Genomic DNA, 144,179 nt, shown 5'->3' with positions numbered 1-144,179 from the left:
CCGTGATTCTATAGTCTATGGAATCACGGCATGCGATTGCCATATCACTAGTCACATGGTGCCACATCACCAATCATGTGGTGACTGACCAATCACGGCTCTATCTTTCTTAATACTTCTAATTGGAGAGTAACCACTTATTTGCTTACATCTACTGTCTACACAATGAGAAATCACATTGTATCATTAGCGTGATTCTACAGTATCATAGCACATGAATGCCACATCACTAATCATGGTGCCACATCATTGATTACGATTATATAATCATGACCATGATTGCCATGTCATCTCTACATAATCACAACACCAACCGTGACTACACAATCAAGTTCATTCACTCCTCATACACAACTCCAATTATTAACTCTTGATCCTTCTTTAGTGATTTGTTGCTAAAAGAGAGTAAAAACATGATAGTGTCAAGCCATGATTGTGTGGTCTATTGAATCAAGGTCGTTGTGACTGTGAATTAGAGCTAAAAATCATATCCAACTATCCTCATAATTCTGTGTTAACACACCCTTCTAACATGTAAACACTAACAAGGGAACATGGTGCTCCTACCAGAAAGTGGACTGATAAAATACTCTGTTTTAGTATCGTGGCCGAAAAGGATGTCCTGTTAACCTATGACGGACATTGAGACGTACTATGTTTTACATCATGTAATTAGTTTAACTATTCTGAGTCATGGGCCGGGCTTGTCGGCACCATATGCAAAGGATAAAGGGATTGGGTGATCGCCGATGAGAGGCGCACCTTGAATATCAATAGGATAAGGGTTAGGATCGGCTGGCCATGTATGGGCGCCCATGTGTGAATGGCCAAGTCACCTATAAGAGTCAAATGTAACCCTAAAACCATTATTCTCATGTGTTGAATACAAGAGTGCTCTTGCCTTATCTCCTTGGTTTCCTTCTCCTACGTGTGTGTGAGAGAGAGAGAGAGAGAGTGAGAGAGCGATCGAGCACTGTGTAGCGGCACGGCGGCGGCGGCGAGGCGGTAGAGCGACGACGGCGGCTCCTCCTTCACTGCTGCGATGCGGGAATCCTTCACGGCGGCGGTTAGAGCGGTGAGTGACACACCCTTGCATTCTGTTTGAGCTTGCTTTCCTGGTTGTATGCTTGCAGCCATTCGTGGCTCGCATACGATGTTCGGCAAGTCCCCAGCTACGACCTGTGCGACAAAAGCGCACATTTTTGGCGCCGCTGGCCGGGGAGATGCCCTGCACCAAGCTCCAGTTTGTAGCTCGGGCTGCTGCGTGAAGTGAAATTTACACTGTAGGAAAGGCGTCTGTGTGTTTGTTGTTGAGGTGTTTCTATGTTTTGCAATCTGTTTCTGCAATTTATCTTCTGCATTTCTGTTTCTTTTGTTATTTTTTCGCTCCGCGTGTGGGCGTACGTTCTGTTATCTGGTTTTCTGCGTGCGAGGGGGGATTTCTGAATCCCCAGACCTGTGCTGTGTGCGAACAGCGCCGCGGCCAAGGCTGAACCCCAGAAAGAAACCCTAGAAAAAGAAAAAATCAATTTCAAAAAAAATAATTTTTTTTAAAAGAAAAAAAAACCAAGCGTGTGGAAAGAAAAGATTTTTTGTTTGGAGAAAAAAATTTTGAAAAGAAAAACTCCCAATTGACCCCGACCCCGACCCCGACCCCGACCCCGACCCCGACCCCGACCCCGGCCTCGGTCTCAGTCTTTTGGTATATATATATAGGAGAGTGAGCCTCCATAGCTTTCTTTCAAGTGAGAGCTTATGGGAAGTTGTGCCCTATATGTAGCCCACCCCCCAAGGAGTGAAGTGAGCATGTGGGATAAAGCCTTCACCCTTTCCTCCACAAGCCAATAGGCCTGCACCCCTTCCCCCACAAGGAAACAGACTGTTTTGAGGACCACAGGAGCTCTGGATAGGCGAACACGGTGCTGTAAATCACACTAGGACCCTTTGAACGATACGCTCGTTTTTTTCGAGCTATCACACGTCCTAGTTCAAGTTCGACCATAAGTAAGGGGGTAAAAAACAAGTTAAAAATATTATAAAAACAAGTAAAAACGGGGTGCGAAACACCTAAGAAACCACTTATGTGGGCTTCAAAGGTAGTCACCAACGCCCGTAGGGTACCCACGTCACATGCATCTACGCTCTGGTCGAGTACTAGAGCCTGAGCCACTAGAAAGCGTTTCAGTTTACGCAGGTACTAGAGCCTAAGCCTGAGCCACTAGAAAGCGTTTCAGTTTACGCAAGCTCACACCATCCCTCCATGTTGGCATCTTGGCCTTCGGCTAGAACCCAAGGGAGTGCAACCCAAGATCCACGAATAGTGGATAGTGACTCGTCCTCTGACTCAGAAGCCATGGAAGGGCACCCTACCAAGAACCCTGAGGAGACAAGCCAAAACATGCCAGTTTGGGCCCCACAACCCGGATCTAGCATGTTTAGTCATCTAATAGAGACCTTTAGTAGAGCTACACGCTTTGAACATGCGACAAGCGAAGTAAATGAAGGAGGGGTAGTGGATTCGCCATTCACATCTCATGTAGACTCTACCTTCCCAAAGAGTGTCCATGTGGATATTCACCCACTTTGTTTAATGAGGGCCCTACTGAGCTACCACCTTCCGACGCACTTCCTAAAGTAGAGGTCCCTAGAAGCCAATCCATAAGAAGTGACATTGCGTCCACTTCAAGAGAATCGTTTGGCACACCAAGTCTGGATGGGATATTTCTCAATGAAAATTGGGAATATGATCTACACACAGAGACTCTAACTGACCTATACATGGGCTACACATACCATGTAGGTTGGTTAGAAGTCCTACGATCTACATCTAGCACCACTAATCTAGAGGAGCAACAACAAATGATATGTGAGGTTATTCATAGAATTATCCAAATTGAGAGGCAAAATAGGGGAGTGAACTTAGGTTCCACTGGCCCTATGAGATTTTTGGATACAGGCAAGGCCAAACAACCAACCCTATCACAATTGGAGACTCCCTCGGTGAGTCCCATAGACCCTTCATATGTTGTTTCGCCTGGAGTCTCAATGCAGGTTGAGCCCACGAGCAGTAACTTTAGCTTTCCAACCTTGGCTCAACTTTCCATTAAGGAATCCACAATGCCTACCCCAATGATGAGCATAACGAAAAGTGCACCTGTTACCGCTGTAGTGAGTACGACGCCACTACCTAGTGGAACAGTACATACAACAGTGCGTGCCAGTGCCTATCGACCATATGTACCTATCGCTACTCATGCTCATGTAGCTCCTACGCCTCTTAGTATGCCAATGGCGTATGCTCCACGACCGCCTTATCACAACCCTTATCCAAGAGGAGCTAGGCCTAGTCACATATCATATCCTACGTCATTTGCCAACATACCCAGACCAACGCCAACTCCTATCAGCCAGGCTATCCTAGAAGTGCCTCCACCAGCTATGCCTGCTCACCTAGGTGATCTCGCAGCGTTTGCTCAGACGATCGGACGATCTATTGTGAAAAACATGCGGGGCATGCCTGAGAGAGAACCTAGAAGCAAGGCAGTACAAGTGGCTAAGCTCACTCAGAACTTCAGTGGTAACGAAGATGTGAGGAAGCACATTGAAGTTTTTGAACACGTGTGTGATTCCTTGGAAGAGCACAATGAGCTGCATAAGTGTAAAGCTTTAGGCTTAACCTTGAGTGGGAAGGCCGGAGATTGGTATCGAACCTTAAGGGTTGAAGAGCGCACTCACTACCCCACTCTCAAGAGATTGTTCTTGAAAGAATACATACGTGAGGGTGTGCTTTGGGGAGTTGCATCTCAACATCCAAAAAGCTGAACGCGAGGAAGGGGAGTCAGTGAGAGACTTTATAAGTCGATTGAAGCATCTAAATTCTCGCTGCACTCCCGATGAGCGCTTCAATAATAACCAACTGCTCGATAGATTCATCCGAGGATTGCGCCACGAGGACATATACAATGGCCTAGTCATTAGAGGTCTTACAACATGGAAAGCAGTCACTACCAATGCAATCTAGTTAGAAGACAACTTGATGATTGCAGGTAAAAAGGTGTCTTCGGAGACAGAATCCGTTAGTTCGCAAGTATCTGGGCACGAGCCAATGACGGTGAAACCTATTGCCAAGGAGCCCAAGATATCTGAAATGTCTGTGACCGACCTTACTAAGGCTCTCCAAGAATACTTTAGGGGTAATCGAGCTCCTCAAAATAGCCATATGTACCCAAGAAGAGAGCAACAATGGTGTTTGGTTTGCTTAGGACCACATAGCACGAGTGAATGTCCCACATTCAGAGTCAAATTCAATGGGAATTGCAATGCATGTGGTAAGTATGGCCATCAATCTAAAGATTGCCTAGTACTTAAGCGAATGTTAGCAAATCAGGCACCACTAGCCTGGTCAAACACACCTCAAGTACCCGCGCTAATGCCTACACAACCTGTCGTCACAGCACATAGTTCCAAGGAATCCGAATGTAGTCCAGTCTGTGCCGTTACCACCGCCAGTGCTAGGACCACAACCTCCACATCCAAGGATTACCCCAATAAACTAGATGGGTTGTGAGTCACATAGTGCGTGTGGGGATTAAAGAGGAGATAGACCCCACTACTCTATATGGGATTGATATGTTTGAAATGACTCCCTAGTACTACATGGAGGATCATTTCGGGCAAGTCAAGCCTGTATATCAAGCGGCTGCTCTCGCCACAAGAGGGCAAAACCTTAATACCTTGGCGAGGAGACCACCTCTACAATGCTACGAGTGTGGTGGACCGCATCGTGTAGCGGAGTGCCCTAATAGGCTACAGAAGATCGCTACTCAGATGCAACCAAATCAAGGGAGCACATCGGGAATGCCGGTACTTACATGTAATCGTTGTGGCATAGATCATTTGATTGCTCAATGTCCACATAATCCTAATGCACCCAAGATTACGCCATTGAATTTGGTTGAGGTCACCAACCAGGCACGAGGAACCACACCCGTTGTACCCGCGAATGTAGTTACACGGTCAATGCTTCAAAATCAAAACTACATTCTCGAGGAAAGGGATACTGCATCAATTGCTCGAGCAAAGAAAAAGAAAATGCGGTGGAAGAGATCGCTTAATGCCACGAGCTCCAAGCCTAGTTCAAAGACTAACATAGGGACAGGAGACGACCCTGTGTATATGAATGATCCCGAAGATGATTCCGATTCAATAGAAACCATGGGGACCAAAGCCACTACCTTAAGGGAGAAACCCACTCGGGAGCTCAATGAAGAAGAATCAAGCGAGTACATAAATAAGGGAAAACAGAAGGAAACTTCCTCAGCCCCACAACCAAGTCAGTTAATGCCCTCTCGACCACCCAAACTGACTGAGACTCCCCAAGACAAGCCACGTGGGCCAAAAACCCTCAAGAAAAAGATTGGAACTTACCCAAACCCAGTTGAGGAGATTGAACAAGTGCAACACTTAAGGGGTTTGGTGGAAGAAACACAAAGAGAACTGGAGCCAAACCCTAGAAAAATCCAAATTCCTGACACAGTGTTTCCTACACAAGTTCAGCCTCACAAGAACCATAAACCGTTAGCTATACCTAGTATCATTCGGGAAGAAAGTGAGGATAGGACATCAGGAAGTGGGCAAACACCCTTTTTGCTTGAAAGAATGTTTAGTGAGGGAATGCCTGACCCCATCGAAGAGGAAGTGATTCCATCTTCACCAGTCCCTAGTCAAGGGGTGATGTCTCGAAAAGTACCGTTGAATGTGTCTAAGCTAATGGATTTCATGTCCTCTGAAATCAGAACCACGATCATATCCAAATTATACGGAGATCCTGAGCTATTCTTAGCTCTTCGGGCATTTCTCAATGGAGAACTAAAGGCGGGGATACCACAATTTGCAAATATGGATAGACCCGACACGCTTCAAGATGAAGGGGAACATTGGGATCTACAACCCAACCTAGATGAAGACTCGGTCGTTGAAATACCTGTGAACAAGTTGGGACAGTACTTTGAAGGTGACGAATCTAATGCCACCCTCCCCATTACTACCAAGGGATTAACTCTAAAGGGAATCCTTGATGGTGGTGCTGGAGTGAGCATTGTGACTAAAAACTGTTGGGAATCTATGGGGAGACCTCACCTCGAAGTCACAAACATAGTGGTTAAGATGGCAAACGGAACGATAGCTAAACCTATTGGAATGTTAAGGGACCTTAAGATCAAGGTCCTGGGATACAAGGTAAGACATACCTTCATTGTAATGGATTTCTCCAAGCATCCTATGTCATATCAAATGATCTTAGGATGTCCTTTCATGAGGGAAGCACAAATGGTGCATGACTGGTCGAAAAACCATGTCTACCTACAATTCCAGGACTCTGTCATTCGAGTTGATCTTGAGAATGGTCATGCACATCCTTTAGGAAGTAAGGTTATCATCGATAATCGATCGGATACTACTATTCACTCTGCCCCATTAAGGTATTGCTATACATGCAAAAAAGAGACTGATGATGGGAAAGATTCTCCTTATATGGATGTCCTACTGGGTATGACTGAGTCTGATAACGTGGATTGGGTACACCTAGCGGCAACCATAGACACATGGGAAAATAGAGGCACAAGTTGGGTAACACCTGAGGGGCAAGATATGCCACCATTAGTGCCAATAAACATGATAGGTGTTATGCACTTGACTCCTGATGGCGAGAAAGTGGCAAACTCCACTGACACTGAAAGTAGTGAAGACTCTGACCAATGCAACTCTGAGTATGAATCTCAAGAAGAAACTGACCCTTGAGCCTGATGGGGGGGATGAATCAAATATTCACCCAAATGTGGAAGCAATGTGCTCAAGGCCTAGGACGGTGACCTCTTGCAGTTCATCCGAAAGTGAGGAAGACACAAGTGAAAATCGACCAAGTGAGTTCGAATCTAACAGAAACAAAAATCAAAAACTTGGTAAGAAGAAAACGAGACATAAGCGCCAACGCTATTGAGCTAATGTACGCACTGCAATAAACAAGGAGAGATCCACCGCATAATGGCTTAGTTATGTAGGAGCTATTAACGCTCATCGGAAGTTAGCGGGATAATTGGGGACAATACCTCCAAAGTGTCATGTGGTGTATTCCGCAACCTCATGACGTCGCCCAATTAGAAATCGAAGAGAAGCCGAAACTAAGTCGTACTGCAAGAAGGCGGCAAAACCAAGAGTTAGCTCAGCAACAAAAGGAGACGGAATTGAAAGAAAAAAGCCTGGCACAACAAGAACCAATAGACTTACACCCCGCACCCGAGCATTTCAAATCATTCACCACAGGGGAACGTAAAGTGGTCTACACAAAAGCCCAACGAACGCCTACCAATGGGAGTAGTGGTGTCTACGATGGCCTTGCGATAGTTAAGGAGATAGACTTAGCAGATCCGGGTGAGGAGTCTAAACCAGTTTTTATTGCTCAAGACCTCACCCAGTCAGAGGAAGCTACACTTAAGAAGCTTCTTAAAGAATTCAAGGACATATTTGCTTGGACATATCATGATATGAAGGGTGTTCCACCCTCGGTGGTGCAACACACGATTCCAATGATTAGCACTGCTAAACCAATCCAGCAACGTCCCTACCCAATGAATCCTAAATACGCAAAGATTGTACAAGAGAAAATTGAAAAGCTTGTAAAATGTGGATTCATATACCCTATTGAGCACTCAAAATGGGTTTCTCCGATAGTCATTGTACCAAAGAAGAATGGGAAACTCAGAGTGTGCGTTGATCTCAAAAAGGTTAATGCAGCCACTAGAAGGGATCATTACCCCTTGCCATATTCTGAACATGTGCTTGAAAGAGTGGCAGGCAAGGAGGCATATAGCTTTTTAGATGGGTACTCGGGTTACAATCAGATCACAATTGCAGTCGAGGACCAAGCTAAAACAGCATTTATCACGGAGTTTGGAGTGTTTGCCTTTCGCGTGATGGCTTTTGGCTTGACCAATGCACCTGCAACATTCCAACGATTGATAAACACGGCCTTTAAGGAATATCTAAGGGACTTCTGTGAAGCTTTCTTAGATGATCTTTGTGTTCATTCCTCTTGGGACGAGCACTTGATGTGTTTACGAAAAATATTTGAAAGGTGTAGATTATATCGCATCTCATTGAATCCTTTCAAATGCCAATTCTGGGTTAAACACGAAGTTATCTTAGGGCATATAGTGTCCAAAAATGGGATTTCCACTGACGAGAGTAAAATCAAGGTCATTCTGGAATTACCCCCACCCACCAACTATAAGGGAGTCCAACGCTTTATGGACCACATTGGTTATTATCGAAGATTTATTCTATTCTTCGCCGACATTACTCGACCATTGTATAAGCTTCTCATCGAGTTTATTTGGACCGAAGAATGTGACCGTGCCTCTATGAGCTATTAAAGAAGGCCTTGGCGAGTGCTCCAATCTTGAGAATGCCTAACTGGGATTCACTCTTCCATGTGCATATTGATGCATCAAACTTTGCTATTGGATGTGTGTTAACTCAACCTGGAGAACACAAGCTAGACTACCCCATTAGCTTTGCGAGTTCGCCAGTTGAACGATGCTGAGATGAACTACACCACTACGGAGCGAGAAGGGTTGGTAATGATATATGCAGTAAGGAAATTTTGTTATTACCTCCTTGCCACCAAGTTTGTTTTCTATGTGGATCATCAAGCATTGTTGTATCTGGTAAACAAACCATGCTCCACGGGAAGAATCACACGATGGCTATTGATTCTTCTTGAGTTTGATTTCACTGTTGTTGTGAGACCTGGCAAAAAACATGTTATGGCTGATCATTTGTCTCGCATACCTAATGGTGAGGCTCCTATGGGGGTTGATGATGACTTACCTGACACTTCCCTGTTCATGGTGGAGACAATGCCTGAATGGAGTGAGAAGATTGTTAACTTTTTGGTTAATGGCTTTCCACCCAAGGAGCTTTGTAAAGATCTAGCTCGAAAGCTAATCAAAGAATACGAACCCTATTGCCTGATAGCCGGGACTCTTTATAAAAGAGGAAAGGATGACGTTCTTAGGCGTTGTGCCCAAGAGGATGAGTATCTATACATTTTGCAAGAGGCACATATGGGCGTAGCCGGTGGCCACTTCTCAGGAGACTTAACTGCGCGAAAAATCTTACAATTAGGGTATTGGTGGCCCACTATGTTCCAAGATGCATCACTTTTTGTAAAGGGTTGCGATGAATGCCAACGATACAAGAAACCCCAGCGGAAAGATTAGATGCCCCTACATCTAATCAAAGTAAACCAACCATTTGAAAAGTGGGGTTTAGACTTTGTAGGTCCAATTAGCCCAGCGGCCCGAAACACACCATCTCGCTATATTATTGTGGCCACTGACTATATGACCGAATGGGCTGAAGTGAAGGCGACACGTAAGGCAGATGCAAGAACAACAGCCAAGTTCCTCTTTGAAAATATATTACACGCTTCGGTTGTCCTTTTGAACTTGTGAGCGACAATGGTACGCATTTTATAAATGAAGTGATTAAGGAGCTCACAACAAATTTCATGATATCCCATCATAAATCTACTCCCCCTTACTATCCGCAAAGCGAATGGCCAAGCCGAGAGTACCAACAAGACCTTAATCTCTGTTTTGACAAAGACAGTTGAAGTTCATCGCATGGATTGGGATCTAAAGCTTACAACAACTTTATGGGCCTATCATACTGCGTATAAAGTGGCTATTAATTGCACACCATTCAAAATGGTATATGGCCAAGAAGCGGTCATGCCGTGGAAATTTGTCATTCCTAGTCTTCGTGTCGCTACTCAAGAGAGTTGGGATGGTAATCCATTAGTAGAGCGTCTATATATCCTTGAGCGGCTAAACGAAGAAAGACAATTGGCTGTGTACAATGCCCTTGTGGAGAAGGATAAAAGGAAAAAATGGTTTGATCGCCACCTAAAGGACAAGGACATCAAGGTTGGGGATAAAGTCTTGATGTATGGAGTGCGAAACGAAAAAAAGAAGCTCAAATATGCTGGTAAGGGACCGTATAGAGTATGTGAAATTACCCCGCAAGGTACCATCAAAGTGGAGACTCTCGATGGAGTTGAAACCATTGGATTCCTTAATGGGAGTAAATTCAAAAGATACTATGACCCCCTAAGCCAAGAGGAGTTATATGCAATCCATCAAAAGAAGGCAGCTAAAGAACAAGCTGAGCTTAAGAAAATACAAGTGAGAGTTGAAGCCAAAGAACGTCAACAGCGTGCTAGGCGCCAACGAGAAGCCAACTTGGGAATTACGCAAGTATTTTTCGAGGAGGCAGAGGAGGATTCACTGGAATCTGACCCACCTCTAAGATACCCAATTGAGTTACAGAGTCCTTATTACGGGGAGGTGCTGTATAATGCATTATTGGATACAGGAGCTCAACACAATTTGCTATCATAGGGCGTGTGGTGTCAACTTGGAAAACCACCTTTATCCAAGAGTGCTATCCGAGTTCAAGGAATCAACAAGAAGAAAACCCCTAGTCTCAGGAATTCTGCACACTCCGGTTGCCTATGACAAGGGGACCGTAATTCAAAGCTTTTTGGTTATGCCTACGGGTACCATGGAAGGGACTATAAACTTAGGGTGCAAATGGATGATGGCCACCAAGTGCAATATCGATTGGGCAACTAGACGAGTCACAATGCAAGAACCAACACTAGGTCTGACCGCTCAAAATCCCACACCTAAGTCATCCACTCAAATGCTAGATAATGAAAAATCACAAAGTCCAGTAGCAAAACCATCTTTGATTGTTTGCCACCCCTCTAACGCTTCAACACCAAGAGTGGAAACATGCAGGGTGGTCTCTAAAGCTCCGCTTACTATGCCAACAAAGAGTACATACAAATGGGTCCCAAAAGCTTCGTTAACAGCTACTTCCCCTACTCAATCTCGTTCAGACAAGAAGCCTCGTAGAAGGAAAGCAGCTACCCACCCGAGAAGGGGCAATGTGACATCAAGATGGATCCCTAAAAAATTATTAGTAGCCCAAAGGTATTATGAAGGGAATGACCAGATTTGGGTCCCTAAGCATAAGCTGAATCCCTCTACATCACCTGTAAAACCTTGCAAACCAAATGTTGCCACCCCAACGACAATTCAAGACCGTGGTAAAGGAAAGGTAACAGAGTGCTCCGCACCACTTCTTCCAGAGCTAGTTTGGATTCCCAAACGATATCGATCAATACCACCTAGCTCAGGAAGGGGGAGCCACATGAAGCTTCTAGCTCCTCATGCCAGGCACACACTGATATAGAAGTTTCTACATGCTCTACACCTACTCTTGTCAACACCCAACAAAAGACCAATGAGTCTACGTCTAGTTGGAAACCATTTCCTCCATTCATCGGAAACCATTTCCTCCATTCGTCAATGGGAGCGTACACTAACATCTCTGCAATTGGATGTGGCCACAAGGGTCATAAAAAGCTATCTGCCCACATCACAACCTATGACCCGCTGGACAAATTGGTTCCAAGAGGCTGCAACATCATTGCAAAAAATATAATCTACCCAAGGAAAGGGGGAGTATGTACTCACGCTCGACATTCTAATGCTTCCTCCTTAACCTTCTCCCCTGACCATGTAATTGCTAAATTCAAGGGGATGTATATATATAGCTTCATACATTAAAAAACAAACAAAGAAAAGAAAAACAAAAAATAGTAAAAAGAGCAAGAGCACAAAAAGAGGAGAAATATCCGTATACAATCAAGAACTAGATTGACCTGTCATAAACCTACTGATGCTATATCTGTGTTTGTAGATATGGCAAATGTAAGAGCATCGCACACTTCATCGAGAGGTATCATCTGTACCTTTCTCAGATATTCCATATGTGTTATCCTGTAATTGAAACTGAATGGGATCATATAGATGTACTAGCCAGAGAGGAAAATGTTGAGGAATTAGAATGGCTAATTTGCCTATTGACCATGACTGACCCCTACTCCGTAGAGGACATATCCCCATTAGCTCAATGCTTTCCTTTTCCACAAGATGACTATCCTCGCATGGTTACATTCTTGATGAGTTTATGTGGATGGGAAAATGAAAAGGAAATATCTGACAATGATGAATGGACGGATGAAACTCATGGCACTACTGAGGTTGACTTTATTTATTTGGATGATGTGGATAGAGGCTTAGCCTTAGGGCTAGAGCCAAGACTCTACAACATCCTATTACCGTATCCTCAGTAGTAGTGTGGTGACTGGTAGGTTAGTGTTTTCAAGTTTTTTCTAGTTTGGATTCCTTAAACGAGTCTTTAATTTTTCACACTGATGTGCCTCTCGAGGTATGATGCTTGTTAGTTGGTTGTACAGGTGGAAAAGTTTGAGGTGGGTTCGCTTTCAAGTCCTGAGATAGCCGCAACGCTCATACATAAATATCTCATCAAATTGCAAGCATTTTTCTCATCGAATCAAGGAGATCTCCAAAATACAGGTGTAATTCTTCCATACCCACTCTCTTTCGTTTTTACTGTTCAATTAATTGCATGAACTATAATGCATGACCACATGGAAATTGTCATTGTACTACTTAGTTTTTGAAGTTGCCTGACGTGCTAGTGTGAATCATTGATGAGTTTAACTTTATTGGATATATTCTTGAGAATGCATGCAGTCTTTAGTTAACCTTGGAATACGATTGTCTTAGGTCTAGGGTCAAACCATCTTAATGATTGACACATGGCCATGTGTGTGTTGACCTCTAGGACATAGCTTTTACCCCTTTGTTGAAAGGATGCAAGACAAATTATAGTTCAGGAGCGAAGATCAAAAGAAATAAATTTTAAAAAAAAAGCCTACAATAAATGGCAATACAAGTCTATGATATGCTTTAATGTTGGCCTATCACCTTATTAATACTTGGTAGGCGAGGAGTATTCTACTCCAAACCGATGCCTTGGTTGGTAGGGGGTAGCCTTGCCTAAGGTGAACTAATAGATTCCTGGATAATGCCTTGTGTTAAACATGGTACCAGGATCGATGTTAGTTTTGCCTTAAAAAGGTCGCCATTGTATTTAAAAATTGTCATGTGCATAAAGAAATAAAGGCAAAAGGCTCCTGTAACTCTGATGTTTCTTGTGTCCCTAGGCTCGTGGTATTAACTTGTTCTTAGAGTAGACACAGTGTGGTCATCTGTTTATTTATTAAGCTTGGTTATTTTCCTTGACTTAGGCCAGTTATAAACCTTGATTAACCTTTGACACCTTGCTAACTCTTGATTTACTTTCAATAATTTTAAACTCTTGTTAATTTGCTACACTAACTCATTCATGTGACCCTTAAACTAAGTTCTCATAGCAACATCCATTGTGGTCTAACATGCTTGAATTTATACACTTTATATCTTTTGAATTCCAGCATACTTTCACTCTACTTCCCTGTTTTGCAGACGGTCTACCACAACAACCCTATCGAGCTTACCATACCATAGCTTCCGAGGACGGAATCTACATCAAGAAGGGGGGCATGTTAACCTATGATGGACATTGAGACGTACTATGTTTTACGTCATGTAATTAGTTTAACTATTCTGAGTCATGGGCCGGGCTTGTCGACACCATATGCAAAGGATAAAGGGATTGGGTGATCGCCGATGAGAGGCGCACCTTGAATATCAATAGGATAAGGGTTAGGATCGGTTGGCCATGTATGGGCGCCCATGTGTGAACGGCCAAGTCACCTATAAGAGTCAAATGTAACCCTAAAACCATTATTCTCATGTGTTGAATACAAGAGTGCTCTTGCCTTATCTCCTTGGTTTCCTTCTCCTGCGTGTGTGTGAGAGAGAGAGAGAGAGTGAGAGAGCGATTGAGCACTGTGTAGCAGCACGACGGCGGCGGCAAGGCGGTAGAGCGGCGACGGCCGGCAGCTCCTCCTTCACTGCTGCGTCCCCTCTCCAACCCCAATGTATGAAGACTTAGGATCACCACTTTCCTCTAGAGGAAATGACAAAACCCCTAAGAAGTTGTCTAAGGGAAAGAAAAAGCCGATTCACCAAAAGGCTAGCTATCTAAGACCACTCATGAACCAATGCCAAGGCACCATCCTCAGCCACACCAAGATGGTGGGACAATAAAAAGGTTTACTTTTAATATCATTCACCCTGATGCATGCAGTTTGGTGAATGACACCAAGGTAAAGGAGATCCTAGACCAAGGTAAAGGAGATCCTAGACCAAACAGATCCCAGGAATCTGGAAAAAGTTGTGCAGTGCAGGTTGGACCAAATAGGGCTTGGAAATTTGGTAGAAGTAGTGCAATGCAGTGTAGAGTCAACACCAAGCTCTATGCCAAGTTTATTGCATTATACCAAAAAGGCTCCAAATGAGGCATGGTCACAGGTGCTAATGGAACCAAGAGGCCCACTTTGATCATAAATAAACTTATTAGGGATGCCCTCCACATACTGTTCGGAACCAGACCCACACCCTTCTCTAAAAAGTTAGATTTCTTCAATATCTGCCCACCCAACAAGGTTAACAATAATGGATCCGAGTTCCTGATTCTCAAGGATCCCAAGTTATAGAAGACCTGTAGGGTTTCTTACATAATTATACGAGTAAAGCCAGTGGATTGATATAATATGGTAGACATGCACAAAGTTTATAGGTTTCATGAGAGGGAAAAAGATGATTGGGCAAATCATGATCCATAGGGATTTCACGCTACCTCAGTAAGCATGGCAATAAAGGCGGCGTATGTTTTGAGACATGCTATAGGGATCCCATTGCCAAAAAGCCAGTCCAAAGAATTGGAATTTCCCACAGTGGAACAAGCAGTAAATTGACCACCCCCAGATGCCCCCTTTCTGTTCCCCACCCCCATTCACGTCAACACACATGCTAAGAGAAATGAAAATACAATCGAAGAATCCACCACCACCTTCTCCGACCCCACAAGAGCCTACCAATATGGAAGTGCAAGAAGAAGCCACCATCCCCAGCATGCCACTCCAAGAGCATGTAGTTTTGAGCAAACTCAAAGCCAACAGTAAAGCCAGCCTCTATTACACCATCCAGTCCCATTTGAACCTCCTTGCGATTATTCCATCGACCCATTCAAATTAGAGGATCTGATCACCCGAGTTCAAACCCAAGTCTCTGTTGAGATATCGAGCTCATCTAGTGAGGCGGTGGACACTGATGACCCGCCTGGGGGATAGGCCCCACACATACACCACTGGCATGGTTAGTGAGATCATGGGTGATATGCGGCCAGTGGGATGACAGGCTCTGTGACAGCCATTCTAGAGACTAGCATAGTTATAGCACCAGCTCATTTAGCTGGGTTCACACTATAGAGAACCCTAGTATGTATTTGGTTGAGTACCTTTTTATATGTGTGTACTCTTATCTTTGTATATGGTGTGTTGAGTGTTGTGTGAAGAAGAAGAAGATTTTCAGCCTCTCATCTTGTGTGTTCTCTTTTAGGGTTTTGTGAGTGTGTGTGTGCTTGCAAGAGCTCAAGCTCTCTTCTCCCCTTCATCTTTTCATGGTATCAGAGCCTGGTTCATGCTAAGGGCTGAGCTGCAAGCAAGAGAAGCATAGGAAGCGGTACGAGAGTAAGAGCTTCATTTACTCTTCCTTATTTGTGTTGGCGACTACACCCTTGTCGGGAGCTCTACGGGAGGCACCGACAAACGATCTCTGATTGAGGAGCTTTCTTCGCGGGAGTAAAGCTATAGGGCAACTATACTGTCCTATTAGACTCTATTGGAGAATAATTTTTGGGGCGAAAAAGCGTTTCGAGTGCTTATTAGGACCTCCGTTTTTCGAAAAGCAGGCGATTTCGAGCACTGCGGGCGGGTAAGTCATCAATTCTCTGCAGAACTCTGTTTTAAGAACTGCAGGAAAGGATAATGAAAGGTTGTTTGTTATGCAGCATGTCGTTAATGCTATGTCTGAAAATGTTGAAGCAGCACATAAAGATGATGTATGGTATGTTAATTCAGGTGCTTCGAACCACATGACAAGTCATGGGGAGTGGTTCAAGGAGATGAAAAACCTTGAAAGACTAGGTTTTGTGGAAACAGGGGATGACACTGCTCATCCAATTGCCCATGTTGGAGATGTGCCATTGTCTATGCAGGATGGCAAAGTGAAGTACCTTGCAGGTGTACTTCATGTTCCAAACATAACAAAGAATCTGGTTTCAATTGGCCAGATGATTGAGCAGGGTGCAGGTTCAGTTTAACCCTGATGGTTGTTATGTTGAAGACTTCAATGAAGACTTCAACGACAAGTGCAGGTTGGTTGCAAAAGGCAACAGAGTGGACAGAATGTTTACATTGAATGTAAACATGCCTGAAGTGAGTGTTGCGATGTTTGCAAATGGTTCAGGAATTGTTGTAGACACAGACATTTGGCATAAAAGAATTGGACATATGAATGTGCAGAGAATGAAGTCTATGCAGACTAAAGGAATTGTGACAGGGCTGCCAAAGTTTAAAGTTGAAGGTATGCATAAAATATGTGAAGCATGCCAATTTGTAAAGCAAACAAAGAATATATTTCCACGTGACAAAAATGTGAGCAAAAATGCACTAGATGTTGTGCATTCAGATGTATGGGGTCCTACGAAGACCATGTCTATGGGAGGCTACAGGTATTATGTGACATTTATTGATGACCACACAAGGAAAGTGTGGGTATACTTCATGAAGGAGAAGGGTGAGGTGTTCACTCATTTTCAAAATTTCAGAGTTATGGTTGAAAAGCAAACAGGGAAATATGTGAAGTGCCTAAGGTCAGATGGAGGGGGAGAGTACTTCTCCAATGAGTTCTCTAAATTTTTAAAGAAGAATGGTATTCGGAGACAGTTTACATGCAGATACACTCCGTAGCAAAATGGAGTTGCTGAGCAGAAAAACAGGCACATTGCTGAGATTTCACGAGCATTGATGGGAGAGAAAAATATGCCGCATAGCTATTGGGCTGAGGCTATTTGTATAGCAGTTTACATCATGAACAGGACTCCAACTGTAGCCATACATGATGTAACTCCAAAGGAGAGGTTTACTGGCAGAAAACCTGATTTGTCTCATCTGAAAGTCTTTGGATGCATTGCATATGTGCATGTGCCAGATGAGCTGAGAACTAAGTTGGATCCAAAAGCTGAAAAATGTGTGTTTATTGGGTATTCCCTTGAGCAAAAGGGATAGACGTGTTATAACGCTGCTACACGTGAGTTGAGGGTAAGCAGGGATGTTGTTTTTGATGAGATGAGCAACTGGTATGCTGCTGAAAAGAAGCTGTTGTGGGGCTGATGTGAGTGGAAATGTGGTTGCACAGAATACAAGTCAACAATCACAGTCTTTGAGTGGACCAGGAGAGTCCTCATCTAGTGGTTCAGTTGATAGACCATGGAGTAGCAGGCTGTGTCATAATACCAGTCCTGCAAATGTGATTATGCAACTCCTCTTCATGTTGGGAACCTTTGAGTATTACTCATCGTTTGACCCTTGTTAGTTGAATAAGCTTCTTGATCTATGTTTGGCTACACTCCAAATAGACTTTGGTAATGTTTATTAGACCGCTGGATATTGTGGGGGACCTTGAAACTCTTCCTCCACTCACTCATCAAGCATTGAGCTTCTTCCATGGATTCTTCACTACTAGTGTCACTTGAATTCAAACCTTTTCAAGAAAACACACTTTGATTCTAGCCAAAGGACCGTAGTCCTCTGGTAGGAAGATCCTTGGTACTTAGATGCACTATCTTTTGAATCAATTTGATGCTAGCCAAAGGATCATACCCAATACTCCTCTGTTAGGAAGATCCTTGGTAGTTAGATGCACTATCTTTTGAAGCAATTTTATCTTTCGAAATCTTTTCATATCTCAAGTGCATGTAAAGATGTTTCAAGAGAACAAATCTCAGTGCATGGACTCAATGTTTTTGCTTATAAGTGTCTAGTTACCTAAGGGCTAAGTTATTCACGCCATGAATAACTATGGTTTTTCACATTAGAAAATTTCACTTATCCATCAAGTTCAAGGTGATAATATGAACTAGTATTGTTCCCATAGCTGATGAGACTAAGTACCATCCACAATTGAGCTATTCCAAAATATAATCACCATGTATCTAAAAGATAGTCACACATGGCTAACAAGAGATAGTCACAGCTGCTGCAAGAAAAAATATGTTTTTTCATGCCTAGTGGACTTGATCTTTTAAGTGCAATTTCTTTACCAATGGACTTTTAATAGTCATCTTATGTCCTTTAGTCAACCCAAACAAATAAAACAATTTTGACATCAATTTCTCAAATATTTCATGATTGTGAAAAGCTCTAGTTTTTCATAGCAAATGTTTTTTTTATCTTTTGGTATTAAATTCACTTACAATGAGTTTAGACAATCACTTTGGATCTTATAGTCACCTTAATAACCTTAATATATGAAATTAAGGTTATAAATAACTAGGAGATTACAATGGATGAAAAACTAAAGATATACGAAATTATTTTTTCATGATTTTCTCAAGAAACTCACAGTATAAATATCTAGGAGATTGTAATAAATGAAAAACTAAAGATAATCATGGCTATGAAAAACTATGATTTTTCATGCCAAATAATTTCAAGATAAGAGGGTAAATTTTAGAGATAAGAGAATAATTTCAGAGATAAGAATTACTTTTTTTAGCAAATTAATCTCTTAAAATCAAGGCACGATTTTTGGGACTTTTTAATCAATGTGAGTTTCTTTAGTTTGTCACGGTTGTGAAAAACTCCCAGGCATGAAAAACCAGTATTTACCTTTCATCTAATTATTAGGGGTTAAAATGCTTTATTTACATGCTCAAAGGTGAAATTTGAGTTTGCTTACCATAGTCAAGGCAATGAAATCTTCAATAAGACTCAAAAAATATTAATATTTTTTAATACTTGTTTAATTTTGAAAAAAAAACACATCTTGATTTTTCATGTGAAAAAAAAATATCACAAACACAAAAATCAAACAAAAATTGATCGAATTGCTTCCCTCCAGGCTCCTCAAGTACTCACAAACCAATCGTTTAACCAAAAATAGTAAAAACTCAAACATATATCATACCTTTCACCATTCTACACCAGCCTTATTTACTCACATCTACACACAAAACCGCAACAAAACTTGAAATATAGATTTTTAAGCATGCAAGGAAAGAGCTGAGCACTCTAAGAAGCAGGAAGAATCAAGATTAGTTCCCTCTGATGGCAGTGCCAAAAATGTTATGGCCCATTTCTACCCTTCTAAGAACTCTCTCTCATCCTTATTTACTCACATCTACACACAAAACCGCAACAAAACTTGAAATATAGATTTTTAAGCATGCAAGGAAAGAGCTGAGCACTCTAAGAAGCAGGAAGAATCAAGATTAGTTCCCTCTGATGGCAGTGCCAAAAATGTTATGGCCCATTTCTACCCTTCTAAGAACTCTCTCTCATTTCTACCCTTCTAAGAACTCTCTCTCATTCATGAGAGTATTAAAACAATAATAACTATTGTGGGATTTTTACCTTGCTTTTGAGTCCAGGATCTTCATGACCTCTAAGCTACACTACTGATGACTGCTAGCTCAAAGGTTCTAAGCTTCCCTCTTGCTATTAATAAGAGGTTTGTTGCACCTCCTTCGCCAAAGACTCACCTCTCACTCTCTTGCACTAACTTGCATAGAAAAGCACATGTGCAAGGAGCAAGCAAGATTCTCCTCTCAAAACTCTCTCTCTCTATCTCTCTCTCTGAGCAAGGAGAAGATAAGAACTTACTTAACACAAAGGGGGATTGTGTCATTTCATTATAAGAAAGTATCTTATAAAAAAATAGACCTTACTCACACTTGGGCACCGAAAACTTAAAACCTAACTAATAATCTTGTTCATTGGCCAACTTTTCTCATAATCTTTACAACTTTTATAGTGCCTTTTAAAGATACTTATTTATACTCTTGTGTATAGTAGATAGTGCTTCTTTTACTCCCAAAAAGGAGTTAACAACCTCCCTGCTCAAGGGGGGTGTTTGGAGATGCAAATATCATATGGGTAGTGAGGATAGCAAGTAATGCAACTCCCCTGAGCTTATCTTTTGTGAAAGACTAAAGGGATAGTTAGTAGGCAGAGTGGGGATGTGCCTTAGCATGTCAAAGCCTCCGTAGGCAGATGCGGATGGGTGTGGCTCCTCCAGGGGTGCTAGCAGCTCTAAAAATCATGTTGGGCACAAATGTTGGCTTGTTGTTGTATGCAAACTTGGGCATGCCAGGGCCTCTATAGGTCCATATGGATGTGTGTGCCTCTAGGAGTGCTAGCGGCTCCTCTAGAAAATCATGCTATGCATAAATTTTGACCCACCATTGAATCCAAACTTGATGCATGAACCATGACACATCATGGGCAGTGTGGCAACTCTTGGTTGCCAAGACCTCTAGCATCACTATTTGGTTTACCATTCTATCCTTATGAAAGACTTGTATTATATACATTATATAATAGTTAGCTTCATGTGTCGATGGTTGGAATTGGTAACTATAGCAAGTCTATTAAGGTTTTTTAGCTAAAGCTTGATGTGTTATAATCATAAAATAGACAAGGGTTAGATGGCATGGATCTTATGAAACATCCCATTAAATTGTAATACATATTCAAAGGACCCCAAATCTAATAGTGCTTCCCTTTTTTGCAACCTTATAGAAAACCTTGTTATCTTACTACCTTTACTGATATTTTTATCTTTGCTATAGCCTTATTATAAACCTTGTTAACCTCTATTCATCACTAGATATGAAGAGTCATTCAATGAACTACAATTCTTAGAATATGTTGTCGTGCCATATACATCTTTTAGTACATACACTAGTATAGATTACTATATATACATATATATTATACTTGATTCTCTCTCTCTCTCTCTCTCTCTCTCTCATAGACTATAACTTTACTAAGCTAATTTGGAGTCCCAATTTCAATGATCCATCTTATATGTAATGTAACTTGATGAATCCATGGAAATAAGGAGTAAGGCCAAGCACATGGATATGTAATTCTATTGTAAAGGTTGTGATTATAAATCCAAGGAACTTTTTGGTCCTTTTTAAGAAGTTCTTAGCGTAGTATGAATACATGGCCAAGCATATAAGTGACTTTTTGAGTCAGTGTATGGACTTTTACACATAATGTAAAGATAGCTCTTAGCCAACTCGTGTGTGTGTGTATGTGTGTGTGTGTGTGTGTGTGTGTGTGTGTGTGCGTGTGTGCGTGCGTGCGTGCGTGCATGCATGTGTGCGTGCGTGCATGAGAGAGAGAGAGAGAGAGAGAGAGAGAGAGAGAGAGAGTTCATTTATGTGTATTTTGCCTTTTTTATTTAGCAAACAAGGGATTGTTTAGATGATGATAAGGAAGAAACTACCAAACCCATCGCACCATCTAAGAAGCTAAAAAGCAGAATAAAAGGAAGATGGAGTATGAGTCCTTTTTGTGAGATAAATTGATGGAACATTTCCATGGTGTTCATCAGAGGAACATGGTAACAAAATGGGATAATAGGACTTTTACCATATCTAATCCTTAACTTTAATGTTATGAGGTGTTTAAGACATTTGAAGTGCAACAAGTGATGTAAAATATTGGTCTAGGACCTATGACACATCTACTTTGCCGTTATTTAGAATGGTGGTTAGACGGGCTATTACTTGTTAATTACTTAGTACTGTCAGGTCCATTTGATCTCTTTACCTTTCTTAATTTCATTATGGAGGGAGCTAAGAGCTTGTTTATGGGCTTTTTTGAGTTCTTATCTCTCACCTTGGAGGTGATTCTTAATTGTTTTTTAGTTCTCCTATATGCTTGGCAGTATTCTCCTTGAAGTCATCTAAGTCCTCCCCTCAACTATAGTTTCACTTTGTCATGCATCATATCTAACTTTTTCACCTCCAATTGTAGCTTCTTTTCATATTCTTTGGTGTTCTCTTGCATCTATATATCTTTCTGGGTGATCTTGGCCTTTAGTTGTGTGTACTTGTAGCTCTCTTCAACTCGATACATTTCTTTGAAGTCAATAACTCCATATTTGCTTCCATTTCTTTGAGTTTACCTTTATAGAGTTGTTGATGTTCTTTGAGTACTTGTTCTGATAGCTTTATTTTTTCCCTTTCTACAACCACCTGGTTATAAGTTATCTAGAGCTCCTCTTTGCATATCTTCAACTTCTTTCAGTGGAGAGGTTGGTTATAGTCCTAGATATAGCTCAACAGCATCATATGGCAATCTCATACAAGGTCTTCGTTCATGTCATCACAGCATATGGCAGTCTCATACAAGGTCTTCGTTCATGTCATCATCTTTGTCTAGATTTTTTATATATTCCTTTGAATCCATATACCTATCAAGGAGGTAATGCTCCATTGATGGCAATGTCACTTAAAAAAATTTCTTCAATGTGCCCTAGGGATATGAGGAGTAAATTCATGAGGAACAATGTGCCCTAGGGATATGAGGAGTAAATTCATGAGGAATAATGACACCAACATTCATAACATAACATCTTTGAGTGGAAACCTCCTTTGCAATTTTCTTGGTCACTGTGGTGGTCGACCACCTCCTCATTACCTTCCTTGAAGGCTGTGGTGGTCGACCACCTCCTCATTACCTTCGTTGAAGGCTGTGCAGCTTCAACATCTATGGCTAGAGTGTCTGGTACCTATTTTTTTAATGAAGTCTCTACTTCCTTCTCTTTCTCCACCTCTTTTGGTTTGTCCTCTTTTGGCTATTTTTTCTTTGGTGGAGACGAGACTTTTAGCTCCTTTGGTTACTCTATTGTTGTGTGCAGTGTCTTTGCACTTGGTGGCTCAGTGTTGTAAAGCTCTGTTGTTGTTTGTAGTGTCTTCACACTTGCTATGTGCCATGTCTTTGCACTTGGTGGCTCTTGGACTTGCGATCTCCTACTATGCTGCCATGATAGATGTTGGTGCCACATGTGTTTCAATCATTGATATGAACTCAAGTCCAATTATGGAATCCACACCTATTGTAATGTTTCAAGTCTTTGTTGGTGACGGTGGAAGATCCTCCAGCACATAATCATCTTCTTCATATTATGTCATCTTCCTTATGCCATGCACATCCCATGGGTAAGGCTTCACCGGAGTCTTCTTGCAATGAGAACCTTGTAGCTTTTCTTTTCTATGCTTACCAAGATCTCCTTAGTGCCAGCTATAAGGGCATTGACCTCCTCTAGGGTCTCTTTATTTCTTCCTTGTGGAGCTTGGATGAGCTTCCTACCATCTCTTCCTTGGTGGCAATGTTGAAATATGCACCAAAATATTCATGTACGTAGCCTTAGGGGATAATGGGGCATATGTTCTAGACTTAATCAAAGGTTATTTACATTCATTGGCTCAGTAGGATGTCATTTACTAGAGAATCTCTACTTTTGCAATTGGTCAAACTCATTGCCAATCAGCCCACCTTGTATATAGGAAAGCTAGAATCATGGATCTGATTAGTAGATAATCTTGATTAGCTCATTTGTAATTACTTTTGTACTTGCCTATTTAAAGAGGCACATTAACGCAAGAGATACGTTATCATTCTCCATCATTACCTTGTCATTATGCTAATCTTGTGTGTTTAAGCTAATCTTATTTCACTTACTCCCATCTACTGCTCTCACCTAGTTTGTTGCTACAGCACAACACTTCATGTCGGTTTCTTCATCAACTACATCAGCTATACTGTGGCCACACAAAGCTCATAGCTTCCGTGAGCCATCTTTTCTATAGCCAACTAATCTATCCAATTCATCTACTAGAAGTCATCTGTCTACAACAGCCCCACGTGCAACTCCACCTGTCTACATTAGCTCCATGCGTAACTCCGTTTGTCAACATCAGATTTGTGCACCTCTCCGTCTGTCTACATCATCTCTATGCACCACTTGCAATCAGTGCACTAGTAGAAGTCGTTTGTTTTACCACCTTCTCCACCTATGATGATACATGTACCTACTGACATCTGTTTGCTCATATCTGATGACCTACTGCTGACAGTCCGGTGACTTGTTGCTGCTGACATTCGACGACCTGCCTGACAGTCAATGACCTACTGTGTTGACTGTCAATGACCTGCTGCTCTGATAGTCACACCACCTGCTGACTTTTTAGTCAGGTTTACTAACTTGGCCGAGTTTAGTTTTTTGGCCATGTTTACTAAATCAACTGATGAAATCAAAACATTGTGAATCAGCTATTTAAATTATCCATCTAAATCAGCTCTCTTGGAGTCACCTATCTACATCAGCTCTTGGAGTCAGCTATCTACATCAACTGGTTGAATCAGTTGTCCGAGTCAAACTCTCAGAGTCAACTATCTGACTCAGCTGTCTAAATCAACTATTTGAGTAAGCTATCTAAATTAGCTATTTGAGTCAGCTATTATCGAACTTAGTTGTCTAAATCAATTGTTAGGCTCAAATGTCGAAATCAGATTTTGTTCCACATTTTTAGAATATGCTCGACATTTATTCTCATGCATGTCTAATTCTAGGAGGGCTCATTATTTTCTTGCAAAGAGAGACTAGACACTGCCTCTCTAAGGTAAGACCTTCCCTAATGGCCACCAAGATAGATAAATTTGAAGGAACAAGCTTTCATACATGGCAAACTAAGATCAAATTTACATTAATAGAAAGGGGTTGTGGAGCACTGCCAATGGAAAGGATAAAAATCCTAACACCAAGGAGGGAGAAGCATTGTGGGTTAGTAATGATGAAAAGGCTCTCACCATCATAGCTTTGGGCTTGAGTGATCAGTTTATCCATCACATAGATGAAAGAAGCACTTTAAATGAAGCTTGGGAAGAGTTGGACACATTGTTTGGTGCTCAAGCTAAGAGCTCCAAGATCACCCTTCTAATTCAATTCTTTGAACTTAAGTTAAATAAGGGAGAGCCTCTTGCCTCTCACCTAAATTTGATGAGAAGCCTCAACCACACACCTTATAGGGATTAACTTAAATATGGAAGAAGATGTATGTATTGCATTATTGAAAAGTTTGCCCCATGAGGACTATGGCAACGTAGTCACACTACCCTCACCAACTTTCCTTCTCCAACACTAGCTGACATCACTGCAGGTCTTTTGGACGAGGAAAAGAAGATCAAAAGGCAAAATACCTTGTCTACATTCCAAGATGAAGCCTACTTCAATGGTTCACTCAAGCAAAAGGGTTCTTTTAAAGGACCATACAAAGGACCCACTAACAAAGAGTTTCCAAAGAAATCATGTGATTTCTATGGAAAACCTGATCATGTTGAGAAAGATTATTTTTACAGGAACAAGGCTCAAAAGGCCTATCTTGCAAAAGGACATTCAACTGAAGAAGAAGTCAAGCAAGAAGAGGTCTCATCATATGAGGCCAACTGTGTTGAAGATGATTAGGCCTCATAGATCAACAAAGGACAGCCCTACCTGTTGGCTGCTCCCATATTCTAAGCATAAATGTATTTATTGTAAGCATAACTAGCCACTCACATGGTCATAATAGCATGGTCATTATAACTAGCATTGTAAAACCAAAGAGGTCATCATAACTAGCATCATAAACCTAACTGAGAGATCCTAATGGGTATAGCATTGCCATCATAGCATCATCATTACCATGTACACACTTATATCGAAGTGGTTTGATCACTTGTTATAGGTTCATTTCCAAAGAGGTTACACACTTATATCGAAGTGGTTTGATCACTTGTTATAGGTTCATTTCCAAAGAGGTTAGATGAGTCTTCCATGTTTGTAAGTCTACCTCTAGAACTTGGGTGTCTTTCCATGTCTGTAAGTCTAGCTTTAGCACTTGGGTATCTCTCCATGTTTATAAGTCTACCTTTGGAACTTGTGCATCTTTCTATAAATAAACTTAGCGCTAACCTGGCCTCCTTCATGAAATATTTGCTACCAATTATGAAAAATACAAATCTAGTTAGCACGCAAGAAGAACATGTGATTATACTGAAATGAAAAGATATTTATTTTAAGTCATTACAAGACATGGGTCTTGCTAATTTGGCCATCTTTTACGATAAGATCTATTCATTCTCTAAGGCACATTTTCTCCAATTTTTCTAGCATTTTTTATGATTATGCTCACTTTGGCTCCCCCATTCTCGATTGTTGTTACTTGATATCCATTATGGTGGTTAGGAATGGCAATATTTATATCCTCATTTTTGCAGTAGTGTCTCAACACAACTAACTCTACTAGAATCTATATAATTCAAGGAGCATTACTGTTAAAACCCTAAGATCTCTCTAGATAATTGTTATGCATAAACATGCATAAATCAGGCATAAACTCAACCACCCAACCACCCCCGAGCCCAAGGGATGCACACATGAATAATGAATGAAATACATCATACCTCTACCTTGATGTCCCATACCATCAAGAGGTATAACACAATCCAATAGCATGTAGCTATAGTGTGAAATGGTAGGTGAGTAGATATGGACCTCTACACAAGAGACCATAGCATAAGCCTCCAAGCCCTCAAGTTTCCAAGCTCCCTTGAGTGTGCCCCATGCCCCTATTATATAGGAGGGCCCTCAAGTGACTCTTGACTTTCCATTCCTCATGTGTGACCCTTGGATGCCTGACCCTAACCTTAAACCTTAAGGTTAGTCCTAACCCATGCTCCACTAGAGCTTGTTCCCATGCTCCCATGCTCACAAGCCTAATGTGGGTTAGCCTCCTAGTATATGCACACATAATGTGTAAATAATATAGCACACATAATGTACATATAACATACTTCCCCTCTCTCAAAACATTGCACTCTTGCAATGAAAAGAAGGAGAACTGCGTTGAACAATCTCAACCGACTCCCAAGTCGAATTCTCAATTTCCCTATCTTTCCACCTAATTTTAACCTCAGGGATTAGTCAACTACAAAGTTTCCTTTCCCTCAATTCAAGTACCTTATCAGGTTCATGTGGAACATAGGATAATTCATCGACTTCAACGAGTTCTTGAGGAGTGACTGTGTCATCCTCACCTCCCAATTTCCCTTTCAATCTATCGATATGAAAGACTGGATGAACTCTAACAATTGGAGGTAGTTTTAGTTCATACGCAACCGTGCCAATCCGATATATTACTCGAAATGGACCACAATATCTAGGAGATAAATTCGAGCATTTTCCCATTGACAAAGTCTGAGAATCTTTAAGAACATTAAAATAAATCAACGCTCCTGGTTCAAAAAACCGAGATGAGCGTCCCCTATCAGCATAAAACCGTGCCCTATCATGAGCACTCCTGATAGAATTCCGAGCTTCGGTCAGAATTTCCTACATATCTCGCAAGAAATCCCTCGATGCATCAAGCTCGATGTCCTTAAGACTGACATCAATAGGTGCCCTGAGTTGATACCCATACATAAGTATGCACGGACTAAAAAATAATAGCCGTAAATTTAGAACTATTATAGGCAAATTCCATCATTGGAAGATATTTCCCAATATGATGATTTTCTAGAGACATATGCACAAAGCATATACACTATAATCTGATTCATACACTCTGTTTGCCCATCAGACTACTGCGGATGATCAGAACAATTCACATTCAAAGTAACTTCCTCGTTGTAAACCATTCGGAATAAAGTAGGAAAACATGGCATTATAACAGCAGAAACCAGGGATTCATCGGCGCCCCGACATATCCACATCTGCATATGGAATAATCAACGTCTCGAGTTATCCATATCAACATAGAGAATCATCAACGTCTCGATGAGACACATATGTTCATCCGTATACCTATCAGGTTGATTGTGTAAATCACCTAAAGTACGGAACTAAAGAAAGAAATGCCAACAAAGGAAGAATCCAAATTTCCTTATCCGAACACAACAAGATAAACTTGTTTGAACTTTAAAGAAAGAGATTTCAACAAGTGAAAATGCCAATGAGATTACACTCATCTCACAACATGTAGGCTATAGATAAAAGAAATTTATCTAGAGAATGCCCACAATATAACTTCTAGTGAATTTTAGAAAATAAGATTGTCTTTGAATGTTGAGGTCAACATGCTAAGTGATGTAAACAGAGCAACAATCTTGAGCCCAAATTATCCCATAAGATAATATATGTGAGGGATCCCTAGCGTCCCATACCACCATGATACCACTCATACATATCTTAACAATTTGAAACTCCTTAGTATGCTGTCTAGGAAAATATGAATAAAATCCTGTATAAAAGGAATAAGATGGCCTTATCCAGACTTTCACATACTAAACCTGTCTCTATATACTTGAGACTACATCAAGGAATAATTCCTTATGAGTACATCATTAGAAAAAAAATTGAATTATTGGCGCCTTTCTAATGATAACTACCCATAATTCAATAAAGTTAGGGTAGAAAAATAACTCACCTAGATATATAAGCAACTAGGTATCCGAGTTGGAATATACACAAGAGTACAAGAAATATACTCCAAAATTATGTGCAAAAAACGAAGGCAAATGCTACCTTCAAAGCACATGTAATTATCAAAAAGATCAAAGGATCCTTATAAAACCATGGATAAAAGCATAGAAGCTCCTTCAATCCATAAATAACATAGTTGATCATAAAAATCAATGCATACCATCTAATGGACATAAATCATGCCAAAAGAAGCATTTAAATTGGTGGCCAACTCATCAATCCGGAGTATATGAACGTTATATTGTTCAAATAAAACTCCAAAGTAAGAAAGTGAAACACGTGTGTGTAGCACTCAATAAGAAAAACCCCTAGACACAAGTGATCTAGGCAAAACCTGATGAGTCCTTGTAAAACTTGGAAAACATCCAATAGAAATCCACCAAAACAAACCGATCAACTAATCCATGATAGACTTTGTCTTAGGCTTAAGAAATTAAGCACAATCCACACTTTAATAAGTGCAAAATAAATTATCATGGAAAAGTGTCAAAGGTGAAACACACTTTGAACGAAAATTATAGCCAAATTAAGGAACATGTCCAAAAAGAATGGCTAAACAATGGTCAAAAATCATGAATACATCGTTTAGAATTAATCCAAACATAAATATCCATTAATACGAGGTATAATCGTATTAATAATATGCGAATAACACGCATCTATCTAATGTCAGCACGAGAAAACGTACTTCAACATTAAATAACCCTCGAAAATATTAAATTCTCGAGAAAAAAAATTATCATGATTTTTTTCTAATTTTCCCAAATTTATAGGGCCTCAAAATATAATAATTTTGAATTCCACCAAACCTATCTCATGGCATTCCAAACCTATATTTTTCCAGAAAATTTTTAGCAATTAAATTTGCCAAAATACCATTGATATTTAAAAAATATCAATTTTTAGGATTTCTAAAAATAATTTCTAGAAATTTCCTAATTTTCCCTGAGAATCCCATCGTTCACGAAATTTCCAATTCCGCCCGACAATTCTCAAATCCAATGAAATTTTTTAATTTTAATGGATTTTTTAATTTTCTGTCAAAAAATATATTTTTAAAGGAATTTGAATGGTCACGGGTGCCCGAATGGACACACCACATGCCAAACACCAACCCCACATTTTTCCAAAATTTAAAATAACCTTTGTCTAATTTTCCACTATTTTTCGGGAATTTTTTGAAATTTTTAATCAACCCCGAACGCATTTAGAATACGAACGGTCAAAAAATTTCGGAATTCCAACGGTTTTCCCGGAATACGGAAAGCCAAAAGTTTTGGGAAAATGAAAAGACAAAAAAAAATCGGAATGTGAAAGGTCAAAGGTTTTCGGAATACGGAAGGTCAAAAGTTTTTCCGGAATTCGGAAAGCCAAAAGGTTTTGGGAAAACGGAAAGCCAAAGGTTTTCCGGAAGTTGAAAAGCCAATATTTTTCAATAAAAAATTTTCAGGATTTTTTCTGAGATTTTTTACTCAAATCCAGTAATTTTCAGAAACTTCCAGGCTTTTTCCCAAGCTTTTTCCTTGAAATAAATTCAAAAGCCTTTTTTTTTAAATAAAAAAAACTCATTTTTTTTTTAAAAAATGAATATATGTTTTATTAAGGCTTTTAGCCTTTTGATTTTTTTAGGGGGGGGGGCGATTTTTCGCCGGCGGCTGCTGCGCAGCCCCCCCCCCTCCCGTCGCCTGCGCATGGACCAGAGAGAGAGAGATAAGATTCTCTCTTCTCCCTTCTCTCCTCCCTTTCCTCTCCACTTTCATTTTCATTCTCTTTCTCCAATCTCCTCTCTCTGCTAAACAGAGATTAATTTAATCCATTGATTAATTTTTTAATTAATCATATCTTAATCATAATTATCATTAATTATGATTAATGTTTAAAAAAAATCATTTTAAAGAGATTTTCTCACGGAAAAAATGAGAAAAAATCAGATTTGAGAAACGGAGAGGACCCCACGCACACGGGAGAGCATCTCATGCATCAACACGCTGTCCCCTACTGAATTTCAGTAGAAATTGACAGAATTTGATCGCATTCCCGCGGAAAAAAACCCGCAAAAAATGTATAAAAATACATTTTTAATCAAAAAAATGCTCAAAAAATTCCTAAAAAATTAGGAAAAAATTTCTAAAAATTCTAGAAATTCAGGGAATCCATCCTCTCAAAAATATCCACCATAAACTTTATGGTATTTTTGAAAAAAAATCCATTAATGCTCGATTTTAACCATAAAAAATAGGGAAAAATAGCATTAACTCACGGTATTCCCCCGCAACGTCGATTCGTCCATTGAATTGTGGTTACACACGTTCCAATCACCATATCGATGATCCACGTGCCATTCATCAACACAAATCAACAAAAGATAACATTTTATTAGTAAATGTTAAAATTTACTTAAAAAAAAATAAATCAACAATTAAATAGAGATTGCTCTGATACCACTGTTAAAACCCTAAGATCTCTCTAGATAATTGTTATGCATAAACATGCATAAATCAGGCATAAACTCAACCACCCAACCACCCCCGAGCCCAAGGGATGCACACATGAATAATGAATGAAATACATCATACCTCTACCTTGATGTCCCATACCATCAAGAGGTATAACACAATCCAATAGCATGTAGCTATAGTGTGAAATGGTAGGTGAGTAGATATGGACCTCTACACAAGAGACCATAGCATAAGCCTCCAAGCCCTCAAGTTTCCAAGCTCCCTTGAGTGTGCCCCATGCCCCTATTATATAGGAGGGCCCTCAAGTGACTCTTGACTTTCCATTCCTCATGTGTGACCCTTGGATGCCTGACCCTAACCTTAAACCTTAAGGTTAGTCCTAACCCATGCTCCACTAGAGCTTGTTCCCATGCTCCCATGCTCACAAGCCTAATGTGGGTTAGCCTCCTAGTATATGCACACATAATGTGTAAATAATATAGCACACATAATGTACATATAACAATTACTATCTTCTCTTGGTGGTGTGTGAGACATCAACCTCCATTATGGTGGATAGGAATGGCAATATTTGTATCATCATTTTTGTAGTGATGTCCCAACTAATTTACTAAGAGCATCACTAGGTTCTCTTGGTGGTTGTGACACATCAACCTATGGTTGTGTTATCTCAATTTCTTGGGTTAACACGTGGTGTTGAAGTCCCTTCCACCCATTCTTTCATATCCTTCCATAGGGCCCTTCCATAAGAAGGCAGGGTTTCTGTGAACCTATTGGCATTTTCACTTTTGATGAAAAGAATAACATTAAGCTAGCCACCTCCCATGCTCTACATGTTGTCATTTTCCTCAACCAATTGTTTTATATAGTTTTGTGATCTATATAGTTGTGATCTAGGAGTATAACCATCATCCCTCATTTCAAACATTTGATTTATGAGATCATCCCTTGACTCAATCTTGGAGCTAATCTCCTCCTCCTCTCATTCTTGACTTATCTCTAGAATGTCCAATTTTTAGTCTTATAAAACCTCCTCATGGGGGTACACAATTTTAATGGCCTTACTTCTCCTCAACCTTTGCTCAAATTTCCCCATGGGCTTCTCTAATTAAGGCCTTTATAGTTTCTAATTTTTTTATTTCCTTTTCAAAATTAGTATACTCTCCAACTTCCTTTGGGGTTACTAGCCTAGGGCCTTTTGGTTATGGGATTTTTGTATCAAAGGTTTGTCCTAGCTAAACCCTACTGACCATGTCTCTATAGTTTCTACTTCATCAAAGCCATCTTGGATAAGGACCAATGGTTTACCCTTGCCTAACCAAAGCCTACCCTCTTTGTTCACCTTCTTCTACCTATTTTAGAGATAGAAGTTGGTAGCTAAACATCTACCTTGTCTTTATTCAGTTGATGGGCCTAGGCTTGAGTTAATACATTTAGTGGAGTCACTATTTGTTTTAGTGGCATGTACACTTACCAAGCAAAGACTTGTTGTGGGATTTGTAGAATTTGTTGCTTCTCCACTTAACTTGTATGGGTAATCCTTGATGAGGTGATCCACTGCACACTTTTTACGTGTGGAGCTTGTTATTGAGTAGAGGCAACCATTTTAAGCAGGTTAGTCAATGAGATCCTTGACAATGATAGCATTGCAATGGGGGCCTCTAAACTAAGTGCCTTTATCTACTTGGATGGGTGAGATTCTCTATCCATGAGTGTAGCCTCAATGTCGACCTTTACCCCTAGATTCATGGAGAAATATAAGGGAGCTTAATAGCCTCATCCATGATGTAAGAAACTATGTATCTCTAGCCTTTATATGAGGCCCTCTATGAATGAAAACGTGTGTGAGTGTTATCCCCATCCTGATGGTCTTTGTATTATCATCATGTGCTTAGATGATGGTTAACTCTCATACATGTGATTATTATGCTTATGTCCACACTAGTGTCATGAGAATCCTTTACTTTAATCCGCCATAACCAATGCATTAGCAATAAACCCAATCATTATTTCTATCAATTGTTATTAGAGATAGAATACTTATGCTGAGAAGCCCTCATTAAGCCCTCATTAAGCATTACTCTACATAGTTAATTAGGCCATCATTAGTGTTTATCCATTTCTTAGTTTTTTGTTAACACCCTCTTCCCATTCATCTCTTGATGCTAGCATCATTGTTTAAGGTGTAAATTAGACAAATTCCTTCAAGCTCTAGGGGTTTTGGCACCTACCCAAGATACAATAGTAGTACCCCACATTTGAAGCTCTACTCATGGTACTTTTTGGGTTAGCAAAAATTAATCACTAATTAAAGTGATTTAAGCTTAGTTTTTGGTTTTCTAACTCAATTCAAATCATTGGTAAAGCTTTCCCTAACTCCAGTTTCAACTTAATACTTGCCATTTTAAAAAAGGATTGAATGCTCCAAGGTAGACTATTTTCTACAAAGAAGAAGGTGTGAGAAGTAGTTATTTCACACAAAATGTCTACATCTTGTGAATCTTCAAATGTGAAATATATGTAACGTAAGAAGAAAATTAAGAAAACAAAGCCTACTAAAAAATCAAAACCTCATTATTCTGGCTATTGTAAAGCAGTAGTCTTTTCAAAGTTACTATGAAATAACGTGAATTTGTATGGTGAGGGAGCTCTAGAGAACTAAGTGTGCAAAAGACGTTACTGTAAAATCATTAGACACTACTTAGGAGAGTCTCCTAAGTAGACATTGCTCCTAAATGGAGTCCAAAGTACACATTAATAAGTTTAATACGAAAGGGTTTCACTTAAATGAAAGATGGGGTGTTCAACTAGATAGGAAACAGTGGTACTTCAAATTTAAAAATCTGTGGGCACTTGACATTGAACCAAAAAAATATTTTTTAATGTGGTTGATTCTTCATAAAGTTGTTTGGTCACATCAAAAGGCTGCTTCTCTCAGTGTTGGTTGAGCAATATGTTTAAGGTGTTATAGGGAGGAGGAAACAATTCCTCACATCTTTGCCTCATGCTCTACTAATAAGAAAGCACTTAACTTTTTGCTCTCTCTCTCTCTCTCTCTCTCTCTCTCTCTCTCTCTCTCTCTCTCTCTCTCTCTCTCTCTCTCTGTGTGGCTATGCCACCAAGGAAGCACCATGTAGGCACCTATCTCTATAGGCACTTTTTTATCCGCCCATAGGAGATTCCACCAAGGAAGCACCATGTAGACACCTACTTATAGGCACTTTTTTATATACCCATAGGTGATGCCACCAAGGAAACACCATGTAGGCACCTACCTATAGGTACTTTTTTAGGTGATGCCACCAAGGAAGCACCATGTAGGGTTTTGAACCCATGACCTCCTCATCCTAGACGAACACCTCTACCTTTTGAGCTATCACCTTATTGGCCTCTTAGTTTTAGTTTCTTACATTTATGAATTAGAGACAATGCAAATACTTAGTTCATCTTGCTTCACCATGAGAATCTCATTGTGATTAGTCAAAATTTTATACACGTGTTGGTTACCTAGGTATGCCTTGACAATATAATGTACATACAACCTACATGGTAAGACATTTGTTGAAAATATAATCTACATACAACATGGTAAGACACTTGTTGAAAATATAATCTAAATATAACTTACATGGTAAGATACTTGTTGAGTGGGGTGAAAAGTCTACTCATTCAAAAGTGATAACTTACATGGTAAGATACTTGTTGAGTGGGGTGAAAAGTCTACTCATTCAAAAGTGATAACTATTGTTGAATTAAGACCTTATCCCATGATTAAGAGATTCTAATATATCCATGGGGAATTTCTTGATTGTTACCCAATATAAGGGAAAGATGGCCTTAATCCCCTAGAAACTTAGATATAAAGATTTTTTGATGATGTGAAATACAATAGGCTACACACTTGCAAATATTACACCAAAGAGTAGTGTATCTACTATTTTGGTCTATATATAACACATTGCAACATTAGATATAATGGGATGAAATCCCATGGTGAAGAAAATCAAGGAATCAATTTGAGGTTTAGCATGTCTTCATTTCTATGCACTGAACAAGCATTCCTTAAATATGAAATGCATTTTCTTCTTTGATATCATTAATATGACACAATGTTAAAACCACTTTTTAAATTATACAAGGTATCTTCCTCCCTGATATCATTAATATATGTCACATAACATGTACTTGCATGAGGTTACGACATCACATAACATGTACTTGTATGAAGTTATGGTCATCATTAATATGACATCACATAACATGTACTTCTATGAAGTTATAGTCATCATTCATTGATATCATTAATACATGACATAACATATGCACTTGCATGAAGTAAGGTGTACATGTACTTGTATGAAGTTATGGTCATCACTAATATGACATCACATAACATGTATTTCCATGAAGTTATAGTCACCATTCCTTGATATCATTAATACGTGACATAACATATGTACTTCCTCCCTAATGTCATTAATATGTCACATAACATATGGCTACATGAAGTTATAGTCACATTTCCTTGATATCCCTTGATATCATTAATATGTCACATAGCATGTGCTTTCATGAAGATATAATCATCATTCCTTACATCACATAACATGCACTTACAAAAAGTTATAGTCAGCATTCCTAAATTTGGATAACTATTAAAAGAGTTTGATTCACAAAACTCTTTTCAAACATCCTTTTTGTGGGTTTTTGGAAGTATACTTTTTGAAGCACTAACATGCTTATATATATAGTAGCATTTTCTTATATGCAAGCAACATGCACTCACCTTCGAAGTGAATTCTGCAACAACCTTGCCCTTCATAACTAACCACTTCATAGATAAGTATGATATTTTTTAATACGGATATAGTGGGGCACCTAAGGCTAGCTTTTAATGCTTAAAATTCACCAGTTCAACCTTATTACACATAACAACCTTTGGGTCATCTTAGTTTACTAGCCTAAATTACTAATAACTACTACATGACCATGTTCAAATAGTATAAAGAAAATAATATAACAATTTCCTAAAAAACTAGGTAGCATTCAAAGGTGAAAGGAATTCATTTCTATTATCCCATGGCTATGATGCTTTCTACTTAAAAATGGCCTTATTTTCCATGTAGAATGTTTTATAACATTTTGATTGTTGTTCTACTTTGAATATGTGCCTATACCATACGGTACACATGGGGGTACCTTATGTCGATGCTAAACTAACTCTATAAACACATAAGTTTGATTATTAGTCTTCATAAAATTGGCCTTATTGTCCATATTGCATAATGTTTATATCATTTTTACTATTGGTCTACTTTGAATATGTGTCTACACCATAAGCTACACATTGGGTACCTTATAATTATGCCAAACATGGGGTACCTTATGTTGATGCTAAACTAACTCTATAAACACATAAGTTTGATTATTGGTCTTCATAAAAATGGCCTTATTGTCCATATTGCATAATGTTTAATATCATTTTTACTGTTGGTCTACTTTGAATATGTATCTACACCATAGTACCTTATGCCAAACTAACTCTACAAACCATCAACTTAATCATATATATTACTTTCTATGAATTTCTTAAAGCTCATTGCACTACCAAAAAATATTTTTACAATTGCTATATCTCTATATCTCATTATGAGTCTATACTTAAACTAAAACATACTTGCATTGATAGTGGGTTGCACCTCTAAAAACATAATTGCACATTTTATTCTTATTCTAGGCATTGATATTTGTTGGATAGATGCAACTGAGATGCTACACTTAGATGATATTTATTTAATTATTTTAGAAGGTTATCAATCTTACAAAAGCATATTGCAAAATATAGTATAAAGTTGTAAATATTTTGTATACATTTAGATTCATAATACTTGGCATTATAAGTTCATTGTGTCTATTTACTTATGTATGATGTAGCTTGATTATTTTGATGAAGTTAATTAATATTTATAAATTTTTAAGTTATAATTCATGACATACATTTACTTAGATTCACACACGTGCATCATGCGTGTGTGCATGACACATCATGCATGTGTACACGTACACATGCACACGCACACACGTGTGCATGCATAGGCATGCACATGCATACATGCACCCACACATGAACACACGCACACACACATGTGCATGTGTTCATGTGTGTGCATACATGCACATGTGTACATGAACACATGCACACACACACACACACACATGCATGCGTGCACACACAGAGAGACATAACACTCACATACAACATAGACACTCACCCCACCACCACTAAGCTAGTCACTTTGCTAACACTCTTATGGTCCCCTTCTCCACATCTTGCATACACCCTCCCAAGTTTACTAGACATTAGTAGTTATATGAACAAAGAGACATAACACACACATACAACATAGACACTAGTAGTTATATTAACAAAGAGACATAACACACACATACAACATAGACACTCACCCCACCACCACTAAGCTAGTCACTTTGCTACCACTCTGATGGGCCCCTTCTCCACATCTTGCACACACCCTTCCTAGTTTTCTAGACATTAGTAGAGTTACATTAACATTATGTAACTAGGGATTGTCCTTAGTTTATTAGAATTTCAGGGTGACTATGGATTAGGCAATGTCCTCCAATTCTCAACATTGATATTCAATGTTCTCCTTCATCGCTCTAGTGGGTCAAACCTAGATGGGTCAAACAATGAAGGGGATCGCTTAGATTCATTACTTGAAACCACCCCTTGTCTCCTTAGTATGTTTGATTCTCCATTTTTTGAAATCGTCCCAAAGCCATGCATATCTGTATCATGTCTTACAATGTCACATCCTACTTATCTTTAATGATTACATCATCTTCAATTCAAGTGTTTACCTTAGCCTTATTGAATTAAATATTGATGGGTCTTGCCTTCAAGCCACCATAAAATGCACTTCCTGATGTGGTTGTGCTAGCTCATCGGTCATCACATCCTCACTCTATTATCACACCAAAATGCTCCATGGCTATGGGGGTGAAGGAAGAGCTCTTTGCCTAGATGCAAGAAGTCAATGGCCTTTGTAGTGGTTTTATCTCATAAAAGGTAGATGGAGAAGAAGATAATGAGAGGACCTCATATCACCAACCTTGAGTCGTATGCAAATATAGTCGATTCTAGAGAGGTTTGGATGGTCTAATGATGTTATAGTTAATGAAGAGACAAGTACACGTGCTTGGAGGCCTATTGGAGATAAGTTTTGGTTGGCCCTTGGAGTCAGGAAGCATGTCAAGGGCATGCCAAGGCTACATGTAATGTAAAATAGATAAAAAGATGCTTGATGCAACGCCTCATCACTGGGTTTATGAGTTGGTTGGTGGGCTCGCATAAGGAACAAGGGCATGTGGCTATGTGCTTGTAAATTCATGCACCAAGGCTACCTACATTTGACTAGAAATATTCATTAACAATGGCCAATGGTGGTCTTAAATGGTTTGGTGTGGCAAGCTATAATTACCAGATCTCATGGGGTGAGACTAGAGACTGGGTGCTTTGTTTTTCTTGTTGCTCTTTGGTGGTGAGGTTCTTGTTGTGATGGTAAGGTAGTCAAAGAGTAGAAAAATGGTCTCATTAAGACCACAAGGAGTTATTCTTGTTGTTGAAGATGTTGAGAGGGTCTTGCACCAAACATAGAGGATCCAAGAAATGGGTTGTACCATATCTAATACCATGGTCTCCCCATCCAAAGATGTACCTAGAGATGATGAGGCTAGGTGTAGGTGTTAGAGGTGCTAGATATGTGAGTGCCTATGTAAGGAAGATGGGTTTATGAAGTGTAGATCCCTTGTGAGTAATGTAGGTATTGTGCACTGGCTATATGGCTAAACACGTGGGCTCGATATGCTTGTGTGTGTAATCCTCCATGTGATGACTCGAATGTTGTACTTTCTTTGACTCCTTATTTATACTTTCTTTAAAATTTGCCTTTCATCCTAGTTTTGGGGAATCAAGGTCGTGAAGCTATCATGAAGTTTTTATGGTACCCCTCTTTAAGTTGATGAGGGTTTTGTACCGACTTCAATCCCAAAACAATTATAAAGCAACAGAACATGACGGGCCTTGCATGGGGGTGAGATTTTTCAACCCACATTGGTGCCAAAGATACCACAACGGTCTTGTAGAAGTGATGAAGGGCTTATAGGATATCCAATAATCAGACCGGTGCATTATGTCAAAGGGTTTCCAAAACAATCCAATATCTGGCATGTCTTTTAAGGTGGCTTTTGTGGCTGTTGAAATACTTGATTATGCCCTCTATTGATAAACTTTGGGCCTGCATTTAAGGTCAAAGACTAATCATTCTTTGCTTATCCCCCATTGAGATCCTTTGGTATTCTTTCCTTGTCCCCCCATTGAGATCCTTTGGCACCTCAAGGATGTCTTTGAAGTTGCAGTCTATGGCCATTGAAGTATTTGACCATGTTGTATTTGACCATGCTGTATTTGACCATGCCATAGAGGTCTATCTATTTGACCACGCTGTATTTGACCATGCCATATTTGACCATGTTGTATTTGACCATGTTGTATTTGACTATGCCGTATTTGACCATGCCATAGAGGTCTATCTATTGGAAAAAAATTGGGCCTTCATTGCTGGGGAGAAGTCTTTCCTTGTCTCTGATTGAGATCGTTTAACACCACCTCCTTAAGCATGAGGATGATGAGCTCATAGAAATGGCATGTGGCAACTATGGCTGGGTTGAGAAACCTTTATATAGTGTAGAAATCATTGAAACTTTTATATAGTGTGAGAGATCATTAAAACCTTTATATAGTGTAGAGATCATTGAAATTCTTCATTTGGAGCCGCTTCTCCATGAGTGGTCTAGGTTATCAAATGTAAGGAAAGTTATAGACGTACCCTTTTCCTTACATATGCAAGAAATTTTGCCAAGACAACCTTCTTTTGATTAGAATGAACCTCAGGCTAATGACTTCTCTTGGCATGTCTCTCTCCCCATTCGATGATTCTTTAAGAGATAGTGCTTTTTCCACTCAAGTTGTACTCAAAGATGACCTACAATTTTGTATACTCTCCACTTTTAAATGATCCTTTAGGAGATAGGGCTTTTTCCACTCAAGCTGTACTTAAAGATGACCTATAGTTCTGTACTCTCTCCACTTTTGAATGATCCTTTAGGTGATAGGCCTAGATCTTGCTACTCAAGTTCTACTCCTAGATGACTTGCGGGGTGGCTGTGGAGTCCTCTCGAGTCAATAAGCATGTCTAGGCTACCATGGAAGTTAGCTTGGAGTCAAGAAGCATGTCAATGCCACCATGGAAGTTTTCACATTGTTGGGTATATGATTTTTTGATCATGGATGGGGACAAGGATACCCCTGGGTGCTTCACATTGTTGGGTATATGATTTTTTGATCATGGATGGGGACAAGGATACCCTTGGGTGCTTCACATAATCTTCATCGGCCTCTTCATGATTGGTTCCCTCATTAAGGTTGGTCCCCTCATGGAATGATTTGATGATTGGGGGCTCATGGTGGACGTGGGTGATAAAGTGGTTAAGTTGAGAGAGAAGTTTGAGGATAGGTGGTAGAACTATGGATAAAATAGGTAATCCCATGGAGGATGATGCACAAGGATTTACAGGAGTGTTATGGGTGGGGTGTTGGTTCAAGGTGAAGTGGTTGGTGGGGTGGCTTTGGGATAGCTCAATGTCGGGTTTGGGTTTTTCTCTAGGGGATTTGCTTTGTCACTCAAACTACCATAAGAAAGTGCCTCATCGATGCATGGATACTCTTATCTTGAAGGTTGGGTGCCACCCTCTTTGCATTCTGAGAAGTCTTCAAGTTCATCCTCTTCATTTATAAGCTTTAGGCTTTTGAAAAGGGCATAAGGCTCCGACACCTAGCCCTTATAGGAAGTTAGGTGCCACCAACACACCTAGCCTCTAGTGCCTTGTCATAGGAGGTTAGGTGGCACCATATTCTCCTTTTGAGTAGTCTTCAAGGTCATAATCCTCTGCATCTATAGACTTGTGGCTTCTAAAAAAGGCATAGGCGTCCTATGTCTGCTCATTGATGGAGATATCTCGTAGGTAAGCCACATGGTGGTATGAGTGGTGGTGTCTTTAGTAGCAAGAGCTTACTTGAGGTATGTATAGTCTATTTGATATAGTCAAAGGATGCACCCTATGAGGTTGTGTTTGTTTGATATAGTCAAAGGATGCACCCTATGAGGTTGTGTTTGTTTGATATAGTCAAAGGATGCACCCTATAAGGTTGTGTTTGTTATGTGTTGGGCATGTGACAAAGCTAGCGATAGGTTTACTTCACTCCTCAGTGAATGAGGGTCTTCTTGGCTACCATGGCAAAGTGAAGTATCCCTCCATTGATGGGGTAGTTGAGGCCGGGTGGTGCCATGAGTTTGAGGAAGTGGTCTTCCTTGGTAAGAGTAGAATTAATGAACAAGTGGCAACATGTGGCAAGGTTGGACATAACTAGTAGGCGAGATTCAATGGAGTCTAAAAGGGTGAGTACAAAAGAGTGATGTCTAAGAAGGATATAGATTGGTTATAGAAGAAGAGGGTGGCGAGGGTCTGTTATCTTACTATTATATATAGTCCAATAGCATTCAAACATGCTTTAAGACTACTATATAGTAGCAATCAAATCAATACACGTGCTTTAAGTCTCCTATATAGGAGTCATGTCTACTACATTACTATTTTATAGCAATCAAATCAATACACGTGCTTTAAGTCTCATATATAGTAGTCATGTCTACTACATTACTATTTTATAGCAATCAAATCAATACTTTGCCTTCTATTTTTCTATGTTACAACAGTCAAATCAATATTTAATAGCAATCAAATTAATACTTTGCCTTCTATTTGATTGTGTTCTATGATATAGCAATCAAATTAGGAATGTTATATAGTAGATTGTAGGTGTAAGAATATAATTATAGAGTTTATATGGGTTGTAATTATGTTTAGAAACCCCATGGATTAAGTTGAACATTAGGGTTATAGATTAGATAAATAATTAATGGATATGCATTAGGTACACATTGTACATGCTAAATTGAGAGAAATTTAGTATATAACTAAAGAAATCTATCATACCTAAGTGTTGATAAATTAAATTAGATAAAGTAAGAATAAGGTTATACATATGTAAATATATTTGGAAAGATAGGAAAATTTACACTAAAAAATGTGGAGAGATGACCTTTAAGATTAAAATTTGAGTAGGGGTATACCTGATTTACACATAAATGTGTAGTGAGAGAAAGTGAGATTGACCTAGTTCTAAGGTGAAATAAGAAAGAGCTAGGATAAATGGTTTAAATATAAATTACTATGTATTAGTTATGACCATATGAATCCCTTCTTAATTAATTAAAATTCTCAAAGGATTTAGAGAGAAGATGGTTAAATATTAGAGAGAGAAATGATAAATGAAAAGACCCTAGAACAATTTTAGAATTAAATGAATGGTTATATGACACATCTAATTATTCTAAGATTAAGGATGGTTGACCTTGATAGATGAGATTAAAGATCTAGGCTTAGTATTGAGAAATTAGGTCCAAATTAGAAATAATTAAAGGTGAAATATTTACACCCTTGAATCTAGAAGGATTGAGATTAAAGGATGGTCAGATGAGACCTGAGAAATTGATTGATCAAAATCCACTGGAACTCGTGATGGAAAAGATACCAGATTATATGAGAGAAGAGAAATCATTAGAAAAAGATCGAATGCCTTACCAGAGTTGGATTGGTTTATTGCTTTTGGCTAAAGATTAGATGCATGTTGTGAAGTTGCTTGAATCATGTTGCATTATTTTCCATGGAATTGTTTATGATATGGTGCCGTGGTGCACATATGTCATTTATGATGGTACCTCATAGGCAGTTATATTGTTATATGTTCGTCATGCCCATCAAGGAGTTCACATTAGGGTCCTTCAAGTCCTAACCCAACTCATAAGGATGGGGGTCCATGCTCCAATTGTTATGTAGTGTAGGGGTTTCTCGAATACTTGGGTGATATTGAGCAAGTGCAAGGATCGATGGATTTCTAGGGCAGCAATACCAATGCAGAGAATTGTCTCTGGCCCTTTCTTATACTAGCATAGAGGTTATGAGATCTAGGTATTTGGAGCATGTATATACCGGATATACCCTTCCTAGTGATCTGGGACTAGAATTTCATGGGCTACATGTGACCGGGATTCCTAGACACCTTAGAAAGATTATCCATAGATTGGATGGGGTGAAAGCCTAGTGTATCTAATATGTTTTGTGAACTAATTAGATCAATGGATTGTTTATAGTTGCAATGATTATCCTTTCTTTTTAAGAAGTGAACGTTTAGTATTATTATTCTTTCAAGAAGTTTGGTGTGCCTGTTTTCTTATATAATTACCTAATGTTGCCTAGGGGGCTTGGGTAATGTTATTCCCTTATACCCAGTCACAACACAATGTTGCCTAGGGGGCTTGGGTAATGTTATTCCCTTATACCCAGTCACAACACAATGTTCTCAAATTGTGATGCCTGTTTGAGGGTCCAAAGATGGTCACAAACGGCTATGAGACCTATAATTCAGGTAGACTTTAGAACTTTGAGGACAACCTTCATCTATGGGTCCTCAAGGAGAGGCCCTAGGTGGAGTGCAACAATAGGACACACCCTACACAATAGAGCAAAAACCTGAGGAGACTATAAATATCTTGTAGATGTAAAAACTCTAAACTCTTAATGTGAGGATTGGGAGAGACCAAGTCACAATTGAAAAGGTATTTCCTCATAGGACTCAAAAAAACACTTCGTATAATTTGATCATAGTCTCAAATCCATAATCTTTCAATCAACGTTGTAAAGAAGTAATCCCTTTAGATGATAACATGATGTAGGATAATTGTGTAATGAAATCTTCCTTATCTAAAACAATAGAAGTAAGGTCATATCAAAGATTTTTTTTTTGGGAACAATAAAGTATATGTATTAACTACTGAAAGTTGGGTGTGGGTGTGATGTATGTTGTTGGTCTGACTTTCATATCAAAGAATTTTATACCACCTTGCTTAAAAGCTTTTGAAAGAAATATCTAAGAAGGGGATGAGCTCAATCATCATCAACCCTTGCAACCTCTTCCTCTTATGAACCTATGTACATTACCGGTATTACCACCCCAGCTCATCCAAAGATAATATTTCTATACCATAATATTTATGAAATTCTTGGTCATGACACATCATAGTGTCTACATTCACATGTAATACATGCACAAATGATGTCACCTCCAATCTAAGAGACCCCATGTACAAATCAAGTTTTCTTGACACAAATAGAAACAAACCAAGGGGTTGAAACTATTAAGGAATTAGTTAATAAAAATTACGATGTTTTTATTATTGTGGAGCACACAAGGTGGCAGATTACCCAAGAAGAGCTTCTTTCAATGCAAACTACCTATCATTGTGCTGCTCCAACTGACTACTAAGCTTAGCATCACTGCTGCCCCAACCGACTACTGTGCTCGCCACCGTCACTGTTGTTTTGTTGCCTTAATTGACTACTGTGCTCGCCATTGATGTTGCCCCAATCGTTTGCTGTGCTTCGCCCCATCTCTACCATGGGTGTTGCTGTTTGCTGCTCTATTGTGCTCCACATCCATCGCTGCTCTTCCCCAACTGACTATTGTGCTCCACATCCATCGCTGCTCTATCCCATCCGACTATTGTGCTCGCCATCACTCTTGCCCCAACCGACTATTGGGAGGTTGCTACGTGGCCAAGCGAGTAGCTGCCATTTGGCACTTCCCCAATAAGGTAAAGAAGAAGAAGAAGAGAAGAAAACGTGCAAGACGTCTGTATAGTGTGAAAAGCTACCTCCAGATCAGGTAAGGCCTGTCCGGCCACCCAAACATATCTTGCCAGCAAAGGAAACGCTGACGGAGTTTTCTCATTTTCCTCCCCAGTAAAACAGCAGCTGGAAAGAGGGCAAGCTACACAGTGAAGCTCGATTCCGTTTTAGGCTATGGCGATTCATCTGTACGTGCCTGCAGCGACGAGGTCTGGCCATGGCTTTCTGGCCAGGCTCTCCTCCTCTCTGCCGTCTAAGCTGGCGCCCGATACTTACAGCAGCGTCCGCCCATCTCCCCCCTTCCTTGCTTTTCTCTCTCGCGGGCCACGAACGTTTCCCCGCATCTGCGCTAGCTCTGTTGCAGGTCCCTCAGAAGGAGGCGATGCCACCGTGCATCCAGACATCCGCCCCCGCATGCCCGCCGTGCCCGAGCCCCGTCCAAAACCCACCACTGCCGTCGCCGTCGTGGAGGAATGTGAGTCCATGATTAGGGTTTTCTTTCAGACGACTGAACCTTTGAGTCTGCCACTTTTAAGGCTTCTTTTGGCAGAAAACAAGGGTTTCCCTCCAAGTATGGTGTCTGAGGGTTTCTTTGTCCTTATAGTTTCTTTCTGGGTCTTGAGTGATCAGGGTTTGTGGGGAGTTGTTCTTTGGGTCTGTTAGAGAGAACTTTTTTCTGCAGAAGGTAGGGTTAGCTTATGTGGCGTTCTGTTTTGTTTGCTGTCTGGCAGATTTAGATAAGCTATGGCGGGACTTCTTTACGAACCCTCACAAGTGGTTTGATAACAGGTTGAGAAGGGTGAGGGGAAAGGCTCATTGTTTCCTGTTTTATCATAGTTAGCTTTGGGCTTTTTCTGCATGCTTTTCTGTCATGGCTATGGACCAACATTGTATGTTGCGTTGTTTTCTGTTGACAGAGGGCGCCCAAATATGCAGACTTCAAGAACAAGCTCACTAAAGAGGGACTGTGGATTACTGCCCAGTGGAATCCCCCCTGGGTGAGGACGGAGCTGTCGTTGATGACGAATTTTCGAGCGGTCCCATACGATGACCCAATCTGGGTGAAAAAGAAGCCGGAAGATGGAGATGAAAGGTATAAAACTCTTCTTTTGTGTAAAATGAGATTGGTCTCAGATATATATGACAGATATATGTGTGCTAGGGCCCATCTAAGCTGCCCATAGGTTGACAGACGATCTTGCCTAACCATGGGGAGATTTGTGGACCACCCTGAAGATGAATTTCAAAGCTGTTGGATATATGGGGAGTTGCTTGGGCAAGAATCCCTCCCTCGCAACACACACACACACACACACACACACCCAAAAAAATACCACCAGCCTTGCAATGTGTGCTAAATCCCCCATTATTATACAACATTTCAATGGAAAAGCGTTTATGGGCAGACATACAGCTGCCATCTGGTGGGTGTGTTAGAGAGACTTCCTAGTTGTTCTTCAAGTTTCTCACGGACGGCTAATTTATATCCTCCTTTTTTTGCAGCAGAGAAAAACCTGCTCCCGTAGCACCAGGAGCTTGGCTCCGTGATGAAATCAAGACAAAATCTTCAAGCACAGGCCCTGGTCCAACTCGGGTGGATGTGTGGCGCCGTAGTGACTGTGCGCCCAATTCAACCGTTTCTGTATCAGGCCCTGGAACTGGACAAGAATGACAGCATTGGACTACCCTATGCAGATCTTCTATAAAGTAGGAGCATACATGGAAACCTACCTTCCGGTTTCGGTATTGGAGTCATCTTTAAGGTGAGGCTTTACATGGTAGCTATTGGGGATTTTAGTCACCTTTACACCCCTCTTCTCTATATGCAGGATTTGTTGATATTCTGCGGAGTGTACTAAATGAGCAGTGTAATAATTGAGTGCACGAAATCGTACCTGCACAAAATCCTACCTGCTAGATGTACACATGAGCTGTGGGATCCGTATTTTACCATTTGGGCTCAAATAATAGTGATCAGAATGAGGAACTCCAATGTCTGTATTTTGTCACATTAATGGACTTCAGAGTTTGTGTAAACTTGCATGCTTGAATGGCCAAGAATGCTATAACTGCCCCTTACAAAACTTATCGTCCTACCTTTGTAAAAGTCAGGTCTCAGTGATATTAACTTGCATTGCTTGGCCTGCCTTCGTAGAAAAGTAGGCCTCAGTGATATTAAACTATGTGGTGCTTTTTTCAAAAAGGTTCAGGGATAATTTCAAAATAGAATATCTCCTTCCCCATCTCCCCCACCTCCTTTCTCGTTTCTCTCTTTCTCTCTCTGCTTGTCTTCCTCTCCTCTCCCCTCTTGCTACACACTATATCTATGAAGTAGCATAATCCAAAGCTTCAAGAGTTGAAGTTTTTTATTGGCTAAACATGCTTTATAAAGTGCTTCAAGGTTTCTTGGGTGAGGCTATTTTCCCTAACTCTCCATTTTGTTCCAGTCTTCGAGTTCAATGTACATCAAAGGATTGGCTCTTCACTATTCTTGAAGCTCCTATGCCCTTAGTAATACATTTTTTCCATGTCCACATCAAACGCAATTTTTACTCCAAATGGTAGAGACTTAAATAACATGTTTAAAAGTGTCCACCAACCACGAACGTCACTACATGGTGGCTTAAGTTGACAAAGAGGTGGTATGATCTACCATGCTAATTGATTCACTAGTTTCTCATTGTCCTGTATTAGAACAGCAAAAAATGTAGGTCTTCTTGAGGTTTAGGAAGGCCTCTCTCTCTCTCTCTCTCTCTCTCTCTCTCCTCTCTCTCTCTCTCTCTTGGCACCCACTTTGGGGGTTGATAAAAAGGAGGAAGAATATCTATGCACACCACACACACACACACATTCTTCCTTGTTTCTATCAACCCCTTAAGTGGGCGCCAATAGAAGTTTTGAGAACTTGAATGCGACACCGCCTTTTGAGAAGCCTCCATGCATCAATAGCGTCCTACTTTAGATTAATTAACGTTTCGAAGTTTTCCAATGTGCTACTTTTTAAGGTTTTGAAGGCTTCAAATGTACTACCTATACTTGCCACTTGATAGCCCATCTCACATCGCTATAACTTGTTCAACCTCTACACCTAGGCCTAGCTATAAGAGTTTTAAGGACAAAAGAAGTCTCCATGTACATCACTTGCATATTAAAATGAAACAAGAGAGAACACTAGTAGTTTGAACTCTCATAGGGAGTAAAAAGATTTTATTTGTTCCATTTGTTTGTATCTTTGACAACCACAATGCAAAAGTCAATGTACTTCATTCTATCCTAGTGTACTAAAAATCAACTAAATAATTTATTTGGATATTGATAATTAAGTACATCATTCTTGTGTATACTAAAGCAGACGTAAAAGCCATAAAAGGCAAATAGAAAACAATTACAAAGCAAGAAATATCAAATAGTGAGTAACACATCAAAGAGGATAATCTCATTGGCCTACTTTGAGTAAATGGACATTTAGTCTACTCATGAATGCTAGTAGTGAGTACAATTAAGGTCACATATCAAAGAGGATAATTTCATAGGTCTACACCATGAGTAGACTAATAGGATATTTAATCTACTCATAATTACTAGTACTTCACTGACTTCTTTCATCAATACTATCTTTCAACTAAAGCAGTACTCCACTTCAAGAGTGACATTGTTAATCACTTTGCAGGTTAACAAGGTTTCATCGGATCAACCTTTTTGACATCGTACCTGCTCGAACAGACACTTCTCTTTTGTAAGATGACCTTGGAACATATAAAGTGGCCTTATCTTGAGCTTAATGTCAAATAGGGAACGCAGTCCTCTTGTGATGAAAAAAGACGTGACTAAAACATGTGAGCTTGGAGATGTGAGCAGTGAATGGTTTGTTCTGAGAAGAAGGCGATGTGGGTACTACTAGAGGAGACTTAGATCTTTCCAGAACAGGTATTGCAGAGGTGATATAGGTTCTGTGTGGAAAGTGGTGTCCCAAAACCTCTGAGGTTACATCACTATTGGAACTTGGATTAGATCAAGGATTGCTCAAAACAATTCCTAGTTGTATTGGATGGTTGAAGCCTGCAAGCTTTTGCTCTGCAGATCTTATTGTTATTGTTGATCTTGATAGGGTTGAGAATATAAGTCTAGTTTCTGTTGAGGTTATTTGTGTGAGAGCTCTCTTGATCTCTTGATGTTTTCTCTCATCTGCTCAATCCCCAATTCAAGGTGAGTTGTGAGCTGTGCAATTTTCTTTAAATTCACAGAAGGTCAAGTTGTGTGGAATTGAAGAGTTCTTTTGTTTTGTTTTGGTTTAATCAGTGTTGTTTGGATAGATTTCTATTGAAGGACAGGCTGTGAGTGAAGAACTGACCTTGGTTGAGTTTGTTAGGTCAGTTAGCTTGTGTAGGGGTCAACCATAGTCAGCTGAGCATCAATATAATTAGCTGATGGTGTAGGGATCTTGATTTGACTTGTTTAAGTTGAGGGGAAGTGCTTATGAGTCTTAGCTGATGGTTGGAGGTTTGTTAAAGGCCATCTGTCTCAGCAGCAGTAAGAAGGCTTTATGGTCTGACAAGGGTTTTATGGCAGCAGTGAGCCACTTGTGGCCAGCTAAGTGGTTATAAGGTTGGTCAAAGTGTTTCAAGGCTCTAGAAGTACTAGCTGACACAGTTGAGAGGATGCCTGCATCTGCTGTATCAGTTTAGTTGGTTGGTTAGGGACAGTCAATTTAGAGGTAGCTAGGTGCCAGCTAACTATAGATGGGTGCTAGCTGTAGTCAACAAAAAGCTAATTGTGTAATATTCCTTCAAGTTGAGAGCTAACCTAAGAGGACCGTTTGAGTAAGCAACTGAATTGAATAGGGAGGTTGGGGGGGTGTTGAAGTGTTCAATTGTGTCAGTTGAGGATCAGGAGACGTTAGCTGGGAGTGTGGTGCCCTCTTTTGTTATTTGTGCTAGGTTGTGGTGCTAGTCATAGTGTCCTCCTCACGGTGGTGTGCTTCGGATGGGGCTATAAAGACAGGTTCTCCCAGACACATCAACATGAGCCTACAGACATGAATCAAGAGTCAACACACACAAGCAAATACATGTGAACCTACAGACGTGAGCCTAGAAATATATATATATATATATGTATATATATATATATATATTTCAAAACTTAAAAAAAAGAGAGAGAAGAAAAACACATTTTTGTAGCTTGAGGCTAACAGAGGGAAACCCTTGATGCAAACTCGATCTAGACTAATTGTTGGAAATGACAATACAGCTGACTATAATACATCAAATCATTCTTCCTCAAATCCACGCAGCCTTCGATCCTTGTAAACGACCAACACTCAACATAGTGCTTCCCTATTAAGAAGGCAAAACTCCTTCAAATCCACCTTAAGTGAAGAGGAGCTTTGGAACAAGATGATGTCAACTAAATGTAGACTTGAGCAGAGGAACAATAAACCACCTAGAGGTAGGAGCCGCTCACGGTTCTCCAAGTCCCGAATTCATTAATTGGCTCTGTAAAACAACACCATAAACTTCATGAAAAGGGAGTTAAAGTGCCTGCCCTATCTTTGGGCGAAGCTCCAATGAAGGAGTAGCAGAGCAAGAGCAAGTACCTCAAGATTTTCTCTCTCAAGAAGTGGTCAAACCATGTCGTACACCACAATGTTTCAAGAATTTGGTGTCAATTCTGAGAGCTGGGGTTATCCCAAGTTGACCACGACTAATAAGTAGCCCAACAATCATAGTTTTTATGATAATCGGGACATGTCTCCTTTGCTGTATCATTAAGAACAAGTGTTTCTCAAAACACATAATAGCAAGTGCAAATACAAGAAAGAGTCCCACTTTCCACATAAGAGCTCATTATAAAGCATCTTTTTATTATGGAACCAAGTTTTAGTTCTTCTCCATTTAGACAAGGAATGTGGAGAAGGATAAAGAGCCAATTTTTGGGACCACCGTAAACCAAAGGGACCCACAAGGACATTCACACAACGTTAGTCATCGCAAAGCGAGCCTATAACCTCAAAGCTAAGCCGACGATGGGGACAAGTGCCATTGGAAACCATTTAACCCAAACCATGGGGCAAGAAATCCCAAATCTTGAAATATATGGTTTTATACAACCACTCCCTTACATTCCATTGGAATCCACACAATCCAAAACCCATGGGGGGCAAGAAATCCCAACCTCAAAGCCAAGCCGACAGAGGACAAGTGCCATTGGAAACCACACAACCCAAACCCATGGGTAAAGAAATCCCAATCCTGAAATATTCAGTTTTATGCAACCACTCCCTTATGTTCCACTGCCATGTGAGTATGTAGAACTTACGACAATGTTTGAAATGGGAAGGGAGGTTTCCACAAACATAATGCCTAAAGGCTCAAAGTTGGCAAAAACAAAGCCAATCCACATCTAAAGGATGATGACCAAACTTAATGAAACTGGAGATCCCATTCAGTATTTAGAGAAGTTTTATCAAATTTACAAGAGACCATGGGACGGATTGATGATCCCACCAAGATCTCCTTTCATTTAGACTTTGCCTTGAAGGCAAAGAAGGCCAATGGCCTAGGCCACTAAACCCACATGAAAAGGCTAGCTATGAGGTCTTGAGACACATATTCATTGTGGGATTCTTGCCTGATGGAGCCAAATGGAGCCCCACTACACAGATCTCGAGCAAGAAGAGGGTGAAACAATGCAGGACACATTTATTTCCTTGGAGAGATATGGTTTTATGTGTGCTACTAAAGCCATACAAGCACGAAGTGTCTGCTATTGAGGCCTAAACATCAATACAATGGAGTTGAACTTACACATACACAGTGCTAATGAATAGAACACAAGGGTGTAGAGGGTGAGAGAGAATGGCTAGCTCAAAGGGAAGGAGATGAAGCTCTCTGCAAGTACAAATAAGAAAGGAAAAATGACCAGCAACCCTAAACAATGGATATCGGATTGGCCATGGAAAAAACTCGATGGGAAAAAAGTTCCCACGGCATCAGTACATGGCCTTACTATAGTACTACTATAAATATCTAACAACCCCCCCTATAGTACATGGCCTTACTATAGTACTACTATAAATATCTAACAACCCCCCCTATAGTACAAATGTGAGGTTTATAGAGATTGCAGATTAGTTTCTAAAAGGGATGAAGCCCAAAGCTTTATGAAAGGCCCCAAACTTTTCGCATGATAAGGCTTTATTGAAAGATTTTCCACATTGTTATGTGTAGTATATAAAAAAATATGATCTCACTTGCATGGAGTCTCTCTCTGATATAGTGGTAGTGCACTTCAATGTGATTGGTCCTGGTATGAAAGACATAATTCTTGGCTATTGCCATTGCACTTTGACTATTAGTGAGAATTAGAGTAGGGGTGTCTGTTGAGACACAAATATCCTCCATCAATCTTCTCAACCATATACATTCAAGTGTCATAGTGAATGCTACTCTGTATTTAGCGTCACAGGACGAGGTTACCACAGTTGGTTACTTCTTGCTTAGGCAGGAGATGCATGAGTTGCCAAGAAAGAAGTAGTTTCCAGATGTGAATTATCATGTATCATAATCACCTACCCAATCGAAATCAGAGAAGGCCTGCAGTTCTAACTCATCCCCCTTGGCATAGAACAATCTAAGCTCGAGTGCCTTGTAAATATATAAATATATGTCTGATTGCCAATGCTTAGTGCCTCGGCAATGTATAAACTTTGAAAGCTGTAACACACCAAACGGAATGCCTAGCCATGAGTTGCACAAATGCATAAGGCATCCAATAGCTTGATCATAAGCGGTTATGTCGAATGGTTCTTTGCGATCCTTAAAATTGAGCTTTACGCTAGGTTCCATTGTTGGTGTAGAGATTGGTTTGTAACTTTCCATATTGAACCTTTTGAGTACTAACTTAATGTACTTGGACTGCATATCTATACCATCATCTTGTTGTATAAACTGCATACCCAAGTAGTAGTGCAAATTACCAAGGTCTTACATCTCAAAATTTGGGGCAAAGTTAGCCTTGAAGGTTGTGATCAAATCCTTATCAGTTCCTATCAATAGCATGGAAGTGGGGGAAAAAGTTTCATCATAATTAATCCATTTCTATTAGACATAACCTTTTGACCCTATCCACAGGTCTATTAGCCTTTATCTTGAATTTGTAAACCCACTTAGTACCAATGGCTTTCTTTGCTGAAAGTGGTAGATTCACTGAATCCCAAGTACCATTTTTCTTAATGGCCCAGTGTGGCTTTAACCCAATTTGGATCTTCTTGAGCCTCTTCAAAAGGCTCAGGTTCATCTACATCACGTAGAGAACTAAGAAATGAAAACTCAATAGTATTTGCTGAAGAGATGGTTTTAGCATTGGATCTAGTTCTACTTTGCAAAGGAGCAGACAATTTGCGAATTTACAAGGTGCTTCTAACCCATTTAGGCACTAGCCTAGACTCATTAATTGTTGATCTTTTAGAATTTACTACATCTTCCAATTGATGAGAAGTTGGTGCATCAGTTTCTTGAGCATTCACCCCTTGCATAATAAACGAGGATCACTAGGCAAAATCTACTGAGTATCAATAGACACTAGTGACTGGCACAATAAACCATCAAACATGTCTAGTGAATTGACATAGGTATGTTTGTTGAATTTCCATCATAGAATAATAATTTGCAAAAAGAACATCTCTACTGATAATAATCTTCTTGGTGAGAGGATTTTAGAGATAGTAAGCTTCTGAACTATAGCCAATAAAGATGCATTTCACTACCTTGTCATAAAGCTTGGTCCGGATCTGAGATGACACATGTGCATATGCCAAAAAACCAAAAACACATTAGGTTTTCTGTTAAGCCAAGCTTTATAAGCAGTGATGGTTTTCAAAGCTTTATTAGGTCACCTATTCAACACATTCAACACATAGGTAGCACAAAAAACTACTTCCATTCAAAACTTGTGTGGAAGATGTTGACCTTTAACCATGCATCTAACTATCTCCATGAAAGTCCTATTTCTTCTCTCAGGCAACACCATTTAACTATGGTGTATAAGAAGATGTGCATTAATGCTTTATGCGTTTTTGTGCCAAAAATCTTTGAAAGCATTGGACAAAAAGTTCCCCGCTCTATATGTACAGAGGGTTTGGACTTTTAAGCTAGTTTCACTCTTAACCAAAGCAAGAAAGTGTTGAAAATGAAAAAATATCTCTGCTTTTGCTTTCATGCAGTAAGACCAACCAAATTTACTGTAATCACCAATGAAGGTCACAAAGTAAAGAATTTCCTCCCAAAGATGGAGTCCATATTGGACCACATACATTACTATGTATGAGCTACAATTTGTGGTCAGCTCCATCCGCAGGAGAGTTTGCTAAGGATACATCTAGGTGGGAGAGTTTTCTAAGGATCCATCCTTCATAAACATATCTAGGTGGGGCATCAAGTTGAGGTAGGTCCTCTAACATCCTATGTTTTCTAAGGATCCATCCTTCATAAACATATCTAGGTGTGGCAATAGATGTATGGCCACACCTAGCATGACACAACTGAGCATCTTTCATTGCATTTGAAGTGTCTGTCCTAGCAGACAAGCATCATCACACTTGTCATACATGTCCAATTTGTATAAACATTGTTGAAAGTTCTAGTAAGCACAATTTTCCTTTCTTGTTCTCTTTCATGAATAATGCATTTATCATCTATAAATTCAACATTAAGACCCCTCTTGCTAGAGTGGGCACTGAAAGCATATTCTTCTTTATACTTGGAACAAAAAGTAAAATTTGAAGACAAAGACTCTCAACACTACCAACAGTAAGGCAAATCTCACCAATACCTTTGATTGGATAGGAGGCATTGTTAGCATGCATAACAGTGTGACCATCCTGCATAGATTCTATATTATTGACCAAACTTCTTTGAGAAGTAATATATTGGAAGCACCATTGTGAAGATACAAACTATTTGAAGTAGTCACATTAAGACATGAATCCTAATCTTAAAATTAATGCCAAAAAGCCATAAGTGAGAAGTATTCAAGGACAACATTCGTAGAGTCTTCTTTCTTGGCACTCTGGTTATTTGGGGAGCAGAACTAGTAGACCTTTCCATTTTCTTCTTTTCTTTAGTCTACAATTTATATCATTATTCAAATGTATGGCTATGATTATTGTAATACCGGCAAGTAATCTCCTTAGCCTCAGAAGATTGGTTTGAATTGTTCTTCCCCAGGAACTTCTTGCCTTTGTCCTTGGTGATAAGAGCTTGATCACTGCTGCTAGAACTAATATATGCACTCTTTTTATAGTGCTCCTCCTATAACAATAAGCGACCATGGTAAGAGCAAGCTGGTATGACCCATTGGCTAGTCTAGTAGGAACCTTTCATAGCCTCTTCTTTAACCCCACCACCCATTGATCCACATTGCATGTATCCCTAGTGCTTGTAACACCAAATCTCCCAAGCCATAGAGGCTGCCTAGATCCATTGCATCTATAGGCAAAGTCTGTTGGCATGCCTCAACAATCTAATAAGCTTAACTCCCTAATAAAAGGGATGTCGAGTAAATGTCAAAGAAAGCAACAAAGAGTGTCGAAGAAAGAAGTTGAGTTGGAGAAATCTTTGAGTTTAGAGGGAGTACACATAGGGCACACCTTTCACCCATTTCTGATACACGTCAACGGTATATATCAGCATCACATTTTTTTCACGTCTTGTACCTCATGGTGTGCTCACACACATGCACATGCAACTAACCTCGTAAATACTAAACTCTAAATGGATGGGGGACCATGGCGGGCATAAGATGGGCATAAGTTGGCCCATCTTAAACACTAAACTCTAAATGGATGGGGGACCATGGCGGGCATAAGATGGGCATAAGTTGGCCCATCCCATGGTATGACCCATTGCTTAGAGAACCCTTGATCGTGCCCTACATCCGACCATTCCACCTAGCCTTCCATGCTGCCTTCATGGTGTCTCGTAGACGATCACACCTTTCCACCTTGGAAACAACTTCACCACCAACTTGGGTGATGTGAGGATGCGGTCACTCACCATTAAGAATGGGGGTATGCTAATTACTGTCTAGGTTAAAATGGTTTCACCAGCCCAACCTACTATAATCTTTCAAAAAATGATAAATCTAACACATCCACATCCAAAGCTCCAAAACCGTATATTTTTTTGGAGTGTGAACTCCTATAATCAACACATGAAATGTTGGGTGGTATGAATAGCTTAGATTGGATAGAAAACAAGAGCTTACCTTAGCTTATACCAAAACAAGTTTTGTTTGTTGTTTACTATAGAGCCGTAAATATAACTTTCCTTGAGGGTGCGATAGTCCATATGTCGTATACTAGAATGCTTCCATAGCTATGGAATCATTCTAATGGGTGTGATAGCCCATCTGCCGCACATTCATGGATATGGGGGGTGAAGGACTCTGCCCCTTAGGGTCAAGCTTTGACCTCTTTTTGTCAAGCACATGCACATAAGCCACACTTTCAAGTGCCTAGCTTATATCCCATGATACTCTCCTCATGAGTTAAACCATGTATTGCTGTTGTGGGCGTTCTGTCAATCAAGTACATTGCCATTTGCATGGCCTCTTCCCAATAAATGATGTACATTTCTTTCATTCATTGTGGCTCTTGTAACCTCTATAATATGTCTATTCTTCCTCTCAACAACTGCATTTTGCTAAGGTGTGTACCTATATGCTAGTGTTACCATGAGTTCTCTAGAATGCATATAACTCATTAGAGATGTACTCACCACTTCTATCTAAACTTAGACATTTAATATACATACCTTTTTGCTTCTCAACAAGGGCCTTAAATTCTGAAAATGCCCGAATAGTTCACTCTTCTCCTTTATGAAATACACCCATACCTTCCTTGTATGGATAAAAGACACATAGTAACGATAACCATTAAGAGAAGCTGTCAGCGTAGGTCCCCATACGTCTATATGTGTAACCTCCAAAGGTCTTCGTCTTACGTTTCCTTGCTTTTAAAAAGGATTCCTAGCTTGCTTACTAAACTGGCAAGCCCCACATACACCATCCAAGCCTAAATTTTAGCAAACCTTACACCATCCAACCCTAAATTTTAGCAAACCTTTCACTATGCCTTTTGATTGCATAATGTTCATCAACCTCTCAATGTTCATCAACCTTTCACTATGCCTTTTGATTGCATAATGTTCATCAACCTCTCAATGTTCACATGACCAATCCTTATGTGCCACATCTCCATGTCAAAAATGATACTTATACCATTTGTAAACAAAGGAGCTTTGACTTCTAGCATATTAACATCCAATGTAACACTTACCATTCTTCTTACCTTTTGTGATAAGCTTGCACTTGTTTCTAAAATCTTCCACAAAACATCCATTCTCAATAAATTGCTACTGCAACCCTTGGTCAACCATTTGACCCACTGGCACAAGATTCCTTGTAATAGTAGGTACATGAAGCACATCACTCAAGTGCTTAACTTTCCATCCTGCAACTTTAAAGGTACTTTCCCAACATGAAGCACATCACTCAAGTGCTTAACCTTTCCATCCTACAACTTCAAAAGGTACTTTCCCAACATGCATAATTGAGTGAGAAGTGTCATCACCCATAGATACATAGTCATAGGTTCCATCTCATGAAACCATTCACCATGCCTAGTCATATGAATTGAATCACCAGAGTCCATATACCATACATCATCATGTGCATCATTAGTAATGTGGTTGATGATGCCCATGATGATGTATGGTAGAGTCCACATACATCTTCATGTGCATCATCAACAATGGCTGATGAACCTAGGCTATTCAGCATTGCAAATAAATGTTCATGTTGATCACCCTTGCCACTTGTTGATGCATAGTTATCATGCACTTTGCCATTGGCATTCTTTTGCTTCTTCCAACACTCTTTCTACATGTGGTGCTGCTTCCCACAATAAAAGCATCCAGAATTCTAATTTCTTGGCTAGTTATTCCAAGAAACTCTTCCTCTAGAGGTACCCCTACCTTTAAAGCCATATCCACAGCCACTTGCCACCCTTGGCCTTGGCCTCCACTTGTACTTGTACCATGTCCATGAGAGGAGCCTGTCCTCCTGCTTCCTCTACCTCTCTCAGTGTTCACCTCCACTTGCATGTGACTAGTAAGTAGGTCCTCCTAGTCTAACCTTCTCACTCACAAAAGGAGAGATACCAACACCACAAAACTTGGATGGTCCTCATGAACATTGATGGAAGTCTCAAATGGCTTATAATCCTTTTCAAGAGACTGTGTGGCCGCCGTAACAAGGTCATCATCATCAAAACGGGTGAACCAATGGTACCCACAATTCCTCTATAACATCTTTCACATTTCTCATATACTCTGAGATAGAAATGGTACCCTTCTTCATACTATTCAAGTGTTGCTTGAGTTACGTCTTCCAAGCTTTCATGTTTGTCTCATAGAGACCCATAAGAATTTCCATGCTTCTTTTGGACTCCATACATCCTATATCTACACAATCATATAGTCATTAATACTAATAGAGTCCCAATGTAACACCTTGCATGCTCTTTCTTCCCCCTCTTGTACTCATCTGCTGCAGGACACTTCTCTCCTAGCTCTTTCTCATCACCTGTAATAAAGCCCCTCATGCCTTTACCCATTAGAAAGTTCTTCATGCAAAATTTCCATGCATGAAAATTATTCTTATCAAGTTTCTCACATGTGATTTGAGATAGACTTGACTCTGCCATGGTTGCCCAACAACATGATGCAAAACACCTGCATAATGAGTAGTCAAAATAAGATCACTTCTCTTGAGCTCACCTTAGTGAGTTCCCACAACGAAAAGACCTTTACAAATCAGACATAAAATACTCTTCTAAGAGATAAAACAATTCCACAACCATCCAATGGCATTTATAACATTAATGTCAACACATGAGCAACCATACATTCAATTTGGGCAAAGTTGTCCACTATGTAGTTGTATTCCTGCTTTAATACATCAATATATATGCATGCCGAATTCTTAATCAAGATTTCCAAGCTCCACAACACTCTTGTAGTGTTAGTCAAACACCAAGCTCACATACATTCACCATACATCATCACACTATGTGCATCATACACGTGATCGTCTTTAGGTGCCTGCAACTTGTATTTTTGCATCATACATGTGATGGTCTTGGGTGGCTTGTAACTTGTATTTTGCTCAAATTTGAGCAAGCATTAATCTCACATGCGTTAACCTTTTACTGAGCTATAAATCCATCCTCTTAGCCTATCCAAAGGCCAAACCTCACATAAGAGGAATATTGAAAAGACCTTATGCAAGGCCCTCAAATAGTCACCTCAAAACGAAGATAAAAACTGTAAATGCCCTTTTTTAGTGTAATTGTTGTAGCTCACTGTTTGCTTGATTTCTCCACCACCGATGCACTAAATCACTCACTATTTGTCTCTAGATCTAGCTTAATACATTGCTAACATTATGCCCAAGTTCTCATGCTTCAAAGCCTTCATACAATAGTTATTTTTTATATATTAAAAATAGCCTATTTTGTTATATTTTGCTGCTTATGGCTATTGCAATTTGGAGCCTTTGCTTAGTTCACGTAGCCTCATACAAAGCTCATATGAATGCTTAAAGTTGTGGAGTAGGTCATAGACTTTACTTGGGCCAAGTCTATGGATGTTGAAGCCCTAGAACCTCTGTTCTGTGGGGCATGGTCTATTTTTTTTTCACTTTAATTAGTGTGTATGTCTCTTCTAATCAGCTCCATGATAAAAAATGTTTTTCATCTCTCTTCTAGATCCTATTTTTGCTCTAAGCACACTTGACTACTTAGCAAATATATGAAGGCAATGGGGCATGGGCTAAAACTTATTTTCACTTTAATTAATGTGTTTATCTCTTCTAATCAGCTCCATAATCAAAAACTTTTTTCATCTATCTTCTAGATCCTATTTTTGCTCTAAGCACAGTTGAATGTATAGCAAATATCACTTAGAAAATATATGAACGCAATGGGGCATGGGCTAAAACTTTTTTTCACTTCACTTAGTGTGTATATCTGTTCTAATTAGCTCCATAATAAAAAACGTTTTTCATCTATCTTCTAGATCCTATTTTTGCTCTAAGCACACTTGACTATAAGCCCCCATTCATATGTGGCTTGCACACCTACTCATATGCAATCACACACTGGCCATGTGGTGGGCCATTTATTATGCCTACATACGTGTATATCTACCTAACACAATTGGCATCTATAAATGCCTCATGATTGACGATGTTCTGACTGACTCTTGTCATCTTGTTGTATCATAAAAGTTACCTATTAGTCATGGCCCTTATATTTAGAGAGACCAGTGAATATGTCTTTTTTTCAATTAAGGTGTCCTTGGTTTGTAAAGTATAAAGTTTGGATATAGCTTTTGCTCTAGAACATGTTATCCATCCATAGGATCCATAGGGACACCAACTTCCAATATGTTTCCCAATTTTTTCAGTTTAGTTGATTCACTTGCTTTAGGAAATTAAACCTTGCTACTTTTTAGAGTTTGGTAAGGCATGAAACCTTAGCAAGTAATTTGAACTCTAAAAATAGAACCATTTTGTGTATTTTTAGCAATTATTATGCATGCATGATTCTCTTCTGTATTGAAGTTCATGCATGATTCTCTTCTGTATTGAAGTTCATGCGGCGGCTCTATTTTCTATGTCCCTACTAGGACAATCGACTCTCTCTCTCCCTCCCCCCCCCCTCTCTCTCTCTCTCTCTCTCTCTCTCTCTCTCATGGGGCAAGAGACTCATTCAACTGGACGTACTAGGGCTCCACATGAGCCAAACATGGATGTCCCCACCAATCTCACCACAAAACCTTAGTTTTACAAAAAAAATTTTGAGACTTTCTGAGGATAGGTTCACTGACATGTAGTACTTTTAAATGCACATATGCATGCAAATAGTGATTGGCTAGCTAAGCATATCTTCTTGTCACCCTTTAATGTTGAGACTAGCAAAGTCAAGGGCATCCCACGAGATGCATGTATATAAAGATCATGCACCACTAGGTGAGGTGGAGGATGATGAGCGTTATTTTTTCAGATTCCCACCCTACTAGTGAGATTTCATTATTTCTTTTGAAACGGATTTAGCCCCCACTCATAGGTCATGCATTAGTATGAGGACCAAGATGTTTAAGCATGTATGTATTGGAGCTTCGCCATCATAGAGAGGTCATGTTGAGGCAACACTCCAAGAGACACAACCAACTTAACACCTCCCATACCTCCACCACATATTTTTTAAGTCACAGTCACCCACTATAGAGGTTTGGCCGGAGGACTAACCATGTCTATGACGACCTACATAGATGCGTGATCCTCTGGCCCCACGTAAACTGGGTGTCACTAGTGAGCAAGTACGATCCCTTTTGAGAGCCAACAATAGACACACTAGACTTGAGAATGCAAGCTCAATACATCGTAACTCACCAAAATTTTCAAGCAACAACATTGAATATAGCTCAATAGTAGTTGAAGGGGAAAGAGTGAAGGTAATCTCATTTCAAGGCACCTCATCCGGTAATTGTACGAATGTACATGTCTTATCACAAAGATTCACCTAGTTCTACACATGGTAGCCCCATCAGAGGATTACTCTTAAAACTATGTGTCCCCTCCAAGATAGTTGTTGGTTGCTTATCTCTATCTAGACCCTCTTAAGGCATTATTGATCATGCTTAAAACTTAGTGATCCATGTCCTGGAAATAGAGTAGTCAAAGGGCTTTAGGCCAACAACATGGGATTTGCAATGGTACAATAAATATAATGGATAAGATGTAATTATAGTAATTTGTCATGCTCAACAATCTCCCGAGAAAGCTTTAGATATCATTCAATTATAATATAGGCATATAATAATATATATTTGAATAATGTTATAATAATATATATTATAATTGAATAATGTTATAATAATATATATGCATTTACTGTGTGAGCCAGGATTCCAAGCTCCAACGATGGCATGCTCGAGCTTCCTGCTATCACACACTCGTGGGCACTACACGCCCACCCTTTCGGGCATTCCCCCTAAGCTCCCCAAAGCCCCACCATGCATCATGCTGATGTCTCGCATGGCCACGACTCCGCGTGGCGATCCCCCGTGCGTGCGCTTTCGGACTCGTGGGACGTGGATATGCAAGAGCACCGCCACAACCACCGACGATGCAAGCAGCAGCGAGCTAGGTGAGTTCTCATTGAATTGCAGTATTACCACTAAGGTTATACTAATTTCTGTTCAAGTTAACCCACGCATTTTTTCCAACCATACGGCCAACTAAGAGTACCACAAGGGAGTACACCCTTACGAGTATATCCTTTCATGTATTTGTAGTGCAGATGTAAGAGCACTGCCATCCCTTGTGGCTATACGACAAAGAAGTACACCATCCCTCTCCCCTCCTCCTCCTCCCCCACCCCCATGCACGCGCACAAGCACACGCACACACACACACTTTTTTTTTGTGAAGCCACTATATATTAATGAAAACAGTGTGAAGCTACTGTACATTTATACGATGTGGGTGGTGCTATGAATAAGGAGCTATAAATAGTGTGAAAACACCTCAAACTGCTGAAGGGAGAGCTCTCTGAGATCGAAGCAATCACGGAGAGACCTGAAAAGAGCAGTATGGAAATGGGGAGCAGGTGGAACAGGGTAACCACAAAAGTGGAGCTGATTCCGGGTGAAGTAGATGGTCCACAGTGCCCAGAATCACGCGCGCACAGACCATAGTCAGAGGGAATGGGCATTTTTAGACTTAGGAATGTTGGGGATGGCAGCATCTTCCCGTTCCCATTCCCGTCCCATGTCACTCTATAGTCACAGGGAATGGCCATTCTCAAGCTTTTCTGTTCCCGTTCTCCGTCCCCATTTTGCGTCCCATGTGACTATGGCACACACACACACTGCTACGACTTGTGTTGCTGATTGTAGCATGTATTCAGAGTGATTCCGAGCATCTAGAGTGTTGAACATGTTGTCTGCTACCCTGGGAACTTTTCCCACCAGGTAGAGATTGTAAAGAATCATGTCTCCAGTGAGCACGCCATGTAATCATGTCTTTAAGCATGACCATTGTGGTACTGTGATGTCAGCAATGATGTAAGCAAGTCTTGTGTCTCAAGCAAGTGGTCAAAGGTCAAATCCACATATGATCATGTTAATAGATTTTATAGCGCCCTGCCCCACACGCTCATAGGGGAGTGCATCCTACACTATCCTTGGTGATTTCCACTCACTCTCATAGCCTTTTTTTTCTCTCTCATCATGGCTCACAGATGGGCTTTTAATATCAAATTATTTACTTGAGTCAGTCAACCACACCGAAAGTGAAACAACAACAGTGCAGTAAGCATGCTTTGCAAGTACACTATACATCACATTGGAGAGGGGGAGAACTAGGCTAGTCCCTTCCCCTTAGGATGTCTTGTATTCAATGAGAAGAACAACCGTTGCTTAGAGTACATCAAGAGCCTAGCCAGGGGAATTCACTATGTGCGCTGCCAAGTCATGTACACATAATCAAAGTAGCTAGAGTACGTATATGCCAAAAAAACCAATGCCAATGCAAGAGTTTGGCTTTTACTCCCCCTTTGTTGGGGAGGGGTCTTTTGTTCCCCATTTACCAGTCTTTTACTCTCACTTTACCTGAGGAACATGCTTACATATATTTCTCTCATGTTATTTTTTGGGGAGGGGGGGGGAAAGAGGAATTAAGTACGCATATCACAAATTTATGGTGTGAATTCATCATACCCCCCCATCTCAGATACAAACAAGGTGCCACGCCTCCTAGCAAACAAAGGGCATTCAGTGGGGGGCTGAGGCAAAAAGCAAGTCATCAAGCAATGCTGTCACGCGCACCCATGCATTGTGGTACACGGTGACAGACTGGCTCATCAACAGGGCAAGAAACATGTACAGAAGTAGTACTTTCATAGGATATTTTGTCATATGCCGTGACCCCTTTGTGAGCCCAATCTGGGACATGTCAGGCACGAGCTACGTAGGTAAGTCTCCCAGCCATAGAGGTCTGTCAGGTCATTCCTCTTAACCCACTTTGGAGAATTCAGCAAGTAGGCCTCATGTAGGTGCATGTAGATGTTAGCCTAGGAGTAGAATGCATCAATAGCATACTAGTTGCATCCATGTAGTAGGGGCCAGCCCTAAGGCCAGCCCCAAGGCCAACCCAAGGAGGGGCAGCCTTGCAAAATGTATTAAATACCTTTTGCCACCAACCGGACCGGGTTTTTTGTCTCTCAGCAGCAGTATGTTCATGAGTTGCTTGAGGCCTTTGGGATGGAGATTGGGATGGAGAACTGCAAGCCTATTACTTCGCCGATGGATCCAAACACAAAGTTAACTGTTAATGATCCTTGTGAGCCAGTTGATACCTCGCAGTATTGGAAGTTGGTTGGTTCATTGATCTGGTTCATGAACACCAGATTGGACTTGAGCTTCTCCGTGGGGCTGTTGAGCTCTTTTATGCAGACGCCATTGAAGTCTCATTGCGATAACCAGAGTTGTATAGCTATTGCTCGGAACCCGGTCTTCCATGCCTGGACCAAGCACATAGAGATACAGTATCACTTTGTACGTGAGAAGATCTTGGTTGGTGACATCTTGCTACTTACTCCAGCTCCCTTGGGTTGATTTCACAGCCAGGAGCTGAGAGGGGTTGTTAGAAGTCATCTCCTGTCTTTATCAGACACCAAGGCCTGTGTTGTGGGTGTGCCCGCCCTGTATAGATGTTTTATCATTTTTCCTCACTCCCCGTATTTTTTCCCCATTTTTCCCTATTTTTCCAAGGTGTGGGAGGCAGTGTAGGACCTGTCGGCTGTACCAGATGCTGGCCAACTGGTCACAAGCAGTCCCAGTTGCTCCCTGCTACTGGCCGACTGCACACGAGTGATGGCCGACTTTGATATGCTGGCCGACTGCTGTATTTTCAGGTCGTGGGCATTTCAGGTCCAGTCGGCTGTCCATCTGCTGGCCGACTGCACTCATGGGGCCATATAAATAGGCCCCATTGCCCCCACATTGTATTCATTCAGTTTTCCTCGGGATCTTGTATATAGAGAAGAGTTATACGCCTCTCTCTCTCCTTCTCTTGTGCTGTCTATTTTCTGCACTCTACTTGCTCTTGTGCTCTCAAGTTTGGTTATCATTTCCGCTGCGTATTTTGACACCCTTGTGTCCAATACCACCTCTAATCAAAAAGGACGAAGGAAGGGGAATAGTAACTCAGGTAATCAAGGCAAACCTTCCGGCAACAATACTGATTCCAAAAACGCTGCCTCAACACCCATTCCCCAATGGCAAAATATTCCCAAAAAGAAGAGATTTTGCACTTATTGCCAAATGCCTGGACATTTTGATGATGAGTGTGTTTTTAAAGCCAAGGAAAATAGAGGCAACACCTCCAACACCACTACCTTCACCCGCCGCCAAAACAACCAAGGTGGTAGCAATGCCCCAAATTGGAGATTAAGAGGGGGTAATATTCCATCACCTACTCTGCAGAGCTCCCCGCCAAGGACCTAGCAACAAGGCAATGGTTCGACTTGGCCCCGATCCTGTGAGTGGCGATCCACTGGTCAGGTTGCTCAAGCCCCACCCTCCCAGTCAGTTTCTTTTACCACCTCGGACGAGATGTCTGACTGGTCTTCCCTTACACCTCATTCCGGCCCCTTGACCAATATCGCTCAGGTCACATTTAAGGTTGACTCTGGCCACTCCTCCAGAAGGAAGAAGAAACAAAGGCCTAGATGAGGCCATCTACGGGGGAAAGCCTCTGCCTTCATTCAGATCTGTTATTTACCTGACAATCCTTCTGTGCCCATCATTGAGGCCCATCCAACTCTTCCCTGTGGTCATCCGGTCACTTGGGTAGTCGACAGTGGAGCTACTCACTATATGGCACGCAATGCTGACATTTTCATCTCTCAGCGTCCTGCTAAGGGAGAAGTTCGATGTGGCAACAACACAATGCCCATCAAATTTGTTGGCACCGTATTATTTGACACTAACATTGGTCCCAACCAGGCTACCTTGGACAATGTTTATCTTGTCCCTAATTTAGGTCTCAACTTATTTTCTGTATCCCAATTGACCCAACTCGATCGTGGAGTTTACTTCAACAAACGAGTTGTCGAGGTAATTGATGAGACTACTAGTCTTGTTGTTGCCAGAGGTCAAGCTTAGAAGGTTGGGTTGTACCGGATGTCTACTTTTTTAACTGAGCCTTCTTCTGATGGTTCAGAGTTTCATCGGGCTCGTGCCTATGTGATTCAAGCTCCATCCGACATTGAACGACTATGGCACTTTCGCTATGGTCATCTACCCTATGACACACTCTGCGAGTTATCTCGAGACCAGTTAGTTGCAGGCATACCCAGCCTCAAACTGACAAAGGATGTCTGCCAGCCCTATCAAATGGGTAAGTAGCATCGCTCCCCATTGCCACAACATGCATCGTGCTTCGGGAATCCTCAAGTTGATTCATTTCGACTTGAGTGGCCAATCCCCAACCCCTTCCTTGAATGGATCTCTCTACTACCTGCTGATTGTTGATGATTATTCAAGGTACATGTGGGTATATTTCCTAAAGCATAAATCTGACGCTTTCCAATACTTTTCCACATGGGTTCGGTTAGTCACTAATCAAATGGGCGTTTCAATTGGGATTGCTTGTAGTGACAATGGTGGTGAATTTATCTCCCACGAATTTACTAAGTTCTTACGAGACCAGGGCATTCAACGCCAACTCACCTCCATCAACTCTCCCTCACAAAATGGAGTGGTCGAGCACAAGAACCGAGCTGTGATGAATATGGCACGCTCCATGCTTTTTGCAGCTGAGCTACCTGAACGCCTTTGGTCAGAATCGGTCAATATTGCGGTGTACCTTCTGAACCGTTGCCCCACGGTCGCTGTTCCCCCAGGACCCCGTTTGAGGCATTTTTTGGCGAAAAGCCAACCGTTTCCCATTTTCGTGTCTCTGGGTGTCGTGCATACACTCACACTCCAAATGACACAAGGGGCAAGCTTGAGCCAAGGAGTGAGTTGCTCATTTTTGTGGGCTACTCTTCTGAATCAAAAGCTTACAAAGTTCTTGATCCAAGATCAAACAAAGTCTTTGTTCGTCGAGACATCGTCTTCGATGAACGAGATTTATTTCGCCTTCCGCTGCCCATACCAATTGAACAAGAATCTCAAACTGTGCCACATGAACCCCATCAGCCACCACAACTTCACCTCTTGAGGAGGCTTCCTCCTCCCAACAGCCACCCAGGGACCCTTTACCTCGTTGGTATCAACAAACTGTGTGTGATTCTGGCATGCTTCCCCATGATACCCCTTTGGATGGTCCTCGTCGGTCCACCAGACTCGCTCCTTGTGCCTCATTCGCTTGTGTCTTTTCCATAGACTATGTGGCGCATGATGAGCCAACATTGTGGAAAGATGCTATCAAACTTCCATCCTGGAAATAGGCTATGGAACTTGAACTCGAAAGCATTGATTGTAATGGCACGTGGTCCCTTGTGGATCGCCCTTGTCATAAGAAGGTCATTGGAACCAAATAGATCTTCCGCACCAAATTTAAAGCCGATGGTACCTTGGACAAATACAAAGCTCGGCTTGTTGTGCAAGGCTTTCGCCAGAAAGAAGGCATGGATTTCGACGAGACTTTTGCACCCACTGCTCAAATGACGACAATCCGTCTTACTCAATTTGGCTGCTCACCACAAATGGCCAGTCTATCAGATGGATGTTAAGAGTGTCTTTTTAAATGGCATTCTCGAAGAGGAGGTCTACGTTGACCAACCCTCGGGCTTCCCACTTCCCGGGTTTGAGGACAAAGTCTTTCGCTTGCATAAAGCTCTATATGGGCTTAAGCAAGCCCCCCCGAGGGTGGTATCATTGCATTGACAAATTTTTTCGCAACCAAGGTTTTCAACCATCTCACTATGACCCCAATATCTATATTCACAATGATCAGGGGATGGTTTGCTACCTAGTGCTGTATGTCGATGACCTCGTTATTTCTGGGTCACATCAAGCCAGAATGGTTGATATCATGGCACAGCTCAGACGAACTTTTGAGATGACTGATCTCGGTCTTCTCTCATATTTCCTTGGCATGGAGGTGGTCCAACATCCTGATGGTATTTTTGTGTCTCAACAGAAGTACTGTCTCCAACTCATTACTATCCTTGTGGCTACTCCATTGGATCCCACCGTCAAACTATCAAAGGAAGCGGACTCACCTCCACATGAAGAGTGAGCCTACCGCCAAGTGGTTGGGAAACTTATCTGGTTCACAAATTCTCGTCCTCATATATTCTATTGCACATCCATTTTAAGTAAGTATTTCAATGCTCCTAAGGGGCCACATTGGAGTTCAACAATGAGGGTTGTTCGCTATCTAGCAGGTACCTATTTGTATGGACTTCACTACAGTCGTGGGATCATCCTGCGTGGTTACATGGACTTTGACTGGGCTGGTGATTTCGATTCCCGACGTTCTCATGGTGGTTATTTGTACTCCCTCGGATCTGCCCCTTTCTCTTGGTCTAGCAAAAAGCAGGATACCGTTGCAGGTTCTTCCGTGGTTATTTGTACTCCCTCGGGTCTGCCCCTTTCTCTTGGTCTAGCAAAAAGTAGGATACCGTTGCAGGTTCTTCCGCTGAAGCCGAATACCGGACCCTCTATGACGCCACCACTAAGGCTATGTATCTTCGTCAACTTCTTACGAAGATGCGCGTCCCCATTGACACCGCTTCTATCATCTTTGTCGACAGTCAGAGTGCGATTGCCCTTGCTGGCAATCCTATGTTTTCTAATCGTGCCAAGCATGTGGGTGTCCATTTTCATTTTACCAAGGAACAGGTTGAGCTTGGTACCATCCAACTCTAGTACATTCCTACGGCGGACAACCATGCAGACATCCTTACAAAGTCCGTCAACCGCCCCATCCTCGAGCGTCTTCGCGATCAGATCGGCATCGGTCCACCACCATCATCCTCCGCACATTGACAGGGGGATCTTCCTCTCCTTTCACATTTTTATCATGAGTCACTAAAAACCCCATGAGGGGACAGCTCATGTGAAAACCCACTGCATTGCATTTTTTTCCTTCTTGCATTCCCTATGCATTGCATTCTGTTTTTGTGTTTGGGGCGCACATGTGAATGAAAACCCAAAAATGGGCGTTCATGCATGTGAAAACCTCTTGCATTGTGGCAAGCGTCTTCGCGATCGGATTGGCATTGGTCCACCACCATCATCCTCCGCACATTGACAGGGGGATCTTCCTCTCCTTTCACATTTTTATCATGAGTCAATGAAAACCCCATGAGGGCACAGCTCATGTGAAAACCCACTGCATTGCATTTTTTTCCATCTTGCATTCCCTATGCATTGCATTCTGTTTTTGTGTTTGGGGCGCATGTGTGAATGAAAATGCAAAAATGGGCGTTCATGCATGTGAAAACCTCTTGCATTGTGGCATTTTTCCAGTACTTCCCAAACTCAGAAGCCTCTACTCCGGTCTCAAAAAACATGGTCCTCATCTTCGATAACCAAAGTTTTCTTTCCCCTCATCTTCTCTCACGATCCCTTTTTGGTCTGAGAGGGGGGGTGTGAAAATATACCCAAAAGGGTATTTTACCCAACCCAAAAAGGGTTATTTTGGTTATTTTTACTTTACCTTTATTTGCTGGCCGACAGCCTCTGCTGGCTGACCAGCACCCTCCCTTCCTATACATAGGAAGCACATCTTCATTCAGTTTACTCACGACAAGTACCTCCTCTGCTGGTCGCCTATATTAGAGCTGTGTACAGTGTTTTTCCATTGCCTACATCAGGGCTGATCATCAGCGTTTCACTTCAGCATACATCTGCGTTTCACTTCAACGGTCATCAGCGTTTCACTTCAGCAGACATCAGCGTTTATCATCTGTCTTACATCAGGAGATCAGCACTTACATCTGTGCTTACATCTGTGCTTACATCTCAGCTCACATCAGCCTTACATCAGGACATCAGCGCTTACATCTGTGCTTACATCAGCGCTTACATCTCAGCTCACATCAGCCTTACATCAGGCATATATCGGCACTTACATCAGGCTCACTTTGGCACTGTTATCTGCGTTTTTGGTACAGCAGCCCTCTCTGCTCCTTCAGAGTCTCACATAGAGCTCCTATACTGGATTTTATCATTTATATATATATCCCCATTGCATGCTGTGTGATTTACTCTGATCTCTCGTATATTTGGTCCTTTGGTCTCTTTTGCCCTCACATAGCCAAGCATAGATTTCAGTCATTCATCTTAGCGTTCACAAGGAGTTGAAGTATTCCAAAGGCCATGACAGAAGTGCTACAGCCAAGGTGAAGGTGAAAGGTCAAGAACAGATTATCAAATCTATAGATTTGCGTTATTGTACATCATTCTAATAAAGCAAATACACCATTCGTGGTGGGGGCCCTACAGATGGTGTTCAGGACCCAATACTATGTCCGACTCCCTCTCTCTCTCTCTCTCTCTCTCTCTCTCTCTCTCTCTCTCTCTCATCCTGGGAGGATGGAGGATCCAGATTCACAGATACACATAGCAGTTTGGAACTGCAATGGAGCACTTTGGACACATCCTGGGAGGATGGAGGAGGTCATGGAGGGACGGGACATCATACTACTTACAGAGACGCACCAAAGCCCAGAGAGGGGGCTACCCAAAGTAGAGGGCTATCAGTGGGAGTTTACATACAGGGAGACCACACGGCAGAGCACATCGAGAGGATCTGGAGCTATAGCGGTACTCTTCAAGCGAGAGCTACAGGAGCGCCTACAGGTGGTAGCACGTGACCAGGAGGCTAGATACATGTGGATTAGACTGCAGCTCTCAACAGACAGGGTGTTATACATTGCTCTATGCTACTTCTCTCCTAGAGGATCGAGATATGCCATGACAGCAGTGGATGAGAGTAGAGGCGAGGAGGAGGACACAGGGCCATTGGGAGAGTCACCATATGCAGCCCTTTCAGATGCGATCATACACTACTCCAACCTGGGAGAAGTCCTCCTTATGGGGGACTTCAATGCACGCCGACAGTGCGACATTTATGATTTCGAGCACCCCGAGGTGATGCACACACTAGAGGTGGAGGACACGGGAGCCTGCAGGGTGTCAGAGGACATGGGGCCGGATAACACCAGATATGGTCATCACTTACTTGAGCTGGGAGCGCAACACCATCTCGTTATTTATAACGGGATGAGACAGTGGCAGGATTCAGGAGCACTGACATGCTTTCCACGATCAGGGGGGTAGCACAGTGGACTACATCATGGGGTCCATGGAGACCACACAGGCAGTGACATCTTTCACCATCCCCCCTTGTCCTATTGGTGCGGATCACACGTACCTCTTACTGTCACTGGCGAGCTCCACACCAGCACCCACACAACCCACACAGGCATCACATACAACTTTCTACTTCACCCATGACTTGGCAGACATATATGAGCATCATGTATATGACGGGCTATTCCAGATGGATCCCTGTCACCTCTAGACACACTCACCACCCAGCTATCGTCTCTACTACATACGGCCGCCACCCGCAGCTACCCCCATCATACACACATTGCACACACTGATAGATCTGGGAGCATGCCCCAAAATCGGTGGTATGATGATGAGTGCAGAGAGCTAGCTATATAGACACCGCCGTGCCCAGAGAGCACTGGGGACCATTACATAGAGACATGCGAGCCGACAGATGATGATCCTCACATGCCGTAAGAGGCGTGCATATGAGGAGGCACAGTAGTGGGATATATACCACCTGCTCATGAGCAGAGATGCAGCCACTGCATGGCGCAGGATGAGAGCGCCTCGCCCTCGTACCCCAATTGAGGATCCACACACATGGCGCACACATGCAAAGAGCCTCTACCATATCCCTCAGCAGCCGCCCGTACCACAGCCACAGGAATCCCGCCCTACCACCTCTACTTTCTTTACCGCCTTGATGGTAGAGAGAGCTATCCGCCAGTTACAGCATGGGAGATCGGCTGACCACATAGGTATTTAGAGTGAGCATCTTATTTATGCAGCTGACACACTGGGACCCTTTGTTGCTCACCTCTTTAATAGGGCACTAGTGGAGGGCCTACCAGCTGAGTGGACTATGCACACCATCGTGTCTCTCCACAAAGCGGGAGACATGCTAGACCCCAGCAACTACAGGACTATCATGATTGGTCATACATTGGCCAAACTTTATGGCGCAATGCTCGAGGCAGAGTTGAGCTCATATGTAGAGAAGGAGGGACTGCGAGCACCAGGGCAGGCTGGATTCCGACGAGCTTTCTCCACTATTGACCATATATTCACTCTAAGATGTCTGATTGACCAGGCTAGGGCGCGGGAGAAGAGATTATATTGCTGCTTTGTGGATTTCTGCAAAGCATTTGACACAGTGCCACGAGAGAGACTCTTCCAGCGCCTACAGTCATTGGGGATCCCATCAGAGATGGTTTGGGGCATCTATGCTTTATATGAGCAGGTCTTCGAGCGCATACGATGCCCTGGGGGCTATCTGATGTTATTGCTAGCACCATAGGTGTGAAGCAAGGATGCCCACTCTCTCCTACACTATTTGGGCTATACATTGATGAGGTGGCTGACTTCATTGGTCACGGTGGTGGGGACGGGGTAGACATCTCAGGTACCACAGTCCACATTATGCTATATGCAGATGATATTATTGTGGTCTCTGAGTCGCAGATGGGACTACAGCACCATCTCCATGCACTCGATGAGACTTCTGCACACAAAGGGGGCTTACAGTGAACCTTGGGAAAACCAAGGCCATGATTTTCCACACCTCAAGGCCGGTTCGACGACAGGCCATCTTCACACTAGTAGGAGGACAGGTAGAGGTGGTAGACTCATATGTGTACCTGGGGATTACATTTACGACTCCGCTAGGAAGATTTACTATGGCACAGGCAGCCAGGGATAGACTCACACGAGGGTATGCAGCTCTGGCCATGCTAGAGAGACAGTGTCACCAGGCACACTTCCAGGAACCCCGCACGAAGGGGTGGTTGTTTGACACACTAGTCACCCTTGCTTTGATGTATGCTGTAGCAGTATGGGCGCCCGGGCTCGCCACCTCCACATGGTCTCAGATGGAGGGGCCTCAGATTCTCATGCTCTCACGGATGATCCGTAGCAAACCCTCCGTCCCACATGACATTGTCCGGACGGAGTTTGCTGCACCTCCTATGCTAGTAGAGGCCCTCTTCCAGACGATCTGCTTCATACAGAGGATCAGAGATATGCCATCAGATCGACTCTCACATAGAGCTTTTGAGGCGTCCAGGCAGCTCGTAGAGAGTGGAGATAGGAGATCATGGTATTCACAGATGATACAGTGGCTCACTCAGCATGGTCTTGACATAGATCACCTGCCACCTTTCTAGTATGATATACATGTACCACACATCCAGCTCTCTCACAGTGAGAGGAACAGAGTCCTTCGGTAGGATTTATGGCAGCGATACACTCAAGAGACTTGGATTACACCTAGTCAGCCTCTACTGCCGAAGATGCTATACTACAGAGATCAGTTTATGCGTATCTCAGCGGATGGATTCATACAAAGACCTGGATACATGGATGTGTACATGCAGAGACCTGGATACATGGATGTGTACATGCCTCACAGTGCCTGAGTGGTGATTGGCCAGCTCAAAGTGTCATCACACCAGCTTGAGATTGAGGCAGGTAGGGCAGCACGGATCCCCAGAGCAGAGAGGATATACAGACTATGCCAGGAGGAGGTTGAGAGTGAGGAACATTATGTATGCAGATGCAGAGCATATACTCTCATTAGAGAGAGATACACCACCATCTTCAGTGGACATCCCTCACTCTGCTAGATCATGGAGTCCGCAGACCAGCGCAGATTTGGCCAGTTCTTGCTAGAGACACAACGCCACAGAGAGACTGCTACGGACTCATACCATAGGGAGAGGTGGGCGACAGCTCCAGCTCACTAATTTCTTCCAGAGATCTATCCCAGTGCCTATCCTGACATAGGAGGGGGTTACACTTCAGCGCGCTGCGGACCTTCGAGCCAGATGGAGACCGAGAGCACCAGGCTACCAGACTACCAGACTACATCAGAGGGAGATCACAGAGATACGGGCTCGACATCAGCACCATATCCAGGAGCGGCTAGCTCACTTACACTCGCACCCGGAGATCATGCTCTGAGGTATTTTTGCCTCGCCATCGCCTATGTATCACATATTACACCCCCATTATGGTACTGGTTGGAGCTAGACAGATCTGCATTGCATTCTTGTATACCCTGCGCATATAGGTTGCATACTGAGCCTCTAGCAGTAGTGCTCTATCCATCACACCCCCCCACTAGCTCAGTACTTTCATAGTTTATTTCATGTTCATTTTGTCCTTTTTTTTTCTGGACATCCAGAAGACATTGACAGTTGTACATTGATTTGTCTCATAGGTCGAGTTTGGCCTCTAGTAGACGTTAATACAGCTTTTTCTCTCTCTCTCTCTCTCTCTATTTTTGCACTTCTCTCTCTATGTTGTACGTGAAAGAAAGAGAAGAAAATAGAAAACACAGATGTAGGCCCAGGTACAACACCTGTAAATGCTGAAAAATGATGTTTATTGCTGAAAACTGAGCACAAGGGAAGTCCGTAGGTGCTGTACAATGATAAGAAGCAGAAGCAGCTGTGCTAATGACCTCAAGAGTATGCAGAGAAATGAGATGAAATGAGTGGAAAGGGGGACCACCCTTATATACCCATGAGAGCTGTTCGGCCAGCTGTAGCAGGTCGATAGCTCCATAATAGCATAAAAATGCTATAAAAGGCATAAAAATGGGAAAAAAAAGCCTAAATAAATATGCATATGTAGGACCTCATAAATGGCCAGTACAAGCATGAAAATGATGCAGTAGACCGTCTGGAAATGATATATTATCCAACCCCTCCTCTTCAGCGCCAGAGGGGCGATCCAATACCAACACGTTGAAGTAACACCTCCAAAGTAGCTCTCGGAAGTGGTTTGGTGAAGAGATCAGCCACATTGTCCTTGGTAGAATAGTAGGCCAGCCGAAGAAGTCCCAACTCGATCCAGTCGCGTACAAAATGATAATGCACTTCAATATGCTTGGATCGTCCTCGTATCACAGGATTCTGAGCTAGAGCAATAGCACTCTGAGAATCCGAGAAGATAGTAACCGGGGAAGTGTCGGCACAACACAAATACTCCAGAATCTGATGAATCCAAAGTGCCTCAGTGGAGGAGAGAAGGTAGGATTTATACTCAGCCTCGGTGGAAGAAGCAGAAACAGTCCTGCTTTTGAGACTCCCAAGAAACCAATCCAGTACCAAGCATGAAGCAATATCCAGATGTAGACCTCCGAGTATCAATGCAGTCTGCCCAATCAGAATCTGTGAAACCAACCAAATTAGCACCACTGGAGTAGGTGATGCCATAATCCGAAGTACCTCGAAGATAACGAAGAACTCTCAAATCTGCCTACCTATGAGATCTTCGAGCGGCTGCTAAGAACTGGCTCAAGATACTCATAGCATAGGAGATGTCTAGACGGGTGTTGGTAAGGTAAAGCAGTGAGCCAACAATCTGCCGGTACTCTCTGGAATCCACTAAGGGTGTATCATCCTCCTTGGATAACTTGGCATTGGGATCCATGGTACAAGAGAGAGGTGTACAATTTGACAACCCATGAAGTGAGAGCAGCTTCTTCACATACTTCTGTTGAGAAATGAAGATACAGTCATCTTTCTGCCAAATCTTGAGCCCAAGAAAATAATGTAGAAGGCCAAGATCAGTCATCTCAAATGTCTCTGAAAGCTTGGACTGAAATTGTGTGACCAATCTAGTATTTGAGCCAGAAAGAATGAGGTCATCAACATACAAAACAATGACACAAATATCTCCATGACAAAGAAGCACATAGAGATTGCTGTCAGCATGTGCCCTCTCAAAGCCAAGAGATAACAAGAAGGCATCAATCTTCTGATACCAGGCACGGGGTTCATGTTTGAGACCATAAAGAGCCTTCTTCAGAAGATACACATGGGTGTCATGTCCTTGAATCACAAAACCAAGAGGTTGCTCGACGTAAACTTCCTCCTCCATTTCTCCATTCAGAAAAGCAGATTTGGCATCCATCTGGAACACGGGCCATCTGAAGTGAGCAGCCAGAGCCAAAACAATGCTGATGGTGGTATACCTGGCCGTAGGAGAAAATGTCTCATCAAAGTCTTCGCCTTCCTCCTGAGCATATCCTCGAGCAACAAGGCGGGCTTTGTACTTGTCCAAAGTACCATCTGCGTGAAGATTGACTTTGAAAATCCATTTCACACCAATAACACGACGATGTAAGTGCCGTGGCACCAAAGACCAGGTGTTATTTCTCTCAATAGAGACCATCTCTGCTTCCATGGCTTGCCGCCATTGCGGTTGTGAAAGAGCCTCCTCTGGATTCTCAGGCTCATCGATCTCTTGGAGAGAACTCATGAGAGCATAATTCACTGTGTGATGAGATGTGGAAGCCCGAGATGAACGGCGAGGTCTAGGGGTGGTGGTAGAGATCTGGTTATGGAGGTGTGCATCAGTGAGACCAGAATCTCTAAAGAGTTGCTGAACCCACCGAGGTAGGCTAGCCTTCCTCTCAAGCGTGAAGAAGAAGATCCAGTTGTAGTAGAGGACTCATCCGATGCTGCTGGAAGTGGTGATGAAGTAAGCATTGGTGAGGGTAATCCCGGAGTCAAAGTAGGACTTGTAGAGGGACTAGGAGCTGTAGAAGCTGGTGCAACAGGAATTGGTGGCTGTAAAGTAGCAGTTGGCACCGAGGATGTAGCAGGGGGAGGAGGAGGAGGAGGAGGAGGAGTTGGACGTGGAAGAGGTATGAGATCACTACCATCTGCTGGGAATGGATCATCCAGAAAGTTGGAAGATGCATTAGGTGGAGAGGAATCGATACCAAACAAGCTCTCATCAAACCAAGCATCACGGGAAATGATGATGTCATGAATCTCCGGATCCCAAAAGCGGTACCCTTTGGATCTCAGACTGTAGCCTGTGAAGATCATCCTCTTTGACTTCAATGCGAGTGTGGTCATTTTTTTTATCCGAGACACGCTCAAAAGCAACACAACCGAAAACATGTAGATGAGAAACAGAAAGCTTGCGTCTTGTAAATGCCTCCTTTGGAGTCATTCCCTCAACTGCTTTTGTGAGAGAGCGGTTAATGAGATAAACTAAGGTAGCCACAGCATCACCCCAGAAAGCAGGAGGGAGACCTGCATGATGCAACAAAGCACGAGCCATCTCTTTGATGGTCCGGTTCTTCCATTCCACAACTCCATGCTGCTGAGGAGTGTAAGGAATTGTAGTCTGTCGGTGAATGCCCTTCGAAGCAATGAATTCATCAAATGATACAAACTTGCCACCATTATTAGTTCGGAGGAATGAAACTCTACCCTCGAACTGATTTTCCACCATTGCGATCCAAGTCTTGAAACTGGCAAAAGCATCTGACTTGCGAGCCAGAAAACATACCCAGACTTTGCGAGTGTAATCATCCACAAGAAAAGAAAAATATCGAGCCCCTCCGAGAGACTCAAACTCGATAGGTCTTGCAAGATCTGCATGGATAAGCTCCAGTCTTGATGCTTGCCCATCATGCAAGATGAGCGGATGTGAGAGAGACTTGAGTTGGGCTAGTCCGCTGACAACCTGCTTAGATTGGAACTTCTGTAAGGCAGCAATGGGTACATGACCGAAGCGAGAATGCCATAGAGACGTATCTGTCTCAAAAACCAAAGCCATCAAGGGGGAGAAAAGCTGATGAATATGGGAATCAGTGTGAGGGATTCTGGGAAGAAAAATTGGTGATCTTATAGAGACCCCCATCATGGACTCCATTGGCAACAATCGAGAGAGTCTTCCTGTCGATTACTTCGATGACCTCATCATCAAATACACACCAAGTCCCTTATGAGGAGCTTTGTATACTGAAAACAGACTTTTGGTGTCACCAGCTTGGACATTTCCCAGTATGAAAGGGGTCTGGTGGACTCCAGGATGTCTAAATATTTGGAAAGTACAAGCTTTGGGAATGGGGAATTATCCTAGAATACAAAGGACCACACTCCTAAAATTTAGGAGAGTTGCTATTTTTGGCCCGACTCCGATGGAAATTCTGTTCGCGTCATTACATCTGGAATTGAGCAGATACCAAGAGTTGGCAAAGTGCCTATGATAGAATGTCTACCAGTTGGGATATTTTTAGAGATAAAGTTTATGGAAGGACCCATCTCTTAGATTGGGACATGTGGCAAGAAAGTGGACCAAAGTGAGACAAGTGGCCTGACACTTGTTAGAAAAATGGATCAAAGTGAGACAAGTGGCCTCACACTTGTCACTTCAGCTATTGTGTGGCTCTCCACTTGTCATTGTAGCCTTCTCTTGCCATTTTAGCTCGGGAGGCCCAACTCTATAAATTGGAGCCCTCTCTCTTCATTAATGGAGGCTCTCTTGCTGCACACTAGCCTCTACCACCGTTACAGGCTGCCCTAATGATGGCTACTCTCTTTCTCTCTCTCTTGAAGGCTGCCCATGAAGAATACCGGCTGTTGGGGACTGTTTTGGAGGTTTCCATCGTGAAGAAATACTGAAGGCAAGGGTATTTAATCATTTATTATGATTTCTAGCCATTGTACTTGTTGTACCAGCCTTTGTACTTGTTGTACCAGTCCTTGTACTTGTTGTACCACCCATTGTACCGGCTGTACCAACTTATGTACTTACTGTACCAGCCATTGTACCTACTGTACTAGTCACTGTACATGCTGTACCAGCATTTGTACTTGCTGTGCCTACTGTACCAGCCACCGTACCGGATGTACCAACCTCTGTACCTACTGACCAGCCACTGTACTGGCTGTACTGGCCACTGTACTTGCTGTACCGGCTGAATGGAGAGTTGTACTTGCTGAACCAGCTCTATTGCATGAAGACCCGTGGTTTTTTTTGGGGAAGAATCAGTACCCACACGGAGGTATATGGATTATATTGTTGGCTCGGCATTTCTAGAGCCTATGTTCCGGCTTGGTAGCCTCGTGTTGGGTTGTGTTATGGCATTTGTATATGGATAATCCGGCATCTCCCGTGGGGAGAGTAAGGCCCTCAAAGCTTGTACATGATATTATTCTCCTTGGGTAATAAAATACTCCCGGGGGGGGGGGGTGGGGGTCGGCCCATTCCGGCCTCTGTGCGGTGTCACACGTGTAAGCTCCATTTTCAGCATTTGTGGATGATTTGTCCAGCTTTATGTTTTATGCAAATTGATGATGGATATGTGTTAAGGCTGTGGCCATGTTTAAATGTTTTAATATGCATTGATGGTATCAACAAGTGTGTCAAAGGCCCTAGTCCCCCGGGCACCCGTCGCGAGTTACATTTGGAAATCCATTGCACATGTAGAACATCATGTAAGATGGAAGAGGAACCCAAAGAAACATTACCAACACCGGTGACAGGAAGTGAGGAGTTGTCGCCGATGTGAACTGAAGAAGAGAGAGGCTGGTAGTCCTCCAAGATATAGGCCTGATTGATCATTTGGGTAGAAGCACCAGTATGACCAACCCATTCCACCACTTCAGGTGTGTCACTAACCTCTTCAGGAGAAGTCATATTTGTGATCACAAGGAGTGAATCCTGTGAAGAAGTGGACGAATTTGTGATTGCCATGTATGCAACTTTGGCAGATCCCTCCTTTGAAACTTTGCCTTTAATCTTTGGTGTTGTCCTTGTTAGATGCATTAGAAGCATCTTGGGCTTTATACTTGGCTTTGGCTGCTCGAGAAGCATCTTGGGCTTTATACTTGGCTTTGGCTGCTCGAGAATCATCACGACGAGCAAAGCAGCGAGCCTCAGTATGACCTGTCTTGCCACAGTAATCATATTCATTGCTTTTGTCCTTGGATTCCTTAGAATCCTATTTACCCTTGCCTTTGCCTTTGTTTTTGTTGCTAGAGTTCCCTTTTCCGCCTTTGTCTTTTCCCTTGTCAGAGGCAACAAAAGTAGACTCCGACTTGCCTTTTCCATGAAGCATGCACTTGGCGTGGAGATAACTGTAACTTGCGGCGGGTGCCTGGGGGACTAGGGCCTTTGACACACTTGTTGATACCATCAATGCATATCAAAACATTTAAACATGGCCACAGCCTTCACACATATCCATCATCACTTGCATAAAACATAAAGCTGGACAAAACATCCACAAATGCTGAAAATGGAGCTTGCACGTGTGACACCGCATAGAGGCCGGAATGGGCCGACCCCCCCCCCCCCCCCCCCCCCCCCCCCCCCCTTGGAGTATTTTATTACCCAAGGAGAATAATATCATGTACAAGCTTTGAGGGCCTTACTCTCCCCACGGGAGATGCCGGATTATCCATATACAAATGCCATAACACAGCCCAACACGAGGCAACCAAGCCGGAACATAGGCTCTAGAAATGCCGAGCCAACAATATAATCCATATACCTCCGTGTGGGTACTGATTCTTCCCCAAAAACCAAGGGTCTTCATGCAATAGAGCTGGTACAGCAAGTACGACTCTCCATTCAGCCGGTACAGTAGGTACAATGGTTGGTACAGCAGGTACAGTGGCTGGTACAGCTGGTACGATGGCTGGTACAGTAGGTACAGCAAGTACAAATGCTGGTACAGCATGTATAGTGGCTGGTACAGCAGGTACAATGGCTGGTACAGCTGGTACGGTGGCTGGTACAGCAGGTACAACAAGTACAAATGTTGGTACAACAAGTACAATGGCTAGAAATCATAATAAATGATTAAATACCCTTGCTTTCAGTATTTCTTCGCGATGGAAGCCTCCAAAACAGTCCCCAACATGGGCAGCCTTCAAGTGAGAGAGAAAGAGAGTAGCCATCATTAGGGAAACCTTCAACGGTGGTAGAGGCTGGTGTGCAGCAAGAGAGCCTCCATTAATGAAGAGAGAGGGCTCCAATTTATAGATTTGGGTCTCCCATGAGCTAAAATGGCAAGAGAAGGCTACAATGACAAGTGGAGAGCCACACAATAGCTGAAGTGACAAGTGTGAGGCCACTTGTCTCACTTTGATCCATTTTCTAACAAGTGTCAGGCCACTTGTCTCACTTTGGTCCACCTCCTTGCCACATGTCCCAATCTAAGAGATGGGTCCTTCCATAAACTTTATCTCTAAAAATATCCCAACTGGTAGACATTCTGTCATAGGCACTTTGCCAACTCTTGGTATTTGCTCAATTCCAGATGTAATGACGCGAACAGAATTTCCATCGGAGTCGGGCCAAAAATAGCAACTCTCCTAAATTTTAGGAGTGTGGTCCTTTGTATTCTAGGATAATCCCCCATTCCCAAAGCTTGTACTTTCCAAATATTTAGACATCTTGGAGTCCACCAGACCCCTTTCAGACTGGGAAATGTCCAGGCTGGTGACATCCTCCCCAGCTTCTTAAAAGTTGTCTGCAACTTTAAGCTTCAAGCCATATATTCAAGATATAATCATGTCCCATCGATTGGCCGAGACGAGAAAATCTCAAAAATTTAATATAACTGAAGAATAATCCATGTCCCAAAGAAATGGGTGAGACCAAACAAGTCTCCATAATACCAATATCATGTCCTAAAATAAATGGGCGAGACAAAGTCCAGATATCATAAACATGTCCCAAGATAAATGGGCGAGACAAATCAGTCGCATAAGTCAGATATCATAATCCATGTCCCAAGTAAATGGGCGAGACAAAAACAGTCCCATAAGTCCAGATATCATAATCCATGTCCCAAGTAAATGGGCGAGACAAAATAAGTCTAATGCCAACAAGACATCGGTCCACATGACCCTTGGCATAGACATAAGTCCCGTCATGTCCACTTTACCACTTGCACTCCGTGTTGGTACTCTGACCACACACCTTGGATGAGAGGTGGGCTCAAGTAACAAGATAAAACAATCACTCGCAGGCATAGATAACTTGGTGTTCCATAAGCATTTCTGGTACACATAGTTTTTAGGCATTTCGGCCACCAACTCACACTACCCTCTCAAGTGCCCATGTTCCCTTCCATCTGCTCTCTATTGTCCCACCCTCACATGGTAGAAACAATCTTCAAGAGAGCACGTAGGACAAGAGAACACTACACAGGGTATGTTGTGCTTGTCACTACCCTTTGAAGTGCCCATGTTCCCTTCCATCTGCTCTCTATTGTTCCACCCTCACATGGTAAAAACAATCTGCAAGAGAGCACGTAGGACAAGAGAACACTACACAGGGTATGTGAATCATGAGTTTCATAAGTCCAATGCATCCCAAATAAAGGGAGCCAAAAAGAATAATCCACCCCAGTAAAAGGGAGTCATAAATAAAATCCATAAACCTGAGGATGGATCCAAATTCCTAGAAAAGAAGTCAGGAATCCATAGACCTGTATACCATAATCCTTGTATACCATAACTCTTACCACATACTCCGTGCTAACCACACACCTTGGAGTAGAGGTGGACTTTATCCATAAAAGCATCATATCCATGAGATATCCAAAGATTTCTTCTCTATAAACTCGGACAGATTCGTCCATAGAAATTGCTTGTGAAGCCCAATATCTATATAAATCTCGTCCAAGAAAGAAATCTCCATGGATATAATCCATCCCAATAAAGGGAGCCATGAAAAGAATTCATCCCATTAAAGGGAGCCATAAACAGTGTTTCCTTGAAACCATCTCAAGGTAAACACCAACACCTTTCTCCTTGCATAGCTATACAAGGGTTAGTGAACATCAAAAACACTTCATAGTAAATAGCAAAAGCACCAACTTTGCAAACTCAAAGTATACTTAGCTGTTCTTTGCCAGGTTGGTCATGAAGCCAAAAGAAAGATCTCCTCACCATATCCTTACGATAACCCGAGATATATCTCCATATAGCTTGCTTGTAAGCTTGATAATATAATCCACAATATCCATATGGAAAGAGTGCTAAACGTGTGCACATAAAGCCAACTCCATACTTCCAAGATAAATTTTGTGAATTCATAAATCCTTAGATCAACAAGCTGTCTACTGCTCATGCTCTTGCTTCATAAGCTATGAAGCGGCTGGCCATGCTTAACAGCAATGATGGTAAGTGTGGTCCCCACTCGAGATCTTTTCTCTTCCTTATTGATAGAAGGAAGCCTCCGCTTCCAAGAAAGCCTATGCTCTGATACCAATGTAACTCGCGGCGGGTGCCCGGGGGACTAGGGCCTTTGACACACTTGTTGATACCATCAATGCATATCAAAACATTTAAACATAGCCACAGCCTTCACACATATCCATCATCACTTTGCATAAAACATAAAGCTGGACAAAATATCCACAAATGCTGATGGAGCTTGCACGTGTGACACCGCATAGAGGCCGGAATGGGCCGTCCCCCCCCCCTTGGAGTATTTTAATACCCAAGGAGAATGATATCATGTACAAGCTTTGAGGGCCTTACTCTCCCCACGGGAGATGCCGGATTATCCATATACAAATGCCATAACACAGCCCAACACGAGGCAACCAAGCTGGAACATAGGCTCTAGAAATGCCGAGCCAACAATATAATCCATATACCTCCGTGTGGGTACTGATTCTTCCCCAAAAACCATAGGTCTTCATGCAATAGAGCTGGTACAGCAAGTACAACTCTCCATTCAGCCGGTACAGTAGTTACAATGGCTGGTACAACAGGTACAGTGGTTGGTACAGTTGGTATGATGGTTGGTACAGTAGGTACAACAAGTACAAATGCTGGTACAGCATGTATAGTGGCTGGTACAGTAGGTATAGTGGTTGGTACAGCCGGTACGGTGGCTGGTACAGTAGGTACAACAAGTACAAATGCTAGTACAACAAGTACAATGGCTAGAAATCATAATAAATGATTAAATACCCTTGCTTTCAGTATTTCTTCGTGATGGAAGCCTCCAAAACAGTCCCCAACATGGGCAGCCTTCAAGTGAGAGAGAAAGAGAGTAGCCATCATTAGGGAAACCTTCAACGGTGGTAGAGGCTGGTGTGCAGCAAGAGAGCCTCCATTAATGAAGAGAGAGGGCTCCAATTTATAGATTTGGGCCTCCCATGAGCTAAAATGGCAAGAGAAGGCTACAATGACAAGTGGAAAGCCACACAATAGCTGAAGTGACAAGTGTGAGGCCACTTGTCTCACTTTGATCCATTTTCTAACAAGTGTCAGGCCACTTGTCTCACTTTGGTCCACCTCCTTGCCACATGTCCCAATCTAAGAGATGGGTCCTTCCATAAACTTTATCTCTAAAAATATCCCAACTGGTAGACATTCTGTCATAGGCACTTTGCCAACTCTAGGTATTTGCTCAATTCCAGATGTAATGACGCGAACAGAATTTCCATCGGAGTCGGGCCAAACATAGCAACTCTCCTAAATTTTAGGAGTGTGGTCCTTTGTATTCTAGGATAATCCCCCATTCCCAAAGCTTGTACTTTCCAAATATTTAGAGATCTTGGAGTCCACCAGACCCCTTTCAGACTGGGAAATGTCCAGGCTGGTGACAATAACTCCTGGCTTCCTCAAAAGGGGGGAGAGGATCACGGAAATAAATATTATCCTTGAAAGAATCAAAGAAAGCTGGCAATTTACCAAGAAGTTTATGGATGGGATTATTGATGGTGCTCCCCAACTCCTCCAGTTGTAGCTTGATACGGGTGAACTCTCCAATCTTCTCAATCAAGTTATCTGACTCATTGATTGTAAGCTTCTCCAGATCTGACTCCAATTTGGCAATCTTCATTGTCCAAACTCTCCCATACCTCCTTTGGATTTGTGTCCACATCTAATGAGCATTACTTTGGGTAGAGACAAACTGTGCATGTATAGATGGAGTCCTGCAATGGATGATGATAAGACGAGCCCGAGCATCCAATATGCTTCTCAAAGCAGTGTCCACCAAGTGAGGTGTGGAGATAGCCATCCACACACCAGCTCCTTCCAACAACAACTGAGTGTAGAAAGACCAAGGATAATAGTTGGTTGCTGTAAGCTTCATGGAGTCACTGACTTGGGGAGGATTGTAGGATGGTATATGGGTAGGGATGGGAGCAAGACCTGGATGAGAGAAACTCAAGAGAGGAAAGATTGGGAATAGGAACCACATGTGGAGCTGGAGCAGGGGATCCAGGCTTAGATGGTCCTGGAGTACCAACAGGAGAAGGAGCAGCAGTAGAGAAACCTCGTGAAGCCATGTCCTCTAACAAGAAACCTTCTCTTAAGAAAGGTGCTGAAAAAAATCAGCAAATCCTCCTCTCAGGCTATGCACAGCAAGAAGAAAGGGTGGGAGGGTAGGAAACTGAAAGGAGAGGAAGAAGGAAGATCCCTCCAAGCTGTAGATCCTTGTCCTCAGCACCTAGAAGAGGGCTTCAGCAATCCAATCAGCAAAAAAATCAGCAATCTTTGCTTGTCACATGCACGCCTAGTAGGTGTACAAGTGACATGGCATTCTTAGCGCTCATAAGCATTGAGTAGATCATTAAGTTAAGACATTCAAGTAATTATCCAAGGCATTTACAGTAGTATATCACAACATAAGCATGTGTATGGGACTGTTACAGCCCCAACAGCAGCACATAAAGCATTAAGGGCATCTAGAGCATTTATCACCTCAGGTCATGAGCATTTATCAGCAGCCGACAACAGGATTATGGGCATTTAATGTAGTCGTGAAGTCCTAGACATATGGCCTACTGCTGTACAGTACCCGACCAGCAGCATAGCATTCATAAAGTTCGCTGGTTTTATAAAGCATGTTCTTTTGGACTAACCTTATACAAACCTGCACCTACTCTTGGGCACTGATGACATGAGTAGGGATGTCATAGCTTATTGTCCACGCTATGCATGATCGAGTTGATGAACCTACACTTCATGTTCGGACAGACATTGGAGTTAATGGTTGCACTTTTGAGTCGAAGTCTTTTTTAAAGTTTAGCTTAATGTTTGGTTCTAGTTCTTAGTGCTTTAAGTCTAGAGTTTATAGTTCTCTGTTTTGCTATTTTGTTTTTTGTTTTTTGTTTTTTTTTGTTTGTTTTTGTTTTTTGTTTTTTGTTTGTTTGTTTTTGCTTTTTGTTTTTTGTTTGTTTGTTTTTGTTTTTTGTTTTTTGTTTTTCAGTTAATGTCTTAATTAAAAGTCTTCGTTTGATATTATCTTTTGATTTCCTTTCCTTAGTAGCTAGGTTTGTTAGTTTATTTATTTTTGATCTTTCAAATGCTTTGTTTTTGTCTTTGTCCTTCTTCACTATTATTTCTTTCTCAAATCTCTCAATTTGTAAGTTCATATTTTTCTGACCTTATGAAGGTATATATATAGCATTCATATAAATAGAATCGCATCATTTCAGCATCATTCGTTCAGTCTATGATCTTTGGACCTCCAGTCTCCCAACGTTTCCATCCTATGGAGCAAAGGGGATCAACAGTACAGTCAGCATACAATCAGTAGGCAGCATTTAGTCATTCTCCTGCCTCCTACATAGAGGAAAGCCGGCATCCAAAGGGTGGACCTCTGTAGTGGAGAAAGGAACAAACAATCATTCACCATCAGCATTCAGCATATCTCTTTCATTTTGAGAAGGATATTCATTTAGTACAGCCATAGATCTATTTATAGATCTTCATTGTAACCATTCATTTAATATAGCTGCATTGCATTGCATTGATACCATTGTTCATCTCTTAAGTATAATTAAGTGAAGTGTAGTTAAGCCTAAGGTTGTTTTACTATGATCAATGATCAATTCCCCGCATGTCACATTGGTATCAGAGCTTTATAGGGTAAGCAGCCTTAGTTTATGTTCACAAGTCATTCAGTAAAGTCATCATGTTAGTCGCTTCTGCTCAATTAAATCTAGTTCTCAAGATCTTGCAGGCCATCCTTAGGGTTTTCCCCTTAGGCATGCATCAGTAACCCATCCATTTGCATTCTTGCATAGCATATAGGGTTGCACATAGCTTGCATCAGCATTGTAGTCATCCTAGCAGTCAGTCTATGCAAGGCATATACAGGTTTTACCCATGAGTTCTCTGGGGAAGAATGACATGTATAATCAAAGAAGTAAATGGAGTTTTGGGCTTCAACTGGCTGCTAGGGGTTCCCTTCCACATAAGAAGACGGAAGTTTGCTCCAACATCGCCTCAGGAGGTTCAAAGGTTCCGGAATGACGGAGATGGTGTGTGAAAGGATTCCATAGACAGGTCAGTGGTGACTCAGGTATTTCTAAGCAAATTTAGCAGCATTTGCCATGTAGTTCCCACAGTGGAGAAGTCTTTGGCTCAAAGGATTCAACTCCTACAATCGACCTCAGTCCTGGTAAAACAAGTCAAAGTGGGGTAGTGGTTTTAGTGGAGGAGGATCAATAGAGGAGTTGAAAGGTTGCCAGGTGTCCTGAAAGAAAGTGAAGGAAATATAAAACACAGATGTAGGCCTAGGTACAAGACTTGTAAATGCTGGAAACTGATGTTTATTGTTGAAATCTGAGCATGAGGGAAGCCCGTAGGTGCTGTACAATGGTGAGAAGCAGTAGCAGTTGCTCATAGTTGTCAGGTACGATGCGTATGGTTCGTACGATACGATACCGTACGGGAAAATATGGTACGATATAAATTTTTTTCTTATCGTATAATAAAATACAATGTTTTAAAAAAATACTTATAAACTTAGGTATTTCCAAGTTTAGATATGGAGTATTTTAGAAAGGAGGAAAGCATCATAGTACAGAGGAAGCTCAAACAGCCATAGATAAGCAAAAGAAAGACCATTGCCTATCAAAAAGCTTTTTTTTAAAAGGAAAAATTTTATTTTTGGAAATTTTAAGATTTTTTTTTTTTGGAAAAAATCAGTACGAGTACGTACCGTACGGTATTCCGTACGATAAGCCGTCGTACGCCATACGGAAACAACCCTGCAGCTGCTAATGACCTCAACTGAATGCTGAAAAATGAGATGAATCGAGGGAAAGGGAGCCAACCCTTATATACTCCCTCAGGATGCTGGTCGGCCAGCTATAGTAGGCCGACAGCATGGCAGTAGCATAAAATGCTACATAAAATGCCTGAAATACAAAAAAATGGTAGAAAAAATGTTGAATAATCTCTGCTAAGATATGCCAATGCAGGACCTCATAAATGGCCAATACAAGCATGAAAAAAGATGATGTAGACCCTCTGGAGATGATATAATCCAACACCTCCTCTTCAGCGCCAGAGGGGCGGTCCAATACCAGCACGCTGAAGTAACACCTCCATAGTAGCTCTCGGAAGTGGTTTGGTGAAGAGATCAGCCACATTGTCCTTGGTAGAACAGTAGACTAGTCGAAGAAGGCCCAACTCGATCCAGTCGTGTACAAAATGATAATGCACTTCAATATGCTTGGATCGTCCCCGTATCACAGGATTCTGTGCTAGAGCAATAGCACTATGAGAATCCAAGAAAATAGTAACCGGGGAAGTGTCCGCACAGCACAAATGCTCCAGAATCTGATGAATCCAAAGTGTCTCAGTAGAGGAGAGAAGGTAGGATTTATACTCAGCCTCGGTGGAAGAAGCAGAAACAGTCCTCTGCTTTTGAGAAACAGTCCTTTGCTTTATACTCAGCCTTGGTGGAAGAAGCAGAAACAGTCCTCTGCTTTTGAGACTTCCAAGAAACCAATCCAGAACCAAGTATGAAGCAATATCCAGACGTAGACCTCCGAGTATCAATACAGCTTGCCCAATCAGAATCTGTGAAGCCAACCAAATCAGCACCACAAGAGTAGGTGATGCCATAATCTGAAGTACCTCGAAGATAACGAAGAACTCTCAAAGCTGCCTACTACCAATGAGACCTTCAAGCGGCTGATGAGAACTGGCTGAGGACACTCATAGCATAGGAGATGTCTGGACGGGTGTTGGCAAGGTAAAGCAATGAGCCAACAATCTGCCGGTATTCTGTGGAATCCACCAAGGGTGTATCATCCTCCTTGGATAACTTGGCATTGGGATCCATGGGACAAGAGAGGTGTGTACAATCTGACAACCCATAAAGTGTGAGCATCTTCCTCACATACTTCTGCTGAGAAATGAAGGTACAGTCATCTTTCTGCCAAACCTCCAGCCCAAGAAAATAATGTAGAAGGCCAAGATCAGTCATCTCAAATGTCTCTAAAAGCTTGGACTGAACTTGTGTGACCAACCTAGTATCTGAGCTAGAAAGAATGAGGTCATTAACATACAAAACAATGACACAGATATCTCCATCAGAAAGAAGCACATAGAGATTGCTGTCAGCATATGCCCTCTCAAAGCCAAGAGATAACAAGAAGACATCAATCTTCTGATACTAGGCACGGGGTGCCTGTTTGAGACCATAAAGAGCCTTTTGCATAAGATAAACATGGGTGTCCTGTCCCTGAATCACAAAACCAGGAGGCTGCTCAACATAAACTTCCTCTTGTAAATCTCCATTTAGAAAAGCAGATTTCACATCCATGTGAAACACGGGCCATCTGAAGTGTGCAGCCAGAGTCAAAACAATCGTGATGGCTGTAGGAGCAAATGTCTCATCAAAGTCTTCACCTGCCTTCTGAGTATATCCTCGTGCAACAAGGCGGGCTTTATAATTGTCCAAAGTACCATCTCCATGAAACTTGACTTTGAAAATCCATTTCACACCAATAACACGATGATGTAAAGGCCATGGTACCAAAGACGAAGTGTTATTCCTCTCAATAGAGGCCATCTCTGCTTCCATGGCTTGTCGCCATTGTGCCTGTGAAAGAGCCTCCTCTGGACTCTCAGGCTCATCAATCTCCTGGAGAGAACTCATGAGAGCATAATTCACTGTGTGATGAGATGTGGAAGCCCGAGATGAACGGCGAGGTCCAATGGTGGGGGTAGAGATCTAGTTATGGAGCTGTGCATCAGTGAGATCAGAATCTCTAAAGAGTTGCTGAACCCACCGAGGTAGGCCAGCCTTCCTCTCAAAGCGTGAAGAAGAAGATCCAGCTATAGTAGAGGACTCATCCGATGCTGCTGGAAGTGGTGAAGAGGTAAGCACTGGTGAGGGTAATCCCGGAGTCAAAGCAGGACCCATAGAGGGACTGGGAGCTGCAAAAGCTGATGCAACGGGAACGGGTGGCTGTAAAGGAGCAACTGGCACCGGGGTTGCAGTAGGGGGAGGAGGAGGAGCTGGACGGAAAGAGGTAAAAGATCACTAGCATCTGCCAGAAATGGATCACCCAGAAAGTCGGAAGATGCATTAGGTGGAGAGGAATCAATGCCAAACAAGCTCTCATCAAATCGAGCATCACGGGAAATGATGATGTCATCAACCTTTGGATCCCAGAAGCGGTACCCTTTGGATCTCAGACTGTAGCATGTGAAGATCATCCTCTTTTACTTCTGGGCGAGTGTGGTCCTTTTCTTATTTGGTACATGCACATAAGCAACACAGCCGAAAACACGAAAATGAGATACAGAAGGCTTGTGTTTTGTAAAGGCCCCCTCCGGAGTCATCCCCTCAAGTGCTTTTGTGAGAGAGCGGTTAATGAGATAAATTGAGGTAGCCACAGCATCACCCCAGAAAGCAGGAGGGAGACTTGCATGATGCAACAAAGCACGAGCCATCGCTTTGACGGTCCGGTTCTTTCGTTCCACAACTCCATTCTACTGAGGAGTGTAAGGAACTGAAGTCTGTCGGTGAATGCCCTTCGAAGCAAGGAAGTCATTAAATGGTACAAACTCGCCACCATTATCAGTCATGAGAAATGAAACTCTACCCCCAGACTGATTTTCCACCCTCGCGATCCAAGTCCTGAAAAGTCTTGAAAATGGCAAAAGCATCTGACTTGCGAGCCAGAAAACATGCCTAGACTTTGCGAGTGAAATCATCCACAAGAAGAAGAAAATATCGAGCCTCGCGCCAAGAGACTCAACCTCCATAGGTCCTGCAAGATCTGCATGTATAAGCTCCAGTCTTCGGGTTGCTCAATGAGTGGCCTCCTCTGGAAATGCATCTTGATGATGCTTGCCCATCATGCAGGATGAGTAGATGTGTGAGAGAGACCTGAGTTGAGGTAGTCCGCTGACAACCTGCTTAGAATGGAACTTCTGTAAGGCAGCAATGGGTACATGACCGAAGCGAGAATTCCACAAGGAAGTATCTGCCTCAAAAACCAAAGCCATTATGGGTGAGAAAAGCTGATGAATATGGGAATCAGTGTGAGGGATCTCGGAAGAAAAATTGGTGATCTTGTAGAGACCCCCATCATGGACTCCATTGGCAACAACCGAGAGAGTCTTCGTGTCGATTACTTTGATGACCTCATCATCAAAGTACACACCAAGTCCCTTCCGAGAAGCTTTGTATACTGAAAACAGATTTTTGGAAATTTGTGGTACATGCAAAACATCATGTAAGGTGGCAGAGGAACCCAAAGAAACATTACCAACACCGGTGACATGAAGCGAAGAGTTGTCGCTGATACGAACTGAAGAAGAGATAGTTTGGTAGTCCTTCAAGATATGGGCCTGATTGGTCATGTGGGCAGAAGCACCACTATCACCAACCCATTCCACTGCTTCAGGTGTGACACTAACCTCTTCAGGAGAAGTCATATCTGTGATCACGAGGAATGAATCCTGTGAAGAAGTGGATGAATCTGTGACTGCCATGTGCATAAACTTTGGTAGATCCCTCTCTGAAACTTTGCCTTTATCTTTGGTGTTGTCCTTGTCAGATGCTTTAGAAGCATCTTGGGCTTTATACTTGGCTTTTGCTGCTGGAGAATCATCACAATGAGCAAAGGAGCGAGCATCAGTATGACCTGTCCTGCCACAATAATCACATTCATTGCTTTTGTCCTTGGATTCCTTAGAATCTTGTTTACCCTTGCCTTTGCCTTTGTTTTTGTTGTTGTTGTTGTTGTTGTTGTTGTTGGAGTTCCTTCTTCCTTCTTCCGTCTTTGCCATTGCCAGAGGCAACAAAAGCAGACTCCAACTTGCCTTTTCCGCGAAGCATGCACTTGTCGTGGAGATAACTCATGACTTCCTCAAAAGGGGGGAGAGGATCACGGAAATATATATTATCCCTGAAAGAATCAAAGGAAGCAGGCAACTTGCCAAGAAGTTTATGGATGGGATTGTTGATGGTGCTCCCGTACTCCTCAAGTTGCAGCTTGATACGGGAAAACTCTCCAATCTTCTCAATTAGGTTATTTGACTCAGTGATGGTAAGCTTCTCCAGATCTAACTCCAATTTGGCAATCTTCACTGTCGAAACTCTCCCATACCTCCTCTGGATCTCTGTCCACATTTGATGAGCATTACTCCGGGAGGAGACAAACTGTGCTTGTATGGATTGAGTCATGCAATGGATGATGATAAGACGAGCCCGAGCATCCAATATGCTTCTCAAAGGAGGGTCCACCAAGCGAGGTGTGGAGATAGCCATCCACACACGGGCTCCTTCTAGCAACAACTGAGTGTAGAAAGACCAAGTATGATAGTTGGTTGCGGTAAGCTTCATGGACTCGTTGACTTGGGGAGAATTGTAGGATGGTATGTGGGTAGGGGTGGGAGCAGGACCTGGATGATAGAAACTCAGAGAGGAAAGATTGGGAATAGGAACCACCTGTGGAGCGGCGGGAGGAGGGGATCCAGGCTATGATGGTGCTGGAGAATCAACAGGAGGAGCAGCAGTAGAGAAATCTCGTGAAGCCATGTCCTCGGACAAGAAACCTTCTTTGAAGAAAGGGGCTGAAAAAAAAAACAGCATGTCCTCCTCTTAGGCTGTGCACAGCAAGAAGAAAAGGAGGGAGGGTGGGAAACTGAAAGGAGAGGAAGTAGATCTCTCCAAGATGTAGTTCCTTGTCCTTAGCACCTAGAAGAGGGCTTCAACAATCCGAAAAATCAGCAATCTTTGCTGAAAATTCAGAAATACAACAGTCCCAAGTGTCAGATGAAGAAAACGCAGCACTCTTGAGGAAGCCTCTACTCTTGGAAGAAAACGCAGCACCTTCTATGCTGAAATCTGTAGAAAACGCAGCAAACTGTCGAAGCCTCTGCTCCAAAACAGAAAACACAGCTTTCTTTTGCTCACAGGTCAGCGTTTTTCTCTGATACCATGAAAGAAAGTGAAGCAAATATAAAACATAGATGTAGGCCGAGGTACAAGACCTGTAAATGCTGAAAACTGATGTTTATTGCCAAAATCTGAGCACGAGGGAAGCCCGTAGGTGCTGTACAATGGTGAGAAGCAGTAGCGGCTGCTAATGACCTCAACTGAAAGGGAAAGGGAGCCAGCCCTTATATACTCCCTCAGGATGTTAGTCGGCCAGCTGTAGCAAGCTGACAGCATGGTAGTAGCATAAAATGCCTAAAAATACCAAAAATGGTAGAAAAAATGCTGAATAATCTCTGCTAAGATATGCCAATGCAGGGTCTCATAAATGGCCAATACAAGCATGAAAAAAGATGATGTAGACCCTTTGGAGATGATATAATCCAACACACCCAGCAACAGTTTAGTAGAGGGGAATGTCACGTGCACACCCAGTAGGTGTACAAGTGACATGGCCATCTTAGCACTCATAAGCATTAAGTAGATCATTAAGTAAAGGCATTCAAGTAATTATCCAGGGCATTTACAATAGTATATCACAACAGGAGCATGTGTATGGGACTGTTACAGCCCCAACAGCAGCACATAAAGCATTAAGGGCATCTAGAGCTTTTATCACCTCACGTCGTGAGCATTAATGGCAGCCGACAGCATTTATCAGCAGCCGACAACAGGATTATGGGCATTTAATGTAGTCGTGAAGTCCCAGACATCTGGCCGACTGCTGTACAGTACCCGACCAGCAGCATAGCATTCATATAAATAGAATCGCATCATTTCAGCATCATTCATTCAGTCTATGATCTCCGAACCTCCAGTCTCCTCAGTGTTTCCATCCTATGGAGCAAAGGGGATCAACAATACAGTCAACATACAGTCAGTAGGCAGCATTCGGTCATTCTCTTGCCTCCTACATAGAGGAAAGCCGGCATCCAAAGGGTGGACCTCAACAGTGGAGAAAGGAATAGTCATTAACCATCAGCATTCAGCATCTCTCTCATTCTGAGAAGGATATTCATTTAGTACAGCCATAGATCTATTTATAGATCTTCATTGTAACCATTCATTTAATATAGGTGCATTGCATTGCATTGCATTGACACCATTGTCTATCTCTTAAGGATAATTAAGTGAAGTTTAGTTAAGCCTAAGGTTGTTTTACTACGATCTATCCCCCGCATGTCACATTGGCTTCTATGCAGAAATCTGCAGAAAATGCAGCAAACTGTCGAAGCCTCTGCTCCAAAATAGAAAACACAGCTCTCTTCTGTTCACAGGTCAGCATTTTGCTCTGATACAATGAAAGAAAGTGAAACAAATAGAAAACACAGATGTAGGCCTAGGTACAAGACCTGTAAATGCTGGAAACTGATGTTTATTGTTGAAAATTGAGCACGAGGGAAGCCCGTAGGTGCTGTACAATGATAAGAAGCAGAAGCAGTTGCTAACATAGCAGCCAGGTACGGGACGGGACGTATAATACGGCAAAGTATAATACGCGTATTATACGTCTTTTTCGCGGGGCCAAAATAAAAAACGCCGTTTTTTTTAAAATAAAAAACACTAGTTTAATTACATTTGGTCGAGACATGTCACATACATGTTTAAAGTTGAAACTTGAAGTGTTGAACTTTAAGACTCAAGACTGGAGTTATAACTTATGAACTTATGAACGTTTAAACTTTAAACTTTAATTTTGAAAGAAAAGGAGAGACTTGAGTTATGAATCATTATCATGCTTAAAGAGATTAGAGAATACAAGATAATCATGAAATGTACTGAGTACTCATGAATCTAAAATCACAAAATGGGAATCTTGAATCCTGAATCCTAACATAAATAAGGACGAAGCCGCAAGTGGCCCGCAACATAATAACAATGAACATATGTCATACATAAAAATGAGCCACTAGTCTGTAGATACTGGAATGTGGCATACAAAATGTGACTCATGAGTCATTCATCAGAGTCAAGACTCGGACTCTGAGCTAGAATCATCCCCACCATGGTCACGGTCATGCTCATCCTCCTCACTAACACTCCAATCACTAATGCTGGCCTCTCTCTCTGGCTCGGGCTCTGCCTCTGTCCCTGCCTCTGTCTCAAGGCCCTTGCCCCTGGCTCTGCCTCTGCCCCTGCCTCTGCCTCTATCCCTGCCTCTGCCCCTGCCTATGGTGCCGGTCCTCGTGTGAGTCTGATGTGCAAAAGAGGCTCTCTCTGCTGCAAGGAAAGCCCACACTTCATCTTCTTCGTCACGAGGGTGCACTAGCTCCTCCATGCGAATCTCAACCTTGAAAGTGTCGGGATTGATCTCATTGATTGCTTTCATTTTTTCCCTCTTTCAAAGAAGCTTCAGATTGGAATTGACAAAGACAAGACGCTTTAATTGTGCAAGCAACAAGCAATTTCTTTTCTTTGTGTGTATGGCCGCAAACAAGCTCCAATTTCTCTCACAAGCGCCGGAGGAGCAATCTTGTGAGAGAACCCTCATAGCAATGCGCTGTAGCTCGGCACAGTCACCACCATACTTCTCCCACCAACTGACAGGTTTAAGCTGGGCATCTCGAAGACTAGCTCGTGGTGAGCCAAAATCAACGTCATGCATGTCGCGAAACCGAAGAAGCTGGGTCTCGAGAAGATCTTGCGTTATTGGGTCTCTCTCCACTTTGGTGATGTACTCTCTCCATCCCACATTTAGCTCGCGATCATGTCTCTGAGCATCTTGTCTCCAAAGTGGATGCAAGATGTGGCTAACAGCATGAATTGGACAATGAAACCAATCCCATCGTGTTTGCCATATCTCCTTGATTTCATCCATCCTTTTGACATAGAAGTTTAGAACAAAAGACAATAAATTAGAATCTAGAATACATTATAAGAAAAAAGACTCAAGAGTCAAAAGCAAAGAACGACTTACATCCTACAACTTGCAAGTAGCATACCTATTATCATCAAAGAGATTGCTTGCATTGAAGGCCGCGCCCACCTTCTCCATGAACTCGTAGATGAGGCCCATGGTGCATCCCTCCGAGTCACTAAGGCGTAGTGCTGCGATCAATGGCTCCATGAATGCTACAATGCACTCCGCATCATGCCAAAAGACTGCCTCATAGATGAGATTCTCAAATCTTTTGCCCTTTTCGGTGCGGCTACCATCCCATGAAATCCATCTGTCATCCATAATCATACGCCGCAAACCACGTCGACATTTTACTAATTTTTGGAGGACAATGAAGAGGTAGGCAAAGCGGGTACTTGAAGGCTTTGCGAGCTCCGTCTCACAATTTGCCCGATAGATACCAAGAGCTCGTTGCTTTCTTGTCACATAGTTTACCATAAACTCAGCCTTCTTCACCACATCCGCCACCCATGGTATGGCTCCCACATCTTCAATTAGAAGATCAATCGAATGCGAAGCACAAGGAATCCAACTGATTTGTGGATAGTCTCTCTCCACTAGTGCGCCGGCAGCCTTGCAATTGGATGCATTATCTGTGACTACCGCAACCACATTCTCGCTTCCCACTTGTTCTATTGCTGCCTTTAGATGCCCATAGATAAATTCAGCTGTATGTGCCTCCCCAGAGCCATCTATGACAGTCAAGAACATGGTGCCGAGACAACAAGAGACAAGGATATTTAAGAGAGGGCGGCGTTTGATGTCCGACCACCCGTCACACATAATAGTACACCCATACCTTGCCCATGCCGCCCGTATTGGTGCTAGCTCCTTCTCAATGTCCATGACCTCTGCCTTCAATTCTTTGGTGCGAAGAATCTCATATGATGGAGGCTTGAATGTGGGCCCCGCATCCGCCACCGCACTAAGCATGTGTAGAAAAGCCGGCTTGCGAGCATGGTCAAAGGGCACATTGCACTCGAAGAAGTATTGCCGAACTCTTCGTCTTGCATTCTCATGCTTGATTTTGGCCCAACTTTGTTGAAGAGACTTCTTTGGCACATTTGGAGGTGGAGGGCTTGGGGTGAAAGATGGATGTGCACCACCGCTATGTGGATGAAAAGAGGCTAGAGCTCAAGAAGAACCGGCAACTGATGATGCGGGAACATCCTGTTGTGGTGAAGTCTGGGAGGAATCTATGATGGAAGGTGCCGTACCTTGAACCTCAACTCGGGCTCTCTTTCTGGCACGAACGACACTTGGATCTTCACCCAATTTCTGAATGACATCATCGGGAATGTCGCTAGGACACACATCAACTCCCTGGCCAGTAATGTGGAGAAGGTGAGCTCTAACACGCGATGCACTGCCGGTGTAGACAATGTTGCAATGCTTGCACCGCCAATTTTTGTCGGCCTTGTTCTCGATCACTTCATCCCATACCGCTAATTTCTTTCTCCCCATGTTGCGTCTCACACGAGTGCCGCCGCCTGCGTAGCCTGTAGGTAGTAATAAGTATGCGTGTGTGAGTGTGTGTGTAGATAGTATGTAATATGTATTGAGACAAGAGAGAGAGAGAGAGAGAGAGAGAGAGAGAGAGAGTTATGTTGCTGCCTTGGGGACCTGAGCAAGGGTGGGTGGGTGGGGAAAGGGAGGCGAACACAGATGCGAGAGTACCGTACCAGCGGCCAGCACAGCGAACGACGAACGAAGGGATAGAGGGGGGGCAGCGAGCAGGGGCGAACGAGCGGAGATGAATGAATGAGAGAGAGAGAGAGAGAGAGAGAGAGAGAGAGAGAGAGAGAGAGAGAGAGAGAGAGAGAGAGAGAAACGTACCGGGTACCGTACCGGAGAAAGGGGGGCGGCAGCGAGGAAGCGAACGTGAACTTGGGCGTGCAGGTTCGGGAAGCAGCAGAGCGCACCAGAGCGCACGCGGATCACAAAAAAGCCCAGGCATAACGTTAAACGTTAGCCTGGCAAATTTTTTAATTAAAAAAAAAACCTCACGTTTTTTTTCAAAAGGACGTTTTTTATCCAAAAAAACGTCCCGTCGAGTATTTTTTATAAAATACGCGTTTTATAGCTGCTATGGTTGCTAATGACCTCATGAGTATGTAGGGAAATGAGATGAAATGAGGGGAAAGGGGGACCACCCTTATATACTCCTCATGAGAGCTGGTTGGCCAATTGTAGCAGGCCGACAGCTCCATAATAGCATAAAAATGCTATAAAGGCATAAAAAATGGGGAAAAAAATGCCTAAATAAGTATGCATATGCAGGGCCTCATAAATGGCCAGTACAAGCATGAAAATGATGCAGTAGACCCTCTGGAGATGATATATAATCCAACAATGCATTATCTTCGTCGCGAAACTGAATTCTGTCCGTTGAAGTTACCGATGCTACCCATCAAGCTTATGCATGTTACAAGGCCTATACTCAGCAGGCCAACAAGGACAGAAGGGATGTAAAATTCTCGGAAGAAGGGGATTGGATTATGAAACAACGGTTGAAACAGGTGGGCAATTGATGCCCAAAGTTGTCGTTTCGGAGTTTGAGAACTTTTCTCATTTTGAAGAAGATCAATAAATTGTTCATGAAGTTGAAGTTACCTTCTAGTTGGACCATGCATGATGTGTTTCATGTCTCTTGGGCTGAAGCACTATGCCGGACCTCCTCCCATATCTATCCAAGATGAACCGAAACTAGATACTGTCAATGAAGCTGAAGTGATGGTTCCAGAACAGATCCTTTTGTACTGTTCAAGCATGGCTTTGGCCGTAGAGAGCATCAATTCGTCACGGACCTAGGGACACATGAAGCGGTTTGGCTTGACAAGAACTTCTTTGAAGACTATTTGGTGTTATTGACGGACTATTTGGAGGCTACCCAGTTTCCGTAAAGTTAAGTAGAAGCGAATGTCACGTGTATCCCACACTTGGATGCCACGTGGACATATCTGTACAGTGAAGGATCATAGATGCGTAGTAGAGAGCCTAGCTAAGGGGGATAGAAGGTGTCCATTGCTGCAAAGGATGGGGACAGGAAAAGTGGACCTGTTCACCGGAGAGAGAGAAGAGAGAGAAGCAAAAGTTTTAGTGAGAGATGATTTGCACGACTCAACAAAGCTTTGATTAGATGTGATAAAGCTTATACCAAGTAAATGTCTTTTGTAGGTTTAGAACCTTATCTATTGACCCTTACATATCACACTCACATATAAGCATATGATACATGGCATACACTTATCCATTTATAAGTGGTGTTCACACCTAAGTAGGTGGTCACAGTATACATGAAAAAGGTCTTACACACACATAGGGTGGACACACATATTCTTAGTCTTTTTTGGGGTAGTTCACACATGGACACAAGTGGGTATATAGGTGGATACATACACACAGGTACATATGTGAAGGATACGCACACAAGGCTCCGAATACCCAACAAACTCCCCTTCGGAGTGTAGATGGTGAGGCCCGAACGCAAAAGAAAGATACTACCTTCTAACCCCATCACATGTTGTGTCAGAGCCAACTCATCATGCACACCTTCCGTGTCATGATAGCCCTCCAATCACATAATGCATCCAAGGTAGCAGGGCCAACACTTTAGTCACCCCCCTGTCTCCTAACTGGGATAATAGAAACACGAAGCCTTTTATAACATTGCAGTAGAAAAACGTGCATAGAGATTATTACATCTCGTTTTGGGGGACATCTTGGATGTACAAATAAATAGAAAATAATCAAGGCAAGAACACATGGGGGAAAGCACAACACAGAAAATTACGAATTATTTTTGGAAGTTTAGATGGTTTCTGGGTGTGTGTCAGAGAAACGGGGTCGCTTCCAGCGCTGCTTCCAGGCTAGCACCCCTTACATGGCATTATGGAGTCTTCAATGTGTTGCCAGCGGGTCCAATTTTGTCAATTTTGGCCAATTTGGCAAAACCCTCATATTTCTGGGTAGGGCAAGGCTTCGATTTGTTGATTTTACCTTATTTTGAGGAAAGCCCCAAAATTGGGCTATGCAAGAGCTTCAATTTTGATGCAGATTGCTGATTTTGTAGAAAGCCCCAACTTTATTGAAATGTAGGAGTGTTAATTAGACGATTTCACCTTAATTTGTAAAAAGCTCCAATCTGAGGCTGATGTCATATGCGTAGGTACATGCATCAGGTGCTGGAGAAGCAAAGTTGCACAGAAGGCAGTCGATGGTGGCGAAGGTAAGGTCGGTAGTGAAATTGAATTTGGCTTTAATAAACCTTAATATTAAGGCTTAAAGGCTTAAGCCTTTGAACGTTAATAAGGCCACACTGGCATACTTAAAAAGAAAAAAAACGATGACGTGCGTGGACGACTGGGGTTGATGGGTGGTAGTTGAGGCACGAAGGCTTGGGTGCCGTTTGAAGGCCGAGTGGACGGTTGGTTGCAGGTGTAGCAGGTCGAGGAGGTCTTCATCAGTAGGCGGCAACTCTCCCATTGTTGGGTGGCGAGACCACGGCAACGAGCAACACTGACTAGTTATAATATGAATGCAGTTGAGAGGCAAATGATAGTGACGGGGCAAGACGAGCTGATGATGATCCTCGCTCTGATACCAAATGAAGGATCAGAGATGCACAATACAGAGCCTAGCTAATGGGGATCGAAGGTGTCCATTGCTGCAAAGGTAAGAGAGAGAGCTAGAGAGAAGTAAAAGTTCTTAGTGAGAGATGATTTGCACGACTCACACCAAGTACATGCCTTTTTTAGGTTTATTACCTTGTCTTTTGACCCTTACATATCACACTTGCATATAAGCACATGACACATGGCATACACTTAGCTTATCCATTTATAAGTGGTGTTCACAAATCACACCTAAGCAGGTGTTCACTGGCTTATACATGAATAAGGTCTTACACACACATATGCGGTGGACACACACATATACTTAGCCCTTTTTGGTGCAGTTCACACAGACACAAGTGGGTACATAGGTGGGTACATAAGTGGGTACATATACACGGGTATATACGTGAAGGATACATGCACACGAGGTTCCAAATACCCAACATACAGTGGACTTAAGAGTGGTAACTAGCCCTTTGTGAGCCCTTGTCCGGGATGAGTTATCTAGGGATCCACACTGCAGAGGGTCATGGTTAGGTGTGCATGTCCCACACGTCTGTGTAACCCTGTGGAATGATGTAGAGATGTACCGGACATTTATTAGGCTTCTTGCCGGATGCACGGGCACTAGTCTAGGTTCAGGAGACGGGCTTTGAAGAGCCTTTCTCATGGGCAGCCATGCGTGGCTTGCCCAAGACCCATCAAGAGCCACCATGGGCATGGGGTTTAGCCATAAGCCAGCCCACTGCCCAGGCGGCCATCCCTAGGGCCTCTCACATAGGTCAACCAGCACTTTATGGGATTTTTGGCATATATTTGTCCAGCATGACCTTTCCAACAGCAGTCTGGCTGGCTGACTGGAGCATGTGGAGGATATATATACTGCCCTTCAGTCCCTTGCATAAATGATCTCATATTCTTTGCAAGTGCCAAGGTTCAAGGGCATAGACAGCCATAAGGAGCCAAGGGCAAGGTGGAAACTGCAGATCAAGGGTCATGTTAGGCTGAGAGTGACCTCAGCCAAGTGAAGGTCTCCAAGGTCAGTTCAGTCCTGGTTATTTACAGCCAGCAGTCAGTAATTCTACTCATTCAATACAGCATACGTGGTGGGGGCCCTTCCGAGGGTATTTGGGGCCCAACACTGTGTATTGTATCTCTTCTCTCTCTGCACTCTTATTCTTATTACTTTGTTCTATACATCATCAAGAACAAAGGTGCTGTGAAAGTAGCCCATATGTGAGTGGAGGCTGGGATTCAAGAGACCCATCAAATGTGTAACGAAAGCCCTTGTTTGGAAATGAGCCTGCACCTCAATCTTTTCCAATTGGGTTATTCACATCTTAGATTTACTTTTTATATATCAATAACTCCTATTTATGAAATAGCTTCTGCTCTTTGTAGAATAGTTCGATGGTGAGGGTAAGTTGGCGGTTGGGCCATTGCACGAGTGGCTATTTCACCATCAGGCTTCCCTCCAAGGGGCGTGGGTTTGAACTTAAACACTTAAATATAATACGACTCTCTCTCTCTCAAAAAAAAAAAAAAAAAGAGAGGAATATTTTTAGGGTTGAAATTATTCCCACGAAAAAGCTTGTTTCATTTTAGGTTTTCCTTCATGGAAATTATTTGGAGTTGAACGTGTGTGTGTGTGGAGCAGAGTTTTATTCGGTAAGAAGAGATGTAGAAAATGTCACGGAGCTTGTTCGTGAACTATTGGACTCAATCGAGTTAGCCCAAGACGAAGCATACATGGCTGACCTCGAAAATCAGGCTGCCGAAAGCTCACTATGGGACGATCCTTCAAAGGCAAAAAAAATCTTGTCAGCATTGACTGAGGTTAAAGACAAAGTCACTAAACTGAAAGACCTCCAATCTAAGGTTGCGAGTTGCACCATGCTAAACTGATCTCATGCTTTATAACATCTTTGATCTACTCTTCTAGCATGGTTTCCCTTTTCAGCAGTTCAAGCAGTGCTAATTAAGCAGCTTTGCAAATTGGGTTTGTTTTTATGCAGTCCGATGATGCACAGCTAATAGTTCAGCTGCTTCAAGAGATGGATACAGCAGATGCGGGATTTCTAAAAGAAGCTTCTGATTTAACTTCCTCTCTAAAGAGGACACTTGATCAGTTTGAGATAACAAAACTTCTCTCTGGACCTTACGACAAAGAAGGTGCACGCCTTACAATCTCTGCAGGAGCTGGAGGAACTGACGCCCAGGTCTCTTTTTCACCATTACTCATGGAAACGAACTGGTTTAATACTTTTTATGCGTTGCTGAAGATTACTATATGGTGGCTGAATTGTTGAGTACAAATACCATCCAATATTGATGCTTATCCTCAAGCTATGGCTTTTGTTGGCTTTCCTGGGTGATAAGTACTATTTGCTTAGCAAGTTTACATTCGTAATTACTGTATAGTTTATCTTCCCTTCTCTCTCTCTCTCTCTCACACACACACACACACACGCACACACACACACACACACACACACACACACACACACACACACGGCGTGAGCCTCTGCCCCTCGCCCTACCCTCTTCTCGTGCACTGGCACCCTGCCCTGTCCGCGCAGCTGCTTTGTGCTCTGTCCCCCTCTGCCTGCACCCACATCCCGCTGGGCCGTGTGCTGGCTGCAACACTCCGCCCTCTGCCTCCCATTGTCCTGTGCTCCCCGGTACACAGTGCGTCCCAACTCCGGACTAATGGTTGAACCATCAAACCAGAAGCCACTCCCACCCCTACTTCATCGTGCGTCGGGCCGGCTCCTGTCTTCATCTGTGTCCTTGTTGAGCCTAACTTGAGAAAGTCAAGAAGTAGCCCAAGCCAAAAAATGACCAGATCGAGCAGGTGGGATGGCTTGCAAAGGAAAATTGAAAAAAGTGCTTGACAAGATTGATGACCAGGTCAATGCAAGTACAGAATCAAATGGATGTGGTGCGCTGTACCAGAGACTGCCTACGGCTGCTGAGAGAAATTTAGACTATCTAGGAAGATCACCGCGAACAGGAGATGGCAGAAATACGAGAGGAGATGGCCAAGATGAAAGAACAACATGCTAGACAGGTAGATGGAATGGAGAAAGAGGTTGCCAAGCTGAATGGAGAAATGCAGGACTGCAAGAAGGAAGAAGGAGAAATCAGTCCCTCCAACCTCTCTGAAGTGCAAACCTCAAGGTGAAGTTTCAGGACCATTGGCCAGCTTAGGGTATCATCCCATAGACTAAGGATAGAGATTGGCAGAGCTGAGCGGATACCTAGAGAGGACATGACATGTAGACTCTGTCAGACGGGTCACGGGGGTTGAGTCGGAGGAGCACTATGCTTGCCAGTGCCCAGTCTACTATGAGATCAGAGGGAGATTTCACTGTTGATTCAGAGAGGGCTTTGGACCCTTATCCTGGATCATGGAGTACCCAGATCAGAGGTGCCTTGGACTCTTCCTACTGGAGCTCAGCCAACACAGAGAGTCACTACTGAGAGATCCTCGCCCCCAACAGCCCTCCTCTCTGCTTACCATCACCAGTTTTTTCCAGCCTAGAGGGGTGGATAGCGAGGCACCAGAGCCTATCACAGTGGATACAGAAGCCTATACCATAGTGCCCCCTCGCAGTATGCCCATGGGAGTCGCATTAGATCGGGCACGCACACTCCAGAGAGCTAGACGCCCTTGTCCTGTCGGATCCCAACCACCTGCAACTCATCAGCCCCGGATTCAGGAGATCCTGGCCTGCTATTGAGCAACTTCATCCTCATAGTAGACTATCGACATCTCTAGCCTTCTTGTATCACCCATGATGGACATCCTGGATGGGTCCTTGCGTGACATATAGGGTTGATTGACTGTTTTTATTCAGCTCTCCCATATCCCATCACGTATTGTACCCTATACTTGGCATAGTAGGATCTAGATTTTTCATCTTGTATAATCTCAGAGTCTGAGATCTTAGCTTTCAGGCTTCAGTTTTAGTTTACTGTTGACATTGTGTTGCCCGACAAGCCTTTGAAGTTATCATTTGGGAATTCTCCGTGCTTCCGACCTTTGGACGAACTTTGGACCTATGGATGGGCTACATAGTGTGGACATCACACCTAGATGCTAGGGGACCTATGTCTACACCAAGGGTCATGTGGATTGGCACCTCGTGGCAAGGGACGTATCTCTATGCCGAGGGCCAGTAGGCTGGATTTGGTAGGCCTTGAGACATTGGTCTATGGCAAGATCCAGAGTACAGTATTCTGGTTGGCCTGGGGACACAGTGTCTACACCTGGAATGACCGCTAGCTATAAGCTAAATGAAAGGGAGGTTGTCAAATACATTTTGTGCATTGCATGGTTTACGTGCATTTTTGGAAATTGTTTCACATGGAATGTTTTATTGCTTGCATGATCTGTATGTCTAGCGCCCTCTCGTAAACTGCACGTGTGAATCTATATTATGATATTGCTTGTGGGTTGTAAACAGGTGGTAAGACCCCCCATAGGTGTGAGCCGCCATCAGCTTCTTAGAGATCTTCAATAGGTCCCATTACCCCTTAGATAGCGGCGGTGATACAGAGTTTGGCAGCACACATGGAAGGTGGTCTCCCCAACTCTCCAGATTTTCTTGAGAGCTCTCCATTCTCCCTCAACGAGCTGAGAGATTCACTTCGGGCCTTGTTGCGGGGCAAGTGCCATGGCGAGGATGGTTTCCCTCTCGTGCGTCATTGGGAGCTTATAGAAAGTGGCTTCTCCACTTTCAATGAGGTCATGGCCTCCAGACTGATGCCAGAGGGGCTTATTCACTTGATTCCCAAGGAGGGTGGTGAGCGTATAGAGGTTTGGTAGTGGCCTTCCATTACCCTCTTCAGAGGCGCCTATAAAATCATTGCCAAGGCCATCAGTCGTCGCCTCCAGCCTCATTTCCCTGATCTGATTCATGGCACCCAAACCGGCTTCATCTAGACATGATATCCCATTGGCGGTGCTTAGTTTCGATGGGGGGGGCATCGCTTATCTTTGCTCGGCTGGTTCCTAGGACGCCTGACCCTCTCCCTAGCAGAGGACTATAGTGGTGGATCTCTTCAACGAGTACGGATCATAGGATTTCACAAGCACTATTGGCATATCAACCCCCACCTGGCTCAGGTGGCCCAAGATAGATCCTGGCTGCTTTGGCTTTGGGAAAGCTGTCCTTTGACTCGCAACTACTGCATAGAAACAACCACCAAAGAACCTTAAGCATTGAGGTTTAGGCGCTTCTTTTCTTTTTAATCAACTCTGAGGGTTTCGAAAGTTGCTGAGGATCCATGATGCACCAAATGCTAGGCTGGTGTCCAAGGAAAGGGTGGTGGTGGCATATTACAGCCATGTGTGGGTCTTTGCAGGTTGCCGTAGAGAAAAGAAAAGCCACAACCGGCTATAGTCGACTATGTAGTGCCCTCTTATGTTAGAGGTAAGCGTTAGAGGTAAGCATCACCACTGGCTTGCTTGACGTGCTCCTCTACAGGCCTTGGTGTTTGTTGATCATAGGTGGCAGGCATTATCTGCAATAGTTGCAGCGTGGTGGTTGGGCTTGATTGGCTGCTCCATATGCCTGCCTTCCGTTTAAGCCAACGCTGCAAGAAGTTGATACTCTTCCCCCCCTCCCCCCCACACCACACAAAAAAAAAAAGTCATGCTCTTGCACTTTTCTCCTCAGTGAAGTTCTTTCAACCCCACAAAAGCAAGAATAAGACGGTGGCAAAGAAATTAGCATGTGTATGAGATTCCCCTCTTCGTGATGAAGAAAAACTGTTGGGAGCTGAATCGTTACCTGCTCTTATACCCGCGAAAAGCAGCGGAAGGGGGCAGAGATGAGCATAGGAGGCGGTGAAGGAGAAGGGCTCCCATCCAGGAAAGGAGATGGAGGGTTGCACGAAGGGGGAGGCAACGATGTGGGGGTGCGAGGAGGAGCGGGTGGGGCGCACAAATGAGGATGGGGGCGAGGGTAGCGTGAAGGCAGAGGTTGGCAACAGCGTGAGAGAAGGCCGGTGCGCACAAGCTGGGGGTGTAATTTCCCATTGGGGCTTGAGCACAATCTTGACACATACTTAAACTATTAATGCTTGTAAACAAAGTGAATTGGCACAACACAAAACAAAATAGCAATGCTAAAAATTGAAATGACATGCAATAGGGCCTGACCCGCCTTGTAATATGATTTGTATTATCAAGGAATTTTACTTGGAAGCTCCATGGGCAATGCTTGCCAGATTTCCGACGACATTCATGCATATGAAAACAATTTCAAACATGATGTGTCATTGTAGAGGTTGAATCCATAGCTTCAATCGTGAAGGATCTCATTTTCCAATCCCCAGTATCTTGCCACAAGCAGCTATGCTCCCATTGGCATCCATACACATTCAGGTGTGTGCTAGGCCGAGACATAGGAGACCTCAATGGCCAAGAATGCGGATGTATTGTAGGCTTAATGAGCACAAGAAACTCTTACTCGCCATTTACAGTCACCTTCCAACTTTAAGCGAAGTAATGATAATGAATACTTCATAGCACTCCCGGCTGAAATAAGGGTTTTTTATTTTTTTTCCCCGGGAAAAAGCCTTCTATTAGTTCACATAAAACAACCATGAAGGGCTAGATACAAACTCACCTCCATGAGTGGGATGAGGATCAAGAAATCAAGAGGAGAAAGATGCTCTTTTCCTCTAGATGGCCGCTCTATGAGGAGAAGGCTATCTCATACAGGGGGAGAGGGAGGGAATAACCACATAGGTGGTATGTACTGCCAAGGGGGCACACCACCTCTATCTGTGAGAAAAGAGCCATGCCGCCAGAGCCTCACGAAGGCTTCCTGCCGCTTTCGCATGCGGTCAGAGCCACCTTGCAACTTCCCCCATTGGCCGCGGAGGGTATGAATGATATCAAGCCAAATGCTTCTGATGGACTCCGCAGGCGGAGTGTGGGTGCCTTCAATGGCTTCGCTGAATCTAGCTCGCCAGATGTGCCAAGTTGCATTGCTGCTACAGATCTCTCATCTTTGGCACAAACCCGGAGTCCAATGATCAGTGATGGGGCTGGGATTGATACTGTTGAAATGCGAAGGTGAGAGACCCGAAGGGCTAGTCCCCTACCTTCTTCCTTGAAGGCTATGACAAGCTCAAGCCTCAGTCTCAGTGGCCCAAGCGACAGTGCCCCATAAAATGATGCGGGTCGAGGTCTTGTCCATCGTGAAAATGTGGAGAAATCATTGCCAAACCTACTGAGCCTTCGGGCAATCCCAAAGACAATGTCACTGAGACTCCTAAGGGTAGTTGCACCTCAGACAAGCAGCTGGTCGACGGCCTATGGCCAACCACGTGCCGACCGCCAAACTCCTGTGTGCCATAAGCGAAAGAAAGAGGGTGATTTTTTGAGGCCGAAAACTGTCCCAGAGCCTCTTCCAAAAATTTAAGAGAAAACACTATGAGAGGTCCTGTGACTGCCTGCCAGTGTGATGTTGTTGTCGGGGTGCCCCCGACCTCGGGCATTTGAATCTTTCGGCCTAGCCGCGCGGTGTATGCGAAGAACGAGGTGCCCAGTGTCTCACCCCGGTTAGCAGGATCACGCCAAGTCCACTCTCCCGGGTCCTATTGGAGGCGTGTGAGGGGCCGGCTCTTCCAAATCCATAACCGCCAGAGTCTCTCCTTGGCCACCTTGGCTGGCAGGGGTTGAATGTGCCACTCATGTGCTTGAAATCCGATCACCTTCATCCTCTGTAAGGTGCAGCCACTGAAGTCATCCAAAGGGTGCTTTGATCTCTCTAATCTTCCATGGGGTCCGATAGAAAAAGTGAGCAAAGCACAGCTCTCATCCACGCCATGGACTACCAAGAGCATATCATGCCTAGTAAACATGCCCAGCCACTGCGGGGGGGGTCGGGTCTGGCATAGAGGTCAGCCACTCTCGGGGAATAGTAGAGTCGATGTCGAGGCTGAGTCTCTCTATACCACAGATCTCAGCTAGGCCTCTCTCCTAAGCCTCTGGGGAAGCTGTCTTAATGCAAGCCAATCTCCAAGGGATGTGGTAGGTCCTATGCTCAATGCTCCCCATGATACATGAGGTCGGCGGGCCCCCAACATGTGGCCATTGGGTAAACGGATCAGGGGGTTGCAGATCAGCGGCTATCGAAGACGCTTCTCCGAGGCTACCGGAGCTGAGTGCTGAAGGGCCGGCCTGAGGTGATCCCAAGCTCGGAGTAGGTTGGCTACAAATCTATCCTCGAAAGCTAGACTAAAGCCGCGGGCTCGCATCTCTGTGAAGATCCATCTGGTGCTTTGCGGCCAGGGCCCCCCAAGGCTCGGAGTACGCGCTAAAATCCGGGCCAAAAGGAAGTCCTTCCAAATCAGCTTGCCCAGCAGGGGGCGGCTGTGAAGCCCACTCTGCGTTGCGAGTGAATGATCACTCTCCAAGCCACCTAAGCCCGGGAAGGCCTCCCATGCCTCTAGGAAGAGTCGTCAATGCCTCCACTAGCTCCTTTGCTGTGAAGGGAGTCAATAAGAAGGTCCGGAGAGTGGGGGGAACCACCTCTCTCGCGCATCCACCACGTGTGAGGATAATGGGGCACCCGTAAGGAGGGATTTGAAAAAATCCATTGGCAATGGCTCTCACATGGGGGGGGGTCAGAAACGATAGCTCCATCCTGGCCACACAACCTGTGACAAATACCATCTCTCCGCCTATGAGGGCCTGCAATCTCAAAGAAGTCTCCAGTGACTATCTCTAGCATGGGTCTAGAAGGAAGCTTTGGCATGGTATTTGTACTCCACCCTCCTCTCCTTGATGGATTTGATCTCTATACGGCGGCAGCTAGCTGACTCTCAATCCATGGGCTTTCGGGGGAACTCTCTGAAGACGTTGGAGAGAATCACGGCCCCCACTCTTGCTCACAAAATCCCTCCAATCTGTTCTGTGCTGCCTCCTGCAAAAAGCTGTTGATCTCGCAGAGGCCCGCATCCAAGTGCGCGCAGTGGAACCTGAGGTAAAATCCAGCCCCTCCCATATCTACTCTATGCTGCTGCAGATCTCAGGGTCCTGTATGAGGCTGTCTGGAATCCTAGTGCTCACTTGCCTGTCTTGCCTCCAGGGGTCCTCCAAGGACAGAATAACAGGAGCATGATCTCAGAAAGTGGTGCTCGCCAAGATGCCAATCATGGCCCCGCGACTGCAAGCCCACTCATCCACATAAAATCTATCAAGTCGAGAGAGGTTGGGGCCGGTGCTCCTCCTATCGGACCGCGAGAAGCACAAGCTCCCGAGGCTGCGCCCAATCTCTGGCAGATGCCAAGGGGCCTGTCCCCTGAGTGCCAGGATCAACTCCTTCCAAGCAGAGTACTTTGTGGTTGAGATTGTAGCCGTGTCTCCTTCGAGTCTGTCCTCTACGGACTCGATCATGTTAAACTCAATTCGTTGTTCTTTTGGACTAACCTTATACAAACTTGCACCTACTCTTGGGCACTGATGACGTGAGTAGGGATGTCATAGCTTATTGTCCACGCTATGCATGATAAAGTTGATGGACCTACACTTCATGTTCGGATAGACATTGGAGTTAATGGTTGCACTTTTGAGTCGAAGTCTTTTTTAAAGTTTAGCTTAATGTTTGGTTTTGGCTCTTAAGTGCTTTAGGTCTAAAGTTTACAGTTCTCTGTTTTGCTATTTTGTGTTGTTTAGTATCTCAGCTCAAAAGGTTTAAGTTCTTATTAAGAAGAAGTGTGTATGCTTTTGTGTGTGTGTGTGTGTTTTTTATTTTTTATTTTTTAAAGTTTCTTTCATTCATGTAATTGTTTTGTTTTGTTTTCTTGTTTTTTTGTTTCTTGTTTTTTTTTTTTGGTTTGTTTTGTTTGTTTGTTTTTTTGTTAATGTCTTAATTAAAAGTCTTCGTTTGATATTATCTTTTGATTTCCTCTCCTTAGTAGCTAGGTTTGTTAGTTTATTTATTTTTGATCTTTCAAATGCTTTGTTTTTGTCTTTGTCCTTCTTCACTATTATTTCTTTCTCAAATCTCTCAATTCATAAGTTCAGATTTTTTTGACCTTATGAAGGTATATATTTATTAAAGTCTCCACCCATGCACCAAAAGTTAGCCCGAGGAAGGGATCGATAACTGTACTCCAGAAGGTTGCTCTACCTGTTGCGACGTTCGGGGCATAAACATTTAAGAAGCCCACACAGTCCTCTCCAATCCTAATGGTAATCCACTGAGCTTGCCTAGTGTCTATGACACTTGAGCTAGCCACTATTGACAAAAGCTTCTCATTGAGAGAAATACAAACTCCCCTTGTGTCCCAAGGGGCCGAAAGAGGGAGACCAAAAAGTGTGAATCCGGCGTAGTAAAATCTTCCCACAGCGACGGGTACATCCCTCGGAAAGATCTCCTAGAGAAAAAGAATGTCGATGGGTCCCCCAACTCTAGTTCTATGGATCTCTCCTCTAAGGACGCCTCGCCTCTGAAAGCACTGAGGTCCCCCCAAACCCTAAATGTTCCATGAGGCTATCCGCATATCTATGTGAGGCGGAATTATCGGAACTGTCCTCCACTCGAAGAGTCTTGGGCATGGGTTTGGATGGGGAATAATCACAATTGGTCTTGGGACAATGGCGCGCTAGGTGGGCGCGGATCCTGTCCTCCATGTGTCGACACTCCGTCCGAGCGCGAGAGTAGGCATATTTTGAACTTCGTCGATCACAATGAAGGTATCTATTGAAAGAGTGCACAGAGCGGAAGCAAAAGAGCACTAGAGTGTGCTGAATAGAGAGTGCAAGAGAGAGAGAGAGATATGGAGCAACTATGCTGAATATAGTGAAGTGGTACAGTCCCAAGCAAGAGACACAAGCAGTCTCATAAGTGAGGGAGCAAAAGATAGACTAGGCATATTTTGAACTTCGTCGATCACAATGAATGTATCTATTGAAAGAGTGCACAGAGCGGAAGCAAAAGAGCACTAGAGTGTGCTGAATAGAGAGTGCAAGAGAGAGAGAGATATGGAGCAACTATGCTGAATATAGTGAAGTGGTACAGTCCCAAGCAAGAGACACAAGCAGTCTCATAAGTGAGGGAGCAAAAGATAGACTAGGCAAGATACTAGATTGAGAGGCCAGCCCACCTATATGCTGGCTGACTGGAGGATTGAACTGGCCGATTGGGAAAAAACCATATGGGCTGGGAAAAATCCCAGAAAAATATATAAAATACGGATGGCCAGCCCACAATCAAGGGCCATGCAAAAGGGACCAAAAGGACACTAGAAATGGGCAAAAACTGGGGATGAATGTGCTAACACCCCCTCTCAGCACCAGATGCTGAACAAACTCCGAGAAGCCGAAGAAGTCGTCCTCTGTCAAAGACAAAAGAATGCAGCAACAACAGGTACCAGGAGAGCTCCACAAAAGAATGCAGCAACAACAGGTACCAGGAGAGCTCCACAAAAGAATGCAGCAACAACAGGTACCAGGAGAGCTCCACAAGCAACCTCCACAGCAACTCAGCTACAAAAGCAACAGAACAAGCTGCCAGGTACATGGCTCTTCTAGAAGAAAACAACCATGTAGGCTGTGTCGTGCTGCTCCAAATATCGGTGCCAAACCCAAATGTAAACACAGTGCCACAGAAATCCCTAGAAGCTTGTAGCTCCAAGACGATAATACCCTCAAAAGAAATAGAGTCCATCTGCTCCAACTCTGTACCAAGAGTAGCCAAATGCTGTACAATAGCACCCTCCTCGAAGGTCGGCATCGCTAGATGTAAGAGCTCAACTGCCCCCTCTGAAAACTGATGTCGGGTTTCCACAAGCCCAACCAAATCCAAATCCCAATCCTTCAAGCCTTGGAAGTACCGCTGTGCCCCAGGCACGGTCATGGACACACCTGACCACAATCCAGAATCCTCACACAGAGTAAGAGAAATAGAAACATTCACAGTAGTGGTAGCCTCCTCAATAGCATCACACAGCGTAGAAGCAGGCTCCTCCATAGAAGGCAAAGGGACTAGCAACACATCCTGGTCATTGGTTGATGAAGAAAGAGTCGGAGGCGAAGCAATAGGAGACAAATCCCCTACCTTAATGGCCATAAACGCGGATGTAGAGTAGACTTAACGAGCACAAGAAACTCTTGCCCGAGAATCGACTGCCATTTACAGTCATCTTCTAGCTTTAGGTGGAAGTAATGATGAAAGAATACTTCATAGCACTTCCGGCTGAAATTAGGGTTTTTGCAAATTAAGATTTCAGCTGAATTACAGTTTCTAAAAATTAGGGTTTTAGTTCTTGGAAGAATTGTCGGCGACACAATTGCTCATCAAAGCCCTTGTTCTCATGTAGGAATCCATGAAAGAGTAGAAGATAAGCTCAATATGGGGCTTGAAACTTGTAATTTGTCCATGAACAAGCTCTACCATGTAGCAAGCAAGGGAGTGTATGGACTGTTTTTATGAGTCAACTCTTCAAAAATTCCCTTCTTTGAAGTTGCGCCCCATTCAAGAGGGAGAGAGGGATAATATGTAGGGAGGGTGGTCATTGGTCCATCTCAGTAGAGGCCACACCTCCTATTAAGTGGGGAGGGTGCTTGGTCAATAGCCTGGCCAACTGGAAGGAGTAAATGACCCAAAGTTTGTCTGCCCATAAGTGTGGATGCCCAAACTCACTTATAAGTTGTCTTATCATACTTAATGAAGCATGGACCTGCAAAACAACAAAGTGAACTATAACTCTAGTAAGCTTAAACAAAGAGTTTAGAGTCATACCTGCCACCTATCTACAGCCCACAAGAGAGGTCAAAATATAGATTCACGCACACGGTTCACGAGAGGACGTACCCTGCCCGAAAACTAGACACATAGATCTTGTAGGTAGTAAAACAATTCACGCGAAAACAGTTCCAGGTATGCAAGTATGCCATGCATAAGAATGTGCTGGAAAATCCCCCCTTTTATTTAGCTTGTAATGGCGGTCATTTTGGCCCTTGGCGTAGATGTAAATCCCCTACCATGAGGTGCCAGTCCATATGACCCTTGGTGTAGACAAAAGTCCCCTGCCAGAAGGTGTCATGTCCACTATGGAGCTCGTCCAGAGGTAGACAGCGCAGACAATGCCCTAATGGTGACGGGGGGCGGCAGCCCGAGGGCTGGGGGCAGCAGCAGGAAGCGAGGGTGAGGAGATGGTTGGGGGGGGAATAGCGTGAAAGTGCAGGAGGGGAAGCGATGGCTTAGGAGGGCAGGAACACGTGGGGGGGTGGGGGGGGAGGGTGGGTTCGAAATTTTTACTCATTAGTATATGGAAGCTTCGTGTTCAAATTATTGCCTTGTCTCTTTTTTGGTCCATTACTTAAATCATATGTTTAGTGCATTTCTCTCAAAAGTAATCATAAACCACAGCTTCGGTTTCTCTGCAGCACAGGACTGGGCTGAGATGCTTCTTCGCATGTATTTGAGATGGGGAGATCGGCAGGGTTACAAGACCCGAGTGATGGAAAAGTCTCTTGGTGAAGAGGCTGGAATAAAGTCTGCCACAGTAGAGTTTGAAGGTTTATATGCATATGGTTACTTGTTAGGTGAAAAGGGAACTCATCGGCTAGTCAGACAGTCACCCTTCAACTCGAAGGGTTTACGCCAGGTATGATGGCTACTTATTTTATCTACAGAAGTTGGGGTAGTTTTACTTTGAAGTAAGAAACACAACCTTATCTTGAAATTCTGGCCCAATGCAGACGAGTTTTGCAGGTGTTGAGATTATGCCTCTTATTGAAGAGAGCGCCTTGGATGTTGAGTTGCCAGATGAAGACATTGAGATCTCGACTTCAAGAGCTGGAGGAAAGGGAGGGCAGAATGTGAACAAAGTAGAGACTGCCGTCCGCATAGTACATATCCCGACTGGCATTGCTGTACGTTGTACAGGTAACATCAAATATGTCTTTTGTTTTCTCATGGTTGGGTTTCTCTGTAAATATGAGAAAATGGGAATCATAAAAGAACTAAATTAAGTATTTTACTGTGTTTGATGTTTTCTTATCCTTGTACTCCCTTAAAAACTTTTGAGTTCATTGGCTTGTTTCTACCCAATCTAGTCTGGGATCTTGAGTGGGTCATACATGACCAAAGGAGTTTGGAGGAGCTGTAATTCCTACTGAAGTTTAGAGGGCATGGAATGCATCTAGTGGCGTCGTCTGTCAAGAGCCAAGCTATGAAGAAATCATATTTTTTTTGGTGCGTACCTATGAACTACGCAGCTGGGCCATTATTGGGGAGAAGTTGACTGAACAACTGCCAGGAGGCTATTCTTACTGGAAACATCCTTGCATATCAGGACTCAATAATGATGTCTCCATTTGATGAGTATGAACAGGAGCTAGTTGATAAAGGTGGCCTTTGAGGTGGAGTTTCTGAGGTATAGGAAGATGCTCCCTTCGCTTATTGGAAACATTCTTGTGTATCAAAGTTTAAAAATGATGTCTGTGTATGAGTTGATTTCAGATTATGACGGTGGGCTTCAAGTGTTGTAGTTGTTGAATGAGTCATATATGAGAAGGAAACTTGGAGGGAGTTGCACTTTTGAAGCCCGAAGGGCATTGACTGTATCTAGATTCTAGTGGTCTGGTTTATCAAGAGCCAAGTGATGAAGAGGTTATCTTTTTTCATGTGTCCATGAGGGTATGGGGGAGAAGTTGAAATACCTGCCATACCACTATGAACACATGGAAAGAGAGCATCCATCCAGGAGAGATTTCATTGCCTTTTAGAGAGGGCTTTGGGCCTCTGGACAGGATCATAGACCATCCAGATCAGTGCTGCCTCTTGGAATCTTCCTCCTTGAGCTCCATCGACACACAGAATCACTCCTCAGAGAGTCCCCACCCCGACCCCGCCACTGCTCACACCCCCTCCAGCCGACCATCACCTGTTTCTTTCGGCCACAGGAGGACAGCCCACTTGGTGCTGATAGCGGACCCACCTCACATAATAGAGTCCAGAGCCTTGGCTGCATCATCCTCTACCAGGCCACATGCTGGAGTCATCCTGGATCGAGCCACTACACTCCAGCGAGCTCGGCTCTCCCTTGACCTTAAGGACCCCGACCCCGCCCCCGCCCCCGCCCACCAGCACCAGTTTCAGGGGACTTTTGAGCGACATAGGGTCACTTTTCCACACCCGGTGGATCTAGCGAGCCTGTTGACTCTACTTTTCTCGCCCATGCTGGGTAATGTGGACAGGCTCCTCCCAATACCACAGGAGTGACTTCTTCAGCTGATGTTGAGACATGCTCATGGATATTGATAGATTGATGCTTTAGATCAGGATTGGATATACATCAGTCTGTCTCCGGACATCACTGTATACATTTTATTCATTTTTCCATGATGATGAGATTCCATGGACATCATTGTACACTTTTTGGTCTCATAGACCCTTTATGTCTTTTGTAGATGATTAATATAACTCTCACTCTCTCTCTCTCTCTCTCTCTCTCTCCCCCCCCTCCCCCCCCCCCCTCCCTCCCTCAGACATCATAGGGATGTAGTACTGAGTCGTCATACCAAGAGGTAGGCGGTGTGTGCACGGACACGCAACGTGATGCAGTGATGCATGCGATACAAAAGCCCCATCTTGTGCCCTTTTGCATGGCTGGGCTGTAGGATTCAGATGCCAGAGGTTGAGGGCACTTCTGCAGCAGCAGGACACTGGCAGTCCCAGAGCCTCTTGCCGCACACTCTCTCAGATTTCTGAAAGAGTTTGTGGGATAGTTTTCGGCCACTGAAGATCACTCTCTTCAAGTGGCAGCTGGCACATAGGAGCTTGGCAGTTGGCACTTGGTTGGCCATTGGGGGTAGGCCAACATTATGTCCGAGGTGTGGCGGACTCCGAAGCGTTATTGTCTTTGGGATTGCCGGAAGGCTTAGCAGGTTCGGCAGTGGATCCTACGCAATTTCACCATGGAGCAGGCCCTCTCCCGCATGGGCATAGTTGCCTTGGGCCACTGAGGCCGCGGTCGTCATGTCATAAGAGGAGGGTGGGGGGATCTTTTTCCCAGGAAGAAAAAAGCCCACTGTAGACCCCGTGTGGTTGTTTCCCCCTCCCTCCATTGTATGAGATAGCCTTCTCCTCCTAGAGCGACCAGCCGAAGGAGAAGAGAATCCTCCCCTTTTATGCTTCTAGACTCTTGCTTCCCATTTGGGGATGAGTTTTTACTTAGCCATTATGGCTGTTTTTCTTGGTAACTAATAGAAGGATCTTTTTCCTGGGAAAAAAAAGCCCCATCTTGCGGTTGCATTGGGGATGTCTTGAATCAAGACGACCATGCTGTTACTATGAGAGCTGCAGGTTTTAAACTACAAAGTTGACCATGGATATTTATGAGAAAGAGTTGATGGTTGTTATTTACACCCCCAAAATTGGGAAGCATTGTTGGGACTGAATTTACTGTCAAGACGGATCATCAAAGCTTTTGTTGTTATTTGACAAGCATTTGTAATTGCAATTTAGTTATGTTTTGGAAGTAGCCTGAACTTTCTATTGGTCTGCTTGACAAGCATATGCAATGGGAGGATTTTCTTTCTATATTCTATTTTGAGTTGTTGCATACGCATTAGAAGCAGCTTGTAGTTGTTGTGCTCATAGTTGTCAGGTACGATACCTTACGATTCGTACGATACGATACCGTACGGGAAAATACGGTACGATATAATTTTTTTTCTTATCGTACGATAAAATATGGTGTTTTAAAAAATACTCTTATACTTAGGTATTTCCAAGTCCAGATATGGAGTATTTTAGAAAGGAGGGAAGCATCATAGTACAGAGGAAGCTCAAATAGCCATAGATAAGCAAAAGAAAGACCATTTCCTACCAAAAAATTTAATATTTTTTGGGAAAATTTTTATTTTTGGGAAAAAAAAATCGATTTTCTTTTTTGAAAAAATCCATACGAATCCGTACGAGTACGCACGGTATCATTCCATACGGTATTCCGTACGATAAGCCGTCGTACGCCATACGGAAACAACCCTGGTTGTGCTTTATATTGAAGACACCTATATCTTTAGTCCATCACTAAGGCTAATCCAAGTTGAAGGATGATTATATGTATGAGGATTTTGCATCTGTTTGGACTGCCATACAACAAGGAGTTTTGGGTTCTCTCTATTTGATTAGGGACGGCTTTCTTATGATGAATAACTGTAGAGATGTGACTACAACACTTTGGGGAAAGGTTATGTATGAATGCCATGCATCTCCGAAGGAAGGTCATAGAGGTATTCTACCAACTATGTAGACAATTGAATGGTATCCCTTTTGGCCTTGGCAGCGCAAGGATTTTGGGAAGACTGCTCAAGAATGCTTGGTTTGTTTACATTGTAATCTGCCAAATGGAATAATTCGTAATAGTGAGTCTATCACCACCCTCCAAGTCAAGCTTGATGAGCTTGCTATCTTTGAAGTCGAATGCGTTTCAAGTTAAGCTTAAAGAAAAAGCTTAGCATTTTACTACTGTTTTCTTGCAACTAGACTGTAACCTGCACAAAAAAGGGTTTAAAAAAAAGAACTGCTCTGTTCATAGGTTCTTTCCTTGCTGAGTAGAGACTTGCTCTTTGGCAGAAAGATGACTGTATCTTCATTTCTGAGCAGAAGTATGTGAAGAAGTTGCTCTCACTTTATGGGTTGTCAGATTGTACACCTCTCTCTTGTCCCATGGATCCCAATGCCAAGTTATCCAAGGAGGATGATACACCCTTGGTGGATTCCATAGAGTACCGGCAGATTGTTGGCTCATTGCTTCACCTTGCCAACACCCGTCGAGATATCTTCTATGCTATGAGTGTTCTCAGCCAATTCTCATCAGCCGCTCGAAGGTCTCATTGGTAGGCAGCCTTGAGAGTTCTTCGTTATCTTCGAGGTACTTCAGATTATGGCATCATCTATTCCATTGGTGTTGATTTGGTTGGTTTCACAGATTCTAATTGGGCAGGCTGCAATGATACTCGGAGGTCTACATTTGGATATTGCTTCATGCTTGGTACAGGATTGGTTTCTTGGAAGTCTCAAAAGTAGAGGACTTTTTTTGCTTCTTCCACCGAGGCTGATTATAAATCCTACCTTCTCTCCTCCACTGAGGCACTTTGGATTCATGAGATTTTGGAGCATTTGTGTTGTGTCGACACTTCCCCAGTTACCATCTTCTCAGATTCTCAGAGTGCTATTGCTCTAGCTCAGAATCCTGTGATACAGGGACGATCCAAGCATATTGAAGTGCATTATCATTTTGTACGCGACTGGATCGAGTTGGGACTTCTTCAGTTGGCCTACTGTTCTACCAAGGACAATGTGGCTGATCTCTTCACCAAACCACTTTCGAGAGCTACTTTGGAGGTGTTACTTCAGCATGACCACCCCTCTAGCGCTGAAGAGGAGGTGTTGGAGTATATCATCTCAAGAGGGTCTACATCACCTTTTCATGCTTGTACTGGTCATTTTATGAGACCCTGCATTGGCATATTTAGCAGTTATTATTTATAGCATTTTATGCTATTGGACAATTGTCGGCCTACTACAGCTGGCCGACCAGCTCTCTGGAGGGATATATAAGGGTTCTCACCCTTCCCCTCATTTTTCATCTCATTCTTGCATATTTGCTGGAGGTCATTGGCTGTAGTAAGAGTCTCTTATGCTTGTAAGCACCTATGGACTTCCCTCGTGCTCATTTTCAGCAATAATCAAATGTTTCCAACCTTCTACAGTTTGTGCTTTGGGCCTACAACCTATGATGCTCTTTCTTTCAAGTCCTTCAGATATGAAAACACTAGGAAATGTCTAGGGTGGTGAAAAATGCCATCTCCAGAGTCCACATGCATCAAATTCAACTCCAAATGGTTTATGCAAATCAGGGATTACACGCACGTGTCCTGTGTCAATGGCATTCTTAAGCTTTCGAAAAACATTTTGCTCTATAGCTCTCCACTTAAAGACGGCTTTCTTCTTTGTTAGATCATGAAATGGTGAAACAATACTTGCAAAATGAAGTATAAATTATACGGTAGTATGACCATAAACCTAAAAAGCTTCTGGCTTCATGCAATGATTTCAGCTCAGGCATTGCTTAACGGTTTTAACTTTGGTAGGATCCATTTGTATGCGGTCCTTTGATATAATACAACCAAGATAATGTGTTTTCAAGCGAAGAACTCGCTCTCTTACCGTTGATGTTTCAAAGCTCTCCAAATACAATGGCCAAGTGAGTGTGGTGCTCTTCTTCCATATTGGAATACACTAAAATATCTGAATTTTTGATGACTTCTGAAATTGTGATCCATTGTTCTATTAGAAGTGATAGGAGCATCGGTGAGGCCAAATGGTACTACCTGATACGATTTGATGATACCCAGACTTCAAATCAATACGGCTTAAAATTGAAGAGCCATCAAGCTATCATCAATTTTGTTTAAGACACGATTATCTACACCATCATGTAGGTGCCATCCTTCTTTTGTACCAAAAGTAATGGCGAGCAATAGAATGAAGAGCTTGGTCGGATTGGCTCCTTTTGTAGATCATTGACTTGTGTCATGATCTCTACTTGGTGAGTAGCACTCACACGGTATGGAGGTTAGTTTGGTGTAGAAAGATCTTTTGGCCTTTGAGGTTGTAACTCTCGGGTAGTGCAAGAGAAAAGCAACCTTTATATGCTTTAAGGAAATTCAATCTATCTTCAATGCATCTGTTTGTTAATTATTTTGTTCAACATTCTCACATGTAAATATCAAGTATGAACAAACCAACTTCTTTATTGCTCTATTGATATGTACATGACTTACAATACAAATTATGTACTGGTCTTTATGACATCTTCATGGCCTGTATGTATGGAGGTGATTTCTTTAGTTACATAATTTTTATGAGGATTAAGGCGTATATGCCAAGGCATACCTAGGAATACATCACATCCCTACAATGGAGCAATCAAGTAACTCGCATGATTCAAATATCCAGGCTAGGCTGGTGACAAATGCAATCTCCACATGCATCAAATTCCACTCCAAATGGTTTATGCAAATCCAGGATTACAAGCACAGGTCCTGTGACGATGGCATTCTTAAGCTTTTGAAAGACAATGTGCTCTATAGTGCAGTGGGAGTTTCCAAAACGGAGTACTCCTAGAAGCTGAATGACAAGGTTTCTTTTCATATATGCCGTAGTTTGGTGGAGTCTTCAGCAACATTGGTGGTTTCTTCAGCATTTGTCAGGACACAACAGGAGGACATGGTAGCCGATGTGACATGGTGGCTTAATCACAATTTGGCCTCGTGGGTAGAATTCATTGCATTAGCTATTAAGGCGATTTTCTTCTATATGTCAGTGAGTTTATTTCCTTGTGTACTTTCTGCATGACTGTCCATAGGGAGGACTGACCATCAGAGCCCAATATGGAATTGGTGGATGTCGGTATATGTGCACATAGCCAAGAGAGTACACCTGGGTGCATGTTCCAGTAAGAGGTTTGACTATGCAACAATTACATTTATGATGTTTTCATTCGCACGACAGCTTTAAATTTTGCAGAGCACTTTCAAGTACATTTTTTGCAAAGAGCTTTTAGCAAGTGAACTCATGGATGGGTATGCTTCAATGAATTTTGGAATGGAGTCTACAAAGAGAGTTCTGAGCAATAGTTTTTTTCAGCTGTGCTTGTAGGTGAAGATTCTAATCAATGGCAGGTACGTCATCAGGACCAAAGGCTGTGTTGGGAAATACAAACATGATGTAGGGGCCATTTGAATTCAGTAAAAACAGTTAAAGCTTCCATGCAGTTCTCAAGGCATTCAGTTCCTTGCATAAGAGTAGACTTGCCTGGAACAGATACGACAAGGTTTTCGCTTCTAGACTTGCCATCAAGAATGGACTGCTCAAGGACAACGTGCTTTCACACCGTCCAGGCAGCGGTAGTTACAAAACAAATTCTAGTTTCGAGATAAAGAAATGTGCTGGCTACGTAGTCCCAGGGTGTCCGTCGAAGCTGTTGAGCTCATTGCAGAGCTTTGGTACTAGTGTATGTTCCTGTTTGCTATTGAAGCATACTCTGCCAAATAACTTTAGATTGCCAGCACACCCACACACAGGCATGCACAGAATTTCCATATGCTTTCTGGGTTTGAATAGGTATCATGCATGGCCTTTACCTGCACGCTTGATGGCCTTGAATATGAAGCATGCATGGCCTCACCTGTAAAAAACAAATGTCACTATCCTTCCTGTCATCCTGCTTGGACCTGCTCTTGAAGCTGCATGTGCAGCTGCTGGGCCGTTAATCAATGCATTTGGCAGCTGTTGCGAGATTACAAGAGTAAAGCATTATAAAAAAGAGCTTTCTTATTCTCTTAAAGAGTCTTGCTAGTTTGAAAAAATTAGTGTAGCAATTTGTTGTAGACTTGATAAGCATTCGAACAGGGAGTTTATGCTTGGCTTTCTTGCAGAGGAACGAAGTCAACTGGCCAACAAGAACCGGGCTCTTACCTGGTTAAAGGCTAAACTGTTAGCAATAGCAGAAGAGCAGAGAGCATCAGAGATAAAGCAAATCAGAGGTGACATTGTCAAGGCTGAATGGGGGCAGCAGATTCGGAACTATGTGTTTCATCCCTATAAGCTGGTTAAAGATTTACGGACCGATATGGAAACCTCAGACATATCCTCTGTAATGGATGGGGAATTGGAACCCTTCATCAAAGCCTATTTAAGGTACAAGCATTCTACTTCTGAGGTGGTGGCACCTTTAGTTTAAAGTCAACAAGTCAGAACCAGGGCACACTTTGAGCGCCATTTCTATTGGTAAGTTGTGCACCCAAATTGTATATTTGGTCTAAGACTTAAATAGAATGAGTCATTTTGTCACATATCTTCTTTCTTCATGCACGTTCATGTGGTCCGGTAACATGACATTTTATAGGTGACAAGGAGGCCTTCACTCTTAAGGTTTTGGAAGGCCATGTTGGTGCATTTGTTGGTCTTTCGCTTCTTTTCTGTTTCTGCTCACCTTCGTTTTCTTCCCTTCTGCTGCAACTTTTGTGTCTATTATCTTCATCGTAGGCTTTCATTGCTTCCCTCCCATGATGTTTCTCTGCTTCTTGCTGCCCTAACCTCTTCACCTTTGACATTATAATCTTCTCATCTTCTCTTTGCAATATGTCTTCCTACCTTTGCATGCACATGACCGTGCCGTTTGTGACCATTGATTGATTGATTAATGGAGAGAGAGAGAGAGAGAGAATTTTAGGATCCCGAGGATGTATGAGACCATGGCATGCATCATTAGTGTATGGCAATGCATCATTAGTGTAACTCAAACAGATACAATGGCATGCAACAAAACTTAACAAGACTCCAATAAAAGAAAAGTGGAAGGTATGTAGGAAATTTCTTTGTGTAGATATGGAGAGGGTAAACTTGTAGTTGATGCCCAAGGCACTACTAGAAACCCTAGTGTGTGTTGCATAGCGCCAAAAGTACCTTTGAGAGAGAGAGAACCTTTGTTAGCATGTGGGCGAAATATGCTGTTGCCTTGATGGATCGATGGTTGTAAGTGTGCTCAAGCCAATGATGTATAATACCATGAACACTCGAGTGGCTCTACGTATTGCTCCATATGCATTACCTACGAAGATCACAAGATAGTCGGAAGTAGTTTTGAATTTGAATTCAGTCAAAGTTAAGGCATGGTGTGAAGAGGTTTATTCTTAGTGCATGTGTAGCATAGTACATTGTGAAGAGGGTCTTTGGGAGTGGTTGCATAGCAACAGGTATGAGTTGTTACATGAAATAAACTTTGTGGAGTTTGTCTGTGAGAAAGAGTGCATTCATTTTTAGTTGGCAAAGGGAAAAACTTTTTAGTCTACTTTCATAAGTGGTTAGAGATCCAGCCGGTTGTGATTAGGGTGAGCAAAGATTTATTACACTCAACATCATGCCGCATAAGATTACTTGGAAGTGATTAGGAGGTTAAGGTAGAAATATTTGTAGGAGATAAATAGCTGCATGGAGTTACTTGAGTGATAGAGAAAGGGGGAGGTGCTTCACAAGTCTGTACATGTGTTCAAGCTCAAAACTTACCTAGCCTTGTCAAAACGTGTGTTGTTAGGGGCTTTTGTCTTACAATCGTGAAATGCAACTTCTTGATTGTGGGTGTATTAGCTTGTCATCCGGGTTCTCACTCCGGTGTCACATTGGAGAGCTCTGTACCCATGGGATGTGGAGTAAGAGAGCTTGAACCACCTTGATGGAGGCAAGAAGAATATTTCCTACACCATGGATCAATCTCACAAGAGGTGGAAAGAGAAGGGAAGCTCATGAGAGATCCTACAATCATTCCTACCTTAGCATGTATCCATCAGATATAAAAGAACACAAGCAAGAGAGTAGAAGAGGGAAGAGATCTGGCATAACAAGTATTTCTCTTGCAAGGGGGAACGATTATGTATTATTTAATGTCAAAATTACCATATATACAAGTGGCTAGTGTGTACACTTGAGGGTCATGACTTAAAAATAGTCCATGCCAACTATGTCTAGCCCTAAGCAAGGGGAATGATGTGTATTATTTAATATCAAAATTACCTTATATACAAGTAGCAAGTGTGCACACTTGGAGGATCATGACTTAAAAATAGTCTATGCCAACTATGTCTAGCCCTAAGCAAGTATATACATGAAGTCGTAGACTTTCCCATTTAGTGTTAAGCATCGAGTAAGATTGTTTCATATATTCCATCACCGTTTTACAAAGGATACATTTCCATCACAAAAATATAAAATGGTGAAGCGCCTTACAAAATTAGGACGGGGGCACGAGACAATGTTAACTAGAGTAATTAACATACCCTCCTTCCTAATGGTGATCACATCCTCAGGTCACCAAGCTCAAATGGTGAAGATGTTGCTGTTGATTTGGAGATTGTGTCAAGACTTGTTGGAGATAGGCTTTGGGTGGCCCTTTAGGTAGGATGCTTGTCAGGGCGGCATGTGGTTGCTAATGCAGGGTTGGGGATCTTGGTGAAATGTTGGTTGTTGAAGTGCAACCGTATCACCTATTGTTGTAAGTGGCTTGGGTCCTTTGAAGTAAGGAAAGTTGTTGAAGGGATCCTTACCTTTCATTTGTCGAATTTGCATAAGAACCACCTGTGGCTATGATTGATTACCATATACATCAGATGAGTTGCAGCTTCGCGGGGCAACATACTTTGCCCACATCTCAAGGCTATTGAAGAGATTGAGTGACCTCTCTTTATTGGGGTGGTTTCGCAATGGGGAGCTTTCGGTTTAGAGGCTTTTTGTTTTAATGGTTGGTATGGTTGAAAAAGTCACAATGTTGTATTCTTGAAGATATGAGAGACTCCTTCACATTTCAAGGGGGTCCAAGCGATGGAAATATTTATTTGTACAAAAACCTTTATATGGGAATTAATTAAGAGTTGAGCCTTGAAATGTTTATCTTAAGAGCATGCTCTCTCTCTTTCTCTCTCTCTCTCTCTCTCTCTCTCACACACACACACACACACACACACACACACACTAGTGTGGAGACATGAGTTAGAGAAAATGTGCAGAGGAAGAGAAGGAGCACACCACGTGGCCCATGCATAACACGTGTATTATTCACAAAGGGCTTCACACTTCATTGACGCATCTTGTAATAATTACTCACACTCACTATAGCATTTGCACCAAATCCTCCTCATCAATAACCATTCAAGTACATCTCTGTATGGGGGTAAAACATGTTTTCAAAAAAGTATAAGTTCAAGACTTATTAAAAAAACTATCAAATATCACATATAAAACATGTGTATTAGTTATGCTCGTGTTCTTCCATGTGTGTGACTGTAACTTACTATGTCAATTATCACATATAAAATATATGTATTACTTATGCTCGTGTTCTTCCATGTGTATGAGTGTAGTTTACTATGTCAATACGGTCATTCTCATGTTTTTCCATGTGTGCATGTGCATATGGGTGTGGGCATGGGTACTGCTTTCTTCAGTGCTTGCACCATCATGAGAGATTGTTGTTCCCCAAGGAGACACACTAGGTTGAATAAACCCTTGATTAATCAACTGAGAGAACTACTCCTTCAGCTCAATTTCCTTTGGGATTGACATCTTGTAAGCTCTCTTGGCCAATGGGTTGAGAGCCAAGCTCTAGCTCTATCTCATGATCAACTTCCTTGTAAGGCAAAAATTCGGCAAGACCCTGTCAGAGTAGAGCTAGAGCAGGCTCTAGCTCAGTCTCATGATCAACTTCCTTGTAAGGCGAAAATTTGGCAAGCTCCTCTCGAAATAGCTCTATCTTATGTTCAACTTCCCTACAAAGAGGAAATAACTCTATCTTATGATCAACTTCCCTATAAGGAGGAAATTTGGCAAGCTCCTTTGGGAATAGATTTGCATACTCATTAAGCCATTAAGGTTCCCATTTTGGAGACTTTTCATTAGCTTTATTCAGTTTCATGAATACAAGGTTAATCCTTTTGGGGGATCTTTGACTAGAAAGGATGCTTTAACCACACGTAACATGGCCTTACCATGAACCCCTTTTCCTTACACTTTACTGGATTATGCATCGAGGAAAGACACATGACCCGTCTTGCAATGAATGTCAGCATCATTCCTATCGAGCCAATCCATACCTTAGATGCCGTGAAAGATTCCCAAAGGAATAACCTTGAAAGCTTGAGAGGTGGAGCAGCCATCAAGAAGAAATGGAATCTCATTTGTCTTTGACTTGGAGAACTCTAGACGTCCACTAGCCATTTCTACCTTTAATGACTTCTTAGTTTCTCATGCAAGCATATTCAACCATTGAGGAGAGAGAAATGAATGCAAACTTCCTAGAAACTTATACCTTTGAGGGTTGCTGGAATCTTGATGACAAAATATTATCTATTCGGCCCTCGAGATTCCATAGCTACATGAACATGGGTGCATGAACATGGGTCTCTTCTTCTTCTTCTTGATCTTCCACAGTGACTGCATGAGCTACACTCCCAATGGCTCGACTTCTTTTGGGGTTGGTGCAAGAGTTGATTGAAGGGGCCAGATGACACTGACTAGTAGAACGAGGGGAAGACAAAGTCAAGTCTCCCACACTCACGAGCCTTGTGATTCTTATCATAACATTTATAACATCGCTTTTCCTCATTGGCCCTTAGAAAGAGTTCTAGAGAAAGATTTATAAAGAAGGGAGGGGTATTTCATATCTCAAGCCTTTGAAAGTTTAACAAATTCTAATTTATACAAATCTAGACCTCTTCTTTGAAATTTGAGAAAGGCATCTATCTTATTTAGCTCAAAAGTCGATGGGGCGATACCTTTCTTTAATAATGACCTTTTTTAAATCCTAGGTAAGATTATTCTCATTGATGAGCTATGTTGATTCCACCATGTCTTGGTAGTCCACACAACTTTGAGTGAGCCATGATTGATTTGGTATTTTCATTGTAGTTAGCCATGGTAAAATAATCTTATATGGAGTCAATCCACTCACCCAAGGTCTCTTGTAAGTTGAAGCCTTCACCAGAGAATGTCCCGGGTTACACCATGCAAAAGATCTCAAAGGTCATCATGAATGACACCTTGGAAAACTCCACTAGCTTGGCAAGGCAAAGAGTACAAAAGGGAACAACTTCTCTCAAGTAAAATGTTACGTATGTAAAGCATTTACATCAATAAAAAAAGCTTAGAAAGCTTATTTATATACAAGAATTTCCTTCCCCGATTTTTCTAGATCTCGTAATATCCTAATCTTCTCAGAAATAATTATCTTATGGGTTGTCTAAGCTCAAAAATTTCTCTACAAAAAGACATTGTTTTCCAAGGCATTGTCAATGTCTACAACCCAATACTAGTCTATAAGGCTAGCCTCTTTCTTTTAGTTCATGAGAAAGAGTAATATTTTGGACAAGCATTTTTTATGTCCCCTATGGTGATTCTAACAACATAGAGACAGTACTGGCATATATGCAAGTCCAATCAGCCCACCCATTATGCCCAAATATCCCATCATGTTCTAATATCCATCGAATAGTGCAGATGTGGTCCCTTGCATGCAGCTACTCATTGTAGAGGTCTTCTAATAAAAAGACGACAATTGGTCTTCTAGCCATGACTCTTGAAAGGTAAACAACCAATATTCTCAACCTCGTCGTTCTTTTTTCATGAAATAATATTATGACCATGGGTTTGCTCTGATACCACCAGTGAGGGACTTCAAGGACCTCCATAACATTCCTCTCTATTATACAAACCACCTACCTCTCCCTTCTCGCAATCCAAACCACAACTTCCACCCTTCTACGCCGAAGATCTACTTAGGGAGAATAAGATGGCAATGAATCTCTTTGATCTTCTCCGGATTAGCCTAATTCCTCAGTGCACGCTTGAAACAACTTGATTGTAAGCTACCCAATTCTAGTGGTGGGTTCCCACTTCCTACAGGTGCACACATTGTGGGTTACATGTGTATCAGCCACACCAACCCTTCCCTTATAAACTACCAGATCCCCCACCTCTCTGAAGAGATTCATGGCACCCACTTTCTGGGGCAATTGTTGATGGTGGCTCTGGGATAAACCTAATGCTAGAATTCACACTCTATGCAGTGGGTCTCTAGGTAACGAGGCTAGCCAACCCCCATAGGCTTAGTGGAAGGCATCACGGTAGTAATTCGGGGACTCTTGGTTGACTTTGTGGTCATCCGGCTCAGTAAAGTTGGAGGGGGGGGCTTACTCATTGGTCAAAGCGTGGCTTAGAAGTACATGAATACTACATGACATGGGTTCTAACCTTTGTGGATTCCCCACTAGGACAGATCATAGGAGTTGAAATTGGAAGATGGCCTAGACCAAGGGATCCATGGCACCATAGTAGCCCCCACTTTGTTTACCACCCCTGAGCCGACCACGTTTTGGCCCATGTTTGAAGAAGGCCTTGTCCCACATGATGATGAGTCAGAACTTCTTGATTGGCTCCAAGCGCGGTGACAAAAGGCCTGATATCCTACATGGTGGACATCACAGAGGCACCAAGCGACTCCACCAACTCTCAATCAGAACACTATGAGGCAGTAGATCTAGGTCCCCCCTTCTTTCATGCTCACTCCCCTCTTGGCCTCTTTTCATGCTCACCCCCCTCTTGGCCTCTTTCATGCTCGCCCCCCTCTTGGCCTCTTTTCATGCTCACCCCCTGTTGTCCTCTTTCATCCCCCTTCTTTCTTGCATGCCCCCCCTCTTGGCCTCTTTTCATGCTTGCCCCCTTCTTTTATGCTTGCCCCCTTCTTTCATGCTCGCCCCCTTCTTGGCCTCTTTTCATGCTTGCCCCCTCACCTCCTCCACCATGGCCATTTTTACATACTCACCTCCCCATGGCACCTCATAATAGCCTCCCCCACCATCTCCATCATTCACACTCGCCCCCCTCTAGGTGTCTCCCCCACCATGGCCATCAATCACACTCACCCCCCCTCTATAGGTGCCCAAGCTTAGTGCACCTCCTCCATCTCCTGCTCTCCTCCATTCCACTCATCCACACCCATAGGGTGTCTCTGTATTATCTAGCAACATAGGGGACCAAAAAAAAAGTCCTTTTTCCCCCACCCTCGTATTCGCCTCTCTTTTCTTTGAGGCCGTTTTTTTTTCTATCTTTGTCACTGAGGACGGATGTGGTGAGCACTTTAGTCCCCACATTGGGTTATTTCGGAAAAGAGAGGCCGTTTTTTTTTCTATCTTCCTCACTGAGGACGGATGTGTTTAGTCCCCACATTGGGTTATTTCGGGAACAGTGAGCACTCTAGTGGTCGGTGACCTGTAGCCACTAAGGGCGCCCACATTAAGCTGTTCCGGTTGGTCCATCCCAGGGTTCCACATTGGACCATCCTAGGGTGGCACACTAGATCATCCCGAACTTGGACCGTTCCATTGAACCATCTCGGAGCGTTTAGTGGACCATCCAAAAATGGAAGCACATCGCCAATGGATACATGAGAGGTGCATGCATAGCACCCCATTGTCATTCTAATGGGCATCTACTAGAGATAGGAGATGTCACCGACCAACTCCATCACCCCACAAGAATCATTTAAAATGCCCCCTCTAGGGACATCCTTTTCTATCTAGTCTTGTTCATTGAGTCTTATTCATTGAGCGATGTAGTCACTTGCCATTCCATCTATGTGTCATCCTACTCACTATGACCATTGTTGGGGCCACACGGTACAGTGAAGGGCATGTAAAAATATCTTGGAAGTCATGCAAGTAATGTTTATAGTGTTTTTGTCATTGTGCTATGCTCATATTATAATCTAACTTAATTTGTTCATCTATACATTGTTTCATGAGTATTGAGGACACTAAATATACTGTCTAGAGAAGAACCACCACTTTAGTGTGTCAGGCAACCAACACTGCTATAGCCCTAGACTCGCCTCTTTCCATGATGAGTGTGAACTTCGTCACTACCCTTGTCTATCTGATAGGCCAACTTTGATTCCAATCCTTATTATTGGTTATAATACAAATTCTTTGAGATAATAATTGTAATATTTTAAAACCATCATAACCTTTTCAGAATTCTTCCAATAAAAAGGGATATTCTCATATTGCTTTGACACATTCATTTTCATTCCTCTTTAACTCACCCACTCAACTATTCCACTTTAAAAAAAGAATAACTTCTATGATTAAACACACTTTCTTGTCACCATAACTTGTAGCTTATCTTTAAGAGGAACAACAAGTCCTAAATTTAAGAGAAGACATCTCTTTTTACTCACACTCACCAAGCTTTACACTAATAAGGAAATAAAAGCTCTCTTTAATCTCTTACACTCTCACAATCCCTTGCTTCTCTCATAGAACAATCATAAGGAAACCATAGCTTATGCTATGCCTGATATACACAAGGATAATTTAACCTCACTCAATTCCAATTTAATTATAAATGTAAAACATCCTTTTACTATTTAAGAAGAATCAAAATCCTAACCATAAGTAACCATATTTTGTGGGCTAACTAGAGAGCATATTTAGTGATAGCTTGTTAACTAATATGGTATCAGAGCATTCCTTTCTTGGGGGTGCTTTATCTCTATAAGTTGAGAGGGGCATCTAGGTGCTTATTGAGTGCATCTTGTCAAGAGAGGGACTCGTTTGAGTAACCTTTGTGCAAAGGCATTTCAGAATTGAGAAGAGACAAGTCCCTTCACATTATAAGAACTATAAGATTGAGAACAAAAAGGTGTGTGCACCAACACCAAAAAAGAGAAAAACGAAAGAGGGGGTATTTTACGATGGGTGGGAAGATGCCAAACAGATAGACCTATCACTACTAGGGGAAGAGTCCAACCAAGAAAGTTTGGATATCTACGGACTTAACCCTTAAGGAGGAGACAAAACTAACAAAGTTACTCAAAGAATACAAAAATGTATTTACATGGAGTTACTCAGACATCAAGGGGGTCCCTCTAAAAGTCTCCCAGCATATGATCCCTTTGGTGGACGGTGCAAGGCCAGTTAAACAAAATCCATACACATATAATTAAACCTATTCCAAGATTATCAAGGAATAAGTTGACAGTATCGTTTTTGCAAGTTTCATATACGAGATTGAGCACGTAGATTAGGTTTCACAAGTGGTCATAATAACAAAGAAGAATGGTAAGATTTGTGTATTCATGAACTTGAAGAAGATAAATATGGCCATGGTGAGGGATCACTACTCACTACCTTACACTAAACATGTGTTTAAAAGAGAAGTAGAGAAAGAAGCTTACAGCTTCTTAGATGGATTCGCCTGGTACAACCAAGTATACATAGATCCTAAAGACCAACACAAAACCTCCTTCGCTCTAGAGGATGAGACCTTTTTATAAACTAATGCTGTTTAGACTCACAAATGTGCCAGGTACTTTTTAACACTACTTATAAGGACTTCTTACAGAAATTATTAAAGGGCTTCATGGATGACCTATGTACAAACTCTACGGTTGATAAGAGAGCATATCCCACATTTCCAACAAGTATTTAAAAGATTCAAGTATTATAGATTGTGCCTGAACTCGGACATGCAAATTCATGCTTAGGCATGGGAGAATCCCTTAGTGTCCAAGAATGGGATCACCACTTAGATTTATGGTTTGGCATGGGAGAATCATGTAGTGTCCAAAAATGAGATCACCCGGTGGTGTGGAGGGAAGATTTGAGGTATTATAGAATTCAAAAGACCAGATACCCCAAAGACTGCTGAAAGATTTATGGGGCACATAGGGTATTATAGCAGTTTGTATTACTGTATGCCAAAATTGCTAGACCTCTATATTCCCTATTAGTCTATTTTGTGTGGACATAGGAATGCGAGGAAACATTCCACAAACTAAGCAAGCTTTGGTCTCAGCTCCAATTTTAAGAGCTCCAAGGTGGGACATTATTTTTCATGTGCATATTGATGCACCATCTTATGCCATATGATGCATATTAACTCATCTAGGAGAAAAGAACATGGATTTCCCGATTTGCTATATGCTAGTAGGTAGCTAAATGAGCTGAAGAAGAATTAAATGACCACGAGAAAAGGAAAGAATTGTTGATGGTTTTTACTATGAAGGAGTTTCACCATTGCCTTTTGGCAAAAAAAATTATATTCTAAGTTGATGACCATCAAGCCATGGGCAACATCACACAAGGTGATTGTCACTTCGAGTTTGATATCACCATCTCAATAAGAAAAGGGTCAAACCATGTAAGGACTTGTAAGGACTGACCATATGTTGATAATCTCAATAAGAAAAGGGTCAAACCATGTAAGGACTTGTAAGGACTGACCATATGAAGGAGGTGTGGACTCGCCGTGGAGTAGCTAACAGTCATGGATCCCAATCGGTGCTAGGTTGTTTGCCGTGGGAGCAACGATTGGCAAAACAATGTGTGGGACCTCTTATCTATCTTGAAGCTCTTGTGGGATATACACTTTCTCTAATTAGGTATTAAAGAGTTAATTAGGATTAATCACTCCTCACACAAAAAACCAAAAAATGCAATTCACAAAAGAGATCGATTCACCTCCTACTGCAATAGCAAATCCAAAATTGTGATCCAAGAGGTCAAATTCAACTTTTATGCACAAAATTTCAAAAAATTACAATTACAATCCTCTTTAAATCAAGCACCCAATCAAGCATAAATGTTGCCAAAATATGCGCACACACAACTAATTAGTGTAATTAGCATGCTCTAGATACGATGGCAATGTTCATTTTTCCCAATTTTGACAATTTGAGAGCTAAAGGAGAGTTTTGGCTCTCTCTCTTTTTTTGCAAAAAACCAAAAAAATTTACGCAACAAACCCCTTTGCTACATATATCAAATTAAAGTTCAAATTTTGTTGATTCGTGTGTACACACATGCAAATAATCTAATTAATGGCAGGGTTTGTTTCACCCAATTTCATCAATTGGGGGCTCAAATGAATATTTTTGTTTCTCTCTTTTTTTTGAAACAAGAATGAAAATATTGAACAAAATTGACAAAACAAAGATGAAATTGATGGGTTTAAGGTAACAAAAGATGATCAATGCAATGAAAAACATGGAATATTGAACAAAATTGACAAAACAAAGATGAAATTGACGAGTTTAAGATAACAAAAGATGATCAATGCAATGAAAAACATGGAATTGATGTAAAATTAACAAACACATGATTTTTGGGAGATTTTTGTTAGTATGCAACTCATTACGAACACGTTAGTAGCCTCATTAGTGAATCAAAGAAAAGAGGCCAAACACAATGCATTCAAGACGCAATGTGGCTAGGCAGACACACTATTCCCCAGTAGTGGTGCCATTTATGGAAGCTAGTCACGCCAACTAATCGACAAAGGCTCAAACCAAGTGTTGTGGGAAACTTGCGTATCTCTCCCTAGAGCACACAAGAGCTCTAATCGGGACCTAATCTACCATAGGTAGCACACAAAGAGTTGGCGGGGTGTGTCACTCACCTCGTGAACATGCTTGTGTTTGGTCGATCCTCGTTGTAGACTCGTAGATCACATCAAGAAGAAGGACACACAAGCTCAAGTTCTGCATCACCGCAAACACCTCGTTGCTTGATCACACTCACCTCTCACACACACTCACACATGCATGGATGATCACACAAGAGCTTAAGCCTACACTAGGCAAACAATACTACAAGAAGGTGAAAGAGTAGAGAGCAAGGGCACACAATGTATTCACATAAGAGCATACAAGAGAATGTGGTGTGAGAGTTACAAATTGGCCTTTATACCTAGCCCATAGTGTTTATACATAGCCGGCCATAGTTAAAAAATAGGTTCTAGGGTACCCAAGGTCGCCTAGGCTTGTGCAAACACCTCATCTAAAACATGTACTCTCACTAAATAATCCCATGGCATGCCTTTCATAGACAATCAGTGATCACACACGCCAAATATACAAAATAGGGCTTATAAGAGTGAAAGGCGGTAATCCTGACGCCTATGGCCATAGTAGGTGGAAATTGGTGTGGTGGTCGGCATCGACGTCTGAAAGGTCATCGGAGAGGGTTAATAAAGTCCACAAAGCAAGGCCATGAACAACATAGCACAGGAGCCAAAGAACATCAAAAATCATCATCATGCTCAAAGTGCTCAACCAACCCACAAGCTAGCCAAGCCAAAGCAGGTATGGGTACCCAAAAGGACCAACAAGGGTAAGGCTAAAGTAGATGAATAATTGACCATGAAAGAGTGGGAACTACTCCAAAGATAAATACAAGAACTCCCTTCAACCTCGAGTATAAAGAAGATTCCTCTAAGTCTAACACAAGCATCGGTCCAATAAGCGAAGCTCACCATAAAATGGCCCAAAGATAAAGTCTTTAATCCTGGCATGGGTAGAAACCTTGTTTGTAAAGATGATGTGGTCTCACCTTCATGCTGAATCAAAGGATAAAGAAAGCAGCATCAAGCAGAAGAAAGTAAAAAGAGAAGACCTAAGGGCTACCTGCAACATTGTCAAGTTGCCCCAAAGGCCAAAATGTGCCAAGGGGATAAGAGTCAAGAGTCAGGTCATAGAAGGTCAAAAAGTTCCCAAGTGTATATCCTAATCACAACACGTACAAGGTCTTTTTCCAATCTAGTCGTTTATGCTAGAGAGGCAAAAGTATGAGAATTAAGTCAAGTCACCTATATGGGATGCGATAGGTAGAAGGGTCAAAGTCCAAGTCTAGGTTGACAGAGTGAAGGAGTAGGTATTACTCACACACTAATTACCACATACTATAATTCATTGAAACCTATAATAGGGTCAAAGTCCAAGTCTGGGTTAATGGAGTGAAGGAGTAGGTTGACAGAGTGAAAGAGTGGGTATCACTCACACACTAATCACATACTATAATTCAGTGCAACCTCGACTCCAAGAGCCTCTCGGGTACATTCCTAGATGGGGGGAGCTAGCAAGAGCACGAAAAACTTTCTCTCCTTGGCTAGTGTAGGACCCATCTCCTCTGATGAAAATTTTCTCCCCCACTGATGCAAATCCCCAAGATAGAAACCTCTTTATCGACTGCCCATAGAACCCCATTGTGATTGATCTTGCACTTAATGCTCAATGCATTCAATTGAGTGTTTTATATTACATGGATACATGCATTAGGCACCTTAATTATGTTGTGACTCTTACACAAACACCTAACCCAGTTGAAGAAATCCCAAGGAAACAAAAGGGTAAAAATACAAGTGCTCCAATTTGCCAATATCGAGATCGCGGAATTCCAATCGCCACATCAAAATCGCTCAATTGCGATCAGGAACATTTAGATCGACCTCGTTTCGATTGTCTAATCGAGATCGTGCAATTTTGATTGTCATCTTTCAAATCGCCAATATCGAGATCGTGGAATTCCGATCGTTGATCGCTACATCAACTTCATTCCAATCGTTCTATTCTGATTGTTCAAACTTTGAATCGTCGTTCTCTTTCAGATCGTCAAGTCTCGATTGCCATGTTTCGATCGTCACCACATCCCTCGATTTGCCAAAAGCTAGTACTTGAGGATGCAAATGCCAAAAGGCTCCTAAGAAGGTTAACTTCTTCATATTGCCGCATGGGGAATGGATTTCCTCCGACGCTACTTCCAGGCTATAGAGGGAAAATTCTATCATTTCTCAAGTGCAAAGCTTTCTTCAAGTGCAAAGCCTTCTTCTTCTCTTGAGCCCTTGCCTTCTTGCTTGCGTGATTGTAGTGTGCATGCTTGTGTGTATTAATGGTGTGTATAGAGTGTGCATTCTTTCTTGCTTGAGTGAGAGAGTGATTATGATTGTAGAAGTGGATGGTTCAAGCTTTGTAGCCTAACCATTACCTTTTGAAAGGATTGCTTATTAATTGATTTGAGAGAAGAGGAAGGGCTTAAACAAGAGGGATTGACACACTTCTTGGCTTCTTTATAGCCTCTCCAAAGGGACTTCCATGATCCAAGACAAGTGATCTATAACAACTAGTACTATGATTCCTTATGCTAGAAAACAAGAAGGTTCTTGACATGCATAGCAGAGGAAGGGATTAAACAAGAGATATTGACACACTTCTTGATGTTTGGGAGTATTCTAGTGATATTTGGATCTCCATAATGGTTTGAGGGGGTTTGGCCAACACATCCAAGCATTGAGTGTTAGGGGTTCACCTAAGGTGAAGCCCTAACACTTAACACTCCATGATGGTTTGAGGGGGTGTGGCCAATACATCCAAGCCAGAGGAGTGTTGAGTGTTAGGTGATGGTGTAAAATTGGATCAGGCTTGGGATGTTAAAGGGTTGGAGACATTCTCGCCTACCAAGGGTATAGGTACAACAACTATTCCTCCATGGGGGATAGCTTGAGTGTCTCGTGTGATCATTCTTTGCCTATGGAGTATGTAATCAGTTGGTTGTGATCCATCAACACGTTATGTGGTGGGCTAGGTGATGGCCTCTACTACACCACCTATAGGCATACAACAAGAAGACAATGGGATCAAAACTTGGGGACACTAGAATCCTAACTCCAAGGGCACCAATCAGACCTGCACCTGTCCTCTTAGCTCCAGTTGACTTCTTTCAATACCTCAACACCCTCCCAACCTCCCTATCTGATCCAGTTGATATCTTCATATGTCCAAGTGGTCAAGAAGTTAGACATAGGATGGAGGAAGAATCAAGATTGTGATGCTGAGATATGAACATTGAGGATTAAGATTCAATGCTTACATAAGTTTTTAGCTTACATGAGAGTCTGCAATATAAAATTTTTGAGCTTGTCTATTAGTCTTATACCGTAAAAGTGATAGGGCTAACTCTACATATGGATTGTTATCTACAAACCACGTGGGATCAAGTGTGGGGAGAGAACTTGGTCTACATTCAGCTATGCTACATTTTGGATGTTGCATATTGGGTCTAACAGAGTAATCTTTAGCACCATCAAGAATGGTTATACAAGGGATTAGTACTCTGAAATCTACATTAGTAGGGACATCAACATATAATTTCCCTTCCATATTTTCAACCATTTTTTAAAATGGTCAACCGGCTACCATGCTCATTTGAAGACAAGGACATGAGAACTATAGAAGCCTAGAGGAATGGAGAAAACTTAGAAAGCCCCCCTATAAATAGTGAGGAGAACCATCAATTAGGTAGAAGTCAAGAAGCACATGTGGTTGAAATGGGAATCTTAAAAATCAACAAGGGAAAGCAACTAGTTAGTTAGAGGAAAGAAGTGAACTGGAAGATTTATATGGATAAGAACAGTCTTGACATGGGTGAATTCTTATAACATGGCAAGATATGCCCTATACAGTAACTCAAGGAAGGCCAGTGCTAAGTGAAGCAGTGCAAGGAATGGCCTACATTTGGAAGGTGCATCATTGGAGACAACCAATATGCATGGAGGCTGCATGGAAGGAGACTCGTCCCGAGCAAGGGATACCAGTCAGTGCCATCTCAGGATGGGAGAACAAGCAGAACCATGTATACGGATGTGGAAAAGAAGACTTGCAAAATCATCAGTAAAAACGATAGTAGCAAGAAGCTATGAGGGTGCTAGAGCACCAGAATCAAGATAAAGAGAATCAAGAACAAGGACCTTAGAGGAATCAAGGGGAAGAAATCAAGAGTTAGAGCTCTAGAACAGAGGACAAGAAGAAGAGGAAGGAGAAAAATAGTTGGTCTTGGGTGTAATGGCTCTGACGTACCCAAAGTTCAAAGGTTTCGAGTGAAGAAGATCTGGATTCACACATCTTTGCATTCAAAATGACATTTTTAGCCACCAAAACACCTGCAGCTTAGAAGATATAATACTTTGCTATGACTCTAGGAAGTAAAGCCACTAGCTGGTACTCAAAGTATGGGTTGGACCACTTCCAGAGATCTGATGAGGTGAAGAAAGCTTTCCTAAAGAGGTTTTGGAGAGACAAAACTAGCATAGAGGTGCTCGAAAAGCTCCAGAGGTTATCACAAATGAAGCGACCCCTACAGAAGAGTATGTAACATAATTCAGACCACTCCAAATCGATAAGCCAACAGCATCCACATCAAACAAGGGGATTATGCAAAAAGCTTCAGACAGTAGTAGTAGGAATGTCAAATCTACAAAACCCTTACATTTAAACAAGTGGTAGAATATGCAATGAGGATACTGAGGATACTGAGCCAAACCAGGAAAGACCCAAAGAAGAAGAAGAAAGGATCTAAATGTGCAATGAGGGAAGAGAGGGTACTAAGCCAAACCAAGAAAGACCCAAAGAAGAAGAAGAAAAGATTTGAAAAAGGTAAAGAAAAGGAGCAAGAGTCTTCTGAATGTGAATTCGAAAAAGAAACGGGATACACAGGATCCGGACGTGTGGTGTACAAAATGTAATAATCAAGGCCACAACAAGGAAGAGTGTCAAATGTCTTCAGCCCAACTGTGTGTGCTATTTGCAAACATTAAGAGTATCACAACTGATAAATGCTATTTGCAACAAGAGTAACCACAACAAGGAAGAGTGTCAAATGTCTTCAGCCCAACTGTGTGTGCTATTTGCAAACAATAAGAGTAACATCACAACAAGTCAAATGTCTTCAGCCCAACTGTGTGTGCTATTTGCAAACAATAAGAGTAACATCACAACAATAAGAGTAACATCACAACTGATAAATGCTATTTGCAACAACAAGAGTAACCATCACAACTAATAAATGCTATTTGCAACAACAAGAGCAACCACACAGCTAATAAATGCTATTACAACACTAGGAAGAAGAATCCTAGAGTGGCTGAAATGCAACAACCATGGTAATAGCAGTCAATCAGATAGCTACCAAACCTCTGAAAATTGACTTGCATATGGGAGAGGAGGTGGTAGGCTTGGCCAAAGAGGGGCTGGATTACATGCTATTACTGTAATACACCTGGTCATACATGGACAGATTGTCCATTATGGCAAAAACACCAACATGAATTACAAGACTCAAGACAAAAACAGGATACAGTCCGAGGAGCATAGCCTAACCGTCTTGAGTGCATATGTTGCAAAGCCTCTCCCAACTAGGTTTCACCAGCAAAACCCCATAGGGAGAGGGGGTTTCGTGACCTGGATTGGGTTGGGAAGCTATTCGTGACCAAGGACTACTATGATCCACTTACTACAAGAGTGCTTATGTATAATAATGCAATGACATGGGAATTGTGTGTGGTTTAGGCTTGTGCATTTTAGATCATCTTGTTGCATAGGCATGGAAAGGTGCCCTTTCCTTTTATGTTGGCTTTGGCAGTGATGTTTCTATTAGACTCCATTTGAATCTCGATTCATACATTCTATCACACTTCTTGCATCATACATTCTATCACACTTCTTGCATCATCGAATGATGCGTTGCAAGAAGGAGAATAGAGAAGGTCCTTAGCATGGAGCCATGTAGAAAAGTGTCTCCTTTCTTCTTTTGTTTATTGAGCTTCTTTTCCCTGTTTATTAGAGGGATTGTGATGGAGATAGGAGCAAGGACATGGCCGGTATTGAGAGTAGAATTGTTCCTAGTTGCCCTTGCTTGGCTCTAAAGGTCAATGAGGAGATTTATAGTGAGAACTTGGATCCTTTGGTAGAATCACACTATGCAAAGAAGGCTATGATGCTATCGATTGTGGGGGCTTCTTAGGATGTTGAGTAGGATGACTTTAATTTATCAGTAAGCTAGTACATATCTAAAACATTCCCTCTTTAGGCCTTAAGAACTGTATGCTTGAGTCTTAGTCATAACCTAATTTCTTTGTATATTGAATGAAGCTGACTATTAAAAAAAGGGATCTGCCTTGTTATGCAAAGTCTATCGTGTAGGACATGTCGATTGACCTTTACTACAATTGTCGATTAATTGAGTATGTAAGTGGTCGGCTAGATTATGTTGATGACATTGCAAAGGAGGATTAGCCATAATAAGTGGCATCCTCTCATCGAATGGTTCATGTTTGCGTTATTTATTTTGGTATTTGGTTTGGTTCTAGGTTGCTTGATGACATTATGCGGACTCTATGGTTTTGATTGTGATCATCTTTTGGCATCATTTGTTTCACTTTCTCACTTTTGTATCTAGTTGCCATATCAAATTATGCAAGCAATGCAGTGTTATTTTTTGACCATTGGCATCTTGTGGTTTAACTGATTAATCTCTACCTTGCTCTCACGTAAATATAAGAAAGAAAGATCTCACTCGTTGTGTGTGTGTGTGTGTGTGTGTGTGTGTGTGTGTGTGTGTGTGTGTCTCGTGCACACACACACACACACACACACAAACACATGCACTTACTAGTACACACCAACATGAAATATAATCTCTCTCCTTCTCTCTCGCACGCAGAGACTCAAAAAGGTAGATGTCTCTCTATTTGTCTCCCTCTATCTATCTCCCTTGCCTACACACACACACACACACAAATATCTTTCGTGTTTTCTCTCTCTCTCTCTCTCTCTCTCTCTCTCTCTCTCTCTATCTATATATATATATATATATATATATATATATATATATATATATATATATATATATATATATATATATCATACATAGTCTCTCTACCTCTTACAAACAAATACACACATACGCACACTCAAAGATCTCATTTTCTCTCTCCCTCTCTTATACACACTCTAACTGCCTCTCTCTTATGTGTAATCTCTCTCCTCTCTCTCTCTCTATTGTCTCTTTCTCTCTCTAATATTTTTGTCTCTCTTTAACTATAAATTTGTGTGGTCAAACACAAACACACATCTCTCTCTCTCTCTCTCTCTCTCTCTTATGTGTAATCTCTCTCCTCTCTCTCTCTCTCTATTGTCTCTTTCTCTCTCTAATATTTTTGTCTCTCTTTAACTATAAATTTGTGTGGTCAAACACAAACACACATCTCTCTCTCTCTCTCTCTCTCTCTCTCTCTCTCTCTCTCTCTCTCTCTCTCTCCATATATATATATATCATTCATACACAATCTCTCTACTTTTTACAAACAAAGACACATATCGACACATCCAAAGGTCTCTTTTTCTCTCTCCCTCTCATACACTCTACTCTCTCTCTCTCCTCTCTCCTCTCTTTATCTCTCTCTTATTGAAACTTATGGCTCTCTTTAACTATAAATTTGGGTGGTCAAATACAAACACATAAGCATAGCTCTCTCTCTCTCTTTCTCTCTCTCTGAAAAATATTTTATTGAGATGAGGTAGTTTCTCCAAGAAACATGGGCAAATATAGTTAAGGTTTGGCACTAGCTCAGAGAAACTAGCTCGGGTGTTTTGACTCGAAGAATGTACGTATTCCAAAATCCTCGAGCTACGAACCATGTTCCCCCAAAAGACATTAGTTTTGGTATATAGAGGAGATTGAATTACTTGATTATTACTAGGCCAAATTTCAACTACACTATTAGACTTGAGTTATTTTATGCAAGTCCCCAGGATGCCACACTTAGATGTGGCTAGATGGATTCTCTGATACATAAGGTTCATTGTTGATTATGGACTTTTCTATGAGACTGACATAGAGATATAGCTACATGGGTATACATATGCTAATTAGGATGTGCGTCTTAGACAAGAGATCTACCTGCTTTATGTTTTCTTTTGGGAGTGCTGCTATGAGTTAGAGCAGTAAGAAATAACCAACAATTGCCTTGCCGAGTACAGAGGTAGAGTATAGAGGCACTTCTAATGACAAGGTTGCAAAAGCTACTTGGTGATATGGTGGTTGAGCTCATGTGGATAGGGCCACTGTCATTTATTGTGACAACATGAGTAGCATACAACTGGCCAATAACTGAGTCTATCATGCTAGGATAAAGCACATTAAGGTGCATTATCATTTTGTGAGGAAGAAGGTTCTAATAGGTAATGTGGATTTAGTATATGTCAGCATAGAGGATTAGGTGGCTAACATATTCATGAAGGCATTGGGTACAGAAAAGCTCCACAAGTTTCGGCACTTACTTGGAGTGTAGAGTGTGGAGTTGAGCTCGAGGGGGAGTTATAGACCTCAACTAGTGCTGTAGACATTGATGACCTACCTAGGTGATAGCTTTTGCACTTATGCCACTGGCTCTAAGTTATTGAGATTATGGGCAATATGCCACTAGTGTAGGCTATGTGATAGCCACTTTGGTGTACTAGAGTTATAGTATAGTTATAGTACCATCTCATATAGTTAGTTTCACTCTATGTATTGACCTTTGTATGTTATATAGTAAGGAGAGTACTTTTCCTTATAGTATATACTTTTATCTCTTTATGTCCTAGTTATAGAGAAGAGAAGAGAATATAAGAAAATTCAGCCATCCATCTCTCTTATGTGCTTGTCTACTCGTGTGTGTGTTTGCTCGTGTGCATAGAGAAGAGAAGAGAATAGAAGGAAATTTAGCCATCCATCTCTCTCATGTGTGTGTCTACTCGTGTGTGTGTTTGCTTCCAAGAAGGTCAAGCTCATCCTCTCCCCTACATTCTTCTCCGTAATGAATGTCCCAACTTTTGTTCAATAAGTAGACCTTTATAAATAGGTAAATCTCTCTTGCATGTTTGTCTACTCTTATGTGTGTGTTTCCTTGCAAGAATCTCATGCTCATCCTTCTTCTCAATCTTCGATCTCTTACATTCTTCTCAGTCTTCAATCTCAACAATGAAGGTCCCAACTTTTGTCAGCACACAACAGGTGGACCTTTACAGCATGGTCAATACTTCCATGGCCACAGTGGTCACTTTCAAAGACATTCTAGATATCTAGACTACCATCTCTCCCATTCCATTGTGGTCCTAGCACTTATTCCACAAATCACATGGTCCCAACCACTTCTACTAACTGAAGGGTTCATATGCCAATTCCATGACCAACAAAGGCTTGGCATGAATAACCTCTAGATTGCCTACTATTACTTTCCATTCCACCTTGACACACTTCATGCCATTATGACTACCCAATTTCCCATCACTTTGCTCTGCACCTAATGCAAACCGGTCTTGAACCATACCACTTAACCTTAGCTTGGCATATCCTGGACTATCCACTCCTTTCCACCCTGGCAGCAACTTCACCACTAACTTGGGTGTGACACAAGGACATGATCATTATTAAGAAGAGGGGTATGTTAACCACTCTATAGGTTAGAATGGTTTCACCCACCTAAGCCCAACCTACCATAAGGTGCTTTGCTATCTTACCAATGCAAACACATACTTATTCTTTTTGTAAGATGGAGTTGGAATATGTAAAGTGGCCTTACCCTATACTTAATGTCAAATACGAAAAGTCTACGAACTCCATGTACATAGTTGCTTAAGACTAGTAAATAGAGGCTAGACCATTTTAAAGTTTGGTAGGCCTAGTGTGAAAACTAGTCATTTGTATATGTGCCATTTTTTACAACAAGCAATATACAATCATTCCCTTATAGGAAAAGTCTACGGACTCCATGTGTATAGTTCCTTTAGACTGGTAATAGAGGTTGGACCTTTTTTAAGTTCTAAGGTCACCTCTTCCCTCTTCTTGCTTGCTTTATGTTATTAGATTCAAGCATGCTAGATGGATTTGAATAGGCTTGTTTGTAGGTTGTCTTCTTGCATTAGCTTCCCCTTCATTTTGTACCTTTTGTGTGAGAGAACCATCATCAAGGACCATCTCTTTTTGCCCCCATCTAGGCATAGAGATCTCTCCCTTTATCTCTTGTTAGCAAAGGAGCATTCTAGGATACGACAGAGGAGCTAATGCATCCACGTAGGGAAGTTACAATAGTTTATAGCTCTCAAGACCCAATGACACATGTTTCGGTAAG

General features: G+C 42.4%; 3 protein-coding genes across 7 annotated transcripts; 2 read left to right on the top strand and 1 right to left on the bottom strand.

Annotated features, from left to right (window-relative positions):
• Positions 1-44,971: 44,971 nt before the first annotated feature.
• On the top strand, positions 44,972-46,983 carry LOC147627755 (uncharacterized). Of its 3 annotated transcripts, XR_015268329.1 has the most exons (5): positions 44,972-45,365; positions 45,622-45,689; positions 45,808-45,983; positions 46,394-46,653; positions 46,720-46,983. XR_015268329.1 is itself a non-coding variant. In XM_086814709.1 (4 exons), the coding sequence occupies exons 1-4, from the start codon at positions 45,065-45,067 to the stop codon at positions 46,560-46,562; spliced, it is 714 nt and encodes a 237-aa protein (XP_086670835.1). In that variant the 5' UTR covers positions 44,973-45,064; the 3' UTR covers positions 46,563-46,983. The 3 variants fall into 3 exon arrangements, 2 of the variants coding, with proteins under 2 accessions (XP_086670835.1, XP_086670836.1); XM_086814709.1 differs by having other exon boundaries at positions 44,973-45,365; positions 46,394-46,983; XM_086814710.1 differs by having other exon boundaries at positions 44,977-45,365; positions 46,397-46,983.
• A 14,915-nt stretch (positions 46,984-61,898) lies between these two features.
• On the top strand, positions 61,899-122,705 carry LOC147627753 (uncharacterized). 2 transcript variants are annotated; one of them, XM_086814707.1, is made up of 7 exons: positions 61,899-62,162; positions 100,362-100,421; positions 102,467-102,687; positions 102,825-103,028; positions 114,229-114,444; positions 114,539-114,725; positions 122,291-122,705. In XM_086814707.1, exons 1-7 carry the CDS (start codon positions 61,937-61,939, stop codon positions 122,593-122,595), a joined length of 1,419 nt encoding a protein of 472 aa, XP_086670833.1. In that variant the 5' UTR covers positions 61,899-61,936; the 3' UTR covers positions 122,596-122,705. The 2 variants fall into 2 exon arrangements, with proteins under 2 accessions (XP_086670833.1, XP_086670834.1); XM_086814708.1 differs by lacking the exon at positions 100,362-100,421.
• On the bottom strand, positions 95,015-98,281 carry LOC147627754 (uncharacterized). Of its 2 annotated transcripts, XM_086814704.1 has the most exons (3): positions 98,030-98,281; positions 96,237-97,692; positions 95,015-96,113 (listed from the first exon to the last, which is right to left on the bottom strand). In XM_086814704.1, the coding sequence occupies exons 2-3, from the start codon at positions 97,124-97,126 to the stop codon at positions 95,636-95,638; spliced, it is 1,368 nt and encodes a 455-aa protein (XP_086670830.1). In that variant the 5' UTR covers positions 97,127-97,692; positions 98,030-98,281; the 3' UTR covers positions 95,015-95,635. The 2 variants fall into 2 exon arrangements, with proteins under 2 accessions (XP_086670830.1, XP_086670829.1); XM_086814703.1 differs by lacking the exon at positions 98,030-98,281 and having other exon boundaries at positions 96,237-97,926.
• Positions 122,706-144,179: the final 21,474 nt, after the last annotated feature.

Source organism: Cibotium barometz, chromosome 20, assembly GCF_041138505.1.
Source record: "Cibotium barometz isolate CiBa-2024 chromosome 20, ASM4113850v1, whole genome shotgun sequence".
Lineage (NCBI taxonomy): Eukaryota > Viridiplantae > Streptophyta > Polypodiopsida > Cyatheales > Cibotiaceae > Cibotium > Cibotium barometz.
Note: the sequence above shows the minus strand (reverse complement) of the source record. Positions and strands in the feature narration are given on the sequence as shown.

Bases quoted from the DNA above. Each gene is read 5' to 3' on its own strand.
- LOC147627755 (XM_086814709.1), top strand. From the start codon at position 45,065: ATGGCGATTCATCTGTACGTGCCTGCAGCGACGAGGTCTGGCCATGGC. The intron at 45,366-45,621 runs GTGAGTCCATGA...GCTGTCTGGCAG, and splicing joins CGTCGCCGTCGTGGAGGAAT to ATTTAGATAAGCTATGGCGG. The intron at 45,690-45,807 runs GTGAGGGGAAAG...TTCTGTTGACAG, and splicing joins TTGATAACAGGTTGAGAAGG to AGGGCGCCCAAATATGCAGA.
- LOC147627753 (XM_086814707.1), top strand. From the start codon at position 61,937: ATGGCATGCTCGAGCTTCCTGCTATCACACACTCGTGGGCACTACACG. The intron at 62,163-100,361 runs GTGAGTTCTCAT...TCATATGCGTAG, and splicing joins TGCAAGCAGCAGCGAGCTAG to GTACATGCATCAGGTGCTGG. The intron at 103,029-114,228 runs GTCTCTTTTTCA...TCTGCAGCACAG, and splicing joins CTGGAGGAACTGACGCCCAG to GACTGGGCTGAGATGCTTCT.
- LOC147627754 (XM_086814704.1), bottom strand. From the start codon at position 97,126: ATGCTTAGTGCGGTGGCGGATGCGGGGCCCACATTCAAGCCTCCATCA. The intron at 96,114-96,236 runs GTATGCTACTTG...CTATGTCAAAAG, and splicing joins AATCTCTTTGATGATAATAG to GATGGATGAAATCAAGGAGA.